The sequence below is a fragment of the Diospyros lotus genome, chromosome 14 (genome assembly GCF_014633365.1).
Source record: "Diospyros lotus cultivar Yz01 chromosome 14, ASM1463336v1, whole genome shotgun sequence".
Taxonomy (NCBI): Eukaryota; Viridiplantae; Streptophyta; class Magnoliopsida; order Ericales; family Ebenaceae; genus Diospyros; species Diospyros lotus.
This window is the reverse complement of record NC_068351.1, coordinates 29821618-29965796: the sequence shown is the minus strand read 5'-3', so window position 1 is coordinate 29965796 and position 144179 is coordinate 29821618. Positions and strand designations below refer to the sequence as shown.

At 38.6% G+C, this 144179-nt stretch overlaps 6 protein-coding genes across 10 annotated transcripts in view; 4 read left to right on the top strand and 2 right to left on the bottom strand.

Moving 5' to 3' along the window:
• Positions 1 to 14863: 14863 nt before the first annotated feature.
• Positions 14864 to 19623, top strand: LOC127790218 (calnexin homolog 1-like). The gene is made up of 6 exons (XM_052319542.1): positions 14864 to 15123; positions 15254 to 15323; positions 17642 to 18762; positions 18846 to 18917; positions 18997 to 19110; positions 19232 to 19623. The coding sequence occupies exons 1-6, from the start codon at positions 15031 to 15033 to the stop codon at positions 19400 to 19402; spliced, it is 1641 nt and encodes a 546-aa protein (XP_052175502.1). The 5' UTR covers positions 14864 to 15030; the 3' UTR covers positions 19403 to 19623.
• A 23110-nt stretch (positions 19624 to 42733) lies between these two features.
• LOC127790264 (ribonuclease TUDOR 1-like) lies at positions 42734 to 54765 on the bottom strand. 5 transcript variants are annotated; one of them, XM_052319640.1, is made up of 18 exons: positions 54706 to 54765; positions 54510 to 54616; positions 53182 to 53347; positions 53014 to 53088; positions 52813 to 52926; positions 52614 to 52718; positions 51180 to 51386; positions 50837 to 51052; positions 50652 to 50759; positions 48367 to 48537; positions 48081 to 48278; positions 47588 to 47953; positions 47271 to 47498; positions 47006 to 47194; positions 46845 to 46922; positions 46560 to 46754; positions 45192 to 45569; positions 42734 to 43421 (listed from the first exon to the last, which is right to left on the bottom strand). In XM_052319640.1, exons 3-18 carry the CDS (start codon positions 53329 to 53331, stop codon positions 43230 to 43232), a joined length of 2970 nt encoding a protein of 989 aa, XP_052175600.1. In that variant the 5' UTR covers positions 53332 to 53347; positions 54510 to 54616; positions 54706 to 54765; the 3' UTR covers positions 42734 to 43229. The 5 variants fall into 5 exon arrangements, with proteins under 5 accessions (XP_052175600.1, XP_052175602.1, XP_052175601.1 ...); XM_052319642.1 differs by having other exon boundaries at positions 53182 to 53356; positions 54706 to 54762; XM_052319641.1 differs by having other exon boundaries at positions 54700 to 54759.
• A 24912-nt stretch (positions 54766 to 79677) lies between these two features.
• On the top strand, positions 79678 to 80347 carry LOC127789773 (protein DA1-related 1-like). Its single transcript, XM_052318758.1, has 2 exons — positions 79678 to 79733; positions 79954 to 80347. The coding sequence occupies exons 1-2, from the start codon at positions 79706 to 79708 to the stop codon at positions 80268 to 80270; spliced, it is 345 nt and encodes a 114-aa protein (XP_052174718.1). The 5' UTR covers positions 79678 to 79705; the 3' UTR covers positions 80271 to 80347.
• Positions 80348 to 80908: 561 nt separating this feature from the next.
• On the bottom strand, positions 80909 to 83148 carry LOC127790408 (lysM domain receptor-like kinase 4). Its single transcript, XM_052319922.1, is given in 1 exon segment — positions 80909 to 83148. A coding segment is annotated over 1 exon segment (1956 nt). The 5' UTR covers positions 83116 to 83148; the 3' UTR covers positions 80909 to 81159.
• Positions 83149 to 137725: 54577 nt separating this feature from the next.
• LOC127790496 (inositol polyphosphate multikinase alpha-like) lies at positions 137726 to 142284 on the top strand. The gene is given in 3 exon segments (XM_052320039.1): positions 137726 to 137868; positions 141160 to 142039; positions 142041 to 142284. Coding segments are annotated over 2 exon segments (918 nt in total). The 5' UTR covers positions 137726 to 137868; positions 141160 to 141179; the 3' UTR covers positions 142099 to 142284.
• LOC127790497 (inositol polyphosphate multikinase alpha-like) overlaps positions 137726 to 144179 on the top strand; it is a 16402-nt gene continuing 9948 nt past the window's right edge. Inside the window, 1 exon segment of the mRNA XM_052320040.1 lies at positions 137726 to 137868. The gene's annotated coding sequence lies outside the window, so the exon portion shown is untranslated.

The following is a 144179-nucleotide window of genomic DNA, read 5'->3' as shown; positions in this document are numbered from 1 at the left end:
AACACAATGAATTTTCAAGAATAAATTAGAAGGGAATTAAGGATAATAAATCCTTTTAGGTAGTTTAGAATATTGAAGTGGGAAAAATTTCTTATGCAAATTAGGTTTCTATTCTTAATAAATAAATAAATAATAAATAATAAAAATAAAAAAATAAAAGTCCGACCTAGATAAGGTCGACTATTCTTCGTCTACTGTTGGCCTTCTTCCTTCAAAACCCTCACCTCTCATTCGAACCCTCTCTGTTTTCTCTGGAATCAGCCCGTCGACTATCGCCGTCGTTCTTTAACTCTCGTTTCACTCGATTACCCCCCCTCTCTCTCACTCTATCATTCTCTCTCTCGTGGCCAGCGTTGTCTTCACTGATTGTCACCACCATCATCACCTCTATTCTTCCCATACCATTCCATCTTCGATCTCTCTCTTCGAGCTCAGGTAAGTACATTTTTCTCTTTTTTCTTTTTGTTCCGGTGTGTGTGTTATCGTGTCTCTATCGTCCCACTAATTAGATCAATCCTATTCGCCGTAGTGGTTCACCATATTTTCAACGCCTCTCCGTTGTGCCACCTATCAGATCCATGGTAAGTCTCTGTTTTCATTTTCTTTTGTTATCGCCTATCTGTTTTCACTGTATTTTCTATTGTTCCTTCGTATATCCCGACCCTTCTTTGCCTCGGTCTCCTTCCTCACTTCAAATCTTCTTCACTCTCGGCACCCCTTTTCTTCAAATCTCTGGCATTTCCCTCATCTTCATTATATCACCTTCAGCCAGATCTACCCAGATCCGGCCTTCAAATCTGTCACTCCTGGCTGCTCTGTCGCTCACTACCTCTTTCTTTCTCCTTTCACCCTCGTTCTCTTTCTCTCTCCCTCACCCTTTCGCCTCTGTTAATCGAAACCCTAAAAACAATGACAAGTCACTATTTAAAAAAAGAGAGTTAATAATAATAATAATAATAAATCAAAAATAAAAAAATTCAAAACAACTAGAAGATCATGTCAGGAACCAATTCTTTGTGTGGTGCCTGCAAAGTATTAAGAAGAAAATGTACTCAATCATGCGTCTTTGCCCTTTACTTCTGCCATGAAGAATAAGCTACTGATTTTACAGCTATCCATAAGGTTTTTTGTGCTAGTAATGCCTCAAAGCTACTGGACCAACTTCGTTCGTGACCGTTATGGGGCTGTCGCTACACTTTTGTATGAAGCTCAAGCTAGGTTTCAAGATCCTATTTATGGCTGTGTATCCTACATTTTTGCCCTCCAACACCAGGTCGTCGATCTTCAATTTCATCTATATTTATTGGAGGAATTACCATTTGCAAATTCTTATGCAAACCCTCTCAATGTTCAAAATTGGTTTCATCCAAAAACCAATTCAAACCTATATTATGACAATGGATATTTCCTCGTAGATGATCCGAACCCTATTTGAAATTTTGAAAACCAATCATCCAAGAAGAAAATGTGTCGTTTCCTTATTTCCATGAGACTAGTTCGCAACCTTACCCAGTCGAAACTAGTAGCAACCAGTGGCCATTCCCAAATGATATTGATAAACTTGGATCCGTCGTGTTCGGCAACCATCATTAGCACTGAGCATTGGCGAAATCCAAAGCTATCAACATGGATGACTTAGATTACTACTTTGTAGATTCTGTAATGCTATTGTACCCCTTGATTATTCTATGATTGCTTTCTTTATAGATATATTTTATGTTGTGTAATGTTAAATCTATGGTTTGAATGATTAGCGCGAAATTCCATGATGGATATGTTGTATTATTTTTAATACTTAACGTTACATCTATATTGTCAGTACTTTCTGTTTATCATTCATCATATTATTTATGTGGATTATTCTTAGTAAATTTCTCTCACGAACTGTTTTGGTTAAATCTTTATTTTCTTCGTTAACAATGTCTTTTTGATTATGAGCAAAAGGGGGAGAAGAATAAGATGTTATGAGATGAGAGATTGTAAGTATGAGAGTGTAAATTGTATATTATTTTTGTATGAGAGAGAAAAATATATTATGATATTTTTTTCGTGTATATGAGGAAATAGTATATCTGAGAGATAGGACATCAAGTAAGTGCAATCAAGGCAATCAGATTTGGTAATCAGGTTTGGTCTTTAAAACTCTTAAAAATTATTTTATCTATTAAGCAATATCCAAAACATTTTTATGCTATTAGTATTTTTGAAAGAGAGAGCTCATAGTATAAAATTAAGATGGAGTTTAAAAATATTTTATCACATTAATCACCTCATAAATAATATTTTTTTGTCATCATAAAAAAAGGGAGAGAATGTTGAGCCAACTTGCTCATATTAATTACGTTTTGATGATTAATAAAAATATTTTTATGATATAAATGTTTTCTCTTACTCATGCAAAAGAAAATTTATTTTGAATTAAAAGAGAATTAGTTTTAGACATGTTTTCTTATTTTAATCATTTATGTCTCAAAAGCTTATATTTGAATTTTTAAATTTTGAATTACAGGAGAATTATTTTTAGACATGTTTTCTCTTACTCATACAAAAAGTAAATTTATTTTGAATTAAAAGTGATTTGTTTTTAGACATATTTTTTGTTTTAATCATTTATGTCTCAAAATCTTATATTTGAATTTTCAAATTTTGATTTCTCATGCAAAAAGTAAATTTATTTTGAATTAAAGGAGAGACATGTTTTCTTATTGTTTGAGAAAACCTAACATTTTTTGAATTTCAAACTTCATATTAACCCTTTTTTTAGTGGCTAAAATGCTTATAAATACCCCCATAAACTTATTTTTTGAGTATCCAAATACTTTCTATTGCATATCCAAAGCACCCGAAAGCTCTCAAGCAAAGCATCCAAGCAATCCAAGGCTCTCGAAATATTATTACACATCCACTGAAGAGCCACAAGGCAAGAGGAGAAAAGTTCTTCAAGTCTTCTACGACAAATCCAAACTTCTCCATTAGAGGTTACAAATTTATTTATTTATTTAAATATTATTGCGTTGTATAATTTGTTTTTAATTGCTTATTTGTGTCCAAGTGTGAACAAATTATTTATAAACATTTAAATTATTATTGAAGATTGTATAAGTTTCCTAGATCCATTAAAATTTAGGTGAATCTAGTTTCTAAGGTAAATTAAGGAAAAAACCTTAGTGTAATGGTTGCCTAAAACCCATTGTAATCTAGGTGCGTATCTAGTTTCCAAAGTGAGCTGGTGTGAAAACCTTGGTGATTTTGATTTAGTAGAACCTTAAGAGTGGTTAGACCTTGGGAGAGTGAATTAGGTATGTGTGGAAACATCGAACCACTAAATTGTGTTGTGTCTCATATTATTTATTTTTCTTATATTTTGTGGCTTACATTTATTATATTTATCAAATATATTTTTCAATAAAATCTTTAATCAATAATATTTATTAAAATTAAAAAAAATTTAATCACTCAATTCACTTCCCTCTTGAGTGGCCATACCCGAACGGACCAACAAAAAGTCTACTTTTTAAAGAGCTACTTTGATCTTCAAAATGACTTATATTAATAGGCTTGAATGTTTCCTATAGATTTCTAGTTGTAAGAGAAGAAAAATGGCAAAGAATCAGTTTGTAGAGAAATAGTCGTTAGTAATTTTTCTAGTAGAAACTGTTGACAGTTTATTTTGAAATTTAAAAAAGCAATCAACAATTTTTCTAGATTTAAAAAGCAATCTACTGTTTGATCTTAAAACATTGATTTAGAAAGTATGAACTAAAACTGATCAACTTGCTTTGGGAAGAAATTAACAATATGAAGAATTGGTCAAGAATCTTAAAAAAGAAATCGCCAGTTTTGCCACTAGATTCAATGTAAATAATTACTTTTTTAATCTATTTTGGAGCTATTTTCTTTACCTTTCGATGTTAGATTAAATGTCTCATGTGATAGGCATGTGACTTACTTTAATTAGTTTAATAAGTAAATAATTATGAAATAAAGGGTTAACTGCAACATGATGGATGTGGCAGTTTTGGGAGTGGTTTCTCAACTAACCACGTAGTAACGGTTTCCCCTATTTTGGTTATTTTCTTGGCCATAACGTCTTTCCTTATCTTTATCCATCACTGAGAAAAATATCTTTATCCATCACTAAGAAAAATAGGAGGGAGAATTAAAAGGCAAAATAATAGAATATCAAGTTTGGGGTTATCTTTACCTATGAAGCACGGAAACGGCTCGGAGGCGCCGTTTTGATGCTTCCGAACTGTTTTCCATTTCGGAAACGCGAAGACGGCCCGAAACGACCTTCGGAACGTTTCTGTAAATTGCGAAACGTTCTGGGGGCCGTTTCGCAATTTACACAAAATTTGGGAAACGCGTTTCACACTTGAAACGCGTTTCCAGCGACTACGATCGCTCACCTACAGGAGGAAGACAATCTCGGTGACGAGGCGAGGCGGCGGCGGCGAGGCCAGTAGCAACGGTCGAGGCGAGAGATGGTGTATGGCGGTGGGCGGCGACAAGGGTGAGATGCGAGCGACGATGGCAAAAACGCTTCGACTGTGAGAGAGGCGAGATCGAACGCGATGGTAAGGGCAAGAGACTCGTCAATGGCGAGAGAGGCGAACGACGGTGGCAGAGACGCTTCGACTGTGAGAGAGGCGAGATGAAGACGAGAGTGAGGGCAAGAGACTCGTCGATGGCGACTGAGAGATGCAGCAATGATAGCAGAGATCGACTGTGAGAGAGGTGGCGAAGTCGGCGACGGGGGCAGACGGAAGAAGCGACGTAGGTCTAGGGTTTGCAAAATCGAAACGGCCATTGACAGTAAGTTGCAGGTAATACTTAGGGTAATACTGTAAATTACATTATTTATAGTATTTCTAGATTTGTAAAATTATAACTTAATATTATTTATAGTATATAAATTATATATTAATTTCACATACACCCCTATATTTTTTAAAATTACAGTTTACCCCACATTTCCGTTTCCTAACTTTTTTAAAAAATACCGTTTCCACGTTTCCCGTTTCCATTTTCCGTGTAACATAGCTCTTTACTCGCCGGTCGTCGTGGATCTCTTCACTCTTTGGTCTCGTCATGGATCAAGGTAAGTTCCCAAATTAGTATTTTTATAATGTGAGAATCATGAATTTTAAGATCCTGTTATTATTCATAGAAATCTATGAATTCAAGTTTCAATTATAGTTATGATGGTTTTCTGTGATTGGAGTTATTAGAAAACAATATATTTAACATTCAGAACTTAGACAATATTTCAAAATCTACAAGATTTCATTGATTTAAAAGACAACTTTAAAACCATTTTCAAGAATATATAATTGAAGTTCAAAACCTTGAAGTTTTATTGTGTCTAAAAGCTTTGAAGTCCAAATCACTTATTTCAAAATTATTTAAGCAACACTTATTAAAGTTTTGTATTAAGATACTCATTATCAAAAGCATGATCGAAATCGAACCAACACCTTACTGGTCCCTAGATGACTCAAGGCAGCATCATCCCCTTTACTATTCTCAAGGAAAAAGATGGTTCTTCTACAACTTTTTTCAAGATTTTGAGTGACCATGTCATTGTCACTTTGGTAGTATTGGGTACTCAATAGTGGACATCGTCTTCTTCAAGAACACAAATGTCCGAAGTCAAATTCGTAAGGACATGGGAATAATATTGCCCCTAAACTTCCAAGTTGATTTAACTTATACTTTTTTAAAAGAGACACAATTTTGCAGCACTGAACCCTATCTCCATATATATGATGTTACTTGAGATTCAGCTCAATTGACATTGTACATCTTATTTAGTCCATACTTAGTCTTGGACCATTAGCCAGACGACCCTTAGCCCCACTTCAGCTTGGCTTGACCCAAGATAGGGGTTTTACACAAACCTGACCATTTCAATTTTACTCAAGATTGAACCACCTAATTTGACTAGTATTCCCAACTAGAATTAAGTGATAAATTCGATCATGATTTGAGATAATTTCTTACAATCTAGGATTAATCCTAAATCTCGATAAACTTAATTGGAATAAACATCGATCTTTTCTAAATCTTAAGAAAACAATTTTTAGAAATAAGCCTAAGCTGGTCTCCAAGTTTGTCTGATCAAATTAGGGTTATCTCTAAATTACTATAAATAAAGGATTTTTCTTCCAGTATAAATATTCTCAATTACAATTTTTATCTTTCTTATTTTATTTTTTACTATTACTTTTAGGTCTGACTTAGTCATCGAAATAGCCTTTCTTTCTGACAACCCCCAAATGAGTCCTTAAAATCCTTTTTTATAGATTGGTTAACTCAAAATTATTCTACCTATAATCCGAACCAATTATTGTACTATCATCAATAATCATTGTAATAACTATTGTACTATCATTGTAATTAACTATTGTACTATTGTAATAATATATTAATAATCATTTTTCTACACCATCATTGTAATTATCCCTTAATTTAAACACCATCCGCATGTAAAAGAGGCATATGAAAACAAGGAGAAGATAATCGATGAATTTAACCTGCTTTATACTCCAAAGTGCCAAGTACAAAGTGGGTGGCACTCAAAGAAAAGTTTGTGGGTGTCTTGTTTCCCTCCTCCTTACTTTACACACACACACATATCCCACATAGGTCCCTAATTTTAAAGTCAACTTCTAGAGAGACGCCACTGATCGATGGCTCCACCTCAATTGTTCCAACAAGAACCAAGGTTCTTGCCCGTGCAAATACTATGTAGCTAGCAGAACTCCATATAGATTAGATTATATATATACGAAAGGAAACCCTAAACCATCAAATTAAAGTTGAATTCCCATGGATATATGAGATCTTGCATATATTCTCTTGACCTTTGGATTTGAGAATCAGTCCATCCAATATGCTATCACTACTCTTTATATATTATTCTCCATGGCTTAAGCTACAGTTCTTGCAAGCTGGCATGCATTGCCCTCCTCTTTAGTTACATATTCAGATAACTCTATGCCCAGTTAATGTTGCATGCATGATCCGTCATCATCCATGCCATGTTTACGTCCGTCTCTATAAAAACCCTAATTCAGCTCCAGAAAGCTAGCTAAGGTAAGACAGTTAGTCGACTACTCATTATCGAAGAAGTTCCCGGTTGCCCTCAAAGGCTTCCAGTATTCCGGTCGTTCACTGGCATCATCAGACCGGAATGCTGGAACCTGCGAGGACAACTGAGAAACATTCTCTGAAACACTAGCTAATTGATCTCTCCAACCTTGCTAGCCATATATATATATATATATATAGCAGCTTCTTCAGCGCACACTTCAAACGTAAACTCCAAGACTTCACTGAGTTTCACATCTTTCTTGTGCGGATATATCAGGGGGATCTGTTTTATGGTATCACATAGATATATATGGAGAAATCTCACTAGACGTCTAGATCAATCCGCCCACTTGAAAGTGATCATGTAGGAATATATTATATATATATATATATAGTTCGATCAGCTGGGAGCGGCGGGGCTTTCCAAGATCCAAGAATATTTTGTTTCTTGTTGATATCCAAGCAACTGATCGATGCCCAGTGATCTATACATATATATATATAGAAACCTCAGAATGAGTTTTTGGTGAACATCAATGGCAGGTCTTCTGTTATATGTATATATATATATATGTGTGTGTGTGTGTGTAGGAATTGAATGCAGTGTTTTATTTAGATCAGTTGACGTACACAAAGTTAGTTCTTGAATCACATATATATATCGATCGATGGCGGTGACGGTTGAGTTTTCCTCCATTTTCAAAAGGCTTTAGAAAGCCCAACTTTCTCTGAACTCTCTCCCTCAGTGGCTGCTTGCTGTAGTAACTAAGCTCTGCGCAGCAGCCTCAATGAGGAGAGAGCTGCTGGGAGGGAGAGTTCTGAAAATGTTGGCTTTCTATAATATGGTTTTGAAGGATTCATTTGCAATCTCTCTTGAAGCTTCATTCCATCACAAACACACACACATATATGAACCCATTCTTCATTTTTCTTCTTCATTTCATTTCTTCTTCCTCCAGCGTGGACTCTCTGGCAAGTTGGCAACTAACTCTCTCTCGGGTGAACCCTCCTCTTCTCTTTTCCATTCTTCTCTTCTTCTTTCTTCTCTGTTTCTTCGTGGGTGCACCGACCATAGAAGGATGAAAAACCTGCTAATTGCTCTCCTTTTCTACTTGGATTGTAATTTAATTTATTAATTTTCTCTATTTTTTGTACTATATTTGGATTTTGAATTTTTATATATTTAAATCCTTAAGATACAATTATTTTAAACTAATATAACGTTAATTTCTACTTATCTTTACTATAAATTAATTTACATCTTTATTTAGAAAACCAAATTTTAATGTCAACGTTATATCTCTACTTATGTTTAGCCAGAAATAATTTTTTTTAATTAGTTTGTAATTACTTTATTAATATTTTTGAAATTAAAGAGAATATATCTTTAGTTTTAAACATCATTATCATATTAAAAATTGAAAAATAAGAACTTTCACTTAGTTTCAAAATGTTACTTCAGAATTCATTATTTTTAATTTAAAAATAAAATTTTATAACAATTTGAATATTTTTAAAGTATGAAATACTGATAATTGCCATAAGTATAAAAATACCACTAATTAATTAGTAATTATTTTAAAATATTATCTAAAAATATAAAATTGGAACATTATTAACAACTAATTAATATCTATTTAGCTTTAAACACTATCATATGCAAGATTGGAAATAAATTTTCCCAATTACTTTGTAATTATTTTAAAATTTTCACTCAGTTGGCAATTCTTTTAAAAATATTTTAATAAATAAAATAATACTTATTTAGATTTTTAAAAAAAATTTAAATATGAAAAATTGAAAAATAAATTTTTTTCACTTAGTTGTAATTATTTTAATTATATTATGTCATATAATTATTTTTCAACTCAAAATAAAAAGATTATCATATGATTTTTAAAACTATGAACTGGTATGTATTTTTATAAAATACAAGAAATATAGATTATTGATTAAAATAATGATAGAAAAATTTATAAAAATTAAATTTATCATAAGACTTAATAGAATTAAAGGTGTATTAAGCGACACTTATTATTATCCTACAATTAAAAAATATTACAGCAATATTAATACAAATTTATATATGATGAAAGTAAAATAAAATTGATGATCAAACATTTAAACTACAAATCAAAAAAATATTCATATATTATCAAAATAATAGGGGACATTTGATGTCAACTTTTTTCAAATATATTATTATTATTATTATTAAAAATCCAAAATTATTATTTTTTTAAATCTTAACTAGTTCAACTAACCCCGATTTAACTAGTTTATCCATGGTTTATGTAAAAAATTGGTCAATTTTTTAATAAGTAATTTTTTTTTTCTTTTGTCAAGAATAGGTTGGTTCAATTGGTTCGACCAACCCATCTGGTCCAATTCACAGAACAATGCTAATAAGTGTCGAGAAATGTAATTATATTAAAGATATTCTCTCAAAATATCTAGAATTTTGGAATATAATAATGATATTTATTTATTTATGTATAAAATCACTAATTTGTTACATATCAAATAATCGATGATGTCTATGACTAGTCAAATTAATGTTTCCTAATTTTCTAAGGATTGAAAAAAGGTTGCAAGTAGTCGAGCAACAAATGAGTAATCAATTAGGGTATAAGTTGACAAGTAAAATGAAAATTACAGTAGTCAATTAGTGGAGGAGGACCAAAAAATTTAAGTTTAATAGTGAGTCACGAACATTTTTAAAGATACTTTGACACTTTACTAAGTTTGTAATATCTCAGAGTTCATAAAAGGGTAATATATATTGAGGATAACTAGAAAAGAAAATAATACCAATTAGATATCTTTTACACTAAATGTATGTAAAAAACTCTTGGATTAAGTGTGCTTGAACTGGGGGCTCAAGAATGGGTGACCCCTTGAGAAGTTCACATAGGCCCATCAAGATAAGTTATTCCGATCTTTCCTATCTCTCGATGCGGGATGTTATAGATGGTATTAGATCCAACCCTTAGTGAAAGTGGTCCGATGAAGACGGGGAGTTGCGCAGGACTTGAGGGCCTGTACAAAGAGTCGTTTCTGGTAAGCTTCTAGGATGACAGCCCCTTAAGGGGAAAAGATCTAGGATCAGTTGTAAAGTCGCATGATGAGGACGTCATGTGCTCAAGAGAGGAGAATGTAATACCCCAATAGCCCATAAAAAGATAGTATATATTAAGAATAAGTAAAGAATAAAACAATATCAGCTGGATACCTTTTAGACTGAATGTAGACAAAGAACTCCCGGGTTAAGCGTGCTTAAGTTGGGCAATCTCAAGAATTAGTGACCCCTTGAGAAGTTCACACAGGCCCATTAGAGTAAGTTGTTTTGATACTTCCTATCGCTCGATACGGAAGATTACAAAGTTGATTGAAGTTTGATAATTTTTTTTTTTTTAGAGTTGTAATTAGTCGGCCAAAATTTATTACTAGGTCGACTAAAATTGTACAAAAATTATTTTACATTCTTCAAGTTAATTTTATGACATTGTTTGATAATAAAAAATACACTAGTTATCTTTAATATGAATTTATCTTATATGCATAATCAGTGCAATTTATTAAAAAATTATCTTTTGTCCATAACTTGTGTTGCACTGAGACCGTTATAAGACCTAAAGAATTATCTTTGGACTATTATTATAGTTCTGATCTACAAATACTTAATTAACTTTTGAATTTATATTATAACCATATGTAAACCTTTATGCTCACCCCCATGCATTTGCAAAGAATCTCTAAGTAGCAAGAGGGAGCGTTCTAAAATAGACTTGCAAAGTTATTAAGATTGAAGCATTAAGTGAGTTGTGGCCTTCTAACAATGTTTACTTCTCCATATATATTAATCAAGACATTGTAAATTAATATTTATTTTTACTTATTTATAAATGAGGAGATTCTCACATGTGCGCGAGAGAATTGTTCTTGACATAGGAAGTGTTTTTGTTAGATAATTGATTGTTCAAAACCTTTGACTATTGTTAAAATTATGAATTTCTTTAAAAGAACCTTCAAAATTTATCCTAAGAAAAAAGAGTGTATACTTGTAAAAACTAAACCTTTATAAAACTCTTATGTTATTATTTGAGGAGAGTACAAATTCGGTTTATCCAAATTAATTAAATTGAATCGATTGAACTTATCGATTTAGTTTTGTTGGAATTCTGTGAAACTTCATCAAACGTTGTCATTTTGGACAAGGGACGGAGGGCCACCTGGCAACCGCTGAGAGGTTGCTCCAAAATGCTATCGTTTAGTGAAGGGTCAAACGACAACCCTTGCGTTGTTTTACGACTCGTTGATTCTCTTGTACTCATTTATTGCTTTGTCTGTTGTTCTCTTGGCCATCAATCACCATTTTCAGATCAAATCCACATCATTGCTTCTACCTATTTATGTCTGTTCATCTCCTTGAGATGGGAACAACACAGCCTCCAATCAGGTATATCATTTAGGGTTTTCTCTTATTCTCTTTTACGATTTTCTCTTTGTACAATTTCTTCTCTCTGTTTTTCTCTCTAGGGTTGTTGCCTTTAATTTGTAATCGTGTGGTTATGGGGCATTTTCGATTAGAAAGCATTTTGTTTGTACAATGAGTGAATGAGAGTGTGATTTGTATATTGAGGTTGTAACCATTTTTCCAATAGTGCAGTGAGCTCTTCTTATCGAAGCTTAACGTGGATGTAACCCTCATTAATGGGTGAACCACGATAAATGATTTGTGTTTGACCTTGCATTCTTATTTTTGTTTCTATTTACATGAAAGTTTCTCTTCATCATTTGTTTTGTCTTTGATGTTTTGAGGCTCTGTTTCTAGGATTCTAATTGTTAGTAGTGGCTGAGTTTTTATCTTGACCCAACAAATTTGATTTTTTTCTTGTATTAGTTCAGTTAATTTTTCTCAAAGATTCTATTTTCAATTCAGTTTTTTGTTGGAAGAACTGAAGTAACCGAATCGACCGAAATGTAAAACAACCTTGTTTTCTTCTATTTTGTGTATTTTCTGTTGGCCACTTCTGTTTTCTTCAATTTTTGGGGTTTTTTTTTATTTAATTAATTTGGTTCAATTTATAAGATTTGTGTTCGATTTTTTCAGTTATCAGTTAGTTCAGTTTTTTGGGTTAATCGATCGGTTCCGTTCGATTTTGCTCAAAGGTTCAATTAGTGAATTTTAATAGATTTGATAACTGAAGTGACTGTTTGCAAACCTTTAATTATTGTACACTTTTATCTCCATATAGTGATTTAAGGTTAAAACACGTGCTACAAATATAGTTTTTCTAATATATCAACTAACAAAAATGCAGGGATGGATCCAAGAATTTAGGTTGGGGGGACTGAAATTTAAAAAGTTAATGTAATAATTTATTTATGTAACCAAAAAATTAGTACAATAAATTTTCACTAAATTTGTGCTTGACGAAATTTTGAAACAAAAAATTCATTAAACTTGTGCTAGATTGATTTTGTTCACTATGAATTGAAGTACTTTCACTAATGTGATGATCTTTTTTTCTGAAAAAAGATAACAATGTTTTTTTTTTTCTTCGCAAAAAGTTGTTGTTTCATCCTAAATTCTAAGATACACAAATAAAAAATAGCACAATTCAATAATCAAATAATTAAAATATTTAACTCAAAATTTGAGACAAATGCAAGGCTAATACAACAACAGTATTTCTAGAATTTAAACAAGAGAAGAAAAAGTATGGTCAATTCAAATATTCAATAATAGATTCATAATAACAAATTCTAGGCTTCCAGCCATGCCAATTCCTAAGTTCCTAACTAAATGCAGTAGTCAAATAGGCAAGCAGACACAAAATTAGCAGAAAATCACTTACTTAAAATTGCTGAAAAAATGCTGCGATTTCAACAACAAATCAAGCATAAACAAGGAAAAAAAATATCGGCGAAAAATAGAAAAACTATCTAGAATTAGCCCTCAATCAAGAGAATCAAAGAATTGAAAGAGAGAAAACATACCTGGGCTCGAATGATGCAAATCTGGAAGTTTGGGGGAGGGGGGTAAAACGAAGACTTGAATCAGAGGGCAGCGAGCAAGAGGGCGAAGCCGACTGGCCAAGCGAGTGTGTGGGCGAGCGAGAGCAAGAGAGAGGCAGTCAGGTAGAGAGCGAGAGGAAGCGAGGGTGAGCGAAAGCAAGAGAAAGGTAGCGAGAGCTGGAGGGCGAGCGAGAGCAAGAGAAGCAGAGAGTGAGGGCGACAAGCAGCTAGAGGGGTCGAGGCTGAGCGAGAACAAGAGAGAGCCAGCGAGGGCAAGCGAGAGCAAGAGAGGCAGATAGCGAGGGCGAGAGGCAGCGAGGACGAGCAAGAGTAAGAGAGATGCAAAGAGCGAGGGCGAGCACGAGCGGATAAGCAAGAGGAGGAGGCAGAGAGCAAGAGGCAGCGAAGGTGAGCCGTGAGCGAGAGTGAGATCGAGAAAGGAAGGAAAAGAGAAGGGTTTACAGGCAAGTGGGTTGGGCCGGGAAAAATTAGGGTGGGTTAGGGTGAGTTTGGATTGGGCTAATAGTAAATAATCAAAAAATTTACTCTGTCAATTTAACTTTTATTGTGGGCTGCTCATATATGGATCCGCCCCTGCAAAAATGCATAACCTATAGCTAGAAATACATAAAAGCTTATTAAATCAAATTTATTTATTTGACTAAAATGCACACATTGACTCTGTAACTTTAGAAATAACACGCACCTCATTTGAGTTTTATGAATGTGAATTACTTATCCAATGTCATTAATAAATAATCGTTTATTTTTTTTAATTTTTAAAATGTCTCTTTTTATTGTAATTATAAAAAAATAAAAAATTTAAACAAAAATGCATTAAAAAACATGAAGAAAAACTCTATAACTGCCACACTAACTAACTGTAATTTCAGTTTTAAATAGTAAATACTATATTTATTTTACAATTCTCCAATTACATTAAACTCATTATCTAATCCAATAGAAAGAAAGATATTTACTGAAAAAAATTAATTATGATGGCAAAAATATTAGAATTTGTTCCTTCCGACCCATAAGGGTTGACAAAATTGATCTAGCAAGGGTGGCTACCATATGCAAACACTCCGATGAGTCAGTGAGATTTCAAGATGATAAAATATGAGTAAGTTTGGAAAAAACATATCTTAACATATGATCAAGCTACTTTATAAAGAGATGAAGGGGTCTTGCGTGTCCTTAACTGTCATGAGAGGATAGAAGGTTGAGATGCGCGATAGTGATAGGGGTCATATCCGAAAATCTTGAATTTGATGAGAATTAGGAGTTGATAGAGGATTAGTGTGTGAGTTGTTCGGAACTGATAGGATCTGTTATTGATGTAAGGATCTCGATTTGGATGAAAAAGTTATTTGAGCTTTTTGGGCTAAGATCTAATTTGGGGCTGAGCACGGTGTTAGGTTTGTGAGCCCCAATGCATAGTATGGTCCAGAATTATTTTTTAAATTTATATAAAAACTCTATAAAAATTAAAAGTATAAATTTTGTTTTATTTATTTGATATATACTCCAATAAGAGAGAAATACATTTTCGTGGGGCAAAAGAAAGGGTCAACATGGGTAAACGCAAACCCGGCTGGGGCAGCCCGGATTCATTTGAATAATCGGGACGTCATGGTGATGGCGTGTCGTCACATTATTGGTCCAAGTCACGTGTAACGCAATGCCATTGGCTGAAACAACTCGACGCCACTCGTCTCCAGATCTATAAATATCTCTTCTCCAAATTACTCCTCGGATCTGAAGGTCTCATTTCTAGACTCTTCTATATTTCCCTCTCTCTCTGATCGTCGTCCTCGTTGAAAGCTAGGGTTAGGGTTCGGATTTAGAGTGTTAGTGTGTAGATCTGAGATATCTGTGGTTTATTTAGCTTAGTAACTGAGGAGTTGGAGGGCCATGGGGGAAAGTAAACGGAGGATCTACCTGCAATTTTGCTTGCTGCTCTTGGTCGGTTGCTTAACTCCGCGACTCTATGCCTCCGATGATCTGGTGAGAGATCTTTCAGTTTCTTACTCACTTTCCACTTTTCTTGAGTATTTTGTGAGTCTTAGTCTATGGATTTGTATGTATATATTGTTTGCTGAATATTTGGTGTTGTGTCGTGTTCAAACTGTTTTAGATCTTTTCTGAGTCGTTCGATGAGCCCTTTGAAGGGAGATGGATCGCGTCCGAGAAAGAGGATTATAAAGGTATTTTTGCTGTTACGGCCGTGTTTTGATTTTTGTATGGTTTTGTGGTTGCTGATATTTATTTGCAGTTGAAATTTATGCGCGTCTTCTTATTGTTGGACTGGAGGAATGCGTGTTTATTAGTTGAATTGAGTTGGAGCATTTTTTAGTATCTGATTAACCTTTTTCAGTAATATTGACTTGGTGTTGTGTGTTCTCCTTGAGTCACTTACTCCATATTAGGGAGTGACTCTGCCCAGCAATTAATAATGTGATTTGTGAGCTTAGCTACAAAATTGGAAGCGATTATCCCTTTATGACTTTAAGGAAATGGAGCTTGAAATTGCCATATGCTATTCAATAGTACAATTAGAAGATCATTTCATCTGCAATGGAACAGTGTGGTCAAACCATTATTCCATAGCTTGTTTAATAGCTCTGAATGCGGTCATTAACACTTGCAAGTTAAAAGCTAGTGTTGGTGCATCTGTTTGTGAAATGCATTTCCTATTGCTTACCTAGAAATCTTGTGCATGCATGTACGATTGATTTTCAATAATGGTGGGGCTTTTTATTGTGCTTTGATATCACAGTCATATTTTCTTCACCTTGTAATATTAACGTATTAAAAATAAAGATAGACATTATTAGTGTAGTAGAATTTACTAGTATTTTTTGGCAATCTTTTAGCAAAGAGAACTGTCAAAAGGGGGAATGGGGTTCAGCTTTTGGGACTTCTGACCACTACTCATTCTATCAATATTGCTGGCATGAAGGGAGGTGTTTCCTATAGTGTAAGATGTGGAAGATCCCTTGTCTCACGAGTCTTCCATCACATATTTGAAGACATTTTCATATAACCCATGATTTCAATCTGTAATAGTAGGATGCATAGAAATCCTTAATCCTCTCAGAAAAATCTTGGGTGTAAACCTGAGATGTGAAGTAAAAATTGTATGAGGTAGATGATTGTTGCTCAGTTCCTCCACGACAACAAGGACAACCACGGGCTTTAAATCCCATTAGGTGGAACAGTTCTCTTGTGAGCCTTGTATCAAATTTATCGATTTTTAAAGATATGCTTGCATAATTCAAGATGTCACGAAATAGCTTTAACTGTAAGACATGCATGCCTCCTCAGTTGGCCCTCCCTCAATTATAATATTTGTTGATTCAAAATCCCTTTAACCTAAAATTTTTAAGTTTGGATATGCAGGGTGACATATGCACTTATATTGAACACATTTAATGTGGGACAAAATAACTTGCAATTTTTAGAATATGATAAAAATGATATAACTTTGTACCTCTATACCTAGTTTCCTTCATCTTTTACAATTTAAGAATTCTAAGCACGAAACATCTGATCTTTACTAGTAGAGGTGTGTGAAGAGATATTTTAACATTTTGTTCATACCTCTCTTCCAAGATGAAGAGCTTTTGATGGAAGCAGTTCCCTTGTGAACAATGCTAGGTTTATGAAGTGATCGAATATAATTTTTAAATGTTATCTTTTACTCGAATATAATTTTTAAATGTTATCTTTTACTCAAATTTTAATGCCCATGATATAGAGATAAATATAAGCTTTAATTGTGTCCCTAGTTTGTTGCAGTGTTAAGCATTTTCAGAATATATTCTCTTGAGTTGTGTTGCATAAGGTCCATGTTGTTCTCTTTGTCTCTGAACATTTTTGTTTTTTCACTTTCTGTTTTGGGTTTTGTAATTTTTGTTACATATTAAGAATTTTGACCATTATGGGTCTGAACATTGAGTGCCACTTAGTTGGACTGCCAACTGGATGTTGGCTAACTACTTTTAATTGGAAGTTTAGATTAAGTTGTGGATGTGGTTGGGTATTTTCTTTGAGAGGTTCACTTTCCTGGAATCATGGTTCTGAAAGGTCTAGGATACAGCTCTCTGCTTGGTGGCAGTCCAGTGATGAAGTCGGCGTCAGCCAAAAGATTATTTAGATTAACCCGGTTATTTTGTAAACCATACTGCATAAATAGTTTTGCCTTCTTTGTTCACGTCCACAGATGTAGCCCTGTTTATGTCTTCGAATGGTATTTTGACCGTGGGGTGAGAAGATATGTTACTGGAGGAAGTCTAAACATGCTTTCCTTTTCTGTAACATTGTTGGCCCCTTATTCTACAGTTGATATCCTATCTTAAAACTTCTTTCCAAATTCCTTGACATACTTCATCACCTGTGCTTTAATGATTCCCCCAACCCCCTAATGAGTTTCTTCCTTCATTGTTTGGACTTTTGTTATATTATTTCAACCTTGTGGGTGGTTAGGGAGTAGTTTATTTATGTTATTTTTCTCTGCTTTTAGGTGTATGGAAACATGAAAAGAGTGAGGGACATGATGACTACGGGCTTCTTGTGAGTGAGAAGGCCCGGAAATATGCAATTGTGAAAGAGCTTGAAAAGCCTGTGGAGTTGAAGGATGGGACTATTGTCCTTCAGTTTGAAACTCGCTTCCAGAATGGACTTGAGTGTGGTGGTGCATATTTAAAATATCTTCGCCCTCAGGAGGCTGGATGGAGATCCAAGGAGTTTGACAATGAGTCTCCCTACTCCATCATGTTTGGACCTGATAAATGTGGGGCCACAAACAAGGTTCACTTCATTCTGAAGCACAAAAACCCCAAGAGTGGAGAATACATTGAGCACCATCTCAAGTACCCACCTTCAGTGCCATCTGACAAGCTAACCCATGTGTACACTGCAATTCTGAAGCCGGATAATGAGTTGCAGATCCTTATTGATGGCGAAGAGAAAAAGAAGACCAACCTGCTAACTGGCGAAGATTTTGAACCAGCTATTATTCCGCCTAAGACCATTCCTGACCCAGATGATAAGAAGCCTGAGGACTGGGATGAGAGGGAAAAAATTCCTGATCCAGATGCAGTGAAACCAGATGACTGGGATGAGGATGCACCAATGGAAATTGAAGATGAGGAAGCAGAAAAGCCTGAAGGGTGGTTGGATGATGAGCCCGAAGAGATTGATGATCCTGAGGCAACTAAACCAGAAGATTGGGATGATGAGGAAGATGGTGAGTGGGAGACTCCAAAGATCGACAATCCAAAGTGTGAGAATGCTCCTGGTTGTGGTGAGTGGAAGAGGCCAATGAAGAGGAATCCGGCTTACAAAGGCAAATGGCATGCCCCACTTATTGACAACCCCAATTACAAGGGTATCTGGAAGCCACGTGAAATACCAAACCCCAACTACTTTGAGCTTGACAGACCTGACTTCGAGCCTATTGCTGCCATTGGCATAGAGATTTGGACAATGCAAGATGGCATCTTATTTGACAACATTTTAATAGCTAGCGATCCTAAGTCTGCGGAGGCATACAGGGTAACTTCTTGGAAACCAAAATTTGAAGTTGAGAAGGAGAAACAAAAGGCTGAGGAAGAAGTTCCTGAAGGCCTCAAGGGCTACCAGGTAATGAGATCAGATACATCCATTCCTAGCTCCTTTTTGTGATAAATAATTTCTAACCCATATGTTTGGGTTTGTCTTCACAGAAGGTCGTATTTGATATCCTCTATAAGAGTGCTGACATTCCGTTCTTGAGTAATTACAAGATAAAGATTCTGGTAATTTTTCGGACTGTCTAATGATCATTTCATGATTTTTATCTGGCGCCGTGCCGTAAATTTGAGTTTCTCCCTGCAGGATGTGATTGAGAAGGCAGAAAAGCAGCCCAACCTTACGATCGGCGTCATTGTGGCCGTCGTTGTTGGTGGTCTCACAATAATATTAAAGATTCTTTTCGGTGGGAAGAAGCCGGTGAGTAGAGCTGAGAGCCTCTATGTGCTCAATGACTTTCTGCTTTCTTGAGTGCATATATGTGTGGCAGAAATGGATCCTTTTTTTTTATAAATGTGATGGCCTCGCTATGATTTGTCAGGAAAAAGTGAGAGCAGATGCCGCAAGTGGTAACCAAGAAGCAGCAGCAGCAGCAGCACCTGAGACTTCCAGCAACCAAGGAGGAGGCAGCAGCGAAGAAAAGGAAGAGCAGAACGACAAGGACGACACTGCAGGAGCTCCACGGAGGAGGGCTAACCGGCGTGAGAACTAGAGAATACGGTCGATGATTAGCTTCAATTAATTATGTTAGATTTTGCATTGAAGAACACTCGTGAGTTTTTCACTTGAATCACCAGTCTGCGATTTTATTTTTATTTTTATTTTTTCTCATCTAGTTTTTGTGATGGACCAAAAGATGTATGAGAATGGGAAGATATATGTAAATTAGAGGACCTAGTTGGCTGCTTCATATGAAACTTTTTGATTTGTGGACGGAGAAGATTCAATTTTTCCAAGGAGAGTAGGAACTTAGGATGTAGGGCCCCTCTTGAAGTTGTTTCTTGATGAGGTGTATCGGTCATAATTTGTGGTGGATGATGATAAGCCCTGAAATTTGGTGTTTCATCTCCAGAGGTGAAGAGATGGCATTGATGATCCTTTGCCTTGCGGTTGGTGCTGCCCTCGCCCCTCAATACCCAATTTCCAGATTTACTTCTTTCTGGTCTAACATTCTGTGTGAACTTCATTTATAATGGAAAATTATTGGAAGTTTGAGAAATCTAATCAATTAGGGTGTAGTAAATTATTTTTAAATTTTAACGTTTAATAGTTAATTTTTAATATTTACTATATATTAGATCAATCAAACTATATCAAATTAATCGAACGGGTTCGATTGATGTTCCAATGGGAATCCACCGAATCACTGCAAGCACTATCCTTGTAATGGCATTTGAGCTCGCTCTCTCTCTCACACCCTCCTTTTGCACCCTGCTCCCCCAAAAGCTGACCAAGAATCTGTATCCCCTAGAGAGCATGCAACCAAGAACCATGGGATATCCTTGTCATATTAAAGCGCCTGTTGACTGAAATATCTAGAGTATAGGAATAGGATGTTTGTCCATTAGAAGAAGACATCTCCATTCTCAATTCCCAAATTAGGTTAATCTACGCTGTCCCATCCAACCCCAAGTTCGCCAGTTCAACTTTAAGCCTAAGCCAGGCCCAACACTGAACCTAGTTAGCCAGCATAGGCTCAAGCCCATGTCCAAGTTTGGTCCGCATGATTTGGTCCAAACCTTAGGCCGAAACCCAACTAAAATTGGATCTACGCTCAATATTAGCATGCATAAGGGGTGACGACCATTGCTGCTTGTCACTGAATGTTAAGCACATGCATCATAAGTTGTATAAATGCCGTCCTAAGAGGACTTTCAGCGATGACTTTTTGTGGCAGTCGCTAATTGGAGACCTTTTACAAGTGGTCATGTTTTATCTATATTCCTATAGAAGTTAAATTGGCGCTAGTAAAAAATGGCTGGCACTAAAGTTAGTGACAATATATTTGCTGTCCCTATAAGTTCCTAAACATATAAATTTAATAATATTTTATTCAATTTCTCATTGAAAAAAATATTTTTTTATTTATAATTAGTATGAATCTCTAAAGTCAGTGTATATATATATATATATGATATGTTTTAAATAAATGTGTGTAATATATATGCGGTGGAACTTATATAAGAGAAATTCACTGTTTTTTTTTTTTTTGCTTGAAGTAATTAACTATGTTTAACAAGTTGAATTGGTTTTAGCCAAAAACCAAGTCGAATTGAACTTTAAATTCTGTAATTTAATGATTTAAGAGGAGGACAATTGATAAAAATTTGATTAGTTTGTTTGTCAAAAATTGATGATCAGAAATAGGAGCAAAATAATGCTGCTAAATGAGATAAGGTTAACCTAATCATTATAATTAATCCTCTCTTTTTGCACCAAACTCCCCCAAAAGCTGCTTAAAATCAAATTGTTACTGAAATTGCATGAATCTTTATCCCCCATAAATTTGCAGGGAACCGAATACCATTTCTTGTTTTCTCCTGTGGGGTGGGATAAAAAAATATTAATTTGTAATATCATGCAAATACAAATAATATCACTATTATATTAAATATTTCCTCCCAACACACATGTATCAAGTCCTCAAGAATTTGCAAGATAAAAGTTGATCAAAGAGTATAAGGCATTTCTTTGCGCGAATTCTCCAATACTTAAGTTAGATTAGCTAAAAATTAGAAAAGACTGTAGAAAGATTTTGTAGAATTTTGTCGACCTACTTTTAGGAGTCACCATTTATTTATAAAGGTGTTTAGCTGATAGATGGCAGACTCTCCATTTCTTTCGAGATTAAGATTATCACTATATATTCCAATTTTCAAGGCAAAGAGTTTGGAGGTGAGTTGATGTGTTTTTGACGAGAATGCGATTCAAAGAAGTCTTTAAGGGATTTCTGAATCATCTCGAGAGTCATCTCTTATGGTTTGGGAAGCAAACTTTTCTAGAGTGTCTCCTTTTCTAGAGTGTCTCTTTAGTCGAAAAAGTTTCTAAACCTTTTTTGCTTTTGCTTTTTGGCCTTTTGTACTTGTTTCAGACTTGACTTTTTGAGGTTATTTTGGTTGGCATATCAATTGCTCTCCATTTTTTTTTAGGTTTTGGAGGAAAGAGTAATTCTATTGTTTTTACTCTCTAGAAAACTATTCACTCACTCAAGGCTTTTATTTATTTTATTATTATTTATTGTTTTTTATTTTTTATGTTATATCTTTATTTAATGAACCTTCCAGCATTAGATTGTTTTCCCTTGATCATTCAACTAGGATCATGTGGTCCCAATTCTTTTGCAGTTTGTCGTTTCGCATTCTGAGGTCCTCCTATAAAAGAGGTCCCTCCATCACTTCTTTTTCACTTTTTACTTAAGCGAATTTTATTGAAACTCCTGAAAGACTCTTTTGGAGACTCGCATGAACTTCTTTGCCTCTTTAAAGATCTCCCAAAGACTTCTTCGCTCTTCTGGAGACTTCTTCCAGACTTCCCCAAAAACCTCAATCGTTTGGTACATTATTCTAAGCAAATAGCTAGGACTAAACAAATAGAAAAGCCTGCCTCAACCTAAGAAGCTAGAGTTCTTTTAGGAAAGGGTTCTAAGTTAGCTGAAATGGACCTCGAAAGGATAAACCTTTTCCCTCTGATTATAAGGTAAGGATACCTAGTTGGGGAGATATCTATATGGGCCATGTGGATGAGGGATGCATAGGTGTTCACGAGGCATCCCTAATAGTTAGTCTCCATTTCTCAATTCCTGAATTTGGCATGGAGTTTCTAAGGATGAGCCACTTGATACCAGCCCAGCTCCACCCTAATAGCTGGGCCCAATTAGTGGATTTTTCCATCCTACGCCATTAGAGGGACATGATGTTTTCCCCTAAGCTGTTTCGCTGTTTCTATAGGCTTAGAGAGGTAGACTATTAGGCTTATTTCTTCACCCTTCAAAGGGTACTTGGACTCAATAGGCTATTCTTCAACCTGTCAAACAAGATTCACCACTTCTAGTCTGGGTGGTCCATGGTAAAGCCCTCACCAAGTTGGAATGCTCTACTTCAATGGCATTGGGATGACGAGCGGGGTGCTTAGACAGTGAGGTTTTTGTCTCCCAAGATTACTCGCGTAGTAATTTGAGAGGCTACAGGGAAATTAGCCTTCCTTGGGTCATGTCTTTTGCATGAGATGTTGACTCTAGAGAACATTGCAGCTACGAGATAGGGTTTTCCTCTCAGGAAATTGACAGGGCCTCCCAGGCCATTGGAAGAGTGTAGCGTTTCTCCTCTTGTCCCCTGGGCTAAGAGGAGTGATCCTCTTTTCTTGTGTCACTCAATCGTTGCCCTCCGCCTCCATTTTCGCTGGAATTTCCTCTTCTGATGACGAATGGAGGGCGAGGAGAACTAAAAGACTTGAGGAGAGTGCACATATTTACACATCCCTACAAGAGCAAACCATCTCTTGAGGGTACCTTTCTTCTTTTATTGACTTCTTGCTTTTCGTTTTCGATTGATACTATGCGTTGCTAATTGTATAGAACTGTATAAGCCTACACACAGGGGGGTGAATTGGGTTTTCTAAAACTTTTTTAGTTTAATACAAAATATGCACATTAATTGTTTTGAACTTTGATGCCTTTGAAAACATTTATTGTGAATATAAATTGACATTGTTTTAACATTTACGACTTCAAGATCAATGATAGAAATGTTTAATGAAAATATTTATGCTTGTGTGATTCCAAAAACAATGCATGAAAGATAAATTGAAGGTGCACAACATGTAAAAATCAATGTATAGAGAAACAAAAAATAGACAGTGCACGCGATATCTATAGCAGTTTGACCAACTGCCTACATCTACTACCTTGGCTTCTGACCAAGAATTTCCAACATTCCACTAATTATTTAGCTTTTACAAGTTAAGCTATAACCTCAAGTTTTATAGGCTTAGATGGAACCTCTCCTTTTATATGATAAGTAGTACTTGTTATACAACTTTTACAAGCTTAGCTGAACCCACTGTATTTATGGGCTAAGTAGGAACTATTACAAGCCTTTCATGGGGTAAGACAACAACTTTTATGCTTTTTAAGTGGGCTCAACAATAACCCTTACATCATTTTCTTTGAAGAAATTTGAGCAAAAGCTCACAATAACGATCAATCCTCAAAAGATAAGAAACAAAGCTTGCGAGGGAATACAAAAAGAGAGTTAAGAATAAAATAATTGAAACACTCAACTCTCTTGAATATGAAGGAGATCAAGAATCATGAAGAGTATGATCAGCTCAACTATTCCTTCTCCTTTTTCATTTTGGTTAAAATGATTTTTCATGAAGATCAACTAGACAAGGTATGAGCAGCTCTTAAGAGAATATCTTCATTAGGAGTAACCACTCAAGCAACAGCCCAATCTCGTGCATTACTTGGGTTTTTATAGGAGCTTTGAGCTTGAATATGAATGTGAAATACCTGCAATCTCAACAGCTCTTTTGATTTGACTTATCTAGTCAAGTCAATTCACACAAATATACATATAAAAGAATTTATCTTTTTTCACATCATATATATGGTAGTAAACAATTTAAATTCATTTTGCATCCCATTTATGTGAAAGAATGATCAGATTGCATTAAATGAAGCTGAATATCTGAAAAAGTGAAAACTATGCACATTTAGTGCTCTTTGTAATGGCTAATTTTTTTTTTTTTGAATATTAGTCAGTAAAACTTGGTATTACTTGAGTAAAATATGATTTTACTCTACTATATATTTCACTTAGTCAATTAAAAATTCAAGTATAGAGATTCACTCTTTGTCCAATACTTTTTACTCAACTAAGTATACAATTACTCGATTAAGATTCACTTCAATCGATTAACATTTTCAACTAATTGTAACTTCAAACTATTACTCAATTAATCAATTATGATACTCGAGTAAGGAGTATCATTACTCGACTAATAGTTTTCCTTACTCAATTAATAATTTGAGTACAAATACTTCACATTTTGTCTTAGATTTATCACTTAATTAAACTTTTTAGTTAGTTGACTAAGGTAGATGTTACTCGATTAAACATCACCTCTTAGTCGACTAAATGTTCAAATACAAAGACTTGACATTTTACTCATGAATTACTACTCGAGTAAGATTTTTGGTTATTCAACTAATATATAACTTTACTCGATTATAAGTTTTAATTAATCAATTAATGATACGAGCACGGAGATTTGTCATTTTGACTTAGATTCATCACTCAATTAAAATATATAGTTACTCGACTAATACATCAATTACTTGATTAACTCTTTGGTTACTTGAGTAATGATATTTCATCACATATTTGAGTAATACAAGTGTATAATAGATTAATCCCTTGAATGTTTAGGTCTTACTTGATTAAAATGATAAGTTAGTCCAGTATTGATATTTTACTCTTAAGATTTAAAAAAGTTTTGATAATGACCCAAAGTTATGAAAATCAATCTTAAAATCTAAAGGAATAAGTTTAAGTGTTTAAATTCAAAATCAATATCATTTTGATAATCTCAACTTGCTTTCAAAAAAAATAAAGTGTTCTTCTATCAATCAAGTGTTCTTCTGTATGTTATCATTTAAGTGTTCATTTTTTCTAAGTGAATAGTCGACTAAGTGTTTTTGGTATGTTGAGTATGTGTCGTGCATCCATTGACTATATATAGCCATCTGTGGACTATGTTTTGTTCTGTCGACTATCTTGTTGGTTCTGTCGATAGCTAAAATTGGTTTGTTGACTATCATGTGTATGATTGTAGAAATTTTCTTCATATTTTGGGTGTGTCGACTATGTGAAGGTATTTGTCGACTATCAGTTTGGTTAGTTCTCTGTCGACTATGCTTACATGTCTATCGACTATACCTTAATTTTCTTCATAGTTCTTTTTAGTCTGTCAACAGTTTGTTTCACAGAAAGTTATAACGGTTAGTTTTTGTTGTATCATATTTTTTGATATATGAGAAAATGTGTTTGATGAAAAATCAACCTTAGAATGAAAATCTCATATTTCGAAACATGCATGATTAGTGTTTTGGGGCGAAAGTGCAAATGTTTGAAAAATAAAAAATTCATGTATCATGTTTTGAAACCATGTTTCAATGTTTCGAAACATAGTTCTGTTGTATTTCTATACATATTCGAAATGCTCTTTGATATGTTTGGAAAAAATTCAATTTTTATGCATCATGTTTCGAAACTAATTTTTCATATTTCAAAACATCAGTCTGTAATGTTTCTACATGTTTCGAAATGTATACTGATAAGGTTTCAAGTTTTGCTAAGTTTATATGCTGTATTTCAAAACCTATTTGAAAACTAAGCATATGTTTCGGAACCAATATAATATGTTTTGAAACCAATATAGTATGTTTCAAAACCTCTGTCATCTCTGACAGCAGTGTATTTAAAATCTTTATTTAACATGTTTTGAAACATTTGACTTTGTCAGAAGAATATTTGAAAATATGTCATGCTTTTGCATTTTATTTCAAAAGTCCTTTTAAAAGCTTATTTTTGAAATAATCTCCATACCTTGATGTTTTAATTTCGGATAAGTTATAAGTGGAGAATAAAACCAAATCATTATGTTTTTTAAAAGATGACCTCCACTCATTCTGTCTCTTGGTGTGTATCCAACTGTAAAGGCTGTATGTTTCGAAACATCTGTATAAAAATGTGTTGTTTCGAAACCTAAAATATGTGTTTTGAAACCTACTTTATTATCTTGTCTTTAACGATTATAATTAGCCAAAAAAGCTATCTCTTTGATATATATATATATATATATAAGTTTTTTAAGACAAGAAGCCACTCTTATACTAGCATACACAAGTTTACACATCTACAAGAGATTTTTGCCACAAGCACAAGCAAACGAAGCTCTTTTAACAAGCTCTCAAAGAAGATCCTTTCAATCATTTCTTGGTGTGCATTGTGGTGTGAAAAAGAGAAGCAAACTGAAACCAAAGATCTCATCCTTTCAAGCTCTCCTCACTCCATACCAATAGGTTTGTAATAACTATTTGGTAAGATGTTTAATTACATTCAAATTGTTAGGGTTGTAAAAGATAAGTGTTATTTATCTTGTTGTAAGGTTTGAGTTGAGCCCGTAAAAACTCATTGTGTAAGGTTTTAGGGTGAACCGTGATAAAACCCTTGGTGTCGTTGATCGCTAGTGAAAGTGATTGTGTTTTGCAAATCCTTTAAGTGGGTAAGCTTGAAGGTAGTGGAGTAGGCGAGTGCTAAACCACTATAAATCTCGTGTGTATTTGATTTCTCATTCTTACTTGTTGTTATCCTTGTTCATGCTTTCAAAAGAATCGTTTTTGAAAAACTAAAAGAGTTTCAATATTTACAATCAGAGAGTAAGGTTTTGAAACATACTATAGTAGGTTTTGAAACATACCTGACAGTAAGCTTGATTTCGAAACACACTCATCTATATTTTGAAACATACTTAATAGAAAGGTTAGTTTCGAAACATACTCCCTAAGGTTTCGACACATAGTGTCCTGCAAGCAAAAGTTTTTAAATTATTGAAAATTTACCCAAATCCCAATTCAGCCCCTGGCCTATTGGGATATATTTTCCATTATATAGAACTAATAATTTTTGGCGCATTAAATGCTTGTTCAACTACCATAACGGTCAGATTTTTGTATTTATCTACCATCAACTATAAATAGGCGTTTGAAGAATCGTTGAAGGCTGCTGAACACATTTATTATTTTCAACTACTGAGCATTTAAGTTTACATCGAGCTTTAAATTTTATTCTCTCTGTAATTATCTGTTTGAGACTTTGTATCTATACTGTTACATTCATTTCAAGCCTCTATTTTTCTATGGAGAGATCTTGTAACCAAGAGTCTTACTCTTAGATTCACTTATTTACTTTTCTTGTATCTTACCTAGCGTAAGCTAGATGGCCCATTTGAGTGGAAGGTTTTGTAATTTTCCTAGTCGCGGACTAGAGGATTTACTCGGCTTGAGTAGGGGGTTTATAGCGGATTGATTTCAAAATCATTAATGGGAAGCTAAGGTAGTGGATTAGGCTTGGAAAGTCGAACCACTATAAATCCTTGTGTTCTCTTGTGCTTGTGTTCTCTATTATCAAGACGAGATTGTCTTTATACAGTTGATACCTCATTGTGCCATTTTAAGGTCTTGAGATTTAACGAAGCCGTGGTCTTCATAGATGACATCTTCTTTTTATCAAAAGAATTTTTAAGAAAAAAGAATTTTTATATACCAATTCACCTCCCTTTTGGTGTGTGCCATAGCATTTCAAAACTATCAAGTACAACACTTGTTACTCAACTAAAGTATTTCCTTACTCGATTAAACTTCAAACTCTAAAACATCTTACTCAATTAACAATATTGAATACTCTAGTAATGTTTGAAAGTTAGTTAAAATTGACTTTCCCAAACTAATGTACTTGATTAATTATGAGCTTCACTCGAGTAAAATGTATGTTAATCGATTAAGTTAGCAATATTACTCGATTAACATCCTAATGTTTTGTCCTCTTAACAACTTTGATTATTGATTTCAAAACTCAATTTTTTAACATTAAATACTCGAGTATTAGTCACTCAATACTCGATTGACAAGTGTTAAATCCTTCACACACTTGATCGATTTTACTAATCAAGCAACAAGCACTTAACCCGTAAGTTCTTCAAGTGTTCTTTTATTATCATTAAATTTTAGAATATAAAGAACCTTAAGTATTTGATGTTTTCCTTCTAAACATCAAATAATCAATTTAAACTCTATGGTTCATAACTCAAGTATCATCACTTCAGTACATGTTCATTAAATATTTGGATTAAGCTTTTTATTATCAAAACATCCTCAAATGTTCATTAAAGTTTTACATTAAATATTCATCATCAAAACATTCTCAAAATCAAATTCAAAACTAATGTTAGGTTTTCTTTATCTTTGTAGAAATGGATTGTCTTAGGGATGCAATTCATAGAGGGATAGAGTAAGATCAGGCCCATATATGCGAGATGACAAGGAATACTACAATGCATAAACGTATTCGTTTATCCTAAGATGAAGTAGGTATTTCTACTCATCTCGGGGTAGTCTAAAGGGCATTCTCTCTTCCTCCTTAACATCTGACGACTTCTACCCCTCTTACTATTTTGCCTTTGATTTCTACTTAGTTGCCTCCACCACTAATGGTCCCTCCTCCATTCGAAGTAACATTAGTTGAGAGTTCACGCCGGGCTCTCTCTTCTCCTCAATATGGGGATGAAGAAACCATTTCTTACCTTAACATGGACAAGCACCCATTGCAATCGGGCTGAATTCAATCACCCCCGATCCCCTTTTTGTAAGAACCAATGGACTTTGGTAGCAAAAAGCCACCTTTAAACTAGCCCCGTGTTCCCCAAGGTTAACATACCCAACACTCATCTAATGTAACTTCTTGACGAGTGACATGTGCACCAGGACCACTTTCAGGTCTATCCTAGAGTGATTGACACCAATTTTGTGGAAGATTTGGGCATTAGAGCCTACTTGATTTACTTTACCATCCTTCCCCAAGATGAGTGTTGGATCTTTGGTAGCTTCCTACGGGGATTGGATGAGCCCAAGAGGAAGATCATCATGGTAAGCCTTTTATCATTAATGTATTCATCCTTTTCATTGAATTTTGTCCATTTTTTAATCTTTTTTACTCTTAATACTTTTCTTAGTGCGCCTAGGAGATGGTGGTTGCTAATGCCCAAAGTAGGGCCTACTGCCAATATATGTAGAAGGAGTTGAAGAGAAAGAGAGAGGGGTGAACTATGAGGCCCAACGCTAATAAGCTCTTTATAGGTAGTTGAAGAGAAACAATGAGGAGCTCTATGCATAACTGTCAAATGTTAGCCCTAGTTTTGCTATACAGATTAATACTCTCGAGAAGGAGGTACAAGAGCTAAAGAAGAAATTCAAAGAAGTTAAGAAATCTCACACTGCCCTCATTTAGGACTAGAACTAGTGGACTAAAAAATTATTTTCCAACTATGCTCATGAATTGGAGTTACAAGAACAACTACAGGTTAGCGAGCATTGGCCGAACTAGGATCGTGCAGTGATCCGAGCTAAGGTCATTTGTGAGTACAGGTTGTCTTAGGACTACTATTGTGATGTTTTACTCTTGTGTTGGTTTTGATGATGAAAAACAAATAATTTATATCTTAAGTCAAATATATTTTTGAAAACAAAAATCAATTTTAAGTACCTTTGTGCGAATGAAAACCAAATGATCTATAATTTTTTATAGATGGAGATTTGCACAAATAAGTATTAAGATTTAAAACAATCTCCTAAATGATTTTTTAAATTGGTTTTGAATCATTGGATAAATGAAGCAAAATGTTTCAAAGGAAAAAGACCATGTTGTTTAGCCAAATTACTCCAATCCCCTAATAGATTTTTTTATATGACTTATAGTGGAAAACATATTTTAAGTATTATAGTTTTTTGTGCATAAAAATGAACCAAGAAATGTTATTTCTCTAAGTCTGAAAAATTGGCACATTATAAGGAGACATATAAGAAAATATTTTTATTTTGAAAAACTATCTCCTGATATTTTGATAGCTAATATTCATTGTTGTTAAAATGATTTTTAATGATTTTTTTAAGAAATAGAATGTATGTATTTTGGGAGTGGTAAAAATGTTAAATCTAGAATTTGTACTAAAATCAAAATTATATTTTCTTATTGTTATGGATTTTGATTTTTTAGATATATTTATTGAATTCAAATGAGGGGTATTTTCTTATTTACATTTATGTATTAAAATAAATGGAAGGTAAAATATAAATTAAAGAGAATGTGGACATTTACTTAAACCAAAGAAATGTAAATATATTATAATGTATACATGCTAAATCTAATATATATAATCTGTCGATCGACTGTCTCCCATCTGTCGAACAGCTTACTCCCATCTGTCGATCGACCAAAACCATCTGTCGACTGATGCCTTGCATCTGTCGACCGTTTGTGTTGCAGAAACATCCAACGACTAGTTTTTCCACTCACCCAAAGTGGCTTTTCCACTACCAGCAGCAAGATTCGTGAATGGGCTCTCAAAGCACTATAAATACAAGACAAATGGGTGATTCAAATCAACAAAGATGATTGATTTCAAGCTTTGAAGTGTTCATTCTTCCAAAAGCTTAATTGTTTCATTTGTGCTTCATTTTTCTCTCTAACTATTAACTCACTCATTTCTAATATCTAAGTGTCCTGGGCAATTGCTTAACTAATTGGTGTACACCTCAAAGCTTGTTTGTTTCGAAGCTTTGGACTAGTGCTGCTATGACTCGGATCTTAAGAGCCTGGAGGCCTATTTGGATTCTTTCTTGGAGGATGACTTAGAGAACCTCTTGAGCCCCTAAGAGCCATATTTTCATGATCATGAGGGTTTAAAAATGATAGATCCTCTCATAGATCTGGACATAACAGCCCAAGACGCAGTGGAGGAACCAATTACTAGGAACGTGCCTTCCTCTTCCCTTAAGGTAACCGAGATTTCAACTAACGATGAAGATCTCTCCTCAATCCCGGTTCCCTTCAACCTTCATTCCTCTTCTCCTGCGCCTCAAGTGAAACTACCATCCAACCCATTTCTTTTATTTTTAGTTTTCACCTGTACTTTTTTTCTTTTTGTTTTGTTCTTTGCCTTGTACTTTTCTTTTGTTAATGAAGATATTCCCATTTCTTATCTCTTGTTTGTTGTGTTTTTTTTTTTTTTTTTTTTTTGTTGCATGGGGTTATTAGTATTTTGTAGAACATGTTTATAGCCTAGTAAGATCTCGTTGCAAAATTTTCAAATTGCCACAAAAAACATAAATCATAAATCATAAATATGTTTTTCAAATCGTAATCACGATGCATAAATCTTAATTTCATTTAAATTCTAAAGGCTTATTTACACTTACTTGCCTTTATATTTAGGGTCTTCATATTCATGGTTAGTTACTCCTCGATCCTTTAAGAGTATAACTAGACTTTAAGGTTTTTCGCTCTTGGTCCTTTAGCTCTTGATACTTGCATTGCAACAAGTTTTTTTTTTTTTTTTTGGTTCATTGTATGTCTTAGTAGTCTCCATATTTGTACTACAAGCACCATAAGGGGAATTTGTTGTTCATTGTGTGTCTTAATATTTGTATGCTACATGCGCCACAATGAATTTTTTAGCTTATTGCGTGTCTCAACAGCTTTCAACTTTGTATTACGTGCACCACAATGAGTCTTTTTTGTATATTGCTTATCTTATAAGCTCATATTGCATGCAAGGCATAGATCTTTAAGCTCATGTGTTTTAGCAGCCTTCAATTTTTATGGGATGATGAGCCTTAGATCTTTATTCCATGTTTTAGAAGTAGGTTATGGGGTGCACATCCTTATGATCACTTTTCATGCATTTATTGTCTTGAAAAACATATTACATGAAAAAGGCTTTACAAATTGAAAAATATTAGGGATAAAATGACAAACATAAGACAAAGATTTATGTGGTTCAGTTAAGAATGCATACGTCCACGACCCTCATTTGGGTTCCTTTTGTTAGGGATCTCATACCGATGTGTAGAATTTTAGAATATTTTCACATATCATGTGCACAACGAAAATAAACACAAAACGCATATGAAACTATCTCCATATACCAATTGAATAAGACCACACAGTGAACATTCCCAACTTGCATTTGGGCAAGTCCGCATCACTAACAAATCTTAGACATTAATACTTAAGACAACTGTGTTGACTCAAGTTGGAGGATCAGTTACACAATCACAAATGATAACAAATCATTAATCCTCTTAGCCATGTGATTTGTTATCAATGTCACGTCAAATACTTTGTTAACCAACAACACCCACATATTTATTATAAACATCTCATGCTTTGTGGCATATGACTCACCACCCTTTATTATTAGTATCTCTTACTAACCAAAGTAGTAAATGTTTGCGCTAGTCCGTAATCACTTGATTATGATAGGTTTGTATAGCAATGGCACCAATACCCAAGAGGGGGGTGAATTGGGTTATTTAAAAATTTTATTCGAAACTTGAATTCTTTTTTACAAAAAAATAAGATTTTAATGCAAGTGATGGAATTACTTGGCACACAAAATAAAACAAGAACAAAATCAAAAGAGGGATACAACCGATTTATAGTGGTTCGACTTAAACCAAGCCTAATCCACTCTCTTAGCTCTTCACTAAGGATTTTTCAACCAATTCATTATAATCCTTCTATCTCTTCAAATAAGCCCTATAGTAACAAATTAGGAATTTACAACCTCTTGTTTAACCAAACAAGTTCTTTAGTAGCAAACTACATATTACAACCTCTTACTTAAACAAACAAACTCTCTAGCAACAAGTTAGGAAATACAACCTCATACAATCAATGTAGACCCTCTAGCAATCTTCCTAGGAAAACCAAGAATAATACAAAAGAGATGATTTAAGAGTGGACACTCTTAGTTACAAGATCTCTTAATATAAATACAAGGATTTAACAAAATAATATAAATGATAATCAAAACCTTTAGAGAGAAAAATGAAAAGCAAATGAAACAATTAAGCTCTTGAAAAAATAAACACTTGAAAGTTTGAAATCAATCCTCTTGGTTATGTTGATTCATCCCGTTGATCTCTATTTATAGAGCTTCACGAGCTCTTTGAAGAATATAGTTGTTGATGGAAATGAGCAATTTGGAATAGTGGAGAAACTAGCCGTTAAAAGCTGTTAGAGACAAATTGTTGACAGATGAGTGAAAATCGATTGATAGGTTCAATGCAAAGATTATGTCCATAGATTGAAGTAATCTGTTGACAGATGTAAAAGAATGCATTCTATCTGTCGACAAATGCAAGGAAACTAGGAAACGATTATGTATAAGTTTGTGAGCATAGGTAAACAAAGGTGCTTCCAGCTGGAGTGATTCCAAGTGTGCACATAGGTTCTTAGTGTGTGCTGGTGGTGTGGATTTGAGTCATGGAGGTGGAAAACTAGTTTTTATTTTTATTACAACATTTGTAGTCAAACAAATACATGATATTCCAAATGCCATAAAAAAAAAATTCACAAGATTTTTGGAATTAGATTGTTGAAACTAATTTTTATTCAATATTTTTAATCAATTAAAAATATAATATTCCAAATGCCATTAAGAAATTTATCACAAGATATTTTGACATTGGATTTAATTTTTATTTAACAATTTTGAACATAATATTTCAAATGTCATAAAAAATTTATAACAAGATTTTTGACATTCAATTATATGATGGAATTAATTTTTATTTTTGTGCTTAATAGAACATATAAAAATAATTTAGAGCACTAAGTCAATAAACATCAATAAAATAGTTTCATTATCAAAATACAATTGATTTTCATCATTAAAACTATATCAAAAGCAAAAACATCAATCTAGCAAGAACATACATGGTCTTTTGCCTTTAAAAAATTTTTGCTTCATTTATCCAATGGTTCAAAATCAATTTATAAAAATCATTTAGGAGATTCTTTTAAATCTTAATACTTGTTTTTGCAAATCTCCATATGTTTAAGAATGTAATTTATCTAGTTTTCATTTTAATAAAGTATTTGAAATTGATTTTTGTTAAATACCATAAACTTGACTTATGACTTAGGGTATAAATCAATTTATTTTTCATCATCAAAACTAAATACAAGAGTAAAATATCATATTAAAGTCCCCATTTAAGGAATCTAATAACTAGGAATAATTTAAGATTTCTTGTATTAAAGAATCTTATCCACATATTGTTAACAATTTAAGAATGAGATCTTTAACAGAAGATCTAGGGACTTATTCATATAAAATTAGAGAGTTATTGATGAAGATAAAGTATCCTTTTATTATGTAGAAGAACACATCAAAATGACCATTTAGATGTTATTTAGATCTAGAATTAAGGCATATCACTAACACCTTTTTATAATTTCAAATAGATTACAACAGTTACACTTGAGAAATGTGTTATATGTCTGGTGGAAAGTACAATTTTAGGTGATTCGCATTCAAAGTTTTGCTAATGTTGTTTCCCTGAAGTGTTTGTAGTGTACAAGTGTTTTACTTGATCATCCCCTAGATTTGGTACAACTCTTCTCAATTTTCTCATAGCTTCCCATCGTCTCTAAGGGCATTGGTGACTGCAAATTTTCTAAAGACAAGATCCTTATTCTTTAGTGGTCAATTCCAAACCCTGGAATTATTGTAATTTGCCACCCTTATATGGTAGGTAACTTAGTTGAATACTAGGCTTATCTCTTTGTTCCTCGATGAGGTCTAGGTTTGTCTTGAGTTCTTTTCTTCATTAAAGGCACCTACTATAGGAGATTTAGCCCCAATTTTATCAAGGATCACCACGTCCATCCCATAGATAAGAGTAAATGGCATCTCACATGTGGAGACCCTATTTGTTATCCAATATGCCCACAAGATAGATGGTAATTCATCTACGCAATCACCTTTAGCATTTTCCAAGCTAGTCTTTAGCTTGTGTAGGATAGTTCTCTTACTAACTTCTGCTTGCCCCTTCATTTGAAGATACGCTATTAAGGTTATATGCAACTGTATTCCCATGCTTGCACAGAATGTCTTGAAAGCTTCACAATCAAACTGCTTACCATGATCCGTGTTGATGATTTTGGGGATTCCGAACCAACATATGATATCTTTTCACACCATTGTTTCAACCTTTTTCTTTGTAAACCTCGACTTCCACCCATTTTGTTAAATAGTTTGTTGCCATAAGAAAAAACTTTCACTACCTCGTAGCCTATAGGAATGGTCTCAGGATATCTAATCCCCATTGCGCAAATGGCATTGGCTAAAAGATAGTCTAGGTCTTCGAAATAGGAGCAAAACAAATTAGAATGTACTCATTAGTATTTGTCACATTTTCAAACTTTTGCTAGAGCTTCTTGCTACAATGTTAGCTAGAAAAACCCGACACGTAGCACCGTCAAAGCTTGTGCTCTTGAGCCTAGATGATCCTCGTAGATTCACTCGTGAATTCTATCAAAGCATACTCAGCTTCTTGGGGACCTAGAATTTCATCTGTCAATAAGTGTGAAGCATGTTCCCTAGACTTTCATCTGTCAAGCTTCCACGGGATTGGGGGAAAGTGTTCTGATTGTGTTGTACTCCCAGAAGGGAGTTTCTCCAGTCATCGGTATGATCAACAATAGCAATACTTAACACTTCCTCATCTTCTATGTTTGGTTGTTAAAGGACTTTTAGATCAACTACTCTTCCTTTAGTGTGTTTAGCTAATGTTAATTTAGATTGAGTGTCTACATAATGATTTAACAACCTATTAATTTGTAATAATTGAAAATCTTTGAAGAGTTACGCTAATTATTGGACTTTTATAAAAGTTGAGCCATAACTAGTTCTCTTGATTTATACTGGCCTTGAAATTATTGGATGACAAGTAGTGAATCACTATGGGCGATTAGATTTTCTACCTCCAGTCTTCTTGCTCGACTCATTCCAACAATTAAGGCTTCATATTCAACAATGTTATTAGAACTTAGGAAGGCAAACTGAAGAGAATATTTAGGATTACTCTTTCAAGAGATTTTAATACTACTCCAACCTTTCTCCTTTGCAAGTTTTAGGCCCCATTTACAAATAACTTCCATTGTGGTGTTTTGTCCTTTGGGGGCTCGCCGTTATGTGTGCATTCCACATAAAGTCGACTAAAGCTTGCCTTTAATCACTTGTTGTGAATGAAAACAAATGTCATACTCAATTAGTTCAATAACTTATTTAGTGAGTCTTCCTAAGCATTCTAGCTTTTTCAATATTTTCCAAAGGGACTAATTTGTCAAGATAGTAATGGAGTTAGCTTGGAAGTATGATCTTAACTTTTTGGAAGGCTATGATGAATGCCAATGCAACCTTTTCAATGTGAGGACATTGGCGTTTTGCCTCTTCTAGTACTATGCTTCGTAATACATAGATTGGTTTGTTTGGCCATCTTTTCTTACCAAAATTGCACTAACTATTGTGTCATTTACCCCTAAGTATATAAATAGGAGCTCCCTAGTTTCTAGCCTAGGTAGGAGTGGGACCTTTTTAAAGTATTCCTTTAGCGTGTTAAAGGCCTTTTGAAATTGATTTGTCCACTCAAAACTTTTCCTTGCCCTTAATGTCTGAAAGAAGAGAAGGCTCTTCTCTACAAACTTTGATAAGAATTAGTTTAGGGTAACTATCCTTCTAGTTAGTCATTGCATTTCTTTTATTGAAGTAAGAGGTTTCATGTTCAAAATGGCTTGAAACTTCTCTAGGTTTACTTCAATTCTTTGTTAGGTGATCATATACCCCAAAAATTTTGGGGATTATATGCCAAATGAACATGTGGTCGAATTCAGCCTCATGTTATATTTCCTAAGTACCTCGAACGCTTGAGTGAGTTTCGCCACATGTGACTCAGTTTTTCGGCTTTTCATAATCATGTCTTCAATGTAAGCCCCCATTCACTAGAATATAGTCCCTATGTTTTTTAGCTCAAAGGGCATGACTTTATAGCATTAAGTGTCATTCTTTGTGATAAATGATGTCTTTACTTAGTTAGATGGGTATATCATGATCAAGTGATACCTTGAGAAGGTATCTAGAAAGCTCAAGAGCTCAAACCTCGATGTCTCGTCTACCAACATGTCTATGCATGGGAAAAGGTATAAATCCTTTGGGCAAGCTTTGTTGAGGTCTACGAAGTCCACACATACCCTCCATTTTCCATTAACCTTCTTAACCATAACTACATTCGCCAACTAGTTTGGATAATAGACTTCTTGAATAAAACCAACCCTCATTAGTTTGTTCATCTCCTCTTTTAGGACTTGTTGTCTGTTCAAAGAAAAATTCTGTGTCTTTTGTTTAATGGGCCTCATGTTGGGATTAACATTCAAATGATGAGAGATCATTTCAAGGCTAATCCCAAGCACGCTAACTAGCATCCATGCCAATATGTTATCATTGGCCTATAAACATTCTACAATCTCAAGCCTTGTTTGCATTAATAACTGACTTCCTACATACACTAGTCTTTCGTCATCATCATACCTTAGCTTTACTACATCTAACTTTTTCACTAGTTAAGGGTTGTTCACAATTTGTTCTATTAAAACTAGTGTCTCTTCCTTCTCCTTCCACTTAGTAGAGAACATGTAGCAATTCCTTGCCCTCTTTTGATCTTCACAGACTTGCCTTACTCAAGGTATGGGGAATTTCATTAGGAGGTATCTTGAGGAAATTACTACCCTCATGTCATTTAGGAGTGGGCGTCCTAGGATGGCATTGTATGTTGAAGAGTAAGTTCTAACTACAATGAAGTTAGCTTGACGTGTCACATTTTAAGGCTTAGTCCCTAACATGAGAGCCAACTATATCGATCTAACCACAATCACTACCTCTCTAGTAAAGCTGTAGATGGAAGAAGACAAGACTTTCTGTCTATCATGGGAGATATGCATTTGTTCAAAGTAGTACCAATAGATTAGATTGATTAAACTACCATGTCCACCAATATTCTCCCAATAGGGTGCTTAGCTTTAATAGCAAAAATGACAATGGGATCGTTGTGTGGCATGATGATGTCCCCTCTATTGTCAAGAGTGAAAAAATTGGGTTCTTCATTCTCCTAGAATTCCGTCATCGAGTTTACTTGGTAAGCTTATCTGGCATAGGCTTTCTAGGAAAATGCAGTACTTCTAACTAAATTCTCTCCATCAAATATAATATGAATGACCTGATGTGTGACTGCACTCTCACCCTGCAATTAAAACACAAAACAAAACACAATAAAAATTTTTATATATATATATTTTTTATTTAGGTGAGAGGTTTATACTCGTCAGTGTACGAGTGCAGTTGTAGTCCAAATTTAAATTTATATTTTCTGGACGAGTCCAGGTCGTCCACTAAGACATTTATTTATGGCAAAAACAAAAGAATGTCACACACACGCACACGCATTTAGATGAATTGGTAACAAGATTTTGTTTTATGAATTTTTTTTATAACAAACATTAGAAAATAAAGCAAGGTAAAAGTTAAAATAAATGCTTAATGTGAGGATATTAAATTAGATAGCACTCGAGTTAAGACAATTTCAGCACCAACCCATTGATTCCCAAATTTTAGCAAACAAGGTTAGTAACATTAATTTAATTTCAGATATGAGGGTTTGTTACTAAATGCAATTAGAGATGATGATAGTTCTAGTTTAAGCAATCCCCATACATGAAAGCTCTAAGTTAGGCTTACGCTCCAATCCAAACCTAGTGATTTTTCAATAATTAAAACTCACTCATACTGAAATTTTAATTAATGATACTCATTTTAAGCGCAGCTTTCTTTGGGAATCATTAGCGTTGGACACTGTCCTTGCCTTAACCCAAGATTAGGTTTAGCTACTCATTTCCATTTAAAAGTTAATTAACAAGAATTTAAATGGCGTAATTTAAATAACAGAATTTAAATGATAAGAATTGAAGTAGCAGAAACTAACCGGCCATTTAGGCGGTGGATAATTGAAAGACAAGAATTAAAATTGCGGAAATTTAAAGGCAGAAATTAACCGGCTATTTAGGCGGTGGATAATAAAGTAACAATAAATGACATAAGAATTTAAAAGAAGAAAGAAAGGAAGTAAGATTACAAGAGAAAACAAGAGAGAGAATAAGAACAATTCTCTAAGGGAAACTCTAAGAACAAAACTAAACTTTGATTCAAGTAATAACCACACCTCGCAAATGCACCAAAGTGAGCTATTTATAGCTCACAAGATGCAATACAAGCCACACAATTATTCAACAAAACATTCACCTAACTAATGGAAGAAATTTAGGTAAAAGACAAAAAATACAAAAGACTTTGTGTGGTGGACTTCTCATAAGAATACAAAAGACTTTAGGTGGTAAATCACTTATAAAAAAATTACAAAACAAAGAAAAGTCTTCTACAAATTGGGCTTTGTTGGGCCTTTGATTGGTCTTGGGCCTTTGATTGATCTTGAGCCTTTGGTTGGATTCCATTTGATAGTTGGGCAAAGTGTACTTGAAATATCCTTTAGTCTCCATAATTGGCCTTTGAATTTGAGCAATTTTAAAATGGGTAATCCAATGTCTTCGATTATGCCCCTAATTAATTGTAGAAGCCAACTTCCTTGTTTCATCCTGAAATAATATGTAATACGAATAATTTACTTTAAGCATAAATATAAATCCAAAATAGGGATATAATTCATTAAGATATAGGAAATATTGACCCTTATCAATGTGTTGGTTTGTTATCTAAGGGATGAGTTCTCATTTCTTCTCTCCTTCCATCATACCTTTGCTAGTTTGGCTCCCTTAACTTTTTAGGCTTCTTGTCTCATCCTTGGTCACTCACTTCCTCTTTAACTCAGCCCATATGTATTACCTCATTTGTCCCATCTGATGAGGGATTCAATTTGATTCATCAGCTCACGACAATGATTTGTAGAATGACCATGAGTCACATGAAACCTACAGAAAGCATCTTTTTCCTTCCTTAAGGATTGAATGGTCTTTTCCAAGAATCTGATAAGGCCCAATCCTTCAATGGTCACAAGGATGGTATATCGCGACTTGGTAAGCTGGGTGTAATTACTGAAGCCTAAAAGGGGCATTAGGCTTTCTATATTTATCCATCCTCTTGTCAGTCCCTTTTATCATATTCTCTTTCACTTATTTTTCTTTCTTTGTCTTCACTTTCTTTGATCGTTCTCATCATTTCGGCCTGCAATATATATTTGTTCACTTGAATGAATAGATCTATCAGGGTTCTTGGTTGGTCCAAGGCAAGAGACTCTTGTAAAGGGGTTGACTTGGTTCCTTAAAGCATGGCAGTGATGGCTACCCCTACCTGCAGATCCAAGATCTCTAACGTCACATTTTATAATCGATCGACGTATTGGTAGAGGGTTTCTTTATTACTTTATCGAATGATAAGGAGGTATAGGTGGCATTCTTTTTCCTTTAACTGTTGATGATGAAGGCCTTGATGAATTCCCTTCTTAATTGATTGAAAGAGGAAATAGACCCTTTAGAAAAACCATTGAACTAGACACATGCTTAATCAATTAGAGTTAGGTGGAAGTCCTAGCACATAATAATATCTTCCCAACCATGAAGCAACATGAGGGATTCATAATTTTGTATGCGATCATGAGGATCCTCTTTCACTAAATAAGTAGCCAATTGGGTCATCTTGAGTTTCCTCTGAAAACGCTTCTCCATAATCTTTGAAGTGAAGGGGATTTTCCTCTTGTGATGATCCTTTTGAGTTGGTATCATCCGTTTTTGTTCCAAAATTTTTCTCTATAATCTTCTTCATGTTTGCTATCTCTCAAGCACTGAATGCGGATAGATTGTCAACTTCTTACACCTTTCTAGGCTGGTCTCTAAGTGAAGCTTGGCCTTCTTTAGCGATCATACTTTTCACCATATTTGGGTATCTCTTTTTGAGGGGGTCTTTTTCAACGTCAGGCTTTCAAACAGCACACTTGTTCTCTAGAGGCAAAGTTAGCTTCAAGAAAGTTTCTTTGTGATCATTTGCATGGGGGGCCCTTTGAGAAAGGTAGATTTTCTCGTATCCAGAGTCATCGAGGTCAACACACTTTGTCTTCTGGTCACAAAGTTCTATAATGTCTATGGCAAATAAGCATGTCATATGATGTTCTACAGTAAACTTTTCATCTCTTGGAGAGCCTGTACACTTTCCTTGTGCTACCTTTGGAAAGCCTCACAATCGGCTAGAGGGATAATAGGGGGAGCTGAACTAGAGGTCCCTAAGACCCTAGACAAAAGGGTTTCCCGCGACCTTTGAGTGTTTCTGGGAGACTGGACTTCAGGTCCTTCTTGACACTGTCAATTTCCAACCCTAAGTGATCTCGTACGAGTCGTCATTACTTTGCTTTGGCTTTTCAATTAAGATTCTCACAAATGGTGTCAATTATTGTTGGTAAAATATAATAATAGAATTTGCATCGAGGGTATCATCTTAAAGCTATCAAGAATTTGCAAGACAAAAGTTGGTTATAGGTGCAAGGCATTCCCCATGTGAGTTGATGCATTTTTGGCAAAGATGCAATTCGAAGAGGTCTCCGGGGGGGACTTTTGAGTCTCCTGAAGAGACCTTTCTTATGATTCTGGAGGCAGGCTTGCCAGAGGAAGAGGACCTTCTTTTGTCAAAAAAAAAGTCACCTAACCTTTTTTGGCTTTTGTTTTTTTAACTTTTGTACTTGTCTTGAACTTGACAGGAAGGATAGCGTAAAATGGATTGAGGGGGAGGGAAAACTTTTCTTTACTTTATATATAAACGAAGTCTATTTTGCGTGGACAGTGATAATAATAAATAACTCAATTTTGTATTAAGTTTGCTATTTTATTTTTTTTTTATAAAAACTTTGATATCATTTTCAAAATAAATAATAGAATTGAGATTTTATTGTACTACTCTTCTATTTTGTGTCATTACATCACATTTCATATCTACCGTACAAAGTTCCTTCTCATAATTCCCCCCACCCCTCTCCCGAACAATAGCATAAATAAAAGCATGCTTGGCCAATTCAACACCATGGCTACGCCATTCCCCCCGTGGTCAAATCTTCCAAATTCTGGAGCAATTGATATTATGACACCAACTCATAATCATCAACCAGGAAGAAGAGGAAGAGACACAGATCAACTTCCTCCGACTATCATCATTAAGTAAAGCCCCAGGTCTCATTGTTCCCATATGACATTCTAGTCAGTCACAACCTTACCATACCAAAAAGTTCACCCTCAATTTATTTTCATTTTGGTTTCACCACTACACAAACACACACACACACACACACACACAAAAAGAATCATTCTCATAGTTAATACATGGTAAGAAGCTGGTAGATGCCCTCGACAAAGAGCTCCTCTGATACCCAAAGCGAAGAACATGATTTTAGGATTACATTACACTTCGAAGATGAAAGAGAAAAATAGACCTACAAAACAAATACGAACCGAATAATCCCTTTTGTCACTTCGCTGCTACCCTGGGCAGACATGCTCATGTTTACCTTATTAAACAATTGTATAAATAAACATATTCCCAAAAAACAAAAATGAAAAACTAAATAAAAAAACAAAAATTGTCGCCTCAAATCCGGAGAAGATCTTCTAAATTTAACAGGAAAATGAAGGTAAAAAAAAAAAAAAAAAAGAGAAGAGGAAATATATGAAGCCAAAACAAAACTAACTTAAGAAGTTACTTTAAGCTGCAACGTCTTTTCTAGAGAAGTCTTTTTTTTTTCACCTTTTGTCAGGCCGCCAGATACTTATATCGGACCTAAATTAAGCGGGTGGGAACGATAGCATATCAGTTCATCGCTTCCCGCCACCGGCCTTTCTAGCCAGTGGGGCAGCGTCCTCGTCATCTGATTCAACGTCCCCATATTCCCACATCCCTAGCCTCTTACTCCGTGCTTCTTCCTGACTCTTATCCAACTCATCGAGCGCAGATTGCCTTTCCTTGGGCTCCCACTTCCTCCTCTTCTCCATTCGAGCAAGCCCATCCTGCAGAGTTCACAAGTTTTGTGTTCAGGCAACTTTAAAGTAGCCATCTTTGAGATTGAGAAACATTCATTTGTAATCTGTACATCCAGTAAATATATTTACACACTAGGCATCACAAGAAAATTTTAACTCAGGTCATGAATGAACTTGTGTAATGAATTTGATTCGTGTCATAATCATGCATCCGAGTGGGACCAATCAGAACAAACGCTAACAACAGAGAGCCAAACTGTTGAATGCATAATTTACTGGGTGCATCACACAGTGAGGGCCAGATTGGTATGATTTTAAAAAACTGTTTTCTAGTTGTGAACCCAAACAAACAAATAAATTTATTAGCCAACTGATTGTAGATGTTATTGTTTGCAGGAAAATTTATCTCACAATACCACAATTTTAAGAAACAAGAAAAAACTTTAAGACTAATTCCCAGAATTCTCAGTTTTGGTCCCTAAAATAGAGAAGAAAAAAAAAAAAAAGAAAACAAAAGCATATAACTATAACCAAATAGTCCCTAAAACTCCAATTGTTCTACATTCCTACATTTCTTTTAGGGGCTTGGGAAAAGAGTTGTTAAGAGGGAGATTTAGATTGATATGATTACAGAAGCTTCCATGTCTACAGACACTTTTGGAACTTACTAAAAACATTGTTTCAGGACTTACGCTGTCCTGATTTTAAGTTACTCAATCTTAAGCAGTTTCACAAAACATGAATAGTCCTTAGAACCAGTGTATTAAATCCCTTGATAAAGGGTAACCAGCATGTTTGATAATTAAATTCAATACCAAGTACATACTTTTGGAAGAATACATTGACAAAAAATGCAAGATAATGAGAAAGCATGGACAACCTTTAACAACAAAATAAGCACAAAAACACAACCAAAAGTATACAACTAAAAACAGAGAAATAGTAGGAGCATGTCTTATATGCATAACAATTTTGGAGCTTCATCTTTGACATTTTCCAATTGTAAGTAGAAAATGTTAGCAAATAAATTAATTAAATGTGTTTACCAGAAAATAAAAATGTGAGAAAGTTATGCTAAACATATTGCCATGTCCTCGTACAACTGTTTTACTTTCTTAAGAATTGCTCTCTCTAACTTTATATGCCAGTAGGTGTTCCTATCCTGTGTTAAAACGTACTACAGTGCAATAGGGTACAGGATAGGTAAACAAATTATACTTCACGCAGCTGTCAAATTATGCAAGGTAGGCCACTGGGTGAGAATGAAGCTCCAAGAAAAGTACTCGTTTTCTAACAAAATTTTTATATTTTCAATGCATAAGGTGGTAAGTACACCAGCATGGCATTGGTCAGATTCTCTTATGTGAAGTTGTGAAAATTATATTCAGGAACATAGACCAACATAAGCACTATATATAAAGTTACAGGAGTATGTCAAGAAGGAAATCTCAAGTTCAAAAAGTATTTGGAAGGAAGGAAACATTTTTAAAGCAACAAAGTGCAATAGATCAAGCTTAAATTAAAGTCAATCTCGCAGCCATAATGGTTGGAAGATGTGTTAAGTATGCAAATTTTCTGCTGACAACTTAAGAATCCTCCAGAGAAAAACTTAAATCAGCAAGCTCAATGTTTGCAGTTCTCACGCTATAAATAAAAAAAAAAAAAAGAGGTTATAACTTTGATCCACGGTATAGGGAACTATTTGGCAAGGGAAAATGACATGAGAAATGTAAAATAAAATTAGAAAAGAAAAGACCTGCTTCTAAAGCAAGTTAAAAGGGGAGGTATTATTCAAACCTTCAGCATAGCAGCATTTAAACTGGAAGTAGTTTCTGCATCAATCAAAGTAACTGCAAGAATTGTCCCAGTTCCCTGCCCTTTCACTTTGCCTCCAGAAGTATCTCTTTCCTCAATTATGGCCCTGAACTCTTTTGGGCCATTTAATGTGTACTCACTCAGATGCACTGCAGCTTCCTGCCCATAATCTTCCTCCAAGCTAGGAACCTTAATGTATGCAAGGGTGCATAACTGAGCAAGCCCAGGGGCAGTGGAGACTGAAGGATCAAGTGGTCGCAGCTGACTGTAAGAAACAACCTCTTGGTTTCCGTAATCGATGTAGAACACTTCAAACTTGTCCTTCAGTGATTGAACAGCTCCCCGAGGTGCATTTACAATCTTCATAAATGCAACAAAGAATCAACGAAAGTACAACACAGAAGTAATTGAATTGATTCAGAACATGTAGAAAGAACAGACTATTCTACTATTTAGCATAAAAGAATGACCTTCCATCTGGGCATGCTATGTTTGAATCACCAACAAAGGTCACACATGAACAATGCATAATCGCATCTATGGTTGTCAGTTCAGAAAAAAAAAAAATGTTTATCTATCACAGGGCAATGTTTCAAAAAGTTAGTTCTCTGTTAATCCCTTTTTTTTTCACCATTCATAATTTATTTCAGAATGCCAAACACTGCCGTCAAGTAGACAGAACATGTTAATTATGTCACACCCTGAGGATATTACAGATGTTTCTCTAAAAGCTTCAATGGACAGCTACCAAAAATTCACTTTTAACCATCCTGAAAAACCTGACATTGTTCACCACTAAAACAAAGCAAAAAGATGGGAATCCAGGCCAGTAGGTAAGAAGTAATCTAGGTCCACACGACATTTGAAATTTCAGCATCTGAACTGGTACAACAACATACCAAACCTTTATTAGATATAGGTTCAGACAACATTCTAGTTATTAGATACAGATAGAAAAAACTTCTGAAATAATTACAAAGGATGCTTATGCAAGTAACCTTTGCCTTTCCTCTTGCCTATTTGTTTTTCCTCCTTCAGGCAATTAAAAATCACGTGAAGTAACAAAAGGTTATAACCTATGCACTCTCACTGCATTTAAGGTCAAAACAAATATAACCAAGTAAAGGAAGATCTCCTATATAATCTGAAAATAAAATGAACGATGACAGACTTTTGCTGAAATTAAACCAATCTTTAACAGCATTAGGCCATGCAATACCATCAAATCCTCAAAATTATGCCAAAATGAAAGCAAAACACATATAGATTCTAAAACAAATAAAGCAGTTCGAAAGGTACAGAGACAAGCATGTTTGATAGAAGTAAATTACATCAAGTTTCCATCCTTACCATTGCGCGATTCCATGAATCATCAGCACTAAACTGAGCAAGGACAATATCACCCTTCTTTGGATTAAAGGCACCGATAACAGGAGCTTCTTGAAGGCTTAAAGAAGCTAACTGCTGCTGAATAGAGGCTACTTTCTGATCTCCAACTGACTGGACATAAAACTTGCCACCACCCAAGACTTCGGTAACAATAACCTGAAGATAGTTGTCATTGAGATTAAGATAGTTAATGATCAATCAATTATGAAGAAGGGAAATTTAAATTACAATCATATCTATAAGAACCTTCAGCTCTTCCTTCTGTTTCTTTTCTGCAGTTGAATCATTGGATACTTCCTCTCCTTCAACAAAGTTCTCCCATATCTGCCAAAAGATACTTGTAAGTTAATCTACCGATTGAAAAAAAAAAAAAGAGAGTAAGACCATGAAGCAGTCATGCAACTTACTTTCAACTTTTGCTTTTTAGCAGACTGCTCAGCCTGCATAAGGAGGTGTGCATCCGGTATTCTATCAATACCAAAGGAAGTTTGAAGCTTTGCCAGGCCAGCTTCCAGAAGTGCTGTGGATATATTAGTCTTGGACTCCCATAAAGAACCCAAGAAGGTTCCAGTTCTATCAACAGTTTCCACTTCAATCTGAGGGATGCAAGAATAAACATCAAATAATGGAAACCAATTAAACAAGTATTATGCAAAAGAAGAACATCAGTACCTCAACGTCCCTCTGCATTATCTTTCTTCTCATAAATGCAATTGCTTCCTCAGAAAAAGGCTCATCACGTCCAGGGCACCTAACACCAGACAACGAGAAGGCAATGCTGCATGTCTCCTTCGGAATATAAAGTTTAAACCGATGACCACTGAGGACATATTCCACAACAGCAGGCAGCCTTTTCCTTTGCAGAAATGGCAAGAAATCTCTTCCTTTCTTGACGGAAGCCTAAAAGGGCATTTTCAACACAAATAATAAATTTCATAAACAGGAACATTGCAGCACAAAAAGATTACCATAAGTAGTCAGTTTCTAACCATAGTCAAATCAGCTATATGTGTTACTGCGGACTCTTTGGGTGAATGAATGCCCTTCTTTCCAGAAATGGCACGAGATTCAGCAGCAAGAAGGGCATCATAGTAGTTTGATCTTTCCTCAAAATCCCGATGTCTAATTACAGTCGCATAGCCACGGGCAACCACCAACTCTGCAACATTTAGACCTGCCTGCTGGCTGCCTCCAGTAGGTAGAGAATGTGCCGAGGCATCTTCACCTTCAACCTTAACTGGAGATACCAGGAAAACTGATCCAAAATCCATAACCTTCGAATCTGCTGGACTAGCTGTGGCACTGGGTGCATCTGCCATGCCGACCTTCCTGGAATATTCCATAGAGACGCTCACCTAAAAATGCACAATCAAATTAGAATTATATCCATCTCAACAAAAACCTCCTCCTTTTTGTGTGAGTGCGTGCCGGGGGGGTGGGGGTGGGGGGCGGTGTTTGATCCACAATGAAAGGTTTCCATACTTGACGGCCAATTAGGCGTTGTCGTAGTAATTCTTTCGCTTCACGGGCATAAGGAGCAGGTTTCTCATCTTTCCGAGGGTTTCCCATTCTGGGACACCTGATACTAGAGAGATTGACTCTACGCTCTGCTAACGGACTGTTATGTGGAACAGAATCATCAGCTACAACGATGCAATCTCCACTTACTACTTCAATGACCTGAAGAAAACCAAATTAGTAAAATAGCCAACACCAAGCAGGTTCCAATGTCCAGATAAAATTTTGGTCCTTTGATCAAGTTACCAACCTTTCCTGTGAAATTCTGGTCATGAATTGCCTTAGAATTTGTCGCAGGAGGAACATAGTTTGTCCAAATTCTCAACCTGGTCTTTTTTGCCTGAAGTTCTGCAGATTTAAGCCGCCGCTTGGCATCATCCTCCATCAAGCTTGCACTCCACTCAACATATTTAGCTAAACCCTGCATTAAAAGGAAAATTACAGGAGAGGAGGGTTAGTGTAATATGAGTATGGGATGTGGGAACACTTAAATTAACATGAAAACAGGGAGAACTATTCAACAAGCTAATGAAAATGGCACAATTATCTGTGAACAGAAATTCCATTAGAAGTTGGAGACAGCAGGCAAAGTAATTAACATAGAAAAGCACTATATGATAGAGACAAGGACACTGGCTTGGATAATGTTTAAACAAGGCCATAAGTATAGACACATTCTTTAGTGCTTTCCTTAAACTGACAAAACCCACTATTTTAACCATCATTTAAGACAAGCATGCAATTTGCCTATTGCTCCATATCACACACATTTACTTCTCTCCTTAAATAATTTTAAGCAACACCTAGAAATGGCTGCCATCTGTCCCATTTGCTCCATATAAGATATAAATAGTTTGGTAAAGAAGAAGAAATGACGAACTTATGAATGTAAAAAGCATACAAAATGGATGATTACATTCCATAAAAATCAAAACAAGCATGGATGACCAACTTATGAATGTAAAAAGTTTGGACAAATCAACTGATCCAATTACAGAAGAAATCAAATAAAAGAAGAAATGACATATTAGCAGGAAAACATTCCAAAAGCGAAAAGAACAAACAGGCACCAAATCCTCATTTTGTAAACTCTTACCACTCAATGAGAAGGGTCCATCAATAAGAAATATAGCCTATAAGAAACAAAGCCTAATCACAAAGCATATCAAATCTCCTCCTTGGTACTCTCTGTTGCTTCAAGCAATAAACAAAATAAGCAAAAAAAAATTTAGTAAAACTAAAAAAATTCAGATATTAAAAAAAATTGGAGACCACACCATTTATCCAAGTTACTTAGATGTATTGAGTACAAATATTTAGTTTTCTCCAGTGTTGACCTGAAAGAAACCACCCTTTTCACATTTCAACATGCTGATTGACAGACTTTATTCAACTCTCGAGTGGGAAAATAATAAAAAAATGACCTCTCAAATTATGCTGCCATTCCAGCTAAAATGGGAATGACAAAGGAAGAGAGCTCAAGTAATATCACACAGACACACAAAACAAGAGAATTCGGCTCAGAAGCAAAAGCCTACAAGGGAATGAAACATGATTTCCAGCTGTTTTATATTTGCTCTAGATTGTTATTCAAGTTTTGCATTGAGTGGCTGGAAAGTTTAGAAGGACTCAGACATCCTATTGAGGATTATGTGCAGCAGTGGCAGTTAGGAAAATTAGGCTAACTATATATTATATTAAGTGAGGGATAGTTAGGGAAATGTCCCGGTTATATCATCTCTTGTAACTCACACACCCTTGTGTATATAAATAAGAGGCGCGGGGTAATCTATCGGACACTTGTGATTAATCATTCTCATTGATAGTTTCCAAAAGTTGTATTGTAAGAGGATGCCTAGAAAGATAGTCTTGTAATCTTGCAATGAGAGTTCTTGTGTATCAGTGAGGGAAGAGGGATTGTGCAAGTGCAATTCTTGTACTGTTTTTCATCAAGTTCTAGTGGATTGCTCTCTCTGAAAGCGGCTGGATGTAGGACTAATTCTATCAGTTCGAATCAGGATAAAATCTCGAATCAGGATAAAATCTCAGTGCCTATTGTGTGGTTTCATTGTTCTTAACTTTGATCTTTTCAATTCTGTTTCTGTTCTTTATTTTTTTGGTTTATGTTGTATGTTGTATCGGCCAATTGTGAGGGTGAGAGTTAGTGATTTGTTGGCTTCTTGGGTGATTTAACAGACTGCCAGTGCTCCCAATTCTATGAAGCCAGGAAATGAAGGATTGCATGGACCACCCCAAGTAAAAAGAATCAAGGGTCTCCCAAATTTAAGCAGAGAATTCAAATATGTGCAAAAACTAGAAGGATAAACACAAAATAAGACATCACAGCTGCACATCTTTTGGTTGAGATATCAAAGTGTATTCTAGTAAAGATTTGTCAATGTCTTTAAACGACACACAGTGAAGCTAGGAATTACTGATAAATCTTTACCAGGAACAGAATGATAAATATAGTTTTAGAACTCAAAATTGGATGCTATATACTGACATAATGTCACCACAGTTATTAGGAGATACATTTTCAACGAGCTCCAGTGCTAGATCCTTTGCTGATTCACCATCAGGATAATACACTGACCCAATCAAGTTGCTGAATTTGTCAACACCCTCCAGTACAATGCGGACCTACAAGGCAGACCATCACTTAGAATTATTGAAAGATCACGCCAATGCCCAAAGAGACTATGACGATATTCACTCACATCTCTATTCAATACACGGATCTCTGTAAAATGCTTGGCTTCCCTACCAAAAGGATCGGGAGCAACTTCAACGGATGAAACCGATGAGGCTGCAAGCCTTTGTGCTGATGTTAAGGGGACATTAGGGTCAGCAGAACCCTCCCCAGTTGGTTCATCAGAGCTCATTTCAGTTCCAACAACAGTTTCAGGAGCAGCCCTTCTTCCCATTGATGGCGCCTGGTTTAAATATGAGAATAATAAAAAATGAGTCCACAACTAGCACTAACAAACTACAGCTTGAATATAAACATGACAACTTATTGACCATTTTCAAAGGGAAACAGATGAGATTTGGATAATATACCTGGATTCCAGCAACAAAAACTTGGACAAACTGAAATTCTGGAAGCAAGTAAACACGAAGAGTGCTTCCATCACGAGCCTGCTCTACAATAGCCTGCATGGGCCTACCCTTGTTGGAAGCTAAGAGGCCCATTGCATCCAAGTTATTGGCATCACCAACGGCAGAGGGAGGCAAGTTCCTGATGGATGCCTCCGAAGCACCTGGTGTCTGTGGTAAGCAATTAAAAATAGAAAGCCTATTAGAATATTACTCTTGAATGCAGTGCATTCAAATATTTTGTCCAAATAAGTTCAAGTGACCCAAAAGTAGGAACATCAGCACAGAGGCCAAGAAAGGAAAATTCAGATGTGCAAAAATCGAGACAACACATGGAAGGCACATGGTACAATAAATATGCATTTCCATATCTAATTCAAAATAACAACTATTTTTCATTTTCTCTATCCACAAATATATTTAGGTTGTACTATGCCAAGTTAACTACTACACACATTGGGAGAAGTGCCAACAAAAATTTAATATCTATTTAAAATACCCTACTCATAAAGAAAATGAAATTGCTGGACTCTAGAATTCTTAAAATTAAAAATGTGGGGATAAATAAGTACAAAACGGGGACGCTTTTGGGAGTCAAGGCCACTACTTGCTGGGAGTGTCCAATGTGTAAGTGGCGGAGATGTGTTCAACACAGACGCTACACCATCTAGAAGGACTAATAATTCTTTAAGCACGATTTTCTGCATAAGATGAGGAGTCCACAGTCATGTTATCCCAGATTAAATTAGAACAACATTGAAGTTCATACAGTTTAAACCAAGCTTCAAACGTATAGTGACCGACCTTGCCAATTTGTAACCCCCAAACAATTCAAGAGGTAAGGCCTAAAGAGGATATGCCCTTTTCTTAATTGGGAAATACCACATTAACCTCAACTAATCCCTTTTTATCCTTTTGTTCTTTTAAGCTCTTTCAAGGACCACGGCATTTTTTTTCTGTTAAATCATCATATAAAGATGTTTATCTATTTTATTTTACCTTCCAAGCATATTTACAAACTAAACATCATTACAACAAGAAGTAAATTTGCAAACATCTTGTATGAACAAGAGGGATAGCAAATTTTTGACTCTTTTAAGTAATAATTTTTGGAGATTTTCATTTTAAAATCAAACAAGACAAAAGAAAAACAAAGACAAGAAGGACAAGCAAGTTCCACACTACTTCCCTCTTCCACTGCTCTGGTTTGATCACCTTACATGTGTATGATGAATACACAATGCATCAAACATAAAGAAAAGGGCCAAGTATCATGTCTGTATTGGTGCTCAACATGGACATTACAACCTCTAGAAGCATCTCTGTTTCTTAGCCCACTCCACCAGATTAAGGAAAAAAGGAAAAGAATAAGGCAGAAAAGGCCATATTTATACTAACTCTGTTCCATCGTCCTAACCCTTGCTGCTTGGCTTGCTCTTCAAGGCGCAGCAGCTCTGCTAAGAAAGGACTGGCATCTCCTTTCTGTTGACCCTGCTCCCTCACCTGCACCAACCAGATTCAGCCAATGCCCATACAGACAGCCAAGATCAAGCATTGGATACAAAAATAATATGCAATGATGCAGAAGTCATAAAACCTTTGCCCAGCCTTCAGAGACAACCATCACAGCAACGTTCTTATCACCAAGGAAGACAGAGCCAAATTCTCGCCCTATGGATGGCACAGTATAGTCCACTCTAAAGGTGACATCCTACTCAAAATACAAATCCAAAATGGTGTAACTTTTCCCAAATCATTCATCAGATACATGATAGAGCTAAAAAATTAAAGCAAGCACCTTTCCTATACAATGATTCCTCAAATATTCTCTGCTTTCCCATGCAAATGGCTCATCAACACCGCCTCTACGGGCCTACAAAATGTAAATACAGGAATGAATATAAAGCAAATGTGGTGAACAAAGGGCACAATATTCTAAGAACATTTGCAGATCAAATAAATATACCAATCTTGGGGCCATGAGGGATGACAAAGTAATGGTCTTCTCAGGGGGAATCTCTGCCTTGGTGCTCCCAATTATCACCAAACTATCCCCAGAAGGAACAGCTTTCACTCTTCCTCTCAACCATCCTGTGGCTCCTGCTGTTGATGCCATCTCAACAGCTATAGATCTGCAGAAACTAGAATTAACATCAAGATCTTCCAAATCACAGAAGAAAGAGTACCAAGTACTTATAGATCATATCCTTTTTATTTTTCAGTAAAAGGGAAGATGGTGAGCTTTGATAACAATGGTCAGATAGCTCCTTTGTTATTATAAAGTCACGAGTTTGATTTCTCTAAACCAATACAACCCTCAACCCTCACAAAGTGGGGATGCTTCATGCACTAAAGATGTGTACTTTTCCCTTCTCTTTTGGTTCAATTTTGCCTTGTAGCAGAGGCAAAAGGCTAAGGCTACCATTGATGAGATCACAAGATTAAGGTTAAGCAAAGCTACTTGACAAAATTATGCAAAAAATACGGTGTGAATCCAGTTAATTAACCCTTTCCAACCTCACACAACCCCTTACTATTGGAAATAGTACCAGGAACATTCAATTAACCTTTCCCAACCTCACAGGACTCTCTGGATGACAACATACACTACTCTCAGGTATGCGACAGTAAAGGGAAGGTTTCTACCCTGAGCCCAAACTGTTAGTAGGCAACATTACATTGCACAAATATAATGCATCACTCAATTGAAAACACAAAGCCAGCAAAAATGGTTGCCTTTAAGTACAGAAGAGGCTGAAAATAACCATCACTAGATTATTTCATATATTACATTGCACAAATATAATCCATCACTCAATTGAAAACACAAAGCCAGCAAAAATGGTTGCCTTTAAGTACAGCAGTGGCTGAAAATAACCATCACTAGATTATTTCATATATTTCCAATTGAAGACTCACATGTGTTATTGAAAAGGGAAAGCTACTTAAATTCAGAACTCTAACAAAAACTGCATAAATTATCTGGCTTCTAGATCATCTAGGGCGAAAAGGCACGCATAGAACATATTTAGATCCATAACACGAGATCCTTAAAAAAGTCAGAACTTCAGAGTGAACTACTAATTACACATCTTTCAAATTATCATAGACTTCAAAACAGATCACATAAACCGGAAGAAATCCGGTCGATCTAAATAATGAATCTACGTATCAACTATTTCCACGTATAGAGCCGACTGCATTCAAATCTAACGGGCCGATAATCTAGAGGAGCTCAATTGAGTTTATATAACGTGCATGCACATCTAGATAGTGCGATCTGACAAACCCTACCTGGATTATCAGCGTAAAAAGCCGGCGGCCCTTGATCGATCGGAGCCGAATGCGAGGATAGAGAAAAAACACACCGATCCGATCACGATTCGAGAAGTCAACCGAAACTATAAACAGAAAGGCGAATTGAAGATCAAAATTGCACTGCTGATATCAACTTGGAGAGAGAGGGAGCGAGAGAGAAGAGTACCGAGACCTTCGGCCCAGGGCGGTCGGACGGCGGATCAGAGAGAAGCAAACCTCGATATACTTCCGAAAACCATAACGCGGTATATATAGGGGTTATTTACGTATAGATCCCTCAACTATAGCTTGGCATCACTTTGTACTCAGCTTTAGCTCAAAATAAGGAAAAAAATTCTACTGAGTTTGGTATCACTGATACAGTTGTTGTCTCTAATTTATCCACACAAAAAAAGTTAATTTAATGAACCCAATATTGTGGTTTTCTTAACTAGCCGTGGTTAGAACATCACGGTGTGGACGAATGGTAGCATATCGATAATTCATATATTAGCTATGTGTCACTTATAAGAGTAGATGTGAGCATCAAATATAGTCACACAATAAAAAAATGTACTCATCGCACAAAAAAAAATGCCAAGTGCTTTACATAACAAGGGTGCAATGAGTTAGTAATGTGCAGATGACTTCGAAGGCAATATGGGCAATCAAACAAGTAAGCCAATAACTTGAACTAATGGCAAGTAATACTTGTAACAAAGATGACAAGTGCATATCTATAACATAAACAAGTTATATGTTAAATAGGTGGCATAAATTTGCAATAGTTTCTTACATGAATAGTTAGATATCGAATAATTACACATATAGTAATTAACTATTAGGCATGATGTAATACATGTTATCACATCCAGTAGCCAAATATGCATGTGAAAATTGGCAATAAAATTGCAATTTTTGTTGTGAATAAGATAAACAAAAGTTTGATTTCTTAAGCTTGTGTTTGCACGAGAGATACAGAATGAGAACATGAAATAGATAAACGATATGTAAGGGAAAGAAATATCATTTTTCTTATTTGAATAAATGTTTCATAATGAAAATAAAGAGTACATAAGACTCTTGTGTTCCTTTTTGTCCCCATATTTTGTTTACATCATAATTTGGGGTGTGTTGTTGCCTAAAATATAACAATAAAAATTTTGTAAAATAGGAAGGATTTGGGGTGATAGGATATTGTTTGAAAGTAGTATCAGTGTCTTGAAGCAACCGTCATATCAGAAACGGAGGAGATTCCCTAAAATAGTATTGATAATAGTGTCGTGAAGCAATATCAACGCCTTGAAGCTACGCGCTAAAGGTATGCCTTGAAAGTATGCCCTGAAACAAATCCACTGAAGCAATACTGCTAAAAACCATGAAACAGGTTAGAAGGTCTACGGGGGTGTTTTCCAACGAAGACCCTTCAACAATCAAGTCAGTGCCTCGAAAAAGATTGTTCATGTAATAGAAATCGATTAAGTGTTTAGAAGTTACTAGATGTGGAAAAAAATGTCATTTTCTTGGTTTTGTAGCTGAGTATTTATAGGGCTCGATTCTCAATGATTGTCAGAAGACACGTGTCGATCATCTGGGGGGTTTAAAAGACATGTTGCCTAGAAACATGCCTTGCTTGGAAACATGTTGGGCGCCTGAAAACCCATGCCCAAAAATTCCATTATGCCCAAAAGCTTCTTTTATGCTTGGAAACTCTCATCCGGAAACGCGTTGGATGCCTGAAAAGTCCATTATGCCCATAAACATCTCTCGCCCGAAAACATCTTAATGCTTGGAGCTCCTTGGTGCTCAGAAACACACTGAATGCCTGAAAACATCTAAAGGCTGGGAAGCTCCTTTTATGCCTGAAAACACATTGGAATCCCAAAAGTTCATTATGCCTAAAAACATTTCTTGCTCGAAAATGTCTTAATGCCCGGAAACACGTTAGAATCTCAGAAAGTTCATTATACTTGAAAAAACCTTTTGCTCGGAAATGTCTTAATGTCCGAAAGCTCATTGGTGCTTGGAAACACGCTGAACGATCGGAAACATCTTAATGTCCGGAAGCTCCTTGGTGCCTGAAAACACCTATATGCCCTGAAGCTTTTTTATGCTCGAAAACACCTCAATACTCCGGATCTCTTTACCCGAAAGTTCATTTAAATGCCCCAAAACTTCTCTCTTGCACTTGGAAATATTTTTTGGCAGGGCTTATTTTATCATGGTACAACAATTGCCTCTCACTTTTCTCTTTTTATCCTACTAGGTAAAAAGGAAGAGTAATACATTTTCCTGGAAGGTCGTTTCCTCACAACTGTTCGTCTGCCCCAAAAGATGTCCCTATAAATAGTACATGTTTTACCTCGGTTATTTTCACCTTGCTCTCAAAAGTTTCTCTTGGCCCAGAAGCGTCATTTTTGGTTTGCTTAGAAACATCTCTTAGTCTTTTGTTAGCTAAATCAGTTCGTTTTTTGCCCCAAAACTTTTCCTCTTCTTAGAAGCTTCATTTGGTTTTAGAAACTCTTTGTAGCTAGAGACATCCCGTGCTCGGAAACTCTTAATTTTCAAGTCAGTCTTACCCAAAAACACCTTCGTGCCCGGAAACTCTTAGTTTCTAGGTTCTTACTCGGAAACTCTTAGCTCTAGGTTCTTGCTTGAAAACTCTTAGCTTTAGGTTTTTGCCCGGAAACTCTTAGCTCATGCTCGAAAACTGCCTCGTGCCCCAAAACTCTTTTTGTTAATTCATTCACTTTTCCTTTTTATCCTAATTATTCCTTAAGGGAGGGTTACCTCTCGCCATAATTCCCTTGATGACGGCCCTTCCACACCCTTCATGGGGAAGTGTTCCCTCATGTAAGCAAATAGTCTCATTTGGTGTAAGAGTAACTATCGTATCCCTTCCTCATGTCATGCTCAGCTTCCCAAACCGAACGAAAATGGCCTTGCCTTTGTCTAGGGCAGGTGTTTGGCAATATACAAGGCGTGTCTTTGTATGGGGTTTCGGCTTCCCCTTAACCCCTTTGGTATAGAGTTCCTTCATTATAGTAATATGGTTCCAGCCCAACTTCATCCCAACGGCTAGGCTCTGTTGGTGGGGTTTTTTTTTCTTGTGTAAGGAAAGAAGAGTCTCTTGATACTGATCTTCTCTTCTGCTTCTTTAAGTTCCGTTCGGTTCAATCTTATCATGACATATTTTCTCTTCGTAGAATTAACCCCGATAACCAATTGTTTAACAAACCTCCTCCTAAAGTGAATAATTATTCATTCCCATTGGTTTGTTGTGAATCCTCCAGTAAGGACATGGTTTGCACCTTAGTCCTAGTGTACAAATATTAAACGGATTGTTAAGCCAAATTTTAGAGAAACATTCCAGGATTTGCAGGAACGACTTGTAGATTCACTCTATTAACTTTTAGGTGGAGGCACAGTGGACATCCTAGGCTTTCTCTCTGAGGACATGCTGAGGAGGTCTGGCTGGGTGATCCTCGTTGGAGAGTCTTCGAGGTATGCGAGTCCTTCGATGCTCTATTCGTGGTCTCCAAGCCCTCCATCAATCGATATCTTGGCGAAAGGAAGGGTCCCCCTACTACAGGAGTAGTCTTCTCTTGAGAGTTTGGATCCTTTAAATTATACTTTCCCTTTTTCTTACTGACTCTTAGGCCTTTCACTTCCTTTTGCGCTTTTTCCTTTTTGTGCTTATTTTTTCTTGCGAATTCTGACTTGTGGGTTTTTCTACTTATTATAGGCATAAAGCGGGTGATGCGGGCTTCACGCCAGAGGGCAGCTGAGGATGTGGACCAAGACGGACCTCCCCAACTAGCGGCCTACCCTCTTAAAAGCCTTCTTACCCCTCCAAAAGTCCATGTTGTCAAGGGTATATGGGAGATTGAGGAGGTGCGTTGTAGTTAAAAAAGGAGTCGACGTCAATAGGTCGAGGCAGACCTGTCCACTTTCTAACCAATCGCTACTCCTACTCTCCCAAAATGCTTTGAAGGTACCTCATTAGCTTCCCCACCATTCACAAATCCTCTTGAGCCTTGTAGCTTGCTTGATGAAAAATTCCATTCGGTCACCATAAGTGGGGCTTACAGTGGCATGGGGCAAGCCGACCATCATGACGTAACTCTTGGTGTTCTTGGTGTACGAGAAGTCGAGGTTACATCTCGTCTTGATCAAGCAACCATCGATGCAGTGGTTGTGGGGAATTTCACAAAGGTTTGGTTAATCCATAACGATGTGAACGTTGGGTTTTGCATAGCGAGGAGAGGTTGCGTTCTAGAGGTTTGGGCCTTAGATTCGTTGATCTACCTTCGCCCATCATAGGCGCAATCAATCTCGAAGAGGGCTGATAAGCATGTGGTGAAGATTTCTCAGTGCATCAAGGGGAGACACTAACACCTATGTTGCACAGAAACGAAAATAGGAAACATTTCTGATAGGAAACGGAAACGTGGAAATGAACATTCTTCTAAAAAATAGGCATAAATAGAGTTCGAAACGGGAATAGGAAACATTTCGAAAACGTTTCAGAAATGAGGAAATGGCTCCTATGAGGTGTTTCAGTGCAACATAGATTGACACTATAAATATACTTGGTTTTGAGGCACACCTACTGTATTCCACCAATCTTCCTCAGGCCAAAATCGTTATTTTCGGAAGCCGACCATCATGACGTAACTCTTGGCGTTCCTGGTGTACGAGAAGTCGAGGTTACATCTCGTCTTGATCAAGCAACCATCGATGCAGTGGTTGTGGGGAATTTCACAAAGGTTTGGTTAATCCACAACAATGTGAACGTTGGGTTTTGCATAGCGAGGAGAGGTTGAGTTCCAGAGGTTTGGGCCTTAGATTCGTTGAGCTACCTTCGCCCATCATGGGCGCAATCAATCTCGAAGAGGGCCGATAAGCATGTGGTGAAGATTTCTCAGTGCATCAAGGGGAGACACTAACACCTATGTTGCACAGAAATGAAAATAGGAAACATTTCTAATAGGAAACGGAAACGTGAAAATGAACATTCTTCTAAAAAATAGGCATAAATAGAGTTCGAAACGGGAATAGGAAACGTTTCGAAAACGTTTCAGAAATGAGGAAATGGCTCCTATGAGGTGTTTCAGTGCAACATAGACTGACATTATAAATATACTTGGTTTTGAGGCACACCTACTGTATTCCACCAATCTTCCTCAGTGCAAAAATCGTTATTTTCGGAAGCCCCCAACTGACATGGACAATTTTGAGCATTAGTTAGCCATTGTGAGTTTCTTGTTTTAGTTTTGAGTCTATTGTTTCTTCAAATACTCTTCTGAAAATTATTTGTTGAATTTTTATTTTTTTTTGCAGGGTGCTGTGGTCGCTAATGCAGTAAATCAGGCGCCCCTTGCTCGTGTGGAGGTAAAGATTGCCTAATGGATGAACAAGTCCTAGAAATGGAAGGAGGATGAACAAGTGTTGAATATGAGGATCCAATACTTGGAGTCTGAGAGCTTAAATCTTCATACTTAGGTCAATGGCCTCCAAACCCAACTCCAGGGCCTCACCACTATATGCCAAGCAGTAGAGTCTGATGTCCAAAAATGGAAAGAAAAGTCCAAATGGCAAAGCAAGGAATATGAGGAGATGGCGTCCTCTTTCTCCATCACCAATGAGGAAAATGTCCAACTTCAGAAGTCCCTTGCTGAATCAAAGGATCAGGTGGCACAAGCTTGTCAAGAGGTGCCCAAGCTTAGCAAAAGTAGGTGTCAGGAGATTGATGAGGCCGTGAGAGAAGCCGTGAAGGAGTATCGGCTTTTTAATGATTGCTTTCGACGAAAAGAGGCCTACGCTAGTTGTTTCTCCAAGTTTAGATTTTACTTCGGCCGTAGTCTTTTGAAGTCTAGGCGTCCTGGAGAGTCATTCCCTGAGATGGTCTTTTTAGAGACGCCCTCACTTATTGACCCCCCTGACTAGCGAAAGTACGAGCCTGATTTATGCAACCCAGATGATATATATATAGGCTACTTTAACAAATGACCTTGCTAATTTGTCTAGACCATGGAATCCATACATACCTGATTTGGAGGATTCCTCAGGGATGATCGAGGCTCTTTAGGAGATCAAACGTGGGTTAGACAAGCCCAATGGTGCCCCTTTGAGTCCACTTCCCCCAGAGTTGGAGCGTTTTCCTTCCCGTAAGGATGATTAGGACATGTAGCACATTTCTTTTTGTTGAACTTTTAATCTTCTAAACTTTAGATCTTTTAAACTACTGTCATATGTTTTAGTACAAGTTGCTTATGTGAATGATTTTTGTGTCTCTCGCGATTTGTGAATGCATGTTTCTTCTCTGGATTTCTTATTTTCGGAGGAGTATCTTATTCTTTTACATGATATCCTGTTCATATATTATGTGTGTGTGTGTTTGGGTGTCCCATGCTCAAGACTGCTCCTCTGGGTTCCTGCTCTTCTTCCATTTCCTTGTCTTTATTTGTCATAGAGAATCCGGCTCGCTCCATGGCCTGGTGCTAGATATCTGTCGGGCGTTTGAGTTGGCAAAGAGGTTTGGCATGGGATCAACCAAGAAGTCAATGCCATCATACAGACTCGGTACTTGACCCAGGCATGGGATCTGAGTTAGCCTGTGGACATGGCATCAGAGCGAATCTGGGAATCCAGGTTAGTTTTGAGGTAGCAGTCCCAGATTGCAACTAGATGGCTAAACTTTCTTTTTTTGGGGCTTATCTGTCTTAGGGAATTTGGTTGGTCCTAGGGCTTAGTGCTGGATTTCCTCCAAGCGTCTGAGTTTGTTAGGAGGCTTAGCATTGGATTAACTTAGGAGTCAAGTTTAAGCTAAGGGTTAGGCACTTGACTCAGGCGAGGGATCCAAGTTAGCCTGCGGGCATGGTATCGGAGCGCACCCAGGGAATCCAAGTTGGTCTGAGGTTGCAATCTCAGATTGCAACTAGGCGGACAATCCTTCCATTTCACTTTCCTAAACCTATCCATCCTAGGGAATCTAGTTGGTCCTAGGGCCTAGCACTGGATTTCCACTAGGCGTTTGAGTTTGCCGGGAGGCTTAACATTGGATCAATCTCGGGAGTCAAGATTAGACTAAGGGATTGGTACTTGACTTAAGCGAGGGATCCAAGTTAGCCTGTGGGCATGGCATCGGAGCACACCTAGGGAATCCAGGTTGTGTTAGTCCCTTAGGTAATGACCATTCAAGAGGGGGGTAAAGTGAGTGATTAAAAAAAACTTTTTTTGCTTATTTAATTATTTATGTGATTATTCATTAAGTTAATGAGCCATACCATGAAACTCTGTGCGAGAGTAATAGAGCAGAGGCTCAGAAAAGAAATAAACGTCTCGAAAAATCAGTTTGATTTCATGCCTGGTAGGTCAACAATGGAAGCTATATACCTATTGAGGTGCCTAATGGAAAGATATTGAGATCATCAGAAGGATTTGCATATGGTGTTTATAGATCTAGAAATAGCCTATGATAGGGTCCTTAGAGAAATATTATGGAGGGTTTTAGAGAAAAAATGAGTTCGAATAGCCTATATACAAGCCCTTAAGGACATGTATCACGGTATAGAGACAAGGGTCAGAACATGCGGCGGGGATATTGAACCGTTTAAAATTACAATGAGATTACATCAAGGTTTTGCACTATATCCATACTTGTTTGCTTTAGTAATGGATGAACTCACTAAACACATTCAGACAGAGGTGTCATGGTGTATGCTATTCGCAAATGACATAGTGTTGGTGGATGAAACAAAAGAGCGAGTGAACACTAAGCTTGAGTTATGGAGCAACAATTTAGAATTTAAGGGATTTAAATTAAGTAGAAGGAAAACAGAATATATGGAATGTAAATTTAGTAAGAATGTAAGAGTGGAGGATGTTATAATAAAATTGGAAGACTGAATCATACAAAGAAAAGACCATTTTCGATATTTGGGATTAGTGATTCAAAAAGATGGAGAAATTCACGAGGATGTCACGCATAGAATTAAGACCAATTGGCTAAAGTGGAGAAACGCATCGGGGGTATTATGTGATGGTAAAATCCTATTAAAACTAAAAGAAAAATTTATAGGACAATTATAAGACCAGTTTTGTTATATGATTTAGAATGTTGGGTAATCAAATACCAGCATAAGCAAAAGACAAGCATAACGGAGATGAGGATGCTAAGATGGATGTGCGGCCATACAAGAAAAGATAAAATTAGAAATGAGGTTATTCGTAATAAGGTAGGAGTAGTGCCAATCTAGGAGAAGATGAGAGAGACTAGATTAAGATGGTTTGATCATGTGAGAAGAAGACCAAGAGATGCTCATGTGAGAAGAGTTGATGAAATGGAACAATTAGTCAAAAAAGAGGTAGATGTAGACCCAATAAGACTTTCGGACAGACATTAAATTTTAATATGAAATGTATGAGCCTAAATGAAGATATGGAAGTCTATAATTCATGTAGCCAATCCCACATAGTGGGATAAAGGCTGGATATGTTGTGTTGCTATAAGCTATTTCAAAAAAGCTCTTATTGACTAAATAAAAGACCAAAATGCCTTAGAAATAGCTTAAAAGCTCATGCAATTTAAGCTAAGCCAAATGCCTTCTAGATCAGTATGATAGGACCCCAAAAACTACCCTGTTCTATCCCTTTTTGATTTGGTTCTACCGAACAATTTCTCTTAATAAACTTTTGGGGAAATTATATCTGAGAAGTCATACCCCTTCCCTATAGGAAAAACTTTAGTAATAGTAATGTTTTTAGGGCAATTAATTTCAATTGATCACATAATCATAATAAATAAATTATAAAGTAAATGAGAATTGATTTGACCAAAATGGTACTAAATTACTGAAACAACTGGTAATAAAGAAAATGACAACAATAATACCAAGCCTTGATGCCAGTAGGTGTGGTTGACTATATAAATTATAGCTTTCCAACCTTCTTTATCTATAGTTATATCTTTTGTAAGGCCATTATATTACATCTCGTGTTAAAAGGTTTTCCACTAGGTTTTCTTTGGTTTTCCTCTACCCATTTTCTTCTAACCTCTCCCATTCTATGTAGTCACCTAATGGGTGCATCTATTGTGTCTCACATTGAGTAAATCCATTATATTCCAACTCATGTTTAAAGGTTTTCCACTAGGTTTTCCTTGGTTTCCTCAGCCCATTTGCTACTAACTTCTCCCATTCTGTGTAGTCACTTGATGGGTGCAACTATTGGTTTGCTTGTTAAATATTTAAAATCATCTTACTTGTGTCTCACACTTATCTTCAATAGGTGCCACTCCAATCTTATTACGTGTACTTTTATTTTTAATTCTATCTTTCCTTGTATGACCATCATTAACTATAATATCCTTATCTTAGTGGCACTCATATTTTGCACATATCAATGCTTAACTGTCCAACACTCTAAGCTATACAATAAAAATGGTCCCTTAGCCATTTGATAAAACTTACCTTTTAGCTATAAAAGTATGAAAACAAACACACAACTCTTTTTTAGATTAATGTCATTCTATAGTGTGCTTGCTCTTACAGTCTGATTATTTTTTCTAGGCCCTTCTTCACTTAACAAGTGGGAAAAGATTCTAATAATTTACATGCAGACATATAAAGCATGAAAAATGTCCCTTGATCAGAGTTTATCTATTGAAGGAAACAGTTGATATGGAGAGAGCGAGGGAGAGAGAGAGAGAGAGAGAGAGAGAAAATGGAAAGAGAAGAACTTGTATTATTCTCGATGCCTTTTCTTCCCACAGTCGCATGTCTCTTATAGAGCCTTCAACAACATAACAACTTTTTCTAACAACATAACAACAAAGAAGTAGGTTGTTGTATAGTTAGCTAACCCCCTAACCACTTACGCCCCCAGCTAATAGTTAACGGTTAATACAAGTGGTTAACTATTGGTAACAGTTACTGATTTACCCCTGGGGTCGTTACAATCCCCTCCCCTTCAAACAATTCTTGTCCTCATGAATTATGAACCTTCTCAAGTAGGGTTGAAAGTTTTTGTTCATCAATCCTTGAAAAGTAGCCAAAGCATTGGTCAATCCAAAGGGTATACTAGCAAATTCATATAGCCCAAGGTGGGTTCTAAAGGCTATTTTAGGAATATCAAAGGGTTTCATGCAAATTTGATGGTAATCAGACCTAAGATCCAGCTTAAAAAAGATTTTAGCACCAAATAATTCATCAAGTAAGCCTTTAATTAAGGGTATGGAATTTTTTTTTTTTTTTATGGCATTAGAGTTGAGTTGCCGGTAATCAATGCAAAATCTCCACGTTTCATCTTTTTTTTTTTTTTTTGACAAGGAAGACTGGAGATGCATAAGGACTTTGGTTAGGTTGAATAATGGCTGCATTTATCATAGATTTGACTTGTTTTTCAATCTCCATTTTTGAATTGGAGAGTATCTATAAGCTCATTAAGGTGTATAAAATGATCTAAGGGTTGTTGGGGTGGAAAAGAATTTGGCTCCTCAAATAGGTCCTTAAACTCAATCAAAAGTAAGCACAAGTTATCTGAAAGTTGTACCTTATTAAAGAGCTTAGAATCAATAGAGTTGTTGTAGGCTGAGGCTCTTCCTTCGAATTACCCTCTTCTTCCACTCTCATAGCTTGTATGGAATATAATTGTACTATTTGCACCCCCCCTTCCTCAGCATCATCTTTTGTAGCTTCTTTCCCTATCATCTTACATTCCCCTTGCTCAAGACTGCCCATTAAAGTCAGCTTCTTGCCCTTAATCTCCACCGTGACTTCTAACTTGTTAAAGGGCTCACAGTCCTCATCCAATCTACTCTGAGGACAATGTCACAGCCACCCAATTCAAGAATCCTCAAGTCTGCCATAAACTCTTGCTCTTGCATCACCCATTTGAACCCCATACATTTATAGTGGTTGTACATTTTACTCCCATTTGCTATAGTCACTGATAAGGGAGTAGTTGCTGTTAATGAACACTTAAGACTAGTGGTCGTGGCCTCATTGAGAAAATTGTGGGTGCTCCCACTATCAATTAGCAACATTAATCGTCGTTTACCCACATGGCCTTTCACCTTAATAATCTAACCCATAGGACTTCTTTTTAAAGCGTGGAAAGATATTTCCCCTCCTTCCTCCCCTTGAACATCCTCTTGAATACCATCTTCTTCTATAGCTTCTTCTTCCTTTTCCTTTTCTCCATCCGATCCCTCCATGTTCATCAACTATCTCTTACATTGGTGTCTGGGGTTGTATTTGTCTCCACACCTATAACATAGCCATAATTGTCTCTTTGTTCCATCAAGTTGTTCTTAGTATCACTATTATTGTATGATACTCTAGCTGCTGCTTGGTTAGGCCCTGTAAGCATGAGCCTAGAGTTCCCACCTGCTTATTGTCTTGTCATTAAGCTTGGCTTATAATGTGCTTCTTGAAAATGGCCTCCAACGTTAGCTCTTGTAACTGCCATTTTTCAGCTGCTTACCTCACTGATGTAGGCATCATCATCTTCACCATTGATCTCAGTTCCTCCCTTAACCAATTAATGAAATTGGACACCAAGTATTATTTCATCAACCCCGGTTGCATAGTATATACAATGGATCTTAATTCCTCAAACTTCGTTTGATACTCCACCCTGATCCTTCTTGTTTCAATTTGCTAAATTCCTCAATCACATCGAACATGCTCATTTCACCAAATCGTTTACACAACCCTTTTGCGAATTCTGCCCCAACTCCATTATTTCCCTCATCTTGGATCTAGCCTTGATACCAAGGATCAACCTTATTGTTCAAGTAGGCTGCAACCAAGTTTATCCTCCGATACCCTATAGAATTGGAAGAACCTTTCGCACCTCCATATCCACCATCTTGGTTTCATCCCATCGAACATCAGAATCTCTAATCTTGGCATGGGTGGTTGATTATTAATAAAGGGTTGGAAGTTCCTAACCTGCATCTCTTGCTCCCTCATAGGTTGGTCCTTTGTTTTAAGAACTCCTTGAGTTCTTGAACAACTGCCCTAGTATGGTAGAATCAGATTGGAAGTTCATTATGGCAGGAAATTCGGCGATAACCTGAATTAGGGGAAGGAGGACAACATGCTGAGCACGCTGTTGATCCTCTGCCCATACTACTCCATGATATCCTTGTACTACTCCAAGGTCTCCCCATTTTTCTCTAACTCCCCCTATATTGTTTCCTTTACACCTGCCATATCTTCCCTACTTTGAATCATCTCCTCTTAAGTTTGCAACATTCCAAACTCTAAGGCTTCCATCCTAACCTCCAATTGCTTCATCTTAGTGCCCTCCACCATTTGCCTCTATCTATAATCGCAATTCACCACTTTAGTCGTTGTACTCCCTTGATCGCGCCGGAACAGATATCGCCAAAAAATTTTAACCCTTACCCTTATCGTGATTCTAGTCGTCGATCACCCCATAGCCGGTTCGTTCGGCTCTGATACCACAATTGTCAAGCCTTTGAATTGGGGTTAGGCAATTCTTGTAATTCAAATAGAACAGAATGCAAGAGAGAGAGGGAGAGAGAGAAGAACTTGTATTATTCTCGATGCCCTTTCTTCCCATAGTCGCATGTCTCTTATAAAGCCTCTAACAACATAACAGCTACTTTTAATGACATAACAACAAAGAGAATATGCTAACTAGCATAACAACAAAGAAGTAGGTTGTTGTATAATTAGCTCACCCCCTAACCACTTAACCCCCCAACTAATAGCTAACGGTTAATACAAGTGGTTAATTACCAGTAATAGTTACTGATTTACCCATGGGGTTGCGACAACAAATGATGACAATACCTATGAGGACACACCCCTTGGCTTAGTCACAGGACCCTTCTTCTCAAGCACATTACCATTTGCCACTTGGAGCTATGCACCTAGCATTGTTGGCATTTGTGTAGACCTCCCATGAAAGATTCCTCCAGCAACTACAACTAGGGATGGCAACGGGTTAATAATGGGTCCATTTACCCATTTAAAGTTAAAATGATTGTGAAAAATTCATATTTCAAGTCATGGAGATAAATCTTATTTGAACATTTCTAAAATAATCCCTAATTACCCATTTAAAATTGGAATAAGTTTGTTCCTTCCTGACCAAAAGGGGGCAATCGGAGGCGGGGTCGCAACAGTAGGACGCAGGCTCCGGCGAAAGGTCCATCCAGGGGGCAACTGGCACCTGCAAGCACTTCGACGCTTAAGTGAGTAAGAGTAAGAAAATGGGCAGTGTATCAGTAGGTCAGAGGGTAGAACATACATTGGCTCTGAAAAGAGTTGGCTGATATAGGAAGAGGAGATGTCTTCCTGCATGTATGCGTCGTGCGTCTGCAGGTGATGGGACTAACTATCCGGCAGCAGTGGAGGTTCCCAGGTAGCAGCATGGTGGCGATGGGACCCTCATTAATGTGGATGGGATCTACCATTAATGAGGATGTGATCTGAGGCGACCGCGCGTATACTTAGTAGGGGTTGCAATGATGTCGCGGTAGGCTGGCGCAGGATCAAGAGATGGGCCGAGATTGGGCCCAGAGACGGGCCGAGAAAAAGGGCCAAGATTGGGCCAGGACGGTCTACAGCCCCCTAGGTTGGATGCTCAAGAAGCGAGCGTTCAAGCTAGAGAAGAGAGGCCTGGGTAATTTTGCTGCATATGTTAATTTTGAAGAGTTGGATTGTCATTAAAATTTGATCAAGGCAGACGACCGAGTTGACTTTGGTTTTGTTTGAATAGGTGCTAGCTTTAGAGTCGTTTGAGGTCGGCCTGACCTCCAAGGCAAAGTAGTTTTCTCTGTGTGCTGACTTGTAACACGAGTGGTTTCAGGATTCGAGGCGTTATTCTTGGGGGCCTAGGTAATGTCCGAGCGTGGTGGCCGGTCGACTACCTTGAGCGTGCATCGGCTGGGTCTCATGTTGTTGTTGGGATGTGTTCAGGGTATGGTCGAGCTCTTATTTGCATACGCTATCTAAACCTAGAAGGAAAAGGAAAAGATCGCGCTACCCTTGATAAGGTTTTGAGTACGCTTCTGGAGGATGGGCGCTTTAGCTATGGTTGGCCTCCCAATCCTTACAAGATAGGGATTGATTTCGGCAGTGGAGAAAGCCCCTCGATGCATACGATGCGCAGGACTTTGGGGTATGAAGCGTTACGCTAAGAAGACGCATTGTCATAGGTATACACGATGGCTTATGATTTCCCTCGAAAGATTTGAATGTGCGACATGTGGGTGACAGATGGCAGGCGTTTAGCGCTTGATGACATTTTGCTTTCTTCTGGATGCAACATATGGGAACAGTATAAAAGGTGCGTGTAATACCCGAGAAATTCTAAAAGGACTCAAGGGTAAATTATCTTGGAGCAAAAATGGAATTTAAGGATAAATTGAGGGTATAAGGGTAATTTATTACCGTATGAATGACCGAATCGATTGCAGGGAGTGCCCTGAAGCTGAGATGCCAAAGAAAAATGATATGGCCATGATGAGTATTTCGAGGCATGATTTATAGTATCGAAAGAAATGAGACCGGGAACTGTTTTTGGTACAGCTAAAATGTAGCTGCCAATTAGACTGCAATACCAAATTGTTATAAACGACTTTCAGGAAGTCAACAGAAGCTTGAAGGGGCATCGATTTTTCATAAGGAACAACCCTTCAGTAGCTTTAGGAAGAAACAAAAGGATTTACTGCCAAAATAAAGATTCAGGCCTAAGTGCAATTTCTTAATTTTACCGGAGGGAGGTCGAAATGGCATTTTTTCAAAATCTTCGGGGATACAATGAAAAGTATAGAACTTTTAGGTCGCAATGGCAGTATTGGGAAGCTCAAGGGCTTTAAGGAAAGGACCAAAAGTTCAAAATGGGAAGAAGTTGGGGACAAAGTGCAATTTTACAAAATTGCACAAATAGCAAATTCTGCCGTGGCAGACCAAGATTCCTCCACCACCTTTCATCACCAAATTCGGTGGCGAAAGAGTCGAGGAAAGTAGCCTAGGATGCTCTTGGGTCGAGCTTAGGCCGACATTGGCCAAGAGGATGACCAATTTTGCATGATTTTCGGTCATTTCGTGGATAGAATTTTGATGCGTTGAATCCGTATTTAGTGGTGTTTTTGGACTAATCTGGGGAAGGTAGAAACCTCAAGGAGGTTGGATGGACCAACTATGGGAATTTGGAGGGTCGGGGTTGCTTATAAATAGAGATTTTTCGAATGGCCGAATGAAGAGAAAAATTAAACTCTCAAATCCGAGAGTTTGGGCGAAAATTGAGAACAGCGGATAAGGGGGTTTTGTTCCCCATATCCAGAGGATCATTTCTATGAAATTTGAGCAATTTTCGTTGAGAGATGAAGGAGATATGGAGCTTCAACGGAAAAATAAGCTTCACCGGAAAATCGAGTTGAGCAGTCAAAAAATGACTCCAATCGACCGATTTTAAGCTATTATCCGGTAAAGGGAAAAAAGAGGAAGCCATAGGTTCAAACGGGAGGAAAAACGGAATTCAAACGAAGGAGATATGGCCAAAAAACCAGAGCTGGTCGGAATCTCGTCGAAGAAGATGACTAGCGCGTGTAGTGCACGCACCAGCTAGGCCCGCGAGTGGGCGCGCGTGAGCCAATTTCTAGGGGTGTGTGAGGGCGCGTCCGGGCTCCAAAAATTATGAAAAAAATTGCTGAATTCCTCTAAAATCAAGATCTAGAGGCCTATGTAAAAATATTTGGATTTGGACTTCCCGATGTCTCAGTTTTAGCATCAAAGAGCCTTATTTTGCGTCAAAACACAGCATCCGGGTAAGTTTAGTATTTTTCCTTTGAAGTTCATAGTCTATTATGAATTGTTGTGGAATTAGATTTGAAAAAATAGTTTCGATGGTATTTATTCGGATTTTTAAAAGGAAAAATGAAGGAAATAGGAAGAAAATGGAATGTTGAGATATTTAGTGATTAAATATTCTTTTTATGATTGAGGTGATCGAGGAAAATTGATTGGTGCAACTTTTGAGAGTTGGCATGAGAATCGAGGTCGGGCATGCATATTGAGGCGATGCGCGCTTTTCAAGGTGTCTCAAATCTTTGGGCAAATATGAGTTTTCCTATCCTAATTATGGTTTTGTGAGTGGTTTTCTCACAAGAACTTATATTCATGATATGTTTATTATATATGCATGTTGTTATGAATGCAATATTCATTTTGTCATATTGCATGGAAAGTCGTGATAATTGCATGACATGATGTTATTGTCATATTGATGTTTGTGCATGGGAATGGGATGTCGCCCCCAGAGTGTAGTCGTAATTCCTCTAGGGCAATGATGGAATAACGTTAGACTTATCCTGTAGAGGTTCGAGATTTGCCTAGGATTCTGTGTCGAGCTGGCAGGCCTGGGAAGTTACATTAAGGGCACATGTTGATCATGTTATGCATCATGCATTCGTATATATATATTTTGGACCCTCACTAGAAGTTCCATCTTCTAATGGGTTATGCCCCTAGAACATTCGACGTTCTAGTTTAGACTTCCAGCTTAGGCAAGGAACATGTTGAGTTGAGACGTCATGTGATGGCGTGGCCAATGGACTCAGTGAGCTGATTCAGATATGTTTTAGTTTATACTTTATTGATGATTAGTTTTGTTAGAATGTTTACGGAATCTCCATGTATTTTATATTTGAGAATATGATGTAATATATGATACGAATTCTTTATGATATAATATAAGGTGAATTCAGGTATGTACCATATCAGGTTTCGATTTTTAAGCTTCTGCATTTATGATAATTACCTGTCTTAGCTTATTGATTCTTGTTTAGTATGTTGGGAAAGCAAAATGGGATTGTCGGGAAATGGTTTATATTGAAAAAAAAAAATATTCCTGAAATTCCTAAGTTATTTAACGCTCGAAAAAGCGGGGCGTTACAATGCGTCCCCCCTCTTCTGAGTTTTCCATCGTTTCTTCTTGCTTGCGTCAAAATTGCGTTATTTTCTAAGTCTTTCTTCTTAATCATTCCTTATATGTAAAATGGCTCCTCGCCTTAGTAGGGAAATGTTAAAGGCTATCTTTGAGGGAGAGAGAGAGAGGCCACTAGTGGGGACGGCGAAGGAGGTGCCACTGTTGCGCTAGTTCTTCCGACTGCTTCTGATGCCACTCCGATGTTGTATTCCGAGGGACTTGCTACTGGTGAAGGGCGATCGTCAGTTAGGAAACCCTCGAGGGATGCTGAAGGGGTTGAGTCATTTGCTGGAGCACTTTCTGTGGGCGTGTCTGATCCTTTTGCCTCAAGGGATCATCGGACGACGTACGACTGGGTGGAGGATTGGGTTCTGGTGGTTTTAGCGGAATGTCATGCGTTGGAGCTTGGATTCCAATCGGAGGTAGTTACTCTCAAGCGGTCACATCAAGAGAAGATAAGACGCGTCCAGGAGGCGATAGAGAGCAAGGTGGGGGAAGAAGTAGCTAGGGTGACGACCGACTTGAGTCAACGGGTGGAGGGGTCGGAGGCGTCGCTGATTAGCTGTCGTGAGGTCATAATCCGTTTAGACATCCAGGGCGAGGATGCTAGGGCGGAGCTTCGTGATTCGAAGGTGGAGATTGCCCATCTGAAAGTGGCACTCATGGTTGCCCGATTGATGGCGGAGGTTGGCAGGGCTCAGATGTTGGAGGTCGCATATGAGTATTTGGAGGGCTACGAGGAAGCCTTACTCCACGCTTGAACTTTGTTCCTAGGCTTAGACCTGCAACCTTGCAAGCCATACATGAAGGTCGAAGGCGGTCGACTTGTTAACTTGACTGAAGAGGTGCGCGCCAGGACTTTAAGGGGAACTCCCGAAGTCGAGGTGATCCGAGTCGAGGAGAGTGTAGCTGACGACGTCGAGGCTCGAGCCGAATTGGGCTAATTTGTTCCTTTCTTCTTTTGCAATAGCGTAAATTTCTTGGTGTTCTCTTAGTAGCCCGGTTTTATCAGGGCTTGTGATATTGTGGCCTGCTATTTTTGCTGCCTTTTGACTTACTACTCGTAATGAAATGTTAATTGCTTTTCTTTTTCGTAAGACCTCTCGTTTGCTTTCTTTTTAGTGTGTCACGCCTTTTCCTAACCGAGCCGGGGCCCTTGAACGTTGACGCAGTGGTTCCTGAGTTAAGTGCTAGGGTTGATGCCCTATCTTAGGGTTCAGGGGAAGTGTTTTGGAGTGCAGAATTTGGAGTTTCGCAGTGGTTCGGGGGAATCGTGCGTGTGGCACGAGATTTGAAGTTATAAATGAAGCGACGTTTTGGTGGGGCTAGGCGTGCTACTTTGCGAGGCGTTTCGCCATCCGGGTGTTCTACAGGCACGTGGAAGGAGTTGATTGATCATGGTAGGGGTGGCCTTTCGGTTTCCGAGGTGGAGGTATGACCATATTGATTGCACGATTTTTCGGGGCTTGACCATATTTAATTTCTAGGGGACGATGAAGATCTTCTGACCATCTGGCTGCGCTTAACCTTGTGCATTTATTTCAAACAAACACATACAAAATAAACAAAGAAGAAACAAGCATACAAGCACAAGACGTTTATACTCACCAGTGTATGAGTGTGTGTTGCAGCACAATTTAATTTTCTGGAAAAGTCCAGGTCGATTCACTAGGAGATCGTTAATAAAACGAAAATAAAGCCGCGATATAAATTGGGTTGTCAGGCCAATTCATCTAATTTTGAGTGAGCAAGAATGTAGTGAACTATAACTGGAAGAAGTCTTGAGTCAAGGCAATTTCAATGCCAAGCCCACTAATTTCCCAATAGATAGATAAGTACTAGAAACATAGATCTGAATTAATTTGAGGTTCTGCTATTAAAATGCATCCCAAGATGATGATAGTTCTTGGTCTAGCAATCTCCATACATGGCATGAGAGATTCTAAGTTAAGCAACTACCTTAAATTAAAATACAGTTAATATGTAGTAATCAGATAACTCATTTGGATTTGGGTATGATAGCATCTCCAATTTAAGTAACCTCCATACATGGTATGGAGACTCTAAGTTAGGCTTATGCTCAAATCTAAATTCAAAGATTCAATGCACGCGCAATACTTAAATTAAATCAGATTTCTGGTAATGCATTTAAAGTTCGGTTATCTTGGAAAATCTATGACATTAGACATTGTCCTTGCCTTGGCCCAAATACAAGATTAGCCACAAATCTTCATTATCGCATACAAAAAATTTAAAGATAGAAATTAAAGTGCTGGAATGTAAATATTGAAATTGAAATTATAGAAACGTAAGTGAACAATTAATGACAATTGCATAATGTAAACAAGCATGACAAGAAATTGTAGAATATAAATAACAGAAATAAAGAACACTGTATTGATGGAAGAAAATGAAGAACATGAAACTGCTAGAATTAAAGAACAAAACAGAAAAGAAGTAAAAAAAAAAAAAACACAAGAACAAGACGATAAACAATGTTTTTTTCCCCTTATTCTAGTTAAATGGCGGATGGGGACTATCCCCTCTTCTTAATGCTCTAGTCTTTTTATAAGCCATTGGTAACAAAAACTTTCAAATCTCCCGATAATTCTCTAAAACATTCTGCATATTACTTCTGCTTGTACTATGCCAAATTTCGCGTGCTGTCTTGAAATAGCTTTATAAAGCATGCGAACGCGTGATCTGTTTAGAACAATTTCTCGTGTATAACATCACACCCTAACTGTTGTCTTAGTGTATTTCTTCTCCATGGGCTGAGCTGGGCTTTAAAGTTGGCTTCCTTGAATTGAGCTTCACGCATGGCTACCAAGACATTATAATATGTTATAATATTATATATATTATATGATATATTATATGCTTATATATTATATTATATATATGCTTCACGCATGCACTTATATGGTATATATGTATATGTATTATATATTATATATATTATAATATATATTATGGATATATATTATATATATTTATATATATGTTACAAATTCTAACTAAATTAATTTAAAATCAAAATAGGGGTTATAATTATAATGTAATTTTGCAAAATTGACCGCTAATCACTGTCGGGCAATTGTGCCTATAAAAAAAATGGGAGGAAAGCCCTTGGTTCCTATTCATGTTGCCCGCATTTGTTTGTGTTCTGGTTCTAGGAGACTAGGGAAATGGGGTCAGTAACTCGCAGTGGGGGTTTTTCATCTGGGATGGGTGTTTTTACTGGCGACCTTGAGGATGGCGACTTCTCGAGTGGCGGCAGGGGCCGAGAGGTCTGAGGTTAAGCGTGTTAGTACGAGAGCAGTACTAGGATGGGTGAGACATGTTGTGTTTAAAATGGGTGATGTGGCTTTCTTGGAGTTTTCCTCTGGTGGAAGTATCATGCTCCAACGTCCAAGTGCTTGGATCCTTGATGTTGACATTATCAGGTTGGAGGTGGGGGTCGTTTGACAGCTCCAAGGTTGAAAGTGGGAAATCTTGACATCACCTAAGCGCTAGGTCGTCTTGGATTTGCTTCAGGAGCAGTTGCCATGCTGGCGAAATAGGACCTTTTCGGGGACAGGACGTCAAGCGGTACAAAAGAGTTTCAACCTTTCCCAAACGGCCCATGGGGAAAGCTGTTATTGATGATTATAGGAGGAGTGTGTCCTGTAGTGACTACTGCTTGGCCTTGCTTTACTTTGGGTGTGCTTTAGATGTTTGTGTCATATAATAGTTGTAGCGTGACAGGCAAGTGTAACGTAAAATCATTACATATGTGAATCTTGTAATCAGATGTAAATTTCGTAATAAAATATAGGTGTCTTTTGGGTACCTTATTTTTTTATGCTTCTTGGACACTTCTTTTGGTGATACTATCGTCTCCTGACCCTTCTAGTCACTTTTGATATAAGACGTGGCTCGAGCGGACTGACCATGTCGGTCTGAGTCTCGAGCACGACTTAAAGGAGGACGGAGTCTGGCTCGAGGTCCTGTCTGCCTATCTGATACAAGGCGTGGCTCGATAGGGCCGAGACGCCTAGATCAATGACGGGGCTGTGCCCGAGGTCCTCGCGGGGCGGACTGACAATGTCTGTCTGGGTCCCGAGCATGGCTTAAAGGAGGATCGAGTCTGGCTCGAGGTCCTGTGCGCCTGTCTGATATAAGGCGTGGCTTGATAGGGTCGAGAAAGCTCGAGGCGCTTAGAGAAATGATGGGGCTGTGCCCGAGGTCCGGATGGGGCGGACTGACCATGTCGGTCTGGGTCCAGAGCATGGCTTAAAGGAGGACTGAGTCTGGCTCGAGGTCTTGTGTGCTTGTTTGATACGAGCTGTGGCTCGATAAGGCCGAGGTAGGCTCGAGTCGCTTAGAGCAATGACGGGATTGTGCCCGAGGTCAACACGGGGTGAACTGATCATGTCCGTCTAGGTCCCAAGCACGGCTTAAAGGAGGACTGAGTTTGGCTCAAGGTCCTGTGCGCCTGTCTGATACAAGGCGTGGCTTGATAGGGCCGAGGCGCCTAGAGCAATGACGGGGCTGTGCCCGAGGTCTACATGAGGTGAACTGACCGTGTCGGTTTGGGTCCTGAGCACGGCTTAAAGGAAGACCAGTCTGGATCGAGGTCCTATGTACTGTCTGATACAAGGCGTGGCTCGATAGGGCTGAGATGCCTAGAGCAATAACGGGGCTGTGCCTGAGGTCCGCGCAGGGCGGACTGACCATGTCGATCTAGGTCTCGAGCATGGCTTAAATGAGGATTGAGTCTGGCTCGAGGTCCTGTGCACCTGTCTGATACAAGGCGTGGCTCGATAAGGCCGAGGCAGGCTCAAGGCGCTTAGAGAATTGACGGGGCTGTGCCTGAGGTCCGTGAGGGGCAGACCAACCATGTTGATCTAGGTCTCGAGCACGGCTTAAAGGAGGACCAAGTCTGGCTTAAGATCCTATGCGTCTATCTTACACAAGGCGTGGCTCAATAGGGCCGAGGCAGGCTCAAGGCACTTAGAGAATTGACGGGGTTGTGCCCGAGGTCCGTGCGGGGCAGACTGACCAAGACGGTGTGGGTCTCGAGTACGACTTAAAGAAGGACCGAGTCTGGCTCGAGATCATGTGTGCCTGTCTTATATAAGGCATGGCTCGATAGGACCGAGGCAGACTTGTGATGCCTAGAGCAATGACGGGGTTGTGCCCGAGGTCTGCATGGGGTGGACTGATCGTGTCGGTCTGGGTCTCAAGCATGGCTTAAAGGAGGACCGAGTTTGGCTTAAGATCTTGTGCGCCTGTCTTATATAAGGCATGGCTCGATAGGGCCAAAGCAGGCTCTAGGGGCCTAGAGCAATGATGAGATTGTGCCCGAGGTCCGCACGGGGCGGACAGATCATATCAATATGGGTCCTGAGCATAGCATAAAGAAGGATCGAGTCTTGATCGAGGTCATATGCGCTTGTATGATACAAAGCGTGGCTCGATAGGGCTGAGGCGGGCTCGAGGCGCCTTAAGCAATGACGGATCTTTGCCCGAGGTCCGCGTGGGGCGAATTAACCATGTCGGTGTGGGTGCCGAGCACGACTTAAAGGAGGACTGAGTCTGGCTCGAGGTCTTGTGCGTTTGTTTAATACAAGGTGTGGCTCAATAAGGCTAAGGCAAGCAGGTGATGCTTAGAGCAATGACGGGGTTATGCTCGAGGTCTGTGCGGGGCGGACCGACCATGTCGGTCTGGGTCCCAAGCAAGATGTAATTGAGTACCGAGTCTGGCTCGAGGTCTTGTGCACCTGTTTGACACAAGAAGCGACTCGATAGGAACGAGGCGAGCTCGAGGCACCTAGAGCAATAACGGAGCTGTGCCCGAGGTCTGCGTAAGGCGGACTAACCATGCAGGTCTGGTTCCTGAGCATGGCTTAAAGGAAGACCGAGTCTGGCTCGAGATCCTGTGCGCTTGTCTAATACAAGATGTGGCTCAATATGTTCGTGGTGAGCTTTAGGCGCCTTGAGCAATGACGGATCTGTGCCCGAGATTCGCCCTAGGCGAACTAACCATGTCGGTTTGGGTCCCGAGCACGGCTTAAAGGAGGACTAAGTCTGGCTTGAGGTCCTGTGCGCATGTCTGATACAAGGCGTGGCTCGATAGGACCGAGGCAGGCTTGAGGCACCTAGAGCAAAGATGGTGCTGTGCCCGAGGTCCGCAAAGGGCGGATTAACCATGTCTAACATAAGGCGTGGCTCGATATGGCTGAGACAGGCTCGAGGCGCCTAAAGCAATGATGGGGCTGTGCCCAAGGTTCGCGCGGGGCGGACTAACCATGCTGGTGTCATGAGCACGACTTAAAGGAGGACCGAGTCTGGCTCGAGGTCCAGTGCGCTTGTCTGATACAAGGCGTGGCTCGAGGCGCCTAGAGTAATGACGAGGTTGTGCCCAAGGTTCGCGTTAGGTAGATTGACCATGTCAGTCTAGGTCTCAAGCACGGTTTAAAGAAGGACCGAGTCTGGCTTGAGGTCTTGTGCGGCTATCTGATATAAGACGTGGCTCGATAGGGCCGAGGATAGCTCGAGGCACCTAGAGCAATGACGGGATTGTGCTCGAGGTCCGTGTAGGGTGGACTGACTATGTTGGTCTGGGTCCCGAGCACAGCTTAAAGGAGGATCGAGTCTGGCTCAAGGTCTTGTGCACCTGTTTGATACAAGGTGTGGCTTGATAGGGCTGAGGTAGGCTCGAGGTGCCTAGAGCAATGACGGAGCTGTGCCCGAGGTCCGTGTGAGGTGGACTGACCATGTCGGTCTAGGTCCCGAGCACGGCTTAAAGGAGGACCAAGTCTGGCTCGAGGTCCTGTGCGCCTGTCTGATACATGGCATGTCTCGATCGGGCCGAGGCGCCTTGAACAATGACGGGGCTATGCCTGAGGTCTACGCGGGGCAGACTGACCATGTCGATCTGGGTCCTGAGCACAGCTTAAAGGCGGACCAAGTTTGGCTCGAGATCTTGTGCGTCTGTTTGATACAAGGCGTGGCCCGATAGGGCTGAGTCGGGCTTGAGGCGCCTAGAGCAATGACAGGGCTGTGCTCGAGGTCTGCGTGGGGCAGACTGACCATGTTGGTCTGGATCCCGAATACAGCTTAAAGGAGGACTAAGTCTGCCTCGAGGTCTTGTGCGCCTGTCTGAGTTTGACTCGTAACACGCGCGGGCTCCGACGACGGGGTATGCAAATGGGTAAATGGATGACCCGTTGCCATCCTACCTATAATGATCTACACTGCGTAATGGACTAGTGTCTTTCCCTACCAGGTCTTCACGGCTTTATGGAATGGAATTTGGAGTAAAGGAGTTCATCTTTCATCTTGATTTGTTCATAGAGAGAATCTGGAAGACATTAATGAGCACATGTAACTTATGGTACCTGACACATGCCTTGAGAATGTTTACATGTTCTCCACAATCCAGTGATATTGCCACTACTCCACTACTTGCATCATTCCCTCCACAACTATTGTAACCTATTACACCCCATATTTATAGTGGAGGGCTTAGGAAAAAAAGCCTACGTCCAAAGGATGATTACAAAGAGAAGACCTAGAGAATTCTTTGTCCAAGGCTCTTTGTCCTGATAATAAGAGGAATTATCCGGAGCAAGTTCTGTTCATAAACATGTAAATGTTTACAGAAGAATTGAGAAAATTGTTTTAAGGAGGCCTAGAAAGCTTGTTTGTTGATGAGATTTTCTTTTTTTGATTTTTGGAAATGAAAGTTTCAAGATTCAATGGGGGAATACTTTCTCTCTGACTAAAAAAATAAAAATAAAATACTTTCTCTCAACCTGGAAAAAAAAAAATCACTATTTCCAGCTTACATTGGATATATTGAATCTGTCAAGAGATTTCATATTTCATGTACACCTAAAATCAGGGTAGAAATTTGCACCTAGTTCAACTTAATATCAATCTGGACAAACAGTTTCAACTGTGGAATGGGCCTTTTCCTTTCACCTATAATCTTATAATCTAGGTATAGAGAGAGAGGATGATCTCAATTCCATTGAAACAGGAGTCCATTAAAGTGCTAAAGTTTCTCTTTCAGCCTTTGATGATCAGACTGTAATTATTGTGTGGCAGAAGATATTGGACAGCTTTCCCATTCCATCTTTTAATTTTTAGTTCATAGCTGAGATTCCATCTCCAACAAGTCTAAAAAAAACTCTTGACACAGGTTGTTGACCGGTTCTATTCTGGCTCATGAGATGATGCATGCATGGCTTCGGCTTCAAGGTGCTTCTCCTTTCCATGCATTTTTTTAGTTGTCATGCCTCTTACTTTTACCAGGAGTATCGTAGAAATTTAGTTTTCATGATCCATGTGGCTTTGTTTTAGAGAATTTGGTTGTTGAATTTTACTACATACATGCATTTGATGTTTTGCTGTTCATTTTCACAATTTGCTGAGGTAAACTTGTCTAAGTGATGAAATAATTCTTATTTTTGTTCTAAAGGCTACCGAACTCTAAGTCAAGATGTTGAAGAAGGTATCTGTCAGGTGCTAGCTCACATGTGGTTAGAGTCCCAGATAATGTCCATGCCAGGGAGCAATATTCCGTCAACCTCCTCCACATCACTTTCAAGATCATCAAAGCAGGGGACACGATCTCCATTTGAGCGGAAGCTAGGGGAGTTCTTCAAACACCAGATTGAATCAGATACATCTCCAGTGTATGGAAATGGATTTAGAGCTGGTAACCAGGCAGTCCTCAAATATGGTCTTCGAAGGACCCTGGACCATATCAGGTTCACAGGGACTTTTCCTTATTAAAGTTTTGGGCCTGAATTGGTTTCTGTTTACGATTATTTTACTAGAGTTAAGGTGGCTCATTTATATTGGAACCTTAGTCAAACCAATAGATATTAATTACTATGGGAGCAGTTAGAAAAATTTGATTGTACACGTTGTAGATGTAGTCATTCCTGCACTCGCAAAGAAAAGTAATAAAATTATTGATTATTTAACTTATGTCACATATCTTCCCTTAACTCAGTTTTGCTAGCTTGAACATGACATTCAATGATGAAAGTGCGATCAAAATTTACATTAGGTGCTCAGACAATAGGGCCTTGGAACCTAAGTTGTTTGTTTTTTTTTTGGTTCTTAATTGATGTGAATCGAAGTGTGTTTCCCGAGGCTCTTGTTGGCTTCCTCTGGAGTCTTGTGCTGACTCATGCAAAAGGCCTGCAGCAGCTTCATTGACTTCCATTTAGTATTACAATATGGGGCAGGCTTGGTTACTTATTAGCATATGGAATTGAGGCAGGTTTACTTGAAGTTCTGTTTTTGAGGCTGCAGATTGCAAGGGGCTGGGATGTTTTTAATTGCCTTTTACGTATTTTATTATAAATATATACATAATTATAAATTTGTGATAAGAAGGTAAAGTTGCTCTTTTTGACTAGAAAGTCATGGGTTTGAAGTTGGAAACAACTTAAATTAAGCTGGTGAACTTGATCCTGATATGGTTAGTCAGTGGTCTGTGATTCATGGAACGATGGTGGGGGATCAATCACACCTAGCTCACTTTTTATGTCTGTGTGTGTTGGTTTAATTCTGAGAATTGAGAAATTGCAGGGTAGTTGTGAATAGGGAGGGGCATGGTACAAAGTAGTAGTACATGAAAATATATAATTTTGTATTCTACAACTTTGGTCATCTACTCTAGACTTATTTCAGAGAAACTAAAGCTCGTGGCTTGATCTGAAGGAGACTCAAAATACATTGATACCGATTTCTGCACGTCCCCTTGAATTTTCAACAGAGCAGTCACTACCTCAGCCATGCTTGGCCGCCTTACCGGATCTCGTGCCAAGCAGGTTAGACTTAGATTTGCCATTATTGCCGCATATACCCTACCTTTGTTTTCTGCAAGACCTGGTGGATTGATGAAGAAACCAAGCTTGGTTTCTGCATCTTCTCCCCCCATGATGGAAGCTACTGCTGCTGAAAGCAGTATTTTGTTGCCTTCCTGTACAAATACAGCATCTTTTCCTGTGATCAGTTCCAACATCACCACCCCAAAAGCATATACGTCAATTTTGGGAGAGACTTGCCCTGTTTTTACATACTCAGGTGCCAAATAACCTCTGGTGCCTGCAACCCAACTCGTCGCAGCATTACACGAACTGTCTGTTCCCTTCACTATTATTCTTGCAAGGCTAAAATTTGTGATCTTTGCCCTTAGGTTTCTATCAAGTAGAATGTTGCTGCTCGTGACATCCTTGTGCACGATGGCTGGGTTGGTAAAACTATGAAGTTAATAGAGTCCATTAGCAACATCCAGGGCAATCTGAATCTTCCTTGTCCAGCTTTCGGCCTGGCCTGAATTGTTCTTCTGAAGCCATTCTTTCAGAGACCCATTCATCAGGTACTCGGAAACAAGGTAGAAGCAGCCACGGTGTTTGCAAACACCTTGAAGCTTTACCAGATTCAAATGGTTGATCTTGTTCAGAATGTTCACTTCCTTGGACACATCCGTGCCCATTCTCTTAACTGCTAGAACCATGCCAGCGAAAACTCCACGGAAAACGGAACCCTTTATCCTGTTTCTGCGGCTGAAGTTATTGGTACCCTTCTTTAGTTCCTCAAATTCAAACACTCTCAGTCTGAGGGCTTGGTCTATGCTGGCAATTTCCACAAGGAGGTCTTTCATTACCAAAGCCCCGTGATCCCCCTGTTCTTGGCAATTACTCTGAGAAACTCCGTCCCCGCCTGTTTTCTTCTTGTGGAACAAAAACAGGGTGAATGGAACTGCACATGAGAGTAGCAGCAAAGAGCCTGCTGCAATTCCAGCACCCACATAAACTTTGCCTTTAGATGCTTTGTTTTCCCTGGTAGTCATACTTTGTGGGTGTAAAATGGCGGGCTTCGGGTTGTGAATTACAGTCTTTGAACTTGAAGGTTCAGTTGGCAAGGGAATTAGAATGGTTGTGAAAGGAAAAATAGTAGGATTTTCTTCAGAAAACCCATTTGCATCGAGTATGCTCTCTGTGCTTACATTAAACCTTGCAGCGATTTTACGGAGGGTTTCACCCCAGGCCACTGAGTAAGTCACCAGGTACTTGGCGTCTCCGCCAATTTGCTTCCTTGTTGGACAAGCACATCGAAGGGGCACGAGCAACTCAAGGCCAGGCTGCAATTTGTGCTCGCTGTATGGATTGGCACGCATAAGGGAGTTGCAGGTTGACAGCCCCTGGTATGTGTCACGGGCTATTATGTAGTAGGTGTATCCGATGGTGGGAATATGAAATGTGGCGTTGGCTTGAAAGTAGTGGCCGGAGCAGGAGCAGTTGAGTGGAACTATGACCTCCTTGCCGGTTGGGAAATCTGTAAGCTTGGTGACATTGTTGATGCGGGCGATCTCCGATGGGGTTGATGAAGTGAGAGCTGCTATGGTGGAAACTGAATCGTAAGGGGGTTGGGATTTGAAGAAGAGAAACGCTTGGCAGCTGGAAGAGTGCTGGGCATTGCAGGTGTAAAGAAAAGAAGGGGAAGGCTTTGATTCGTCGCTGCTGTCGCAAGACAACGCATAATTTCCCGAATACTGTTGCTGGCTGTTGGTGCATGAAACAAGAAAACCGAGAATGAGGAGACAGGGGATAGTGTGTTTCATGGTGATTACTTGTTTGGTGGATATGATTTTGAGAGTGGATGCTAATTAATATCAAGAATTTTCAGGGATTTGTTTTGTTTTTTAAATCCTCTGCCAATGGGGACATAGCGAAAGTCTAACGCTAATTCTTTGACTTGTCTTTAACGATGATGATGATTATTATTATTATTATTATTATGGGAACCCAACCCGACTGCTAGGGTGCCTTAAGCTTTGTTCGTTTGTAGTTTGTCCATGAAAGGACCAAGGTATCTAGGTATTTCTTTATTAGTGAGTAGCTGCGATGAGTTAAATAATATACGACAGTAATGTTGGGGAGGGAGTGCCGTGTGCATGATCATGGTGAAACTAATTAATTAAACTGGATATTGGTATTTGATTTGTTAAGTGTTATTGGCGGGGATTCAAGTCACGGGATGGCAAAGTTATTAATATTTTGATATATACATAGAGTTTGATCCATTCATTCATTAGTATTATATTACAACCTTAATAATGCCATCCTCATCCTCTTTTTAAGGAGAAGAGAATTGGTCAATATATATAGGAGGAGGAGTATAGTATATTAGTATTCAAATGTACTTTGAATTAGAACCTTGCACTCTGTTTGCTTTAATTTACTAATATTTATATATATATTTTTAAAAATATTAATAGAATAATCATAGGGGCCCTTATACATTATCACCTCATTTTATATTATTCTATATAAAAATCTTATATATATATATATATGTGTGTGTATACATCATCTTACATCTCCAAATGAGAAGACTCCATCTCCAGCAGGCAACCACTGTAGCAAATTAGGCGTGTCATGCAAATGAGGACGCGAAATGGATTTAGGTTGTATGAAGATGAAAATTTTTTTTGATATGAAATAAAAATGAAAAAATTATTTTTTTTAAAAAAATAATAGGAAATAAAAATGCAGGATAAAATGTAAATTAGAAAAATATAAGAATTGTTTTTTGTAAATATAATTTTTAATATAAAAAATTATAAAAAATAATTCAAACATGAACAATAGAGTTTATAAATGTATATGTTATGGGATTCCATGGACAATTCACCAAACCTTGAGCCAAAATTTGATGTTTTGGACAAATATTGTAATTCAATTCCCTATTGTATTTACACAATAAGTCACACACACACATAAACAAAAATTACTTACAAATGAGGGAATAACTGAAAAGCAGCTAGAACTAAGAAGTACTGAAGCAAATCAAGTAATCGATAGTGACCAGGATAGGGAACGACGACCTTCGATGAGGCTCGATCTTCAAGATTCGATGGCAAGGGAATTACGATCTTCGACAAGAGAAGGACGAGGAATGATCAAAAAGCAACAACGACCAAAAGTAAGGGAACGATGAGAGAGCAGCAAGCTATAACAATATATAGAGGATTGGGTTTAGGGTTTTTTTTCTTTATAAATAAGAATTATATAAAAAGAAACTAGTGCCAAAAGCGTCTACAAAAAAAAAATCAAGGCATACCCCAGTGCACGTCAAAAGCAAAAAACTAACACTACACTTAGAATCTCAACAAATAAAGCAGGATTAAAACAAATAATAAAATATATCCCAACCTAAACCTAACCAAACCTATTCAAACATTGGAAATAATCAACCCACTTCTTCAAAGCAAGAGAAATAGCATCTTTAATGATAGAGTTGTAACTTGGCAGCCAATCATAAGAGTTGTGAGTTGATTGCATCTCTTATAAATCTCAGACATATTTTGATTAATAAAAGTATTTTTCTTTTAATACTTGGCAATGCATTCATCTTTATATTTTCCTATTTAGATGAAGTCCAAAGAGTGTAGCGATATTAATCAGGTTATGATGAGATCATAGTAATGAAACCAAATAACTTGTGCTTCATTCTTAAACTAGTCCTAGTCATAGGACTATAGAGTGGGGCTTCTATAGTACCATTAAGACTAGTACACACTATCCATGTTCATAAGGAGGGTAGTTGATTTCATTGACTACTTGTGTGGTGACACTAATGCAAGTGTGTAGGTGATCATTGTTAAATGAGTTCATAGAATAACCTAACCCGAGAACACTTAAGTGGTAACTCTTACTAAATGTCAATTGGGAGTTCTTTGTAGTGACATGTGCTAGTAATCTCTTGTCTTGAGGTATCACAATTATCTTGTATGAGGAGACTCATGCTTTGATGCCATTGTATATGGTCCAGGAAAATGGGTCTCTAATAAGGTGATAATTGGGTGTGATCCGAATCATACGAAGGTAAGAAGGTATGCAAGATGGGATCTATCGACCTTCGTAAGAATCTTAAAAGGTATATGCTCTATGTGAATGAAGTCACAACTCAAGTTTTGTTAGCTAACGCAGATAGTTGAGAATGAATAAGAGTTATTAATTCAACTATAGGAGTTGTGGACTTAGCATTCGTACACATAGTGTTTGTTATTGGGGATTTAACATTTCACCATACTTCTAGATCGCACCAGGGCATTATGATAGAGATCGAGTAGCACTAGAACTCATTCTGGAAAGGTTCATCTAAAGTGCCGTTTGCATTTCATTATGATATAAGGGTCATGGTACGTTATTAGACGTCAATCTTGGTCTAAGGGCAATATGGTAATTTTTAGTCATGTGATAACATAAATTATGAATCTTAATCAAAGAGTTTTATTTGGAGTAGGATTCTTTAATTATCCTTTGTCATGTTCATAGTGAACTTATAAGGTCAAATACAAACAAAGAAAATCTTTATGGTAAATTCAATGGGACTGAAAAATGTTTTGGGCCAGATGAATTTCTGGGTTTTTGGGGCGAGCTACCACTTGTAGAAAAGTCCACGGGATGTCAAAAATGAGCAAAAAAATAAAGTGAGACAGAAATCAACAAAGGGCAACACGTGGCATGGCCCGGGATGGGCCTAGGCATGGCCTAAGGCTCGCTCATGTGAGGCCTAGCACAACTAGCACGTTTGTGCAACCCACCGCGTGTGGCCAGCCCAACAACGAGTTAGTCGTGGCCCAGCACGTCCAAAATTGATATTTTACTCTTGTGTTTGATTTTGATGATGAAAAACAAAATTGATTTATACTCTACTAACTCACTCGAATAGCCCTAAATCATGAGAAAAATCCCTCAAAATGCTCGACCAAATTTTCGATCACTTCCGCCATAAAATTCGATCACATTGTCGCCGTTTTCGGCCAATGACCACCGCCCATTGATCCATCATGACCTGGAGGCTATTCTGAAGCCTCTAGGTGAGTTTCCTAATGGCTAGAGGTAAAACCTCATGAGTCATAAAGACTCAGTAAGGGTGCAATGCATAAGAAAATGAAGCATGAGAGAGCATGTAATGCAAAAATGCAATGCAAATGGATAGTCTTCCATGCCCTCATAATCTCCATAGATTAAAGCACCAATCAACCCGTCCCACACACTAGTCCTCCATATGTCCATAGGTACACTAGAACTCATATCATGCAAGTGTTAACCATTGCATGCAACTCATAAGAAAAGCATTTACAAATGCATGCAACACCATCACCCTTGGCTCGAAGCCTCTCTCAATCATGAGCGAGATCAACAGTCTGAACTCTGAGCTCTTCTAAGATCATGCCTTCCCGAACGAACCTGGATGCAACCACACAACCCAATCACATCAGACATTAATCCATGGCTCATATATATATATATTTTGCCACACACCGCATAGCCACCTGCCAACAACTTCCAAACAACCCCAACCACGGGCATAATCTAACCATCCCTACACATTACATTACCTCACATAATGTAAATAACTTGAAAATAAATTATAAATTTACCTCAACTAATCTGGAAGAGAAATTTGACCTAATGCCCATACCGGCATTGCCTCCTAAGCTGCCACATTGCACTCAAATTTTCATTTTTGAGCTTCTGGCATGCTCCTCGAGCCCCAAGATAATTTCCAAAATTTTTCTAGAATTTTTTGGTATTTTCCCCCAATTTTCTCTATTTTTCCAGAATTTGTTTATTTTTTTTTCTCCTTCTTCTCATCTTCTTCTTCCCCCCGTGCGCAGCTCCTACACACGCGCACCAGCTGCAGCCCCCCGCCACTTAGCTCCAACCACCGTCGCTTGCCTCCGGACCTTGGCCAGCCATCTCCGTAGGCCCGCCATCGCCGACCATCGGTCGTCTATGCCTCACGCACACAGCTGCCCCTGCGCATAGTCGCTACTGCTTGCTGCCCCCACTACAATCAGCCATGGCTGTTTGCCTCGTTACTTCCAGCCACGGTCGCTGCCCCCAGCTGCTGCCTCCGCCAGCCTTAACATCGTGCACCTCCACACGAGCCACAGCCACCGGTCATCGATGCTTCCATCGCCGTTGCAACTCGCTGCCTCAAGTCGCTGCTGCCTCATTACCGATCCCCATGGCTTCCAACGCAACCACAACCAACCAATCCTTAGCCAGCCTCCGACGTCACTTCAGGCCGTCTCTCTCAGCCAACCACCGGCCGACCAGCTCCCAGCCACAATCTCTTTCTAAAGATCTCTCTTCTCTCTCGCAAACTCTTGGCCATGGTTGAGAGAAAAATCCAAATTTAACTACTACTACTATAGCACAATTGGCACTTGTTATGGGTATTTTTTGGACCACTTTTTATGGGGATTTCTCAGCCTAGTAGGCCGACCCAATTGCTCAAAACCTAGTAGGCCCAAGCCGAGCTTGTCAGAGCAAGCTCACACATCACTAAAACCCGAGCTCAGATCGCGGAACCAAGCGATGCTTCCAGCGAGCTCCCAACGATGCTTCCAGCTTGTAGGCCTATGGCTAAATCTGTTGCCAGTGCGAGAACTTGGAGCAACCTTTGGGCAGTAATAGATGACTGAATAATTGTAGTCGGAAAAGCTTCATCTTAGAAAGAGCTTTAGAGATGAAGAAAGCAAGATTAAAATTTCAAAGTAGCGTGAAGAAGGAAATGGAAGGATTTCTCTGCTATTTATACTTTCATCTCGAAATGATCTCAGCCGCTGGATCAAAATGACTTATGGCATGCACCGCATTAATCGATTACACAACTGCTTGTGGGTCCCACGGTTATGATAAAGTGCAGTAATGGGGAACGTGTACCTTAAATGCTCCTCAGACAAGACGTGTGGCATGAAACAACGAGATTTGAAGTGATTGGGTAGAAGTCTAAAAGGCGGATGGATTGTTGGAATAGTTGGCGTACATCAGCTCCCAGTCCAAAGATTGCACTGCGAGCTGAGTATTTTTTGAACCACTTTTTATGGGCTGGACTTAGCTTAGCAGGCCGATCCAATCCCCTAAAGCCCAGTAGGCCCAAGCTGAACTTGTCAGAGCAAACTCGCACATCGTTAAAACCTGAGCTCAGATCGCGAAACCAAGCGAGCTCCCAGCAATGCTTCCAGCTCGCAGGCCAAACCGTTCAACTCGCATAACAACATTGCTGCTGAATAACTGGAGGTAAGGACCTACCTACTTTATTTGAGGCAAATCAATTCCCTGGTAATAAGGAGCCCACTCCCGATTTTATGGAATTGATAAGGACATCTTGTCTCCATGATGTCATCCTTCTACTTTTGGACTTTATGTAATTGTAAACACCCCTTACTATAAATAGGGGTAAAAAATACCATTGAAAATGAGAGAACAACCATAATAATATACTATTACTTTGCGAATAACCAGAGAACAGTCGTGGAGTAGGCATCGTTCTGGCCGAATCACGTAAAAATTTCCCGTGTACGTTATATTTTGTTCCTCTTCCTTGTATTTTAGCTTGTTTTCTCATTGTGGGCCTAAGAATCATGGTCGGCTAATTCTGAACGTCAACATTTTGGCACTAGAAGGAGGGCCCCAGCTTTAATCGCTAGCCATGGCAAGAGGAAGGAACACACAAAGCTCTGATGCAGTAGCCAATTTACCAGAGAATCATTGCGGTTAATTGCTGGATATTTTATCGACCAGAGGGATAATTATTTCGGCAATGGGTGTCCCCGTTCCATCGCTGGTTGGAGTCACCATGGGCATACCCCATGGGCTCCTGTCCAACCCGTCACTCCGACTGCTGGGATGGAAACGATCCAGGCCTGGAAGCAACGTTAGGAGGCGTTGGAGAATACAGTTATGCAGCTTCCTGAAACAGTCAGGGTCTTACCCCAAGCTCATGTGCAGGCTATCCAAAGACTGCCAAAAATCCCCTCACCCCGGAGGATTTGCCAGCTACGGTAGGAGTGTGACGCCCCGTTCCCACTTACGGGTGCCACTCGTGAACAATTACCCGAATTGCCCACTTGCCCGACCTTTAGTGAAGGGCAGACTATGTTTCAACACAAAACGCCTTAGGTGGGAATTAGGCTCGCCTTCCCTTCCCTCAACCCCAGGATTCACTAGCAGAATTGGGCTTTAACCACACTGCATTGGCTAAAAAAATCTCATTAAGATGCCCAATCGCCATTTTCTTACTTATTTTAATTTTTCTTCTTTCCAAGAATTTCACCGGGCTTCATAAAATTCACTATTTCAATCAATCCAATGATTGATTACCAATTTTGGAGGAAAAACTCAAAATTTTCCATTTTCAAAATTTGGCATTTATCTCCAAAAATGCCCAAAAAATCCCTTTATTTTGAAAATTCTTCCGGGGCCCAAAATCAATTAGGAAATGCCCCAAATCCCCTAAAAATTCCAAATTTTTGAAAAAAATTGGCCGGCGGGGCCTACTAGCGCGCCCGGGGCCCCCGTGGGCTAGCTGAGCGCCCGCGTGTGGCTGCTGCCTGCTCTTGCTACCACTTTTCTTTTCTTTTTTTTTTTCTTGGGCTTTAAACCCCAAATTTTTCAGAATTCTTACCCCTCATACATGCATCAAAAACATCCACTTTTCACATCACAAAAGCCTCTTTTCACAACAAAAATCATTTGATTTAACTTCTTTGGTGCTTCCCACAACACACCAAAAATAAGACTTTCACCAAAACTTAGGCTTCAACATGCCATAAGGCACAATCTCATTTTCAAAGTAGAATCATACATTCCAAACTAAAAATACACCCATGGACTTAAGCTTTAACGAACCTTAACCAACAAAATAAATTACTTTACATGAATCAAACACAACAACATAGGCTTCCATAAGCTATAATAAACTCTTGGATTTTCATTCCCATGCTTTTCCATGCCATTCCACTTTGTCTTGACTTTCCCCATGCCTTTACAACCTATTTGTGAGGGTAAAAACCTCATGAGCTATTAAGCTCAGTAAGGGTGCAATGCAAAATAAATATGAACATACCAAGATTATATAATGTCAAATGCATGCAAGTGTGGCTAGGTCTCTTTGCCCTCACAACCCACCAAGGTTAGAGGCATCAACCCACCATTCCAACCATGTTCCCAAACTACCCTACGGCCATAAGTCTCGTGAACACAATAGAACATGCCAAATGCAACATACACATTTATGAACCATACTTACAACACATTGCAAGGCCACCCTCCCATGGGACCATCCCTTACCTCATTCTTTTCTTTGAAGCTTTAAATCCTCATCTCAAGAGAGCTCCCACCATCATCTTCTCCTATCTAAGATGGCATTCCAATAAGAAATTTACTTTGCACACAAAGCATACCAAATGAAGTAAAGAAAAATGGGACTTACCTTGATCCCTTACTTCTTCTTCTTTTCTTCTCCATTCTTTCTTTCATTCTCACAACAAATGGCCAAAGGGAAAACAAGTCTCCCTTACTTGCCCTTATATACTTCCTTTTTTCATTTTCAAGAATGGATCTCTACCATTCATTAAAAGCACAATCCATGTGCTTAAGGAGAATTAAATCTCCACCTTCCATTTCAAATAAACAAATCTCCTCTCTAGGAGAAAGCACAATCCATGTGCTCTTTATCTTCTAATCTCATCCATTGAAAAATTCAAGACAAATCCTCCAGTCAGAACACTTTCATTGGAGGGATCTTTGATGACTCATTAAGCTCCTGAATATGTTGGCAATGTGTCGGTACGAACACATAAGACAAGATTGGCCTCTAGTAAGGCATCATGCCTACCCAATTATTCAAAAGAATTCATAATCCGGAAATAACTTTTCATCAGCATGGTTATCATGTAATTCGATTCTCTCGTCAATGTATCTTATGTGATCTCAAGTCTGGCAATGTGTTGCTTGATTATGATCACATAAGTTTTTCTTTGGTCATCCGAATATCTTCACTTAACAGAAAGTGAATCAATAACTCCTTATTGATCTCTTTCACCATGGCCATGGATTTAAAGTGAATATCCATCGAAAACACCTTAGATACATCATCCTCTATCAAGGGATAGACGAATCCCATCTTGGCTATGCACCCATCTCCATAAGCCTCACGATATGCCCAACGATCGCCCACGTGCAGCCTTTGTCTAGGCCCATCGAAATAATATCAAAGTATACCGATCTTCTTATGAGATGATCGTGACAATCTCAGGTCCAATGATTAGTTACACCCATTTCGTATGAGAATTCCATCAATATATAACCAAAATGGATTCTCGTGACTAGTCATGTTCAGTGACACGTTCTCCAATATTGGTCACCTATGTACTTGTCTAGGCATCCCCATGCCTATGGGTGTGAGATCCCCATTACTATCATATAACAAAAACATAGCACATACAAGTCTTACCACAATTGTCAATGTCCATTCTTGACATTACTACGACTTGGGAAGTTTAATAATGTCTCACATCTTTATAGATTAATCACAGTATACATCATACGGACTTCTATCTAGTTTCATCCAGTCATTACAATAATAACAAGAAACTAATAGAATGACTTCTTGTGAATTTGAATAACTCCTTATTCAAATAATAAAAATGATTACAATTGTCAGTGTATAACATGCCCAATCTAATTGGGTCTAGAGCACCTACACTAACAGGAGAAATTCTATGCATACCATAACGAGGCAGGCCATAATACCTCCGAGTGCTGGGCTTTGAGAGATGCCATCAAGGACCTGATCAGAAAAGGTCGGCTGAGGGACTATATGGTGCAACCGACCTATCAGTCGACTCAACAACCAGTACAGCAGCTGCCTCCCCCTGACGATGAGCGTTCACTAGCAGTTCAAACGATCTACACAATTCATGGTGGACCTCACCTCGCTAGAACTTCCCACAGGTCCCACGAAAGGTACGTGTGTGAGGCTAACCATGTCTTATTGACAGGGTCAAACGAGCAGGCTGCACCCACAAAGCTAGTTAAGGGGATGATAGAGAATATCACTTTCTCGAAGGAAGAGGCCAGAGATATCCATTGGTTACACAATGACGCCCTCATTATTCGAGCCCGAATCGAAAATGCCGAAGCGCAAAGTATAATGGTGGATACAGACAGCTCAGTGAATGTGATGTACAGAGCTTACTTTGATCAAATGGGACTGGGACCAGAGCAGTTGACCTTATCCCCAGAGCCACTCTATGGGTTCACAAGAGATGCGGTGGTCCCCGTTAGGCGGATTAGTCTCCCTTTTACCATTGGAGATGCAGATCGCCAGGCCACCACATTGACGAAGTTCCTCATAGTAAACTTTCCTTTGGTATACAACGTCGTGCTTAGGAGGACGACAATGAACGACCTAGATCTAGTCACCTCTTCTAGGTCACTAACTGTGAAGTTCCCTACCCCCAACAGAATAGGATGTGTACGAGGAGAGCAGCACCTCTCAGGGCACTGCTACAAAGATGCCATAAAAATGGGGGCCAAAGGGAAGAAGGTGAATCTCGTCACAGGAGGTGACACGCGACTTGCTAGCCAGAAGGGTGTTAGCTACGATCTGGACCCCTGCAAGGTGGACTATGACACGACCACTGGCCCAATAGAAGAGCTCGAGGACATCCCAGTTAGCGACGTGGATGAAGAAAGATGCCTTAAGCTAGGGAGGCATCTAGCTCCCGAGGTAAAGTCTCAACTTAGCAATTTCCTTAAAGCTAACCTCGATGTATTTGCATGGAATCATGAGGATATGGTAGGGATAGCCCCAAAGGTTATGCCGCACAGGCTCAATGTAGATCCCAACTACAAACCAGTGCGTCAAGACCAATTTGGGTTGCTAACCCAGTCTTGGTTAAGAAGAAGAATGGGAAGTGGAGGACCTGTGTTGACTTCACCGACTTGAACAAGGCTTTCCCGAAGGATAGCTTTCCTCTCCCTAGGATCGATCAGCTCGTGGATGCAACCACCGGTTACCAACTCCTCAGCTTTATGGATGCATATTTGGGCTATAATTAGATCCCCATGAACCCCAGCGACGAGGAGCACACCTCATTTATTACCGACTAGGGGCTCTATTGTTACAAGATGGTGCCCTTTGAGTTGAAGAATGCTAGGGTGACCTATCAGAGGCTGGTGAACATGATGTTTGAGGCACTGATTGGCAAGACCATGGAGGTCTACGTTAACAACATGCTAGTAAAGTTAGAACGGGAGGTCGATCATGTCTCTGACTTGGGAGAGATGTTTAAGGTCCTTAGAAGCTATCAGATGAAGCTTAACCCGCTTAAGTGTGCTTTTGGGGTGGCTTCTGAATTTTTTTGGGGATTTATGGTAAATAATAGAGGCATTAAGGCCAATCCAGATAAAATAAGGGCCTTGCTTGATATGAGGTCACCTGTACAAAAAAAAGAGATGCAAAGGCTCAATGGCCAGGTCGCGGCCCTAAGCCGATTTATTTCTAAGGCAACTGATAAATGCACCCCATTCTTCAAGCTGCTGAAAAAGGCATGAGACTTTCAGTGGACAGAAGAATGTGAGTCCGCTTTCCAGCAGCCGAAAGAGTATATAGGATAAGCTTCGCTCCTTGCCAAGCCCATAGATGGAGAAAAAATGATTATATACTTGGGAGTGTCTCAGCATGCTCTTAGTGCAGCCCTCGTTCAAGGGGAGGATGAAGGGGTGCAACACCTCGTGTATTATGTTAGCAAGAGCCTGGTGGTGCGAAGATAAGGTACACGCCGATGGAAAAGGTCGCGTACTGTCTGATAATGGCATCAAGGAAGCTACGGCCTTATTTTCAGGCTTATCAAATTGAAGTCCTGACCAAGTACCCTCTGAGGCAGATCTTGCAAAAGCCAGACACGTCAGGTTGCCTATTAAAGTGGGCTATCGAGTTCGCTCAGTTTGATATAAAGTATAAATTGAGGACAACGATAAAGGGGCAAGCACTAGCGGATTTCATTGCTGAGTTCACTGGGCCAGTTGAAGAGGAAGCCGAGTATTTGGAAGGATTGTCTTAGGAGCTATATGTGGACGGATCATAAAACGAACAAGGAGCTGGAGTTGTGGTCATGTTAATAAGCCTCGAGGGCCATAACATCCTATGTGCCCTGAGATTTGTTTTCCCAACCACTAATAATGAAACTGAGTACGAGGCACTATTAGCAGGACTTCGCTTAGCAAATGAGGTGTGAGCTGAGGCCCTAGTAATTTTCAGTGATTCTCAGCTGGTTGTTAATCAGATACAGGGAGAATATTAGGCCAGGGGTGCGAAAATGGCGGCATACATGCAGAAAGTATGCAAGTTCCTAGCTTCCTTTGAGAAGTATGAGATACGTCAGATCCCCCGTTCTCAAAACTCTCATGCAGATGTGCTGGCCCATCTGGCGACTGCCCGAGATGCAAAATTTTGGGGGGCCATACCAGTAGAGTTCTTAGCTGCCTCGAGCACATATCAGCGAACTGAAATGATGATGATTGATGTGCCCCAAGACTGATGGATGAATCCCATTTTGGATTACCTGCAAAATGGGAAGCTACCAAAAAATAAGTTGGAGGCACGTCGGTTGCGAGCTCAAGCAGCTCGGTATTGTGTCTATGATGATAGACTATACCAGAGAGGGTTTTCAACCCCGCTTCTAAGATATATTGATGGCATGGATTGTCAAACCGTGCTGGAAGAAATTCACATGAGTCATTGTGGTAATCATGTTGTAGCATTTTCATTAGCATAAAAGGCACTTCAACAAGGATTTTACTAGCCCATAGTGAAGCAAGATCCCATAGAACTGGTCAAGAAATGTGACAAATGCTAGAGATTTGCTAAAGTCCCATGAGCTCCGCCAACCTACCTGCAGTAGATGAGCAGCCCATGGTCATTTGCTATCTGGGGTATGGACCTAATTGGGCCACTTCCAATAGGTCGCGGAGGGTGTAAGCATGCCATAGTGGCACTTGACTATTTCACCAAGTGGGCAGAAGCTAAAGATCTCACGCAGATATCTAGCTCAAAGGTACAATATTTTATGTGGGATAATATTATTTGCAAATTTGGAGTTCCACGACAAATAGTCATGGAGAATGGAACCAATTCACCAGCGAGCAGTTCATCCAATTCTACGAATTGTTGGGGATCCAGAAGAGCTTCACTGCCATGGACCACCCTCAATCCAACAAATAGGTCGAGGCTGTCAACAAGATAATCAAGCAAATCTTGAAGACAAAGCTTGAGGCCAGAAAGGGGGCTTGGGTAGACGAACTACAAATAGTGCTCTAGGCCTATCGAACAATAGCATGGAACAACACAGGGGAGACCCTATTCTCAATGGTGTATGGGTCTGAGACTATGATCCCAACAGAGAACGAGGTGACCAGCCATTGGAAGGCCACCTTCAATCCAAATGACAACAACGAGCTGCTGGCAGGGAGCCTAGACCTACTCGAGGAAGCGAGAGACACAGCTCACATAAGGGTCACCATTTATCAATAAGGGGTGGCACGATACTACAACAGAAAGGTCCGGATTCGACGCTACAATATCAGAGATCTATTATTACACCTAATACTTCCCGGAGCTCGCAAGGCGAGTGATGGCATACTAGGCCCTAATTGGGAAGGACCTTTCGTCATCAAAGAGAACTTAGGAAATAGAGCATATCATTTAGCAAATATGGATGGGGCTATTCTCCCACGAACTTGGAATGCAGAGCACCTCCGTCCTTACCCGTGATGAATGTAATTACTCTTAGCTATGCTCCAACCTTTTGTTGCAATTAATTTTCATAATTTTGGTTGGAATCTATGAATTTTCATTTATTACTCTTTATTCTTGTTGGTATTCGATTGAATATCTCTAAAATGAGGGGTTGAAAAAGCCATGGTTTGTGAGCTGGGGCCCATTCAACTTAACCACCATGCTATGGTTTGCGGCTTAACTGAGCATTTATATTAGTCCCCCCCCCCCCTTAGGTTGTGGTTTGAGAGCTGAGAACCATTCATCTTGACCTAATGTCATGGTTTGGAACCTAGTGAGCAACCAATTCTACTAATGATTTCGAGCTAAGGTTCACTAGCTGGGGTCTTTTCATCTTGACTCAAGTCATGGTCTGTGACCTATCTGGGCATTCCCTCTCTGCTCATTTAAAACTTGTAAAAGCCATGGTGTGTTAGCTGAGGTCGCAATATGATCTACCTGGACATATAGCTTGACGATGCAAGTCAATTAAAGGCCATGGTATGTTAGCTAGGGGCAGCCTACGATCCATTTGGACATATAGCCTGGCAATGTAAGTTGGAATTTCACTAGCTGGGGTCCTTTTATCTTGACTCAAGTCATGTTCTGTGACCTACCTAGGTGTTCATTGCCGACCTGTTAAATTTGTAAAAGAGCCACGATATGTTAGCTGAGATCGTAGTGCAATCTACCCGGACATATATCTTGGCAAGGTTTTTATTATAACCTATATGTTATTTCGTCATGACATGTTAGCTGAGGTTCATCTTGATTTGCCTAAGTACGGTTGTTCGCGACCTATTGGACACGTATCCTAGTTGTCAGTTATTATGTTCATCAATCACGAGCTGTTCAGCCATGGCTGTTAGGTGAGATCGCAAGGCGATCTATCTAGAGACATATCTCGCCAAGGTTTTCAATATGATTTGGATATTATTCCGTCAAGACCTGTTAACTAAGGGTTGCCCTGATTTTCCTAAGTATTATTGTTCGTGACTTACCGGATACATATTGATTATTGATTATTATGTCTAGTGTTGATGAACTACTTCAAGCTTGCTAAGTTGCGAGCTGGGAATTCTTTGGGTTTTTCTTAACTTATGTTCGAAAGATTCATTCTTAATTTATATTCCTGAAGACTTCTTCTAAGTTATATTTTCGAGCTTATCCTGATATACATAAGCTTTCTGGAGCTCGTTTTAAAGTCAAACCATGAAGATTGGCTCAAGTATTATCTCATCAAGTCTTATTTAAACTCCAAGTTTGATTGAGCTTGAGTTCGTGGGAAAATTTAAAGCAAAAGACACAAGTTCAGAAAATATTCAATTTCATTAACAAAAATACTTGTGTTACCCCCCCCCCCAAAAAAAAGGGGCCTAGCTAGGAGGAGTAGATACTTCGGCTAGTTGGACCTCGACACTGACGGCTGGCGGGACGACCTCGTTTGGATCTAGTGAGGTGGAAGCCTTGGCATCCTTAGTAGCTTCTGCTACAAATAGTTTCACCTCCTCGACAGCCTCTTCATCGAAGAAGGAGAAGTCTATTTTTGGATACTTCAACCACAAGGTGTAGAGAAACCCCGAGCAGGTGTCGGATACGGATTCTTCGCGTGCTTAGTCTATTCGAGATTTCACACCTGTTTTGATCTCATTAATGGTCTGGCCTGCCATCCACTCGTAGTCTTCAGCTCGAGCCTTAGCCAGCTTCAGCTCGTCCTTTGCTTTCTGCAGCTCCTCCCTTACCTTATTTAGTTCATCGGTGAGTTTGAAATTGAAAGTCTCCCATAAGATCTTCTAGCAGCGAAGCTCCTCTTCGAGGTCTTTATTTCTCTTATGCGCATCTCATAGCTGCATCTCAAAGCCTTCGAATTTTCTTCGGGCCTCCAAGAGCTTGGTAATGCTAGACTTTTTCTCCTTCTCGAGCTTTTTTATTTCCTCCTTGAAGGCCACGTTGGCTTCCTCGAACCACCCTTCAAAATAAGCCTGTTGCCCTTTAAGATTCATAGCAGCAAGAGAGGTCTCTGAAATAAAAAGGGTTAGCTCGTGAAAAGACAAAACAAAGCAGCTAAGAAATAAAGAAAGAACTTACTAGGAAGCTGTGGTGGGCTATATAGTCATAAAGCGCCGTCCCTTTCATCTCTTCTAGCTCCAAGGGCTTGGCAGACAAGCCCAAGAGTGTGGGCATGTTATCCAAGAGGGCACTGAAATAGACCCCCCCAGCCATGGCCTCTTGGGTTACCTCCTTATCAGGGACCCGGGCCCTCTTGCTGCTGTCATCCTCCCGCCGCTGCTGCTAGTCTGGTCTTCTCTTCGACCCAGCAAGGGAGCTTTTTGGGCCTCTTGTACGACCTCTTTTTAGAGAGCTCGACCGGTTCCCCAATCATGGGAGATAAGAGCTCACTGCTTTTGTTGTTATTGGGTTCATTGTTGTTGTTGTTGAGGTCCTGGTCGTGGTTGTTGCTGTTCTAATCTCCTTCCCTACTAGCTAAAGCTCGAGGTCATGGATGAAGCAACACTTGGTTTAATGCCGAACTTCTTCGGCATTTCGAGATTCAACTTCACCATCTCTACGGATGGACCTTCTCTTCCCCTGCTGTTGCTGGCTTGGGTGAGTTCGAAAGTGGACATAATGGGTTTGTTCCTCAAACTTAGATAAACTCCCCCTTTATGATCTCAGCATCAAGTGGGGGCACAAGCTGGTGTTCCCTATGAAGCTCGTCCGTGAGCTCGAGATCTTCTAAGCCTAACCCTGTAGCGACGAGAAGTTCTAGGACCTTGACCTCTTCAACCGACAAGTTTGGCCTCCTGCTTCTAAAATCTGCACAATAGAATGAAGATGTCAAAATATATATATGAAGTAAAAAGAACCTGTGCGAGCAGGTATGCCCTTACCCGGGGTCAGTGAGAAGCTAAATCTTTTAAGCGACAGGAGCGAAGGGTAAGAAACGAAGAACCAACTGGACTTGTAATCGCCCACGTTAGACTTCCCCTTGGCCTTGCCCTGGGGAAGAATGGCTTTGTAGGGTGAATGATGAGTTACCAAATAGTATAGCCCGTCCTTGGCACTCTTGAAAGAAAAAAGAAATTTAATGAGTTTCGGTGATGGGGGAGAAAGTTTATTCCTAAGGAATAAAATGGTTAAGGAAGTGAGTTGGGTATACAAGTTTGAGGTCAGTTGAAAGGGTGCGAGCTTGAGCTCGTTCAGAAGGTTGAGAAGATATGGTGTGGCGAGAAACCTAAACCCAGACTCGACGTGCTCGGGACTAATGGCTATGAAGCCAGTTGGGGGCTAGGCTGCATGGCAACTCGGGGAAGGGATAAACACTCGGCAATTCTTCGGGAACCGAAACTCCCGAGTGCAGGTCCCTACCTCGTGGAACTTAACCTTAGAAGGGAGTTGCTTGAAGACCTCTTGCCCCTCACTTCCTTCAGCAACCTGCCCGCTGGTAGTCGGAGCAGATTCTGAAGATGTCCTTTCTGCAACCTCCGCAGCTCGCGAGCTCACTCTCTTGGGTTATGCATCTCTATCACGAGGCAATCTTCAGAGTTTGAGGTATCGTCTTCCCTTATGATGTGGTTGTAGCGCTTTTAACCAAAGTTTCCTTGAATAGAATCAGACATCTACAGAGGATGAAAAGAACAACTAAGCCTCAGCTTGGGGACCAAACCTCGAAGAACTGAAAAAACCCTAAAGATACTCCCTATCCAAAAGGTCATATGCTTTGTAACAGGGTGCCGCCTAAGGTGGAGGAGCTAAAACTACAAGCCTGGTACTCCATGAAAAACTAATCCTAAGGTTTTTTAGCCCAAAGGCTCAAAGAATACCTAACAAACCAATTCAAATCGGTGCACCAGAAAATGGAGGTGACGCCAACAGAATCAGTAAGACCAAAGAACCATCGACAATTAATCGATGATGGACGGCTTGGCGAAAGAAAGAAACGAAAAATGTAGGAAGCTCACCTATCACTGAATCTCTTGCCGGTTCGAGAACTTGGAGCAACCTTTGGGTAATAATAGATGACTGAATAACTGTAGTAGGAAAAGTTTCATCGTAGAAAGAGCTTCGGAGCTGAAGAAAGCAAGAACAAAATTTCAAAGTAGCGTGAAGAGGGAAATGGAAGGATTTCTCTACTATTTATACTTTCAGCTCGAAATGATTTCAGCCGTTGGATCAAAACAACTTATGGCATGCTCTGTATTAACCAATTACACGACTGTTTGTGGGTCCCATGGTTATGATCACGTGCAGTAATGGGGGAATGCGTACACTAAAAGCGCCTCAAACAAGACATGCGGCATAAAACGATGAGATTTGAAGCGATTGGGCAGAAGTCCGAAAGGCGGATGGATAGCTGGAATAGTTGGCGTACATCAGCTCCTAGTCCGAAAATCGCACTGCGAGCTAGGGGGCTAGTGTTATGGGTATTTTTCGGACCACTTTTTATGGGCTGGACTCAGCCCAGCAGGCCGGCCCAATTGCCTAAAGCCCAGTAGGCCTAAGTCGAGCTTGTTAGAGCAAGCTCGCCATCACTAAAACCCGAGCTCAGATCGTGAAACCAAGCAAGCTCCCAACAATGCTTCCAGCGAGCTCCAAGCAATGTTTCCAACAAGCTCCCAGTGATGCTTCCAGCTCGCAGGCCTAACCGTTCAGCTCGCATAACAATATTGCTACTAAATAACCGAAGGCAAGGACCCACCTACTTTATTTAAGGCAAACTAGTTCCCTGGTAATACAGAGCCTACTCCCAATTTTAAGGAATTGATAACGACATCTTGTCTCCATGATGTCATCCTTATACTTTTGGACTTTGTGTAATTGTAAACACCCCTCACTATAAATAGGAGTCAAAAAAACTATTGAAAATGAGAGAACAACCATAATAATATATTGTTACTTTGCCAGAATAACTAGAGAACAATCCAGACATCGTTCTGGCCGAACCATGTAAAAATTTTCCGTGTACGTTATATTTCGTTCCTCTTCTTTGCTTTTTGGCTTGTTTCCTTATTGCGGGCCTAAGAATCATGGTCGGCTAATTCTGAACGTCGATAGCACCCAAGCCACAATATATATTACATATTTACCCCTCTAAATTTTCATTAATTTCACTTGGAAACATTTATCAATACACTTGGACCCCCCAATGCTTTAATTTAATTACCCTTAAGCCACTCAAAATATCGATTTCTCCAAAATTAATGACCGACATTTACTCAAAAAAAAATCGATTTTGTCCCTACACCTGAACGAGACCTTTTCTCCACCCTAAAACACCTCAAGGTTGCCTTACTCGCAAAATTGGACCACCCCTAAGGTCCCCTCAGCTTCCTGTAGGTCCCCTACGACCATTCGGTTCCAACACCCACTTGGGCTTATACAGAATTTATTCCGAAAATTATTCTCGGTCAAACTTCTTCCAGCATCATCAGCTTTGCCTCGAGACGCTCACTAATCTCATGCCCTCCTCCTAGGACATCCAAGTCCCGAGGCATTCCCTGCCATCAATTTAGTAAATTTTATTAATTAATTACTCAAAATTCACTTCCTGGGCTCTTCGGACCACTCAATGTCCTTTAAAATTACTAGAAATCCTATTTTTCCAGCACCATGTAATACCAGGTATTACATCCAACCCTTCTTAAATGAATTTCGTTCTCAAAATTCTCTTCACCTTTCTCTCCTGCCCAAGATAACCACATCCTCGAGCTATTCACCAAACTCCCATATTCGAGAATCTCATAGCCTAGCCACCACTCACCATTCTCTCGGACTATCCCAACTCAAGGTTTCGCTTAGGCTACTGATCGTCCAACTCTTGAGGATATTCATCACTAATGCCACTTTGGCCTCTTGCCAAATCCCACGACTAGTTGCTGGTCATAACACTTGACTACCGCAATAATGTCCATCCTTTCGATGGATTTCAACTACTTTTAAGCTTCACTTTGCAGTTAACTTCCTATTTCCACATCAAACCAAAATCAAACACGACAATGCCAATCAACTCGACAACATTGCATCATTGATCAATCAACAATGATTTTACGTCGATCACACACGACAACGTTTCCCTTTCCAATCACACATGGTCACGATTTTACGTTGATCAAACACAGCAATGTCTTAGTACCGATCAATCACAGCAATGTCACTTCTAATGCCCATCAGGCACGCTGACACCCATGCATCCATGACATTTCGTCGTTAATCACATACATCCATAGCTTGAGTTGATCCTTATGATAACATCTCATTATCGATCGACTATAGCCATACTCGCACTATATGGGAAGCAATCATCTAGCTCCTCTAACCATAATCGACCATTCTTCACTTGGTCTACTACCTTAACCAGCCAACCTCCGCTTATCGCCATGACTTAAGTATAACCCATATACCCATACATCATAGTGGGTAAATTCATGCTTTAACCAATAACGTGCACTACCCGAGTCCACACCCTTAGCTTAACAAAGCATGCACCATACCACTCTCTTAACTAGGAATTCTTTCCATGCTCAACAAAGATATTGAGGCTTTTCTTATTGGCCGATATCACTCGCTAACTAGGGTCACTTACCCACATCTGGGATTTCTCATTGGGCAATCCCTCTTAAATGTTCTGCATCCATACCTCATATTTCCACCATCATGTCCCATGCTAGGCCTTACTCTGGTTGTTAAACCCTATAATGAGTGAGTGGTCCTACCATTTCGCTTTTAAGGTTGTGGAACTTTTAACCACATCCTTTGCCATCCCCTACTGTACATGCTACAGAACTTCGGCCCCTGCCCACCCGCATAATCACTGTGTTTTCCTATGCATTAGGCGAGTCAACACTTAGTCCTCACAACTGTGTTGCTCCCATACAGGCACATCGGGGCGCAACACTAGTCTCCAGCAGCATGGCCCAAGTCCATCACTGATTGCATCGCACCCGTAGTATGATTCCGAGCCTTCAGGTCCCACCTCCACTACCTCAAGCCATCATGGTTACACACCACCACCCATGTAACAGTTTTCTAGCCAAGTTTACTAGCTTATTTTCAATTCCATTCAAACATTTCTACATTCTTTGACTCCTTGCCATAGCCTTACTTTCACAGGCATGAGGCTTCATAGCCATCCTCTAACAGCTTATTTCTCAGTTCGTAACTGACACCTAACCTTGAAATTCTACCATGCACAATGGTTCTCTTTGTCCTCCTTGACAATGCCATCACCATGACCACAACGAGACTCTTCCCAAGGTCGTTGCATCTTAAATTTCATAGGTCGTCTTAACCTCCACGACTAGAATCATGCATTAACCTTTCCCCCATTACTTTGCCATTCGTTGAATAGCTTACTAATCCCTGAGAAACTCTGCCAGATTCCTCTTATACCTTTCACTTCCATCGATCTCACATCATTTGGTTAACAGCCACATTGGCTCTAATGCCACCATCGTCAGACAAGACAGCCTCTTTCTGTTGCTAGTCGCCACATCTAGTCGTAACCATGGCTTCAGAGCCATCAGCGCCACTGACCGGCCACCCTTACAACGCCGCACAACCATGGTCGATCGTTGCAAGCCATTGCCACTATCACCGATGAGCACCCTCAACCGCCACTGGCCTCTGCCACTACAGCTACCAATCGATCCCATTAGTTGCTTTCTTTCACACCTATTAACCCTAACCACGAGGTTAATTTTCATCAGTTGCTCAAACACCAAGGCATCATCCTAGCTGTATCACTCACAACTATCAAGTGATCTCATTAGCATCGAAACCTCATTCATGAGGACAAATGTCATCCCTTATCATACTCATTCGAGCTCTCAATACCCATTGGCAAATCTCAAATTTGCCCTTAACATCCATCTAATCCACTCGATTAGATCTGGTTGAATTGTCAGGGTCGCAACCAACACAACATTTCTCTAGGCACTACTCTAGCTGCAGAAACCCTCTCGAACTTAGCAGCTCTAGCCTCCCACTAGCTCGGTAATTTGACCCTTCACTAGCTTAGCAACTCGGCCTCCTATCAGCTCAGCGGCTCGGCACTCCACCAACTCAGCAATTTGGCCTCCCACTAGCTCAACAACTCGGCCCTCCACCAGCTCGGCTGCTCAAGCTCCACTAACTTTTCTTGGGATAACATCTCAAGTTTCATCCCAAACCACACTTGAAACTTCCATCTTTGACTCTCACTATGGAGTAACACTCAATTGAGCTCATCCCTGCTCTGACCAACCACCTTCTAGACTTTGGATCTCTTTCTCAAAAATTGACCAATCTGACCACCAGATCTTATTGAACCCTCATACTAGTGGTATACATGGTAATCAACAAAGTTTTACTTCACAGTCAATGAGCCTCATGCTCCCATCATTTCCATTACAGGTGCTATCACCTGGCAATCGATCTTGTGTCATCAACTGGAAACCCATCCAGTGCTACATGAGGATGCATCCTCAGTATCACATCGACACATTCAGGATTAACACTCGACTATGCAACTTTGATCCTTCATAGATCCCGCAACCATGCCATAGCCACCTATTCAGCCTATCTCAAACCCACATAACTGGTTTAGAGATCCTTATACCTGAAACCCTCACTCGTTTCAGTATTCTCATCTCATGGTTGGCTTCCACCTCGTAAGTCTCGCCCTCCATGCCACTTACTTCACATGACCTCCTGGGGTCACTTGCCAACTCTTCCAGTCAACCCTATATTCTCGCATCGCACAGGGTCGATTATTCACTATAAGGACCCACTCCCACCTGCGGGGCGCTACTCATGAACAATCGACCGGATTACTCACATAGTAAGCCAATAACTGAAAAGTTGGACTATGTTTCAACAAGAAACGCTCTAGGTGAGTACTAGGTTTCGTCCTTCCCTTTGCTCTACTCGAGTAATCAGTCCCCCAAACAAACACAAACAAGGAAACATAGCGGAACAGGACCCGAAACCTGAGTGAGCTTCACCTTTCTTTAACTCACCTCACAGCAAGCTAAAGGTGATCCATGCACAAAACTAGAGCATCAAACATCCACTGAGTACTGGGGATTTATGGGAACATTCCTTTTCGATCCTTACCTAATCCGAAACTCGGCTTCACTAACTAAAGCCATATACATCAAGCAATCTCACAATCACCTATAACACTATGATGATTACAACAACTAGATACATCTAGCGCTCACAACCTTTACATTAAATCACATGAAGACATATATGAATATATACCACATACAAACTAGGGCGACAATGCTAGTCGCCACATCATCATCACCGCTAGCATCCGGACATGCATCATCTATAACACGAGGTAAAACCTCATGAGTCATAAAGACTCAGTAAGGGTGTAATGCATAAGTAAATGAAGCATGAGAAAGCATGTAATGTAAAAATGCAAGGCAAATGGGTATTCTTCCATGACCTCATAACCTCCATAGGTTAAGGTAACCAACCCTTCCCACACACTAGTCCTCCATATGGCCATAGGTACACTAGAACTCATATCATGCAAGTGTTAACCATTACATGCAACTCATAAGAAAAGCATTTACAAATGCATGCAAGACCACCACCATTAGGGTCATCCCTTACCTAACTCGAAGCCTCTCTCAACCATGAGTGAGATCAACCGTATGAACTCCGAGCTCTTCTAGGATCACGCCTTTCCAAACTAACCTAGACGCAACCATACAACCCAATCACATCAGACATTAATCCATGGCTCATATATATATATATATTTTGTCACACACCGCATAACCACTTGCCAACAACTTCCAAACAACCCCAACCATGGGCATAATCCAACCATCCCAACACATTACATTACCTCACATAATGTAAATAACTTGAAAAGAAATTATAAATTTACCTTTGACTAAAATTTCCATTTTCGAGCTTTTGGCATGATCCTCGAGCCCCAAGATAATTTCCATAATTTTTTGGAATTTTCTAGTATTTTTTTTCCCAATTTTCTCCATTTTTCCAGAATTTCTTTATTTTTTTTCTTTCTTTCTTTTTTTGGAATTTTCTGGTATCTTCTTCTTTTTCCTCCCATGCACAGCTCCTGCACACGCACTAGCGGTTGCCCACCACCGCCTAGCTCCAACTGCCTCCGCCGCTTGCCTCCGGCCCTTGGCCGGCCGCCTCCACAATTGTGCAACACCGGCCATCGGCCGTTCGCACCTCACGCGCACAACTGCCCCTGCACGTAGTCATTACTACCCGTTGCCCCCACTACAATCAGCTATAGTCGTCCACCTCGCTACTTCTAGCTGCGGCCGCTGCCTCTGCCAGCCTCAACTTCGTGCGCCTCTACACTAGCCACCGCCACCGGTCATCGATGCTTCCATCGCTGCTGCAACCCGCTGCCTCAAGTAGCTACTGCCTCATTATCAATCCCCGTGGCTTCTAACGATGTAGCAACTAGCTAATCCTTAGCTGGCCTTCGACGTCGCTTCAAGTTGCCTCTCCCAGCCAGTGACTGCTACCCTACACATTTATTCATCAAAACTATAATCAAATTCATCAAATGTCAATCCTCTTATTAAAGCAGGTGTAGGGAGATTATACTCGCTAGTATGCGAGTGTACGTGTAGTACAATTTTAAATTTATATTTTGGTGAGTCTGAGTAGGTCCACAGGGAGATTATTTATGGATGAAAATAAAAATCACATAATGTTTGGTTTTAGGAGGTGATTAAGATGATCTAAAGGCAATAATTAAAACTAAACTAATACTAAATTTAAGCAGCTTGGATCGAGACAATTTCAATGTCAAAACCAATTAATATCCGATTTAATAGAAAAGATCAATAATATTCATCTGATTTAAGTTTTAGAGATCTGTCAATAATTTTAGTTCAAGATAATGATAATTCTTGTTTAAGCAATCTCCATATATGGCATGAAAATTCTAAGTTAAGCAATTACCATAAATTGAATTATATTCCACAGACAGAATTTATAGATGTAGATTAATCATTTGGGCTCGGGTATGAAAATATTTCCAGATCTAGCAATCTCCATACATGGCATGAAAATTCTAAGTTAGGCTTATGCTCCAATCCAAACTCAAAGATACACTATACGCACACTACTCAAATTAAATCAGATTAATATTATACATTTCAAGCGTACCTTTCTTTGGGAATCATTGGTATTGGACACTGTTCTTGCCTTAACCCAAGATTGGATTTAGGTACTCATCTTCATTTGAAAATAAATTGGAAAGAATTTAAATGACAGAAATTAAAATTACAATCTTTAAAAGATAATATTTAACCGACCATATAAGAGGTGTATAATTAAAGATAGTAATCGAAAGACAATATTTAACCGACCATATAGGCGGTATAAATTAAATGACAGTAATTGAAAGACAATATTTGACCGACCATATAGGCGGTGTATAATTAAAAGACAGTAATTGAAAGACAATATTTAACCGACCATATAGGTAGTGTATAATTAAGAGAACAAAAGGAATAACATAACATAACTATATGAAACTAAAGTTTGAAGAATTGAGAGAGAAATTCTAAGAACAAAACTATATAGAAAAACTAAAGTTGAAAATTTGAGAGATAAATTCTAAGAACACAACTATGCTTTCATTATATGAAAAATTGGATGGTTACAAATGCAACCAAGTGAGCTATTTATAACCCACAAGATGCAACGGAGACATCTCAATTATCTAATTTAATAATAAAAAAGATAAACAAATATTTAGTTTTATAATACAAAGATAAACAAAATAAAAAGTTCGGGCCAAAGTGTAGTTCTTGAAACTTCGTGACTGGATGTAAGCGATGACATCATTCTAACCCATGATGTAAGCGATGATGGTTCAACAGTTTACCTGAGGGCATGCCCGAACATGGTTTAACAGATTACCTGAGGCCTCTATCTCTTCATTCGGTCAGCTCATAACAGAATTTGTTAAGGCATTTATGATTAGTAGTCGAAGAAAAAAGGATGCCACATACTTACTCAGTATTCGACAGGGGAACAAAGAAACTCTACGTCAGTATGTGGATAGATTTTGAAACCCCACCCTTGAAGTTCATGATTTACCAATTACAATGGCAGTGTCTGCTATGTTACATGGAACACGGCTAACTCCCCTATAAGAATCATTATCTTTGAACCCACCAACATCCCTAGTAGATTTGTTTCCTAGAACAAATAAATATGTGCTTCATATAGAAGTTATGAGAGCTGTAGGTGGGAATGAGGATAGAGAGCGAAAAAGGAAGGAAAGCGATGTTGAAGAAGACTCTAGGCGGGTTAAGGAATCAACTATACCTTGACCCTAGTTCCACCATTACACAAAACTTCTCCAACCTCGGCCGGCCATACTTGCAACCATCAAAGGGTTAGGTCTTATTAGACTCCCAAAAAAGGTTGACCATCCCTTGGGAAAAAAATAGGAAGAATATTGTAGATATCACAGGACACGTGGTCATTCCACTAACCAGTACCAAGAATTGAAAAATCAGATTGAGATACTTGTCCGAGAAGGGCATCTGCAAAGATATGTATGGATGAAAAAGAAGGTAGGGAACCCCGACAAAGAGAAGACAGGCATAAGGAGCAAGAAAGGCAAAACCCAAGACAACAAGAGAAGGGGAGGGATCATAGGCAAGACCCTCCTCTAGATAACGAACCAACCTACCAAGCCATCCAGGTTATTTTAGCAGGTGAAACTTTGGCTGGAGACACTTTGGCCTCACGAAGGGCATATGTCCGTCAGGCCTATCAAATTAATTCAGTGATGGAGGTTAGAGGTAACGAGGAGCCAATTACATTCACTCCTGCCGATAGAGGTGATATAATACTCCTGCATGATGATCCAATGGTAATTTTTGCAATTGTTGCCAAAACACCCCATCAGTAGAATCTTGGTGGATAACGACAATTCTGTTAATCTGATCTACTGGAATTTCTTTGAGCAAATGCATATATCTCATGACCGATTAAGGAAAGTGTCACCCCCCTATACAGCTTCACCGGGGAGGCTGTCCTAGTGGTAGGGTCCATTCAGTTACCAATCACATTAGGTATAAACCCCCAAAGCGTGACTCGACAAGTAAACTTTATGGTGGTCAAAGCCCTTTCAGTAACATACAACATGATTTTGGGTCGCCCACTACTCAATGATATAAGGGCCGTAGTGTCCTCCTGCTACTTATTGATGAAGTTCTCCACACTCACAGGGGTGGGACAGGTTCGAGGTGATCAAAAGAAGGCACACACTTGCTATGTGTCATCCACAAAAGGGAGAAAGATCGAAGAGATTTTATCCATTGCCAAGACAAGCCACAAAAGGATATGCCCTTAGAAGAAGGCGATCAGCCACCATTAATGCCCTCAAAGAGAAAACTAAGAGCAAAATTCAGACACACTCAAGAGAGCCTATGTTAAAGATCGAGAAGATAAACTGTTTGAAATTGTGCATAACCTGTGTATTTCGTGATCAGAGGCTACAATAAGACCCCAAAATGAAATAGTGGATGAACTCACTTATTTATTAAACCATTCAAAAAATGTCAGCATTTTCAATACACATTGCTTTATGAAAGTTTGTTTGCTTCCAGGAAATAAAAACAAACTTAAGCACATTGTCTCGCTCATGGCTCGGCAACGAGAGAAAAAAACATTCAAGCCCGTTGCCCTGCTCACGGCCCGGTAATGAGGTAAAAATACAGTCAAACTTGTTGCCCCGCTCATGGCCCGGCAACGAGGTGAAACTACATTCAAGCCCATTGCCCAGCTCACAGCCCAACAATGAGGTAAGAATACATTCAAACTCGTTGCCCCACTCATGGCCGAGCAATGACAAAAAAATACAATCAAGCCCATTGCCCTGCTCACGGCCCGGTAATGAGGTAAAAATACATTCAAACCCGTTATCCCGCTCATGGCCTAGCAACGAGGTGAAACTACACTCAAACCCGTTGTCCCCGCTCATGACCCGGCAACGAGGAAAAAACAAATTCAAGCCCGTTGCCGTGCATATAGCTCGATAATGAGGAAAAAATAAATTCAAACTTGTTGCCCCACTCACAACCTGACAACGAGGGAAAAATGAACTCAAGGCCATTGTCTAGCTCACAACCTGGCAACGAGGGAAAAATGAAGTCAAGCCCATTATCCCGCTCACAACCTAACAACGAGGAAAAAATGAAGTCAAACCCATTGTCCTGCCCAACAACAAGGGAAAAGAAAGTGCAAACCTATTGTCCTATGCATAACGCAATAATTGGGAGCAGAATCAAACTCATTTTTTGGTGCATAGTCCAACATCTATTGAGAGCGAACTTACTAGTATATCTATCTACCTCATACTTTTGCAAAGGAATTGAAACATACTAGAGCCCAGAAATTTAAAGGCACGGTGTGTGAAAAAGATCGAGAGGATGTGTAGAAGATGAAGCGGCTAAAAGAAAAGTAATGTGCAAAAGTTTACAGGACAAGATACTCTTTCACTTGGAGCTCCCGGCCAAAAGAGTAGGGAGCAATTGATATACCCTACAAACTTGGAGAGTCACAAGGCTTAAAAGAGTCATGAGATATGGACATGAATCCCAAAAGGCAATGGGTTGCAGGAGATCAAGGAAACAAGCCGAAGGAGCAAGAGGTCGAGACGAGACGAAGTAGGGAGGACCCACTCGGTTATGACCGCGTGGGTGTGGCATTGCTTTGGTTTTTTGGGCATAAGTCTCTCTTCCGAGCTCCGATTAAGGTGATTCAAAATCCTATAGAAATCCAAGATAATTATCTACAACTTTTGTGTTTTTATTTTTGAGAGATCCTAATTGAATCAAGGCTGAAATTGGGCTCTAAGTTGATGCACCGACACTATTAAGGCTCAGAGTCAAGTATTAGAGCGAGGAGGGATCTGAACCAAGACAAAAGGCAAAAGAGGCCCTCAAATCCAAGTGAATGAAGACCCACTCGATCATTACTGAGTGGGCCCCCACTCGTTCATGACTGAGTGGGTGGGGGACCAATCCCCCTCTCTTTTCATGACCCACTCGGTTATAACCGAGTGGGTGCGACATTGCTTTGGTTTTTCAGGAATAACTCTCTTTTCCGAGCTCCAATTGAGGTGATTTAAAGTCTTATGGAAATATAAGAGAATTATATACAACTTTCATGTTTTGAATTTTGAGAGATTAAGTCTTCATCAAGGTGAAAATTGGGTTTGAATTTGATACACCTGTGCTGAAAGGACAAAAGAAGATGCTCAAAGCCAACAAGACCCACTCGGTCATGACCGAGTGGGTAGGGTCCATCCCCTTTCATGACCCACTCGGTCATGACCGAGTGGGTACACTTGTGCGCTTACGGATGGGCCCGAAACCCTCAAAATGGGCCGTGGAATCTCCGGAATGGGCCGCAAAAATCTCGTCATGATTGCCATATGGCTCCCCTCACCCTCCACTATAAATAGGATGCCATACCTTCATCACAAGGTACGCACTCTTGGGCCCCTCAACACAATTTCACACTTTTTCTCTCAAGAACTGACATAGGCATCGGAGGGTTTGTGCGGGGATCCCCCCACTTGCGTCCTAACGGTGCTCTCATTTTGCAGGCCACTTGGTTATCAAGCCCACTCGGTTATCTTTAGCCACTCAGTTATACTTAGAGACTCGGTTATCCTTGGCCACTCGATTATTAAGGCCACTCGATTATCCTTGGCCACTCGGTTATCCTTAGCCACTCGGTTATCAAGGCCACTCGGTTATCCTTAGCCACTCGGTTATCAAGGCCACTCGGTTATCGTTGACCACTTGGTTATTCTTGGCCACTCGGTTATCCTTGGCCACTCAGTTATCCTTGGCCACTTAGTTATCCTTAACCACTCGGTTATCTTGGGCCACTTGGTTATCCTTGGCCACTCGGTTATCTTGGGCCACTAAATCATCAGACCCACCAGATCATCAGACTCTCAGCACACGGTGACGAGACTCACAATGCATTGGGGACGAGACAATCAGCGTGTGTTGGTGACAAAACTCTCAAAACGCTCACGAGGCCTGAGCGAGACTACCGCGATCAACCACACACAAATTGTATTCTCCCACAAAAAAAAAAAAATTGTTATATTTTGACAACAACACTTGTAAAGGTTATGCTTGCACCTTGAAAAGCAATATCTTGGTTGTGGCTGAACTAAGTGTTAAAAAGCCTCACGTAAAGATTATTGCTTAGCTTGTGAAAAGTAAGGGTTCATATTTAACCCATGAAAAGTGAAGATTACCTCTTAACTTGTGAAAAGTAAAGGTTACTAGTTAGTCTGTAAAAGCCGGGGTTCCTACTTAGCTTGTAAAAGTGAAGGTTTCAGTTGAACCAGTAAAAACTGTGTATGGGTTATAACTGAGCGCTAAAAGTTAATATCCTTGGTGAGGAGTTAAGGTAGTGGACTAGGCAGTTGACCGAACCACTCTAAATTTGTTGTGGCCATGCTACTTATTCTCTTTATTTCTGTTTTAACTGCATCTTTCTTAATCTGTTAAGCATTTATCCTTCATAAACAAATACTACTTATTGCAATGCTCTCTTAACTATCTTTAAAATATTTTTCTTGGTTAGAATCATCTCAAAATCTTTTTCAGTTTCAATTTTTATTTATGCATAAAAAGCTTATTTTCATTTGCATACATTCTTCTCTAAATTGCATTCAATTTTCATAAAACATATCCTTTATCCTATACTAAACACTTATAAGAATTCTGCTCTATCAAGGATTCTGTTTCAGTTTTCATAATATGCATTAGAAGCTTTTCAAACATTAGTCTTCATTGCATACATAAAAGGACTTTTTGAAGCTATCTAAATGCATAGTCATTTCTCAGTGTATACATTTATCTCTTGTGTTTCAAACTGAGTTCTATTTTTACAAAAATGTTTCTTATATTCTTTCTTATGTGCATACATTCATATACAAATATTTACATTCATTTACTTCTCAAATTATCTTTTATGAAAAAACTTGTATGTTGCATATGTATTCGTGCTTATTCTATCCGCTGCTGCATCTCTTGTAGTTTAAGAAAAATGTTATTTTCAAATAACTTTATTGTATCATATTTAAAAGATATTTATATCATTTGTAAAAATAGTTAAAACACCCAATTTACCCCCCTCTTGAGTAACCTTTCAAGAGGTATTAAAGTAGGTACTCTATATGTTGGCTTAATCGCCAGGAGTGATCCTAGCCATCCGGTGAGTTTCTCTAAAAATCTAAACCTTTTGAGGTAAGGCTTATTTTTCTAATGGCATCATCCAGTATCAATGTGCATTAATATTTTCTATAAGATCATATGAGCTTCATTAATTTGAATTGGGTGATTTTAAAATGTTCTACTAAAATCATCTTTCTGCCATATATATATATATATATATCTTCTTATGAAAATGAATTTTCAAGCATTTTTGATATATCAAAAAACTTGCATGTGTTTTTGTCTTTTGTAACTCTTCTTGAAAATAACCCGCAGCATTAAAAAGCATATATCCTAAGAAGCTTTACATGTAAGTGTGCTTATATCAGAATGAGAGAAAGGGAAGATAGTCTCCATCTCTATATCCATTATCAATAATGAGTAGAATGTATAAATGTTAATTCTTCATAAATCTCATGAGTATGTATGTTATGAGTTATCAGGAGATGTAGATTTTGAAAAATGCATTACATCTTACATATTTTCAAAACAGGTTGCATATGTTGTTAAAAATGCATTATATTATATCTATTTTCAAAATCATCTGCATTGTTAATGAAAATATTTTTCAAATGGATTTCATAATATATTTCTTTTGGCATATGAAAATCAGTTTTCCATCAAAAAGAGCTATCATGACACAACAAATGTTGTTGCGAAATCCTTTTGGAATGACCCTCCTAGGAGAATTGTTTCTTTCGAAAATATTGCCTTCTTTAGGAGAACTACCCTAGAAGAAGGGCTACAACAATAGTTATATACGTTAAAATTAATGGAATAAATATTATGACTATGTAAAACAAGAAAAAGAAATATAATTAACTTAGTTTAAACTCACTCAAAGTATATAATTATTAATATCATCAATTGATATATTGGAGGGAAGTAATTAATATAACATGGTTGAATCCCTAATCAAATAAATTAATCACCATAAGACCAAAAATCTCTTGATTGTGTCATCATAGTCATATAAAATAGTTGAATCCCTAATCAACTTTTTAATTTTTAAGTATGTGAATTGTTGAGCCAACACTAATTTAATGGTCAGTTATAATCACTCAAAGTATATAATTATTAATATTGAAAATTGATATATCAAAGTCATGTAATTAATATAAATAGTTGAATCCTTAATTTAGTAAATTAATCACCATGAGACAAAAAAAACTTCATAATTGTGTGATCTTATCGATAAAAACTCAAAATGATCCAAAACTTCATAATATAAAAAAGAGTAATATATATACATATATATAAACAATATTTTATCTCATATTAATTTAAATAATAATATGGGAGATATGGCTTCCTTTCCTCACAAATTAGCTTCCTTCCCTTACAAATTGTAATACTCGGTATTACATAGTATTGAAATTAAATAATTTTTTTAATTATTTTGAAAGGATCTTGGGTGGTCCGGGAAGACCAAGAGTCGGTTCCGAGAATTAATTAATGAAATTTGCCAAATCAGTGGTTGGGAGTACCTCGGGACTTGGATGTCCAGGGAAGAGGGCAAGCGATTGGTGAGCGTCTCGAGATGAGGATAATGACGCTGGAAGTAGTCCGATCAAGAATAATTTTCGGAATAAATTTTGTATAAGTCCGAGTGGGTGCTAATACCGAATAGTCGTAGGGGACCTCCTGGAAGCTGAGGGAACCCTAGGGGTGGTTCGATTTTTTGAGTAAGGCAATCCTTAAGTGTTTTCAGGTCGAGTAAAGGTTCCGTGCAGGCGTAGAGGCGAAATCAAGATTCTCGAGTAGATGTCGGTTATTAATTTTCAAAGAATCAAGAATTTGTGTGGGTTAATGATAATTAATTTAGGTCTTGAAGGGCCCAAATGGCATTATTAAAAGTTCCTAAGTGAAATTAGGGGTTCTCAAGTGTAATTAATGAGAATCAATGGAGTTAATATGTAATTAATATATATATAGAGGCCATGAGGAAGCTTCAAGGAAGCTTCCTATTTGCAATCTGAAATGGCCGAACTAGAGAGTGGGGAAGAGAGAGTTCGCAATCGAAGCGGAGAAGGAAAGAGAGAAGCTTGGGCCGAGAGTGATCGAGAGAGGTCGGAGATAGCTGGTGACTGGAAGAAGAAGCCACTGTGATGGATGAACAACCATGACCGACGCACGAAAGAGGTAGCATCGATGGCGTGAAAAAGCTGCGGCCATGGCCGTGGTTGCAGGAGCATGGGGTGACGAGGGAAGCAGCGATGGCCTGTGGGGTCATGCGAGCAGCGGCCGATGCGAGTAGCAGCAATCGGCCATGGCAGCGCAGGGGTGCTCGCGCTGCTTCTTGCAACGGTGGCGGTCGGTCAGTGTAGCACGGCCGGCGATGGCGGCGAGGGATGTAGCGGCGGCCGGTGGTCCAAGCATCGGCGGTGGCTGGCAGCAGTCGTGCAAGGAAGAAGGAGTAGTCGCGTGCGTCAGAGAAGAAGAAGATGATGAACAGTAGGGGAAGAAGAAAATAAAGAGAAAAGAAAAATAAAAGTAAAAAGAAATAAAAGAAAATAAAAGAAAGGGAAATAAAGAAGAAAAAAATAAGGGAAAATAGCCAAAAATTTCAAAAAAATTAGGGAAAGTTCTGGAAATTAATTTGGGGCCAGAGAAGCGTGCTGGAGGCCAAGAATAAGATTTGGGCGCAAGATTTGCAGACAAGGAGGCAACGCCGGGTGAGCGTTTTCCCGATGTCTCCTCCAGAATTAATCGAGGTAAATTGAGTTAATTCTTTCCTAGTTATTTTCATTAAATGAGATAATAAATTGTGCAGTATTGATTGGATTGAACCCTCGGGTGGGGTTGATTGGAAGTTGTTGTCGGCTGAGTTTTGCGATGTGTGGCGAAGTTGAGGGCATTGGTTTAATGCCAGATGTTAATGGAGTTGGGTTTTGTGTATCTGCCTCTAGGTTCGATCGGGAAGGCCGTGATCCTAGAGGAACTTAAGGTGCAGGCTGAAATTTGTGTCGAGGCAGAGATAAGGCTTCAAGTCAGATAAGGGACGGCCCCATGTGGAGGTGGTCTGGCAAGTTAGTAAATGTGTTTGATAATGTTTTTATGTTGCATTTGCATGTAGCGGGTAACACTTGCGTGATGCGAGATCTAGTGGACCTATGGCCATAAGGAGGACTAGTGTTGTGAGGCTGATAGGTTAATGCCTCAAACCTTGGAGGGTTGTGAGGATGAGTGGGCCTAGCCTCATTTGCATGCATTGACATACATAAACATGGTTATATTCATATTTACATGCATTGCACTCTTACTGAGTCTTTATGACTCATGAGGTTTTACCTCATGTTGTAGATAATGCAAGACCATATGCAAGCAGGGATGACGTCGGGAGGCTATTGTGGCAACTAGCGCTGTTGCCCGAGTTGTGTATTTATTATCTCTTGTATGTAACCAAGTGGCATTGTGTATGTATACCCTTGTGAGTAAATGTATGTGTTGTTGAGCGTTAAATGTATTTAATTATTGTAATTATCATAATGTGATAAATGATTGTGAGATTGTTCATTATATATGGCTTAGTTGGAGAAATCGAGTTTCAGACTGAGTAAAGATTAGCGAGGTATGTACTCATAAATCCCCAATACTCAGTAAAGCGTTTGTTATGCTAGTTTTGTGCCTGGGTCACCTCTGGCTTACTATGAGGCGAGCTGAAGAGAGATGAAGCTCACTCGGGTTTTGGGTCTCGGTTCGCTGAGTTTTTCTTGTTTGAGTTGGGACCGATTCCTGAGTAGAGCGAAGGGAAGGACGAAGCCTAGTTCCCACCTAGGGCGTTTCCTGTTGAAACATAGTTCAACCCTTCAGTTGTGGTTCGTCGGGTGAGTAATCCGGTCGATTATTTACCGATGACGCCCGTAAGTAGGAGCAGGTCGTTACACAAATTAACCTAGGTTTTGTAGTTTTAAAAAGAGTTTAGGCTGAATAAACAAATATATCCTGAACTTTTAGTCAATTTTTAATTTTATCCAATTTTGATATTTTCTTTAATTTAATCATCAAACTTTAACTTTTGTTTCAATTATATTCTCAATTAGCCAGATACGTGTCCGAGCTTACGTGGCGGCTAATGTGGCGTGTTGAGATGTCCAATAATAGACACAACAACAAAACGACGTCATTTTGCCTTACTCGTGCCACGATTCACAAGGCAAAACAACGTCGTTTTACTAAAATTAATAATCAAATGCATAAACCTAATAATCAATAATCAAATACATAAAATTTTCACTAAATAAACAAATTAATAATCAAATACACAAAATAATTAGTTATAAATACACAAAATCAAAAACTAAATATACAAAATAATCAAATATACACATACACATAATCAGTAATCAAATATACAAATCAATAACCAAAATCATAAATCCAAAATTAATAACCAAATACACAAACCCAAAACCATAAAATATGAATAGCGGATTAGGTCAACCCAAATCTCGAATCTTGGCTGAAGCTTGTTAATAGTGTCAATCGAAGAAGACAATCGATGCAAGTCGATAGTGGGCGATGTCCGACAAAGACGAACGGTTGTGGTCGTCGTCGGCCAAGGCAGATCAAGGAAGCCCACTCGATTGATAGCGATAGAGAGGTTACAGTCAGTGGATGTGGATCGACCACGAATAGGAAGAAAAAAGTGAGAACGACAGAAGAAAATGGCTTGGTGTTGGCCAATGGCAACTCACAGCAGTGATGGAGGTGGCGCCCATTGTTTACTTGCTCTGATCATCTTCTTCGATTGATATTATTACAGCGGCCGCCTTCGTCTGCCTTGCCATCGATCTACTTTCACTGGGCTTCGTCTCCTTTTACCGTTAACACACTCAGCTGCATGCCTTGCCATCCGTCATTACCGCTGTTAGCGAGCATCCCAGCCTCCATCAACGGTCAACCATTGAAGTAGCTGAGTTTCTTAGTTTTAGCTCACCCAGATCTCAACCTAGATCTGGTTTAACCCATTGGCCCGCTCCAAACCCATTTTAGATTTGTCAACCTAGTTTCAGATCTGTTCATTGTCACTCATTATCCAGAAATAGTGTCATTTTTGCTGACGTATTTGTTATTGGACACATCAGTCGCCACATCAACCATTACGTAAGCTGGGGCACACGCTTGCTCAATTGAGGATAAAATTAAAATAAAATTGAAAGTTCGATAACTAAATTAAAGTAAAGGTCAAATCAGAATAAAATTAAAAATTGACCTAAAGTTCAGAATATATTTGTTTATTCGACCAAGAGTTTATTTAATATACTTTTATTTATATTATAAACAATTAGCTATTATATTATTTTTGTACAATTCAATTGAAAATAAAACCCGGTGTTTCTATTAATCCTCCATAATAGGCTTAGGTTTTATTCGCTGTTGTAACTGCGTTCGGCCTTTCCCCTCGTCTCCATCGCCATCTTTGTCGATTCTAAGTTCCCGACCGGTCGACCCTTCCTCTCTTCCTCCGACGCAGACGGCAAGCACCGACATCTCTCTCTTATTCCGACAGTTTCCTCCCACCACAAGCTAGTGGCTCCATAACACCACCGTGCTCGGCCATCGAAGCCACCTCAGCAACCACCATCGCCTCAAACATTGTCTCTATTTCCTTTAGTGATTTACTGCATCTGAGTTTCGGCCTCTTTGATAAGGTTTTCGGCGACCTTCTCAGTTATCTGGTATATACACACATAAACAGGGTTGGGTATTAAAACCCAGATCTACTAAAATCTGACCGTTAGATTCTTTTGATTTTTAGGTGTGTGGATCGCTGAGCCAACGCTAATTTGATTGTCCGTTCGGATCATCGGAATCTATCGTGGATGGTGACTGGCGACGTTTAAGATAAAATCAGTCTCACGAGACTCTTGAGATTTTAGATTACGCTAGAATTTCAAATTTAATATAGCTTTTAGCAGACTTCAAATTTCAATCCTTTACTACTTAGCAAACTCAAGTTGTTCTCATGAAATAACTTGAATTTGAGAGAATGTGTTAGAGATGAGTTAGAAAATTAGATTACAATTTGTTTTGGAGATAAACTCGATAATTAGATTAGATTATTCAAAATTTAATGTGTTATATTAGGTTCAGATTTATCTTTTTGAGTTTGATTATTTCTTGATATGATTTATCTTTAGATAAGGTTATATTTTATGTTCATGTTAAGTAGCTTAAAAATAGGTTTGTATATTAGTCAAATTAGTCATTTAATTCAATGAAAGTCTTTTATTATTTTGAATCCTGTGTTTCATTAGAAAACAAACTTGAAATAGACGAATGAAGAGAATGATGTATCTGCTAATGTAATAATACACACCCACATATATATAAACATATTTGGATTAAAGGCCCCAAATCTATGTGATCTTGATCTTATGAATTTTAAATTTTTAAAGCTCTCCTCTAAAAGATTGCCACTTAGAGATGTCACGACCCAAATGTGGACAAAGGGTATGATTGTAATTAGTAGGCTGGGGTAAAGCTGTAATTAGGTGAATGCATGTAATAAACTACTGTAGTACTTTGCGGTTATAGCTATGAGCCGCTTGTACCTAGACGATTATAACCAAAGGTAACCTATAAAAGGTAGTAGGCACCGAGGATGGGAATTATGAATGAATTGCACATAATTCTTTCCCTCTCAAATTATTTTCCCTCCAATCTCTCAATTTCTCCCTCCAATTCTAATTCTCTCTCACTCACTCAATTCAAATCCCTATGGCTACTCTAATTACCGAATTGTTCAAGCCTCCGATCTGAGGCCTAACAAGAGAGAGAGAGAGAGAGAGAGTTGCATTGGCTAATTTTCTTATGAGTTATTGAATTGCTTAAGTTCCATTTCACTTTTTTTGTTTTAATATTAGGATGACTTCATGGATAGAAGTTGGATAAAGATTAAAAATATATTCTACCCTAATACTTTAATTTATTGTCTTTCAATTAATTTGCTATATTTTTTTTTATGAGTTATTGAATTGCTTACATTTCATTTCAATTTTTTTTTTTTTTGTTCTTTAATATTAGGATAACTTGATGGATAGAAGTTGGATAAAACTCAAAAATAAGTTCTGCCCCAAGTACATTCAAGGGGTACAAAATGAGAGGATAGTGATTACCTAAACCAATACTTTAATTTACTGTCTTTTGATTAATTTGTTATAATTTTTTTATGAGTGTTAGGATTTGAATTAGTTAGCGTTAATTTTTGGTAGAGGATTTTAAATATAGTTAGAAATAAGTGTGTATTTTATATTTTATGAGTTTAAAATGTAACAAAACTATCTTACTTAAAATTAGTACTAGTAGTCCCTTTATTTCTTCTTATTTGCATTTAAGTCCCTAGTTTGTAACCACCTCTATCTCTTATAAATAGAGGCGGATAGGTTCTGAGTGAGTGATTCAGAATTCATTTTATTCGGTTGTATCTTGCGCGGGCTTTAGAGAATTGAGAGAGAGAAAAGGCTTGGTCCTTGTATTCTCGAGATGGAGGCTATTGTTCATAGTCTAAGCGTGTGTGAGAAAGGGAGTATGGTATACAGGATTCTTCTCTAGTGGATTCTATCAAAGGCTTCGACAGTCTAGATGTAGGGCATTTTATGCTTGAACAAGGATAAGTTTTCTTGTCTCTTTACTTTTCTGTTATTGCTTTCATTGGTTTTGTTTTCACATTACTTTATTTTTGTTCTTATTGGGTGAGGGTTGGATGTGAGAAAGTAGTTGTTCTTGTGTGAAAAGCGATCCAAGATTCAATAATTTGGTATCAGAGCTTAGGATTTCACATAATTACTTTCAAGATTCATCCAAGAACCCTTAGAACAGTCTTAGAAACCTACGAAAAAGGCCATGTCTGGTTTCGCATCAAGATACGATATAGAAAAGTTTAATGGCTCAAATGATTTTTCTTTATGGAAAATAAAGATGCAGGCCCTCCTCGAAAATTTGGGATTAAAAAAGGCGCTAAGAAAGGAATCAAGGGATAAAGAGAAAGTAGGAGATGGAATAAAAACTCTCTCGGCAGAACAAAGAATAGACATAGAAGAGAAGACATTTAATACCCTGATTCTCAGCTTAGGAGATAAGGTATTAAGAGAAGTGTCAAAGATGACTACAGCCTTAGAAATATGGAAAAAATTAGACAGTCTCTACTTAACAAAAACCTTGTTAAATCGGTTATATCTAAAGTGTAACGACTCATTAGAGGGCCCAGTATTTATTCAGGAATTATTTAATTAATTGTTGAAATATTTGATTAAGCGATTTTGTCAATTAATTATTTAATGTGGTAATTTAGAGATTTTGAAGGAAAAGAATAGCATTTATTTCTTTTTAATTTTGGAGTTAAAGAATTTGCCAAGGTGACAAACTAGTGATTTTTAATTGAGATAATAGTATTTAAATAGCATTTAAATAGCATTTATTTTATGGATTAAATGCAAGGGCATGAAGGTAATTTTGGAGTTTTATTATTATTTAAGAGTTTTAATAATAATTTTTATATTATTAATTAAGGGAGACTATGTATTTAAAGAATAATGAGAATCCATGTATGAAATGGAATTAGATTAAGAGTCTCCTAGTCCCAATAGGAGAAGGTTTTGAGAGTCTCCAAGTTCAATTGGGAGAGGGATTCCAAGTTATAAAAGGAAAGAGATCTAGGACTTTATGTCTATATATAGAGCCCATCAGCTTAGCTTTTCTTCACGCCATGTGAAGAATAGAAAGGCCAAGAGATAGCACAGACTTGCTAGAGTCGGTTCGATCAAAGAGTTCTATCAGGCAAGTATTCTTCCTGTAGTCCCTTCCATTACAGGTTCATATTAGTTTTTCAGATTATTCCAGTTCTTCATTGAGTTCTCAGATTTTATATCAGTAAGCAGAGACGTATATATATATATATGCGTATAACAGTGAAGTTATGAGCAAGTTCTATAAATCCTTATCCATTTTGGATTGTAAGTTCTATTAATCCTCATCCATTTTGGATTGCAAGTTCTATTAATCCTGATCCATTTTGGATTGCAAGTTCCATTAATCCTGATCTATTTTGGATTGCAAGTTCCATTAATCCTCATCCATTTTGGATTGCAAGTTCCATTAATCCTCATCCATTTTGGATTGCAAGTTCTATTACTCTAAGTTCTAATATCCGGATACCTTGTATCGTATCCGGATGTATCTAAAGTTCTTCGAGTATGATGTCCGGATGGTTTGTTTATACATCCGAAAAGGTCAAGATAATATCCGGATGTCTCGCCTGATATCCGGATGCCTCCCTCAAAAGTTAAATTTTTCATTCGAATAGTCCCCAGTTATATTCGAATGCATCAGTGTGATATCCGGATGACCAGAATCATATCCGGATGTCCTAGTTCATATCCGAATACTTCCCAGCATATCCGAATAGCTTCTGCTTTGAATGTCAGTGTATCCGGATGAGCCTTCTTCATATCCGGATGTCTTTCATTATATCCAGATATCCTTCCTGATATCCAGATGACTTTTCCAGAAATCCAATTTAGCTTCCAGTGAGTCCTAATTCAAGTTTAATTCAATTAATGTATTCAATACCTTCCAACATTGAATTCATAAGCCAGAACATGACAAGTTAATCATGCCCATACCATAATACATAATTCATAGAATCTTTGTATTCCAATATATTGAAGATGAGATTACATGTTTAGTGTTTATTATGGCATGTTCAGCATTATTTCATGAGATTATGTGCATACATCTTGGTATGAGCATTGAGCATGACTTTATATGGAGCACTACATATCGTGTGCCAGCATTTATATGAGCATTGCATTATGTGCGCCAGGCGGCTTAGTCTGCGGGGATCCCACCAGTATCAGTTTCAGTTACAACTCAGTTTATGAGTTGCTCGCCTGGTGACGACCAGGGGGCTAGGGGCTAGGGGCTTTGCCCACAATATGTGCTTACAGTTTTTTTCTGTTTACAGGATTCAGATCATTCAGGTATGTTTTATCAGATTATGTGGGCCTATGAGCCAAAGTTGCATACCTACATTTAGTTTACAGTTTATGTGCATTACATTTTTATGAATGCAATCAGATAGTGATTATACAGTACAAGTTCAGTGAGTTATTTATCAGTATCGATATTATTCGATTCCGCTTCAGTATTCTTTCCAGCTTATTACTTGCTGAGCTTTTGTAGCTCACCTTGTACTCTTCACCCCTCCAGGTTCTAGCAGGGGAGTACCAGATGTGGGGCCTAGCAGCAGTGGTTTATAGTGTGTGTACGTGGAGCTGCTCAAGATAAAAGATGTCTGGGAGTCTGTTGAGTTTATAGTGTTTTCTGAGTTTAGATTTATTTTACATTTCAGTTGAGGGATTGTCCCTTAGACAGAGTTTATGCTTTTCAGTCTGTATTGACTCAAAGTGTTTATCCCAGTTGATTGAGATGTTCAGTCATGGTATCAGATTTCAGATTATCAGTTAGTTTATCTTATTTTTCCCGTAGCACCTCTTCTCGGGCAGTTCTAGGAGAGGGGGTGTTACATAAAGACAAAATTCTTTACATTTAAGATGAAAGAAAATCAAAAGTTGCAAGATCATATAGACGAGTTTAATAAACTTTGCGTAAACCTAGAAAACGTCAATGTTAAATATGATGATGAAGATAAGACATTAGTTTTATTACACTCTTTGCTTTGGTCATATGAGCACTTTGTTGATATTTTGCAACATGACAGAGATAAATTGTCTTTAGAAGATGTAATAGGAGACCTAAATTCAAAAGACTTGAGACATAACCAGGAAGAAAAATCCTCCAGTGGTGATGTTTTGACTACTAGATCTAGGAGTCTTAAAAAGGATTCCAAAGGAAAAAATAATCTAAACCTAAGTCAAGAAATGGGAGGGGTCCGGTTAAGTGTTAACATTGCCAAGAAGAAGGGCATTTTAAGAGAAATTATCCAAAAAGAAAGAAATATTTCAAGGAGAAGAATGTCTCAGATGGTGGAGCTTCAATGTGTGAGTTTGGGTATGATAGTTCTGATGCACTAACAATATGTGAGAACTTGGTGAAGGAAATGTGGATCATGGACTCCGATTGTTCCTTCCACATGACACCCAATAAACACTGGTTTGAAAATTACCAAGTCACTGATGGGGTAAGGTCCTTTTAGGAAATGATTGCGAGTGTAAGGTCCTAGGAATAGGAGATGTAAGGCTAAGATTCATGACAATACCTATAGGACCCTTCAAGTTGTGAGACACATCCCTGAATTAAAAAGAAACTTAATCTCTCCTGGGAATTAACTAAAACTGGCTATAGTTTCAAAGGAGAGGGAGATACACTTAAGGTATCCAAAGGATCCCTAGCAAGTATTAAGGCCAGCCAGCAAAATGGGATATATGTTCTGCAGGCTGCTGCATTAAATGGGGAAGTAGCAGTTGCTGGTGATAAGGGAGCCACAACCTTTAGATTATGGTACCTTAGGATGGCTCACATTAGTTAGCTTGGCCTTAAAGAATTAGCTAAACAAAACAAGGAATGTTAGCAAACCAAGTGGCAGGCCTAGATAAGTGCGAATCCTGTATATACAAGAAGTCCACTAAGGTAAAATTCAATAAAACTACTATACACTCATCTAAGGGACCCCTAGATTACATCCATAGAAATTTATGGGGACCTGCCTAGACTGTCACTTATGGTGGAGCCAAATATTTTTTATCCATAATAGACGATTTCTCTAGAATGGTATGGATTTATGTTTTGAAAACAAAAAAACATACTTTTGAGGCATTCAAAACATAGAAAACCATGATAGAAAACCAAAGGGGGAGAAAGATAAAGACCATTAGGACTGACAATGGTCTTAAATTCTGCAACAAAGAGTTCACAAACCTATGTAAAGGGAGTGGGATAGTTAGGCATTTGACTGCCCCAGGAAATCCTAGACAAAATGGCCTTGCCGAGAGGATGAATAGAACTCTCCTAGAGAGAGTTAGGTGTATGTTATTCCATGCAAATCTCTCAAAGGCATTTTAGGGGAGAAGTTGTGAACACTGCAACCTATGTGCTAAATCGATCTCCATCTACTGCCATAGAATTTAAGACCCCTTACGAGAAATGGACAGGTCATAAACCTAGCCTAAAACACCTAAGGGTATTTGTGTGTATTACATATACCCATGTAAAATAAGGAAAACTGGAACCGAGAGCTCAAAAATGTATTTTTATTGGATATCCAGCTGGGGTAAAAAGGTACAAACTATGGAGTCTAGAACCTGAAAACCAAAGGATTTTAGTTACAAGGGATGTCATCTTTGATGAGAAATCTGTAGCTAAGGGTCTGCATGAAAATGGTTTTTAGGAGCTATCATATGCAATAGAAAATGTAGATATAGAATGGCAAGAAAATATACCTAGTGCAGTAGAAATTAGCTCTCAAAGCCAGGGTTTGGATCAGGAAGAAGAACTAGAGGAACCCATAGTTGACCAAGAATTTGACCCATAAAAAGAGAGAGATGAGGGATCAGATGCCGAATATGAGCTTGACCAGCATAGGTGTAATGTTGCTCTAGATAAGCAAAAAAAGCAATCCAAACCCCATAAGAGATATGGGTTTTCAGACCTGATTTCTTATGCATTCACAATAGCATCGGAGGTTGTGGGGGATGAACCTCTAATGTATGAGGAAGCAATAGCCTCTAAGGATTCAAAGAAGTGGACTGAGGCTATGAAATCTAAAATAAACCCTCTAAGGAAAAATGAGACCTGGACCTTAGTTGACAGGCCTAAGGGACAGAGAATAGTGGGCTATAAATGGCTCTATAAAATAAAGGAATGAGGACCCTAAGCCTAGATATAAGGCTAGGCTGGTTGCAAGAGGCTTTACCTAGGTTGCAGGAGTAGATTATAATGAGGTGTTTTCCCCTGTGGTAAGGCACACCCCAATTAGAATACTCCTTGCAATGACAACCCACATGGATTTGTTTTTAAAACAAATGAATGTCACAATTGCTTTCTTACATGGAGAATTAGATGAAAAGATTCTCATGGAGCAGCCAAAAGGGTTCAAATCTAAAGGAAAAATATAGCAAGTATGCCTTCTTAGGAAATCCCTATATAGACTAAAACAATTCCCACGTCAATGGTATAAAAGATTTGACACTTTTATGATTGAACATGGTTTTGTTAGGAGTTTGTATAATTCTTGTGTATACTTTAAACAAGTATCAAACAACATATTCTTGTACCTCCTATTCTATGTTGACAATACCTTGATTGCAAGTCAATCAAGGGATGAAATCCAGTAGTTAAAGCTAGACTTAAAGTTAGCATTTGAAATGAAAGACTTAGGAGAGATAAGGAAGATATTGAGAATTGAAATTAATAGGAATAGAAAGATAAGAACCCTAAGAATGTCGCAAGAAAATTACCTAAGGAAATTAATTCAAAGATTTGGTACAGCTGATGCAAAGTTTGTCAGCACTTCGTTTTCCCAACATTTCAAACTATCAGCATGTTAATCTCCTATGAATTAGGAAGATATGGAAGAAATGAGAGATGTCATATACTCTAGTGCAGTAAGAAGCTTGATGTATAGCATGGTCTGTACTCAGCCAGATCTTGCTCATGCCATAAGTGTGGTTAGCTGGTTTATGGCAAACCCAGGGAAGGCTCATTCGGGTGCAATTAAGTGGATGTTTAAGTACCTAAGAGGATCATTAGGTACTGGTTTGGTCTATGGTGAGCAGGAATAGAAATAGAAAGCCAAGATCCTAGGATACTCCAATGCAGACTATGCATCGAATCAGGATAGGAGAAGATCAACTACAGGCTATGTCTTCAAGATTTGGGATGCCACAGTGAGTTGGAAGGCAAGTTTACAACATGTTGTAGCCTTATCAAATATTGAGGCAGAATATATTGCCCAAGCAGAGGCAATAAAGGAGGTTATGTGGTTAAAAGGGCTTCTAGGGGAATTGCTAGGAAGTGATGTAATACCCGAGAATTTCTAAAGGACTCAAGTGTAAATTATCTTGGGGCAAAAATGAAAAATTTTAGACAAATTGAGGTTATAAGGTAATTTCTTACCGCTATGAATGACTGAATCAATTGCAGGGAGTGCCCTAGAGCCTAGATATCTAAGAAAAATGATATGGAATTGAAGAGCATCTCGAGATAGGATTTATGGTATCGAAAGAAATTGGATCGGGAACAGTTTTTGGTACAGCTAAAATGCAGCTACGAATCAAGCTAAGAAATCGAATTATTATAGAGGACTTCCGGGAAGTCAACGGAAGCCTGAGGATGCTCTGATTTTTTGTAAGGAATAACCCTTCAGTGGTTTCAAAATGAAACAATACCTCAGTGAGGACACTGGAGCGAAATCGTTATTATCGACTAACTTTGAAGTTATTAATTTTGCGTTTTTGGTATTGTAATGCAAAGTAAATTGAGATTTAAGGGCATAATTGCAATAAGGGAATTACCCAAGTGATATTATGATGAAATTAGGGATTAATGTGCAAATCCCATATGTGTGGGTGTATTATATAGATATAGATATATATACATATTCACATGTGTGCGTATGGCTGCAATGAAGCTTCTATAAGCTTCCAGATTCGTCTTCTGCAAGTGGTGTAAGTGGGCAGCAAACTTGAGGATTAAGTTTTGCTACAAGTGGGCTTCAAGGAATGATGGTTTGAGTTGTTGGTTTCTCTATAAATAGAGAAGAGAAATGAAGAAGAAATGAGGAAGAATGGAAATGGAAGCAGGTGGCCGAGAGTTGTAGTGAGGGAGAGAGTGGCTGAGAGCTTGAGGGATCGAGGGAGAGGGTTGGGACCGAAGCTTGTGGCTGGAAGCAGCCGCAACGAAGGCCGAAAGCAGCCACAGCAAGCGGGCAGCGTCCATGGTCGCAAGCCACCGCCATGGCAGCAAGAACCCGAAGTGGCCAGCAACGGCCACGGTGATGGCCGTAGGAGCAGCGACGTCCGGCGAGGTCGCTAGGATCGATGAAAGCTCGAGAAGAGGTGGGCGGCAAAGCAAGCTCGGCCATAGCAGCCATGGCCGCAACTAGTTGCAGCGAGGCAGCAACCAACTGCGGTCGATGGCAGTGGTTCGGCAAAGCCGAGGCGGCCGGTAGAGGGCCAAGTAGAGGCCAGCGAAAAGCCAAGTAGAGGCCAACAGAGGGCCAAGAGGCGGCGGTCGCATGGCTGTGCGCGCGGGAAGAATAAGAAGAAAAGAATAAAAGAAAAAAGAAAAAAAGAAAATAAAAGAAATAAAGGAAAAATAGGGAAAATCTTTCGAAAAATCTCAGAAAATTCTAAGGATTAATTTGACGCTAGAGGAGAATGCCAAAGCCAAGAAATTATTCAGACGAGCATTTCAAAGCTTAGTACACATTACGAGGCGCAAATCAACTTTTCGAATAAGGTGAGTAATTCGATTCCAATCTTACCCATTGTCTTGAAAATGGTTTGGTGTATGTGTAGTAGGTTCAGGTGAGCGATTCTACCCTCCCGAGCTTAGGTTGCATGTGTTCGAACCAGTTCCAACGAGCAGTTATACCCTCCAGAATTTAGGTTATATCGTGTAGGCGTTTTACTTATGTACTTGTGGCATCGTATGCATATTGAACATGTGGTATGTTACATTAACTTTTTTTATCTATAAAAGAGTCGGCGCATGGCGTGTGGTTTTTCATATCATCGAGGTATTGATTTTCGCGTCGTGGTTTTGTCCGTGGGGGATAGGATGGGGTCTTCTTGAGAATGGAGTAAGGTTAATCCTAGTGATCGGGTGACATAGCAGGGCACTCAGGGATTGAGTATGTCGCGACAAGGTCAACCCAAAGGTGTGTGAAATGGATTTTCCACGAGAGGTTGAGTATGCTAGGGAGATTTCTCAAGTTAGATGTGTTTCATGTTGTTGTTGTTTGTACATGCCATGCTCGTGTGTGTTTCATGCATTCATTAAGCTGTATCATGCCATCATTTTGATATTTTATCATCTAATCTGGGTTATGCCCCTAGAACATTCAACGTTCCAGCTAGGAACTACTGCAAATGCGAGGACGTGGCCAGTTGAGGGCTGACGATGTTTAGCGTGATAGTGTTGTTATCATTTTGTAATGTTGTAATACTTATTTTGGTATGGAAACGCTAAGTATGAACCTCATGGTAGGCCACAATATTTTGATGTTACTATATCTGCTGCGTAATATTATGACTCGTTTAGTTTAAGACTATTGATCTTGTTAGTTAAATGGGTAAGACTGGGGTTTTGGGATCTTGTGTGCATGTGAAAATTGTTCTTGGAATCACTGCGGGTACCGGCCTGTGTGTGCATTTGGAGGTTGTTCTTGATGCCCCGCACATGATGAACTTGAAAAGAAAAGATTCTCAAGAATTTCCTTATAGTGACACGCCTGGCGAGGCGGGATGTTACAAGTGAGGTAGATACAACCCTAAAATGTGATAGCCAAAGTGCCATTCACCTAGCTAGAAATTAGGCACACCATGAACGCACAAAACATATTAATGTACAATTGCATTTTATCAGGGAAATTCTTAACAGGAAAGAGCTAAAGCTGGAAAATGTGACAAGAGAAGACAATGCAGCGGATATGTTCACCAAGGCCATTCCAGCAGCCAAGATGAAGCACTGTATGAAGCTAGTTAACATACCTTGAGGAAGTCTAAGCAATTTAAGCTTAGAAGGAAGTTGGAAGATGGAAGAAAGGATGCAGAAGCAAAACCTAGAAGACTGAAAATTAAAGGCTCAATTATGCAAATGGTGGAGAAAATTGTTAGGATTTGCATTAGTTAGCATCAATTCTCGATAGAAGATTTTAAATATAGTTAGAAATAAGTGTGTATTTTATATTTTGTGAGTTTAAAATGTAACGAAACTAACTTACCAATAGTTCCTTAATTTTTTCCTATTTGCATTTAAGTCCCTAGTTTGTAACCGCCTCTCTCTCTTATAAATAGAGGCAGATAGGTTCTTAGCAAGCGATTCAACATTCATTTTATTTTGTTGTATCTTACACAGGCTTTAGAGAATTGAGAGAGAGTAAAGGCTCGATCCTTCTATTTTCAGGAGAGAGGCTATTGTTCATAGTCTAAGTATGTGTGAGAGAGGTAGTGTTGTATTCTGGATTCTTCTCTAGTGGATTCTGTCAAAGGGTTCATCAGTCTGGATGTAGGGCATTTTATGCCTGAACCAGGATAAGTTTTCTTGTCTCTTCACTTTTCTGTTATTGCTTTCATTAGTTCTGTTTTCACATTACTCTATTTTTGTTCTTATCGGGTGAGAGTTGGATGTGAGAGAGTGGTGGTTCTTGTGTGAAAAGAGATCCAAGATTCAACAATGAGTTATTGAATTGCTTAAGTTTCATTTCATTTTTTTTGGCTCTTTAATATTAGGATGACTTAATGGATAGAAGTTGGATAAAACTCAAAAATAAATTTTGTCTCGCATACATTCAAGTGGTCCAAAATTTCTTAGATGCTACAAAATATCGTGTTGACTCCATTGTTAAGATCCAATGCCCATGCCAAAACTGTAACAATTGTATCTTGAAAAGTTTTAACGTAAGTCAAACAAGATATTTTTCTTTATGGGATGCTAGAAAACTATGCTCAATAGATACATCATTGTGAGCCTTTTCAATTAGATAATGATAATCAATGTGTGATTCATATAATAGAGGTGATTTTAATGATCGGGATAATGATGCTCAAAGAATGTCGAATGACATGCACAAAAGAAACTTTATGGGAGCTAATGTAGAGGAAGTTTCTAGTACCCATGGTGGGTAGTTAAGATTGGCCAGAGCTCTAAGAGTTTGGTTGTTCCATCCACTACTACTTCTAATCAGCTATTGGGGGGAAGGATTGTTGAATAGATGAGACAGACGACATTATGCTTTTTATGTGGGGATAAATATGCAACAGGGCATTAGTGGAAGAGGCAGTTACTTTTGCTGGAAAGAAAGGAAGAAGTAGAGGCAGGGGAAGAGGTACCAACAGTTACAACTGAGATAGAAGAGAACGATAATGGGGAGATTTCCTTGCATGCCTTAAGGGGTTTGACTAATAGCAAGATCATCAAAGTAAAAGGGAAGGTGCACAGCTACAAGTTGATGGTCCTAGTTGATTGCAGAAGCACCCATAGCTTCTTTGATGAGAGCACAACCAAGAAGTTAGGTAGCAAATTCATTGGAAAACAGCCCCTATCAGTGACTGTGGCCAATGGCAACAAGGTATTTAGCAAGTCAGCCTGTGTTGGATTCTAATGGGAGATGCATGGAAAGGAGTTTGAAGCTGATTTGAGGTTGTTGAAGCTAAGAGAATGTGATATAGTTTTGGGGCTTGACTTGATGAAGAATGTAAGCCCCATCATCTTTAACTTCAATAGGATGGAAATGACTTTTGAAAAATATGGATGAAAGATGACTCTTATAGGCAATATGGAAACAAGTATATATAAGATGATTATTGGGAGGAAGCTACAAAAGATGTTCAAAAGCAAGGTGTCTCAAATGGCACAACTGTTCTCTATTCATGCTATGGACGACATGGAGGGAAATCAGGAGCAAGAAGGTGAACTAATGCTGACTGTCAGCAGCCAGCTTCAGCACCATTGGGAGGTACATGAACTCAACTCTCTTAACATAATATTAGTTGAGTTTGAGGACCTGTTTGTAAAGCCTAACTCCTTACCTCCTAAAAGACCTTTGGACCATTCCATTTCTCTTAATGTTTTTGAACATAGATGTTATGATTAGGAGCACTAGGACCACTCAAATCTTCAATCAAATGTAAAACACACCCTCACCCGAATACAAATAAATCAACAGAGGCCCTGTTTGTTGCAGCTTAAAAGCTGCAACTTCTAGCTTCTAGCTTCAAAAAAGTTGGGATGTAGTGTTTGTTTTAGCTTATAGAATTCTAACTTATAGCTTCTACTAGCTTTTAGAAGGGGTAGAAGCTGGCTTTTTCAAAGCTGGGGTACCCCAGCTTTTACAACTTCTGCTTAAATAATTACATTTTTATGACAATTTTGTCCTTATTTTTAGCAAAGAATTACCCTCTTGTTTATGCAATCATGGGTTTTTCTTTTCCACCATCATCTCCATTTTCAAATCTCTTCCTCTCTCTCTTCATCTTCCTCTCTCTCTCTATACTTTAATTAATTTTTTTATAACACTTGAAACTTATATATATACACTAATTAATTTTTAAATTATCATTCTATAACTACTAAGGGTATTATGGATAATTATACAAAAATAAGTTATTTTACAGCTTATGGTATCAAACACCACAACTACTTAACTACAACTTCTAAGAAACTGCAGCAAACAGGTTCACAACTTATTCTAAATTTTAGAAGCTATAATCTAAGAAGCTATAAACTATAATTTCTTTAATTAAGCTGCAACAAACGGGGCCAGAATGTAAAAGTAGAATTTAAAGCAATAATGGAAATAGGGAAAGAGACAATTAAACCACACAAGAGACAAGAATTTATCCTGGTTCAGATTGCTGTGAGTAATTCTACATCTAACCTTGGTCCGAGAGAAATCCATTAGAAATCCAAATTGAATCAATACAAGAAGCCCTCACATCTATCACATGAGTACACCGCTCCACTGAGATTACAAAAAACCTTTATAATCAGTCTTTTCTCTCAGTTTTCAGAATAACACTCGTATACAAAATGAATGATCAAGTAAATCATGACTGTCCGCCTAAGCCTTCTATTTATAGAGGATTTGGGCGGATATTACAAGGGTGTTTTCAGAACAACACTCATACACAAAGTGAATGATCAAGTAAGTCACGACTGTTTGCATAAGCCTTCTATTTATAGAGGATTTGGAAAGACTAAGGACAATTTTAAGACTCATATGGATTTGGAAGCAATGGGCATAAGAAAAGAGTTGCACTTGCAACGAGATGGTGACAAGTTTCTGATGTTGTTTGCATTTTACAGTTTGTCATTGACAAAAAGGAAAAAGTTTTGTGAATGGTTAAATTCAATTAAATTACCAGATGGGTATGCATCAAAACTAGCTCGGTGCGTAAATGTTAATAATTGCAAAATATTGGGTATGAAAAGTCATGATTATCATGTATTCCTATAGCGGTTACTTGCAACTGCAGCACATGGGTATTTAAAAAATGATCATATACTGTATTGTTAAAGTTGAGTTTGTTCTTTAAGGATCTGTTGTTGAGTTTTGCATTGAGTATTTTTCTAGAAGGATAGAGGGAATCAAGAGAACTCTCAAGTGATTGGAAGCGGCTAAATAAACTAAGTTAGGAAGAGGCTATCTTATGTTGTATATATGAGGGGTAGTTTAGACTTTGTGTAGTCTAACTTAAAACCTTTGTAATATCTTCCCAAATCCTCTATAAATAGAAGGCTTAGGCGAACAATCATGACTTACTTAATCATTCATTTTGTATACGAGGGTTGTTCTGAAAACACCCTTGTAATATCCGCCCAAATCCTCTATAAATAGAAGGCTTAGGCAGACAGTCGTGACTTACTTGATCATTCATTTTGTATATGAGTGTTGTTCTAAAAATTGAGAGAAAAGACTTATTATAAAGGTTCTTTGTAATCTCAGTGGAGCGATGTACTTGTGTGATAGATGTGAGGTTTTATTGTATTGATTCAATTTGGATTTCTAGTGGATTGCTCTCAGACCAAGGGTGGATGTAGGATTGCTCACAGCAATCTGAACTAGGATAAATCCTTCTCTCTTGTGTGGTTTGATTGTCTCTTTCCCTATTTCCATTATTGCTTTAAATTCTGCTTTTACATTCCGTTGATTGATTTGTATTCGAGTGAGGGTGTGCTTTACATTTGGCTGAAGATTTGAGTGGTCCTAGCACTCCTAATCATAACATTTGTGTTCAAAAACTTTGAGAGAAATGGAATAGTCCAAAGGTCTTTTAGGAGGTAAGGAGTTAGGCTCTACAAACAGGTCCTCAAACTCAACTAATAGTATGTTAAGAGAGTCGAGTTCATGTACCTCCCAATGGTGATGAAGTTGGCTGCTGACAGTCAGCATTAGTTCACCTTCCTGCTTCTGATTTCCCCCCATGTCGTCCATGGCATGAATAGAGAACAGTTGTGCCACTTGAGACAACTTGTTTTTGAACATCTTTTGTAGCTTCCTCCCAGTAATCATCTTGCATATATTTGTTTTTGTGCTACCTGTAAGAGTCATATTCCTCCCATCTTTTTCAAAAGTCACTTCCATCCTATTAAAGTCAAAGCTAATGGGGCTTACATTCTTCATCCAATCAACCCCCAAAACTATATCACATCCTCCTGGCTTCAACAACCTCATATCAGCTTCAAAGTCCTTTCCATGCATCTCCCATTAGAATCCAACACAGGCTGACTTGCTAAATACCTTGTTACCATTGGCCACAGTCACTAACAGGGGTTGTGTGCTAGTGAGTTTGTTGCCTAATTTCTTAGTTGTGCTCTCATCAAAGAAACTATGGTGCTCTCGCAATCTACTAGGACCATCAGATTGCAGTTGTGCACCTTCCCTTCCACTTTGATGATCTTGCTATTGGTTAAACCCCTTAGGGCATGCAAGGAAATCTCCCCATTATCTTCTCCTTCTATCTCAGTTGTAACTGTTGGTACCTCTTCCCCTGCCTCTACTTCTTCCTCTCCTTCCAGTAAGAGTAACTGCCTCTTCCACTGATGCCCTGTTGCATATTTATCCCCACATAGAAAACATAATCCTGTCTATCTTGTTTATTCAATAATCCTTTCCCCCAGTAGCTGATTAGATATAGCAGTGGATGGAACAGCCAAACTCCTAGAGCTATGGCCAATCTTAACTACCTCCTTATTGAACCCCTTAATTACTTAATGTAAAGCACTGGAGCTTGTCCCCCTTGGCTATAACCTCTGCTTCTTCATTAAAGCTTCCATTGTAAGCTCTTGTAGCCTAGCACTCTCAGTTGCCTGTTTGATGGTCCTTGGCTACAACATCTTCACTGTGGGCCTTAATTTGTCACTCAAGTCAGTAATGAGGCTTGAGACAAAGTAGGCTTATGTCAAATAGGGGTTGAGGTTTAACATAAGTGATTTTAGCTCCTCAAATTTTAGTTGATAGGTCTACACTGAATCCTCTTATCTTAATTTGTTAAACTCCTCTAGAACATCCATCATGCTTTGATCCCCAAACCTCTCACACAAATCTTCCACAAACTCTGCCCATTGGCAGCCATCTCTAACCTTAATCCAACCTTGGAACCAGGCATTCCCTACATCATTGAGGTAAGCAGAAGCCAATGTGACCTTCTACTAGTCCGAAAAATTGTACAGGGTAAACATTCTCTCACACCTTCTTACCCACTAGCTAGGGTTATGCCCATCAAATAGGGGAATCTCTAGCTTAGGCATAGGAAAGCAGAGTTGATTAGAGGTAGCCTGTACTTCTTTCTTTCTTTATACTATGTTGTCCCCAACCACTACCTGTTCTACCTCAAATGCTGAGAATCTGGCTACTCTATGGATCATTCCATTCCCAGGTAGGAGTGGATCCAATCTCTCTCTAGGAGGAAACTCATGAGGGAGACTTACTTGGGGCAATTTGGAGAACAACAACATAAAACAGTCCAACCTCTTTGCCAATCCATCCATCGAGTTCTCTAGCTTCTGATCCATGGTTTCCAATCTTTGATCCATGGTGACAATCGCTTCATGGTTCCTGTTCGATCCAATCTCCGATGAATCAACCTTGGCTTGCAAAGTGGAGATCATCGAGTTGAATTGTTATAGTTGGGATTCGAAGTTTTTCATTCTGGCGTCGTCTGCAATCAGAATTGAGATCGCAGGTGGGAATCGCTGGGCGAGGATGTGCTCTGGTGCCAATTTGTCAAATCCTTGAATTTGAGAGACAATCCTTGAATTAGGGGAATTGAGAAGAAATTTGGGGAGAGAGGGAATGAAGAGAGAGAGAGAGAGAGAGATCCTTGAATTTGAGAGACAATCCTTGAATTAGGGGAATTGAGAAGAAATTTGGGGAGAGAGGGAATGAAGAGAGAGAGAGAGAGATCCTTGAATTTGAGAGACAATCCTTGAATTAGGGGAATTGAGAAGAAATTTGGGGAGAGAGGGAATGAACAGAGAGAGAGAGAGAGAGAAAAGGGACTTTGAGCCGGATAGCAGAATTTGTCTCAATAATTCTTCAATGACTTGAATTAGTCTGGATCAATTATTGTATACTGATCCCTAGCGGTTGGGAATGGTGCCAAAAGGCTGCCAAATTCAAATGAAGTATAACTGCCTGTACCTACCATCTAAGTACAATTAACTATACCATCTAACCATTACACCGCCCCCACCACCCCCCCGCGGCGGGGGCCAAACAGCAGTAGGTACATGGCAACTTGCATATTGGAAAAACAAAGACAGGTAAAACAAGTAGTAGCAGCACTAAAAAGGCAAACACAGCTGAAGAACACAAGACGTAGCAGCAAGTATTAAGAAGACAAAATAAAGGCACGCCAGATTTGTATTTGGGAATTTTCCCCCTTCTCACGGCTGCTTTGAAAAGGAAAACAAAGTATGAAGATTGAAAGAAAAATAAGACATACACAATTGATCTCAGAAAAAGGTTTGAGAGTTCAAAGTTACCAAGCTAAGGAGGGAGGGTTTTTTAATACATGATCTGAACTTTGTTGATTGTACAGAGGAGAGGACCGCCGCAGATCATCACTAGAATCAACAAGGGTCGCTGAAATGTTGCCCGAAGGATTTTCAGATTTCAATTTCTATCGCACGAGGAACAGAGGAGAAAAGAGATGGTTGAAGTTGGGATTGAGCGGATGATTTCTGGTTGGCAAATTTTGTTCAGCAAGTTCAGGAGAGGAGCAGAAAATTAATGGGAATGGAATAAAACATATATATATTTATTAGTTTGGTTGGATAAAAATAAATAAGAAAAGATGAACTGACTGATATTTGTCACAGCCCATGAAAACAGGAACATGAATCTTATATCAGAACCAGGGCCGGACCTGGCCCGTGAATATTTGATTCTTTGGGGGCCCATAAAATTGGGAACCCCCCAAGGGCCCACTGTCAGCCGTCCACCCCCTCCCCCTCTGCAAACCTGCCTCGCGCCTGGCCTTCTCCCCCTCTCGCTTTCGCTCGCTGCCCAGCCTTTCTCTCGCTCCGTCCGTCACTCCTGCCCTCGCCCTCGCCTCTCGCTGCTCGCTGCCTCTCTCTAGCTCCATCGCAGTTTCGCACCCTCGCCGGCTCGCCCTCGTGTCCGGTGCCTCTTGCTCCTGCGTCGCTCGCTGTCGCTGGTCGATCGCTACCTCTCGATTGCCGATTGGCTCATCACTCATCAGATTCAGTCTTTCAGATCTGCTTCTCAGAGGCTCTGACTCCAGTCTCCATATCTGCTTCAACTTTCTTTCCATCCGACTTCTTAATTAGCGGTTAGTTGCTCCTTCATTTCGTTTCGTTTATGATGCATTCGGAGATTTGGCTTGCTTGCCTATGTCTATTTTGTTGATGTTTGCTGAATCTGGTAAAAGCAAATTTAATTTTATTGATGTTGCTCTATTTTGTTTATGATACATGACATGATGACAACTGTTTTCTTGTTAGAAGTTAGAACTAGAGTCTAGAGATGCCTGTTTATTTTATTTTTTTTATTATTATTACAAGTCTAGATAGTTTAAGATTATTATTATTTAAGTGTGCTTGTAAACGTTGTCTGGAGCTCAAAAAAAAAAAAAAAAAAGGAAACAGAGGGAAGAAGCATTAGTTCAATGTCAGACCGGTAATATGTTTAAATATTTTAATAGCAACACAGACAGAAGAAATAGTTGAAAACCTAGGTGAAACTTTGGTGAAGGAACAAGAAACTTGGTGACTATACTAGTTACAGTTGCATCTGCATAAAGATGTTTCTCTAAGTTGAAGTTGATCAAGACTTATTTCCACTTAACTATGTCATAAGACGGATTGAATGGATTGGCTATGTTGTCTATCAAGAAAAAAATGCTCGAACAATTTGGTTATGTAAACTTGATTTATATTTTTGCCTCTAAAATTGTAAAGAGAGTAGTTTTTAATTGATAATTTTGGAAATTTTCAATTTTATTCTTTGATATGGTATAAATATTTATTTATTTTTGTATGCTTTATTATGAAAAACTAAAATTTGAATGTATTCTATGATTCAGCGGCCCATTTTTAGATTTCGACTTAGGGTCCTAAAATCTCAGGTACGACCCTCATCAGAACCCACCATAAATGCAACCATAATGCTGTCAGAATCTAATTCAATTCTCTGAGAAAATCTCAAATACCCTTCGTAAACCTGGACAATGGGCAGTAAATTACTTAATTTTTATTTTCTAGATAAGTATAGCAAGCTGAAACAGACTCTCTTCACCTCGCTACCGAGCCAAAGCTCTGTACTTCAGAACATGAAGATGTCACAACATTCTTTCAACTTTGACTTTCCAAATTGTAACCACACAAACACAAAATCTTCACAACATCAGACAGAGAGAGCAACCATTTCGAATGAAAGTGCCGCACAAATGGCTTCCCTTGGCTCAGTGGTGGTATAATTCCTGCCATCACAGCTCCATTAAGATGTCACAATTTGAGGCATTGTATGGTTACAAGCCTCCCCTCCTACCTGCCATCATAGAACATGCTACAGTAGCAGCTGTGGACACCTACCTACAACAACGGCAGAATGTTTTACAGCTGTTAAGGAGCTGGCAACTGCTCAAAACCAGATGAAGCAGTTTGCTGATAGGAGGAGTGAAAGAGAGTTTGATGTGGGAGATGAAGTCTATTTGAAGCTAAAACATTCTCATCAAAGGGCCCTATCTCAAGGATAGGTTTCTAAATTGAGCACAAAGTTCTATGGACCTTCCCCTATTATCACAAGATCTGGACATGTTGCCTACAAACTCCAACTGCCTGCTGATTCCCAGATTCACTCAGTATTGCACTATTACTGCTCAAGAAGTCAGTGGAAACACAAGTTAGCCCCTCCTTACCCTCCTTTGTTAAAGATACTTCCCGTACTATGGAACGGGCTGCCATTTTGGACAAGAGGATCATTTTCAAACAGGGAGCTCCTTTGATTCAAGTACTAGTAAAATGGTCTCACCTCCATCTGGATAACAACACCTAGAGTACCTACCACACTTGCTCAAAACAGTTTCCTCAAGCTGCCCACCTTCTCTGTATTTCTTGAGGACAAGAAATTTTTAAGGGGGAAAAATTGTCATGTACCTACTGCTGTTGGGGGCTTGTACATTGTATTGGTGGTTATAGCTATAGCTGATTGTCCTTAGATGGTAGCTACAGGCAGTTGTACTTCATTTGAATTTGGCAGCCTTTTGGCGCCATTCCTGACCACTAGGACCAGTATATAATAACTGATCCAGCCCAATTCAAGTCATTGAAGAATTATTGAGACAAATTCTGCTTTACCGCTCAAATTCTCCTCTCTCTTGATCTTTCCCTGTCTCATTCTCTATTCATTACCTCTCTCCCCGAATTTCTTCTCAATTCTCTCTAATTTCCTGCCCCAATTCTCACCAATCGACTGGGAATTCTCTGTCAGATCCAAGGATCCGACAGCAGTCTTTACTGTTTTCTTGTTTTTGTTCTTCAATAATGTTTGTCTTTGTTTTTTCTTTAACGCTGCTGTTGATTTGTTTTCTTGGTTTGATTCTACTGTTTGCCATTTGATTATTTTTTTTTCTTGTAATGAACAAGTGAATTAAAAGTAGCATGAAAAAATTGTGATGAAAATATTTGAACTACAAAAATAATTTATACATATATTATGTATAAAATATACTGGGGTTCAGGTACCTATTATCCAATGAGGAAAGGGATGGAGATAGGAGCGAGGAATTAAAAAAAAAATACCCAACAGGGATAGGGACTGGGATGTCAATGAGGATGGGGAAGGGTCCCCTGTCCAAACCCTTCCCATTACCATTCCTAAAGTTCAGTATTTGCAGAGCGGAACTTGAAGCATTGAATTCAAGTGCTCATATCTTCTTGTACTTCTTTCATTAACTTTATAATTCTTGTAGAGTTGATGATACCTTTCAAAAAATGCAATTCATGGATCAAATTTCTCTTTCTTTTTCCAGTTTTCTTCTTTGTACTCACACTTGGCTAGGTCCTCGTGGATGGTACAAAGTAGTTATCTAAATGCAATTCAAGTAGTTGTTTTTATTTTCTTTGTTACCTCTTTGCCCCTCCCTGCTTTTTGAAGACAAGATGATGGAAAACTTTAAGACTTTAAAAGGTTTTTGTAGAAAACCAGTTGGTTGTCTCCTATCTGTGCTTATGTTTTATATTGTTGATATGTAGTGCAACCACCAGTGTAGGTATTGTAATGGGCATGTTCTGTACTGGAGGTGATCTTTGAGGTTTGGGATTCAATGCTCTATTTAGGATGGACTAATTTCAATAGCAAGATGGGGATGTTTGAGGTTTGGGATTCATTGCTCTATTTAGTATGGACTAGTTTCCATAGCAAAAATGAATAACAATCAACTTTTAAATGTCAACATGTTTGCTTCATGGTCAGAAAATCATGGAATAAAGTTTTTTATTTTCTTCTAAAGTCTTAACAAGAGCAGTTTCCTTCTTCATATTGTAGCTTTGATTTATCACCTGTTTCATCCTTTTTCTCGTTTTGGGTTCTAAAGCTGATTTTGTTTTTATTTTTAGGGTAGATTCCGTGAGGTTCCGGGCAATGCTTAACATCCCAGTTCATCAAGTTGCCGGACATCAAGCTGTTGATGGAAATCTTGGGCCACTTGTAGATAATTCAGGGCGGTTTTACAAGCCTCTTCAGAGTCATGAGCGCGGGTCCAGTGAGGTAGCCTTCTACACATCATTTGCTTCCAACACAAGGATCCCGGATCACATTCGCAGATATTTTCCCGTGTTCCATGGCACTCAGCTTGTAGAGGCATCTGATGGAACTGGCCTGCATCCTCATCTTGTTTTGCAAGATCTTGTTGCAGGTCGCATCAATCCCTCCATCATGGATGCTAAGATTGGCTCTAGAACCTGGCCTCCCCAAGCATCTGAAGACTATATAGCAAAATCCTTGAAGAAAGATAGAGAATCCACAAGCATCCCATTGGGTTTCAGGATATCAGGACTCCAAATATATATAAGTGAAGAATCTGGATACTGGAAACCTAACAAAGGGTTCATCAGGAGCTTTTCTGCTGATGGTGTTAGACTAGTGCTGAGGAAATTTGTTTCTTCCAATGTAACTGCAGATTCAGATTCAGATTCAGACCCAGATTGCGCTTTTGCATCAATAGTTTATGGTGGTTCTGCAGGGATTTTGGCACAGCTCCTGGAGCTGAAAGCATGGTTTGAGGATCAAACTATTTTCCATTTTTATTCTTGTTCTGTCCTCATGATTTATGAAAAGGAGTTGGCTTTGGAGGGAAGGAACTTTGTTGCAGAAGTCAAACTGATTGATTTTGCCCATGTCATGGAAGGTGGAGGAGTTATTGATCATAACTTCTTAGGCGGGCTCTGTTCTTTGATAAAGTTTATTTCAGAAATACTAACCACTCCAGACGAGAGCCAAAACTTGTCTGCAGAACTCTGAGAAGAACCAGTTTCCTTGCGATAATGTTACTGATCTATAAATGGAATATGGTGAGCTTTTTTAACCATATTCATTGCCTGCTAGTGGTTGACTCTATTTTGTAAGGCCTCGTTGAACTCCCTGTTATTGACTGGTCTTTATGTTGATCAGATCAGCAGGAACATTTTTATGAATTCAAGTTTTTTGAAGGGAATTTAATGCAATGTTACATCTTCCCTTCTGGCTATGAGTTTGACATGAATGTGTTTTCAAATTTGTGCATGTTCATTTCTGATGCTATATCATCCAACTGCTGTCCTAGTCATTCTTTTAGGCTTTTGTTATGATAATCTACGCCACATGATATGTGTGCATGAAACCTTGTGGCAGTAGAGTTTGTTCTCCATTCTGCGCCAGACATATAAAGCTACATTGTGGCTTGGCTTGGGTTACATATGCCCTTGATCCATGCACAAATAAATGGATCCTAAACATAGATAGTAATTAATTTGGAATTTGTTCATTTGGGTTTCAAGTAATGGTATTCTGCGTCAGCTATACTAGTACAAGAGGAGGACAGTGCCTCCACATGATTGAGGTTGAGGTAATTTTATGGTCTCTTGTTTTAATAATACTAAAAGAGTATTATCATCTTTCATTGTTCGGAGGTACTTGTCATACCATTATATTGATGATAGTATCCATCCCATTTTTTTTTTCTTTTCATTTTAAGTGGAGCTAAAATTGGTGTTTGATGAGGTTGATTATTATTTTTTCTTAATTGCTTAATTTGTTTGGTTAGAGTTTTCTGACGTTTGGTTAGCTGATGGATCATTTCTCTTTAGAATTTTCTAATTTACATTTGGGTATAATTGGGGAATGGTGTTGTCGTCTATAGTTCCATTATAGATGCAGCAGCTTTATTAGTCTTTGTTCTACCTATTGAAACATTGTCATTTAGCCGTTTCTGCAATATTTGTTACCTTTAAACCATGATTTGATGGTTGCTTGCAAAAGGTACATAAGTTATATTGACAAGATAAGGTGCCAATACTTGGGGCTTTTTGCTGTTGCTATTAATGGGTTGAAATCACAGGCAGTAGCAGTCTTGTGAATTAGATTCTAGCGGCATTGGATCAGTTTGTGGTTTAACTTTTGGTGGGCATCTTTTATGCTAGATATTAGTGGGGTGAGATCAGTTTACAATACAACTTTTTCGTAATCCTCCTCTTCTTTCAGCCTGATGGTATTTTCATGCTCAGATAACCTTAACCTGTGATTGTTGCTTGTAGACTTGATATGTTCCTGCTCGACATTATCAAATTACTAGTAGCAAGTAGAAACCTATTGGATTAGGAAATCTTTCTTTGCGTTGTATACTTACCAATCTGTGAATTGAAAACCTGGGTAGCAAAGAGCTTCTAAAATCTGCACGAGTAAGAGAGAGACAAAAGAGGAAAGAAGAAAACTCAAATCACATTTGCAGAATCAAAAGAACAGTTGGAATAGGTTCAATGGACATTCAACTCAAGAAAGCTTTTCAAAAAGGTGTATCAAATATGATTTAAATCTTTATCAGCAGAAGCCTTGGTGGATCAAATTACCCTACTAGGATTAAAAACAAGGAGAGAACTTTCTAAAAGTAACTGTTCATCTTAAATATCTGTTTGTTTGATAATGCCATACAAATAGAACTCTGTATACAAACTTTTGTATATTAATGTCATATGGTTCATTAATCTCATATAATGTGACATTATTCTGTTTGAACATCATTTTTCTTACTTGATACATGGATAGAAATTGGTTTTACAGATTTATTGTTGAACTAGATTTGACCCCAAACATAGTAGCCAATATAGTATCCGTACTGTTCTTTGTTTCTCCCCTCAGTGTCTATCAACAGCTATATCTTCCATAGATGATTTTCATTTCTATAGTCGATACCAACGCTGTACTCCTGATGAATCCTCATATTATCCAACCAAATGAAATAGTAGATGGAAGTTTTGGCTAAATACCAGGGGTCTCCTAGATAAATGTTACCTAGGAAGCTAGTTGCAGCAATATTGCCCTAGTTAGAACTGTACTTGGCTGTTTGAAGCTTAGAAAAGGAACTATTTTGTTGCTTTTAATGCTAGA

Coding starts and splice junctions, on each gene's coding strand:
- LOC127790264 (XM_052319640.1), bottom strand. CDS start 53,331: ATGGCATCAACAGCAGGAGCCACAGGATGGTTGAGAGGAAGAGTGAAA. Junction 52,719..52,812: donor TCTCTGAAGGCTGGGCAAAG/GTTTTATGACTT, acceptor TGGTTGGTGCAG/GTGAGGGAGCAGGGTCAACA. Junction 48,279..48,366: donor ACCAGAATTTCACAGGAAAG/GTTGGTAACTTG, acceptor GGTTTTCTTCAG/GTCATTGAAGTAGTAAGTGG.
- LOC127789773 (XM_052318758.1), top strand. CDS start 79,706: ATGATGCATGCATGGCTTCGGCTTCAAG. Junction 79,734..79,953: donor TGCATGGCTTCGGCTTCAAG/GTGCTTCTCCTT, acceptor TTTGTTCTAAAG/GCTACCGAACTCTAAGTCAA.
- LOC127790218 (XM_052319542.1), top strand. CDS start 15,031: ATGGGGGAAAGTAAACGGAGGATCTACCTGCAATTTTGCTTGCTGCTC. Junction 15,324..17,641: donor CGAGAAAGAGGATTATAAAG/GTATTTTTGCTG, acceptor CTCTGCTTTTAG/GTGTATGGAAACATGAAAAG. Junction 19,111..19,231: donor TTTTCGGTGGGAAGAAGCCG/GTGAGTAGAGCT, acceptor ATGATTTGTCAG/GAAAAAGTGAGAGCAGATGC.